Genomic DNA, 121,896 nt, shown 5'->3' on the forward strand with positions numbered 1-121,896 from the left:
CCTTGAAACAGCGTCATGTTGTTCACGGGGAGTTGAAATGCAACATCTTGCAAACAAACGGTGGTCATCAGGACCAGCTTTTCTGTGTCCCAGTGCCAGATTGATTCCTCCTGTCGTTTCATCTTTGAGATGAAAATATTTTATTCCCTTACACACTTCATTTAAATTTTCTCTGCTGCTGCTAACTGAAACTGTATTAAGGAACCGTATCATTAAAGCTGTATTGCAAGGCTTTTTTTGTGGCGGAGCAGAACATTACATTTAAAAAAAAAATGAATCAGTATTTACCTTTTATTTCTGTGAAAAACTAGAGCTTTTAAGTGTAGTGTTTTCAGAAGATTAACGCTGAAGGAGAAAAAGGCTTCAAAGTCTTACTATAAAACCAGTCTAAAAAGCTCAGTTAGCAATAGAGGCTTTTTACCTATTACAGAGATAGATCACTTTACAGCAAAAAACGGTCATCAAACTGATCATGTTCCTTTAGGAACACAAAGAGAATGTGAGCTGTAGGATTAAAAGAACAGAGAGGGAAAAAATGTATAATAATGTAGAGAAGAAAGTGAAATACAGTTTAGTACAGTAAGTGCCTAGTAACTTCTAGCCGCTCTGAAGAACAATAATTTCCATTAGAAAAAAAATATCTGTTTCTCAGTGTGGAATAGACTTCTATGAATTCCAAAGCATAATGGGGCCATATGCAAATAATAAGGACGTGTGGGTTTCTATTCAGACTGCAGGGACCCTGAAAAGGCTCACTCTGCAGTTTTAAAAATCCTGGCCTCCTTGTGCCAGATGCTGACTATATGTATGTACATACATTGTAATACAATTCAGCACACTTCTTCCCTAGGAAAGAATCAAATTTTTTTTCTTTTTGCCTTTTTAAAATTCATTTATGTGGCATTATAGGCACATTCTGGCTTTGTCTGTCATGAATGACTTAATGCCTGTATACAGCTATGCCAATGCAGAAAGCTGAACTATCTAAAGGCTTATTTTTCATCAATAGCATGAATTAATGCCAAGAAGCTGTAAGGGGAAGAATATATTATCCAGTAAACAGAGGTAAAAATCACTTATTCTAGCTCTGAACCTTTCGAAGGTTTTTTTTTTCCTTCCTTGGATTGCATACTGTTATTAACCTAATTATCGTATTTCTGTAACAAATTGTAGGCAATCATTGCTCAAGACAAATACTTTATTGCAAATGGACGCACAAGGAGACTGCATTTCCTGTAGCTCCTATGGGATTGTCTAGGAAAGAGCCTATAAAGAAGCTCTCTCCTTCACTGGTACACAGGGATACATAGAAATGTTTATAAATAAAAATCACTGACTGATCAGCATTTCAGCCACCTACTCTGGATTTAAAGCCATTCAACTCATCTCTTTTCCTAAACTCCGGTCCTTTCTCCTTTATAAACTGGCTGAAACGTGGAGCACTTCAGAGAATATTCCAAGAGAATCATTTTTTATCACTCTTCCCAATTCTTAGTATGTCTTTTTTTATGAGAAAACCAGAGTTTCTGGCCTCTCCTTTGCTCCAGACTAAGGGTTTTACTCACACCAAGTACTGGCACAAAATTCTTTAAGTTATTGTAACATAATTTATTATTATAACAGAAAAACCTTTTTTATTGATGTCGCAGCTGAAACCAGGGAGAGTCGTTTCCCACGTTGCTTCTCCAGTTTTTAATTTTAGAGCTGCCTGGTTTAACCCCTGGGTTGTGGAGGGCAATAGGAGTGCTTCGGGATATCAGCCTCCCAGTAGAGTCTTAACTCTATCAATCAGTAACTGCAGTGGTAGGAGCATTACGGGAGACTTCTCCAAAGCAGTTTTATTACTCTTTTCACATCAAATGTTGATGACTGAGGTAAAAACACCAGAAGGCCATTTACAGTAGTGCTTTCATCAGTACTAGCACTGATGATTCTTGTCAGGGCTAGGGAATAGTAAAACAGATTCAGAAAAAAACCTCAGTATAAATAAGGCCTTGTTGATGAAAGTGTGACCAAGACGGATAAAAAGCAGATTTGCTAACAGTGACCTCATATACGTCATTCCCCAAAGGCCAGCTCTGCCCCAGCAGGGCAGCACCAGCCGGGGCAGACAAAGCAGCTCTTGTCATGTCTTTTTGCTGGCACAATAATGGGTATGAGGAAGGACTGCACAATGCTGCTGGTTTTGCCAGAACAGACTGAATGACACTTTCTGCCTAATTCAGTAGGTACCTCTTGTTGGGGACTACTAGTTATTATTCCTTCTCTTTTGCCTGTTATCTTATTTCCTTTTCTCCTAATACTTTTTTGTTTGCTTTTCAACTATTTTCCCCTCTATTTTAATATTTAGCATTTTTCTTTCCTAATCTCTCATTCCCCTTTCAGCCTGTCTCAGAGAGTTGTGCCCTATTTTCCTTTGGTCTTGCCTGAGGCCAACTGCCTGTTCTCTCCAGCTCATCCCAAAATGACACCTCTCCCCTCACTCCCAAGCCTTCACGTCCTCTCTGTATTCAGTCCCAGCTCATTCCAATTTTGTCTCTCTCCTTACTCTCAGTCTTACATTCAGTCTTCAGTGCTCCTCACTGGCTTCCTGCTCACTTGAATTTCATCGTTGCCCCCTTCCACGCCTGGCAGGCAGACACGCACACTCTTCTGAGTTCTCCCCTGAAAGCCTGAGATGTCTCCTAGCACATCCTATGAACGCCAGTGGTATTAGAGCATCACTTGCAGCGTGAGAAAATGTGATGACCACTAACCTGGTCTGCTTGAGGCAACATTCACAAGCTTGTAACACAGTATCACAAACAATAACCAGGTATTTTTTGTCTTCCTATACATATCAGGTGAGCCTTACCTGACCAGCATCCTGAAGGCTTTCTGACCAAAGGGGTCTCATTCAAAATGATCAAAGATAAGCCAAGAAAAAAACCCAAACAAACAACATGTTATTTCTGATACATAGCTTACCAGGGAAAAGGCTGAGTTTGATAGATGCTATCAACCAGCATTAAAACAACAATCAGCTGAGGCATTATTTAATGGCCAGGGGCAGCTCGTCAAACATGATAATGTCTGACTCACAACCAAAGCCTCTTTCATCTCCAGGTGAATCTGTTGTGACACTCAAATTACAGCACAGCTGCGTGGGAGCAGCTACCCTAAGACACATCCTATGCTTCGTTCACAGTCTCAAATGCCTGCTTGCTCCCCAAAAAAGTAGAATAAAAATTCTATGCTGCATCCAAATGTGTACCTTTCTATACAGTATCTTCAGAGACAGAGGCCTTAGGACTGACCTGAGGAGTAGTCAGAAAAGAAAAATAAATCTGGCCATGCAGATATTGGCTGGCCAAACGTATCACCCTCTAGATTCTCTTTTCCTGATTTAACTGCTTTCAGATTCTTGTTAATTTTAAATTGTGTTGGATAGCCAGTTACAGTAGGAGGCATAGGCTAAGATGCAGCTGCACAGAGCATTCACAGGCTTCACCACAGTTTTGCCTCCAGCTGTCTGCTTTTGAGTTAACATCTCCTGAGACAGTTTCCCTTGACTGATGGTGCTCACACTGCAAAACAGCCAGGATGTGCAGGGCAATCGTAATGGCTGCGCTAACTGATTCCCACAGTGTGACCGCCAGCACTTGAGCTGCAGCCTGTGCTTCCAGACAGGCCAGCTCTGTCTGGTTCATCACACCGTCTCTCTGGATGTGGAGATGCTGAACGTGAAACACCCACAGAGTGCAGTATGGATTAAGCCCATCAAAGGTCATGCTGCTGCTGGAGGGGAAGTCACTCCTACCCCTGTGCCCGCGCTCCTTCTGCTGTCCCAGCCCAATTTATCTCTGTTTCTTGCAGGATCATTTGAGCCAGCGTGATAGGAGCACAGGGATAATATAAAGGGTAGCGCCCCACTTTTCAGCAGCAGTGCACTTTTAGATTGGCTTAAGCCAATCAGGAAACCTCTTGGGGTGTTACTAATGGATTATTTCAAACTCCACTTCAGCGAAGATGAGCCCACAGATGCCTTACAATAAAGCACCCTGCTGTGAAAACGCAGTGGGCACACTGGGAAAAATTCATGTGACTCCTGCTATGGTGTGGTGTTTTTCACTGAAGGACAGGACACGCCATCGGGCAAAAGCACTGAGCCTGTCTCAGTGCAGATTCATCTGGCATCACCACGGAGGTCTGCACAAAGCTTGCCTGGCTGCAGATAACAAAAGCACTTGTCCATCAGCCTCTAGCCAGCACAATTTTATGATGTTGACCAGGCCAGGCTATAATCTGGAAGGAAGGCTAATGGAATAGCATTTGGATCTCCATTAGCACTTTATTGAGTTGCAATAGTCCCGCGGTCAAGGCAAAGATAATATGATACTATGGGAGGTTATATCTTTGTAGGCAGAAATTAGAACTGTAATTCTGTATTTGAGAGCAAACAAGCCTTGTGTTGCAATGTGGGGAACTAGAGTGTTCAGTATTTGAGACACTGATCTGTACTGCATGTGGTCAGAAAGAGAGCTATTTGTAATGTTTGTGAGCAGGTCCAGGATCAGGTCTTCAGAGAAGAACTTACTACTGTTACAGGTCCTTTTTGTCCCAGCTGGTCAATGTATAGTGGAGGGGAGAAAGGAAAGTATTGGTGCTTTGACTTTGTTTTTTTAATTTTTTCCCCACTCATGCCTTTTGACTTAAGGATTTTGCATCTGGGTGTTTGGATCTGATGGGGAGCAGGTGAACCCACCTCACTGAGAATTTGATACGTGACCAAAGGGAATGCTGGGCTACATGGATGGCTCTGTGAATGGCAGCTGAGCAATGGGAACCAGCCTAGCAAACACTGGCAGTCCTCTTGCTGGGATCAATCTCTCTCCTTCCCCAGGTACAGAACCAGATGCAGAACATTACTTTGGGCTTGGGAGGGTCAGCTGTGTTATCCTAACTGCTATGTTCAGACCCATCCACAATTATCACAGCAACTGTGATATATAGGGCCAAATCCTGCTGATACATGGAATAACATGAGCACCAAAAATTCTTCTGTCAGGGCAATGTTTGACTCCATGCAAAAGGCAGTCCTGTTCGTTGCTGCTGAGTTCCTGGGCCTCCCTGTTAGCTCCCTGCCCCTATGTTAGACACTGTACAAGTTCACAGAGCAATGTATAACAGGAGGAGAGCAGGGAGCTGTGCCTCAGGACTGGTGAGGCATCCTCATCCAGGCCAGGAAAAAAAGGAATTAATTCAGACCCTCCTCCAGAGTGGGTTCTTTGCACACTTTGTGCACTTGGGCTGTTAAAGACAGCTTTGGCACTGAAAGTACAAGGCCCAGCAGAATGGAGCTACAAAAGAAACAAAGACCCTTAATAATCTTTATTTTTGAGAATTATTTCGGGGAGATTACCCACATGAGCAAGATAGTCAAGAATGCACCTCCTTCCACTCAGCTCTTCTGCTAGTGCAAATCAATGTTTTTTCCATTAAAGTCAATGGAGCTTTGCTGATTACATGAAGTCAGGATCATTATGTACAATTTATTTGCTCTAGTCATTTGATAATACTCTACAATGGGAAATCTTTTACCTCTGCTTCTTTTATAAAACACAAAGGACCCATACAGTTTCAGACCATTATATTTTGCTCTAGTCCCACCTTCTCAGAAAAATTCCTTTTGTTATTTCTCACTTGAGGGGGCAGCTATGACTAAGTGGCTGAACAAAACCTTCAGATTTACCAAACCTGCAATGCAGCTCATTTCCCACCATTTAAGGCAATGCTATTCTTGGAATTTGCACTTTGAAATCTCCCCACCCAGAGGATCAGTGCTTTAGGACAAAGGTAGGCACCAGTGTAAAGCCCAATTGCAAATGCACCAAATGAAAGTTTTAGGTTAAATTTTGCCTTTCACATCTCATAAAAAAAGAGTTTCTTTGCTGTATTTCTTATTTTACATCTCCATATAATCACCCAGCTGTAGCACTGAAGACCGAGGAGTTCCAGAAATACATCCCGGCAATGGATTCCCCCTCCAGTCTGGGCTGGCCTTTTTTAGCTCTAGACTTCACGCAATCCTGTCTTCCAGTCGCAGAGTTGCAAAATCAGCTCTGAGCCACCAACAGCTAAGACTTTTGTTGAATCATGACTGCTTTATGTTAGAATGTACATTAATTTCTGCTCCATAAAACACCCCAGCGTGCTGTAGTGCTACAATACTGTATCAAATCCTGCAAGCACAACAGAATTGAGTTGCACCACGTCAGTACCTGTGGGACGAGCTTATGGGAAAGGACAGCAAAAAGCGTCATATTGGGGATTCATTTGGTGATGCTCTTCCCTCTGCAGTGATTCTGAACCAGTGCCCTAAGGTACAGGGAACTCTGACTTCCACATGGATCATAAAATGTTTTGGCTGCCAGAGATGTGATTGTGTGTGACATGCATAATCTTTATGATGAGCTAAAGCAAATACCTGGAGCAAGTAAGGTTCAATAAGGCTCTTCATTAAATCTACACATTTTCAGCTCAAGTCCCCACCTAGGATTCTAGCAATTCTTCTACCTCCCTCCTCTTTGGGTGACCTGTAGTTCACATCTGGTTCTCAATCGACATCTCAATCTCAACACATCGACACTGAAATTTATTTTAAGGATGGGCAATGTCGCAGCATAGTCTGAAATGCTAAGCAATTGATTCATATTGGACCACAAGGCTGTCATGTGGGGCTCTATGGTAAGTTAACAGCATGCCCCATAGTTGAAAGTTGGCTAAATGATGCTTATAGAACTTGTGAATGTCACCCACAATGAAGCTTATAGCTGTTTCATTGTTTTCATTTGCCCTCTTGTGTATATTTCTGAGACACTGTTTTATATTTACTAATTGAATATTAGAAAATCACTTAGTTCTAATTCCTAGCATTTTTATTTTGAATGAAGTACCAAATATTTGAGGCATAATTTATTAACAATAAAAATGATATACCGATCTCTTAATATTATTTTTAAGATATAGTTGAAAAAGGGAATGAGTGAACTAGGCAGCTGCCAAAGCATGTATATCTGAGCTGAATAATGATCAGGATTTTATGTCACATTTGGAATGTAATAAAAGATAAAGAGGGATATGGAAGTGTGACAAAAATAGCCACTTATCATTGATAAATTATTCTAGACTTGTTTGATATATTTATTTGATAAAATGATTGCTTGTTCTTTACAGACATGAACACTAGACCTAATCTTTATGAACTTCCTGAATGTATTTTGTATAACATCAATTAAGATGAAAATCAAGACTAACATATGAACTGTAAAACATATAAAAAACTCACTGAAGAGGAGTCTTCTGTCAGGAGAAAGGGGAATTATTAATGGAGTTTCCTAGATTCAGTCTGGGAAACAACCTTATTTAATCTTCTCACTAATGACCTTGGCACAAAAAATAGGAAGTAAATGAGCTAATGAAATCTGCTGACAACACAAAACTGGCAGGTCCTACTGGTATAGAAGAGGACTGGAATATCATGCAGGAAGACCTTCATGAGGATTGCAGTAATAGAAACAGGATGGAATTTAATAGTGAATAATGCCGTGATGATCTTAGGGGCCAAAAGTAATTTCTGTAAGAATGAGGAGGAGAAAGAAGTAGATGTATCAGTCACATGATATATATCAGATTTTAATGGAAGAAAGCATAGGATCCTACAATGCACAGAAAGGAATGCATTAATATCTTCATAACATGTAGTATTAAAGCATGGTCAAACATGTTCAGAAAAGATAGATTCAAACTCAACCGGGTACCAAGAAGTGCTGCTAAGACAACTAAGGAGATGAAGAAGGCTCTCTTACCAGAAATATATTGGTGTGAACAAATAAAATAAGAGAATATAATATCATGGGATAAAGAAAGGGAAAGGGAAGGCTATTCAAAGTAAAGAACGGTACAGGTACAAAATAAAATGCCCAGGAATATATTTAGGCTGAAATTAAAATATGGCTTCAAAATGTCAAAGCAGGATTCTGGAACACTATCTCCGTCATAGCAGAAAGAAAAAATCTTACTGATTTTAAGGTGAACTTGCTAAATCTGAAAAAAAAAGAAAAAGAAAAAAGTGTGTAGGAAGGGTGCTATATGGCTAGATAGCTGGCAATAGCAGGTGGTTGGAATGGAAGCCCCATTGGGTAACATCAGGTTCTCCATTCCCTGTCAGCTGATTTGCCATAGAAAAATGATGTGCAGACTTTGACGTGCGCACCATGGAGTCCTGACCTGTACCGTCTTTGCCTACAGCAGGTTTGGAGCTCTGGGATAAGACTTGCAGATATTTCAGGTGCTGTGGTACATCATACGGCCAGAATATGGGTGGGGGAAGTTTGCGGTCCTTTGGCAGTGGTGGCCTCATGCTTCAGCAACGCACAAGACCAAACAATTCCCTCATGGGAAGAACCGAACAAAATAGCTTTGGCCCTTTCAGTAAGTCCACTGTGCAAGCCCTGGCAACACGGGTAGTGCTGTATTTGCAGCAGGAGCTGATTTTTATAGAAGTAGCTTACAGGAACACCTCTCTCACTTCCCAGACCGTGAGTGTGTGGAAGTATTTGTTGGCATCTCATCATTGGAGCTTAGGCTGAGAAAACACATTCACCCCTGATCAAAGACAGTGATCCAGAGATGAATTCTGGAAGAAGTAAATTAAACACATAGTGATGTTATGCCATAAAAATAAATAAAGAATTCTTCTTACAACTGAATCTGATTCTTCAAAAAAAATCACCAGGCTTGTTAAAAAGAAGTACTAAACAGACAAAAAAACATGAGTAAGGCATGTGTTAGACACGGAGATGTTCATGTTATAATCTCCAAGAGCTGAAACTGCAGAGTGCAAAGTGAGCTGAATGTGATGACACAACATCACCAGGATGATACAGACATCACCACGTCTGATTTCTAGATGTCTGCTCCCTAATCCTTAACTAGTGTCTCCTTCATACAACACATTTGTACATTTCTGGAGGCAAACAAGACCCTGACCAGTAACCAGTGTCCTTCAAGATGTAAAGTTCTGCTGCATACAATGTAAGGGTGACCATGTATCGAAGCCCTCGAGAGCATCAAAGTACCTCGCAGCATTAAAGGATGATGAATCTCGGCCATCAGGCCAGGCTGACACACAGAAGTACCGGTGAAGGCCCTAACCTGCAGTCCAAACAGAGACTTCTAACTACTCTGTAGTAAACTCATAATTTGCTTCTCTACTCAAAACACCGCTAGATACAATTCACCTGGGATGCTAACAGCTGAAGCTGGATAAGTGAAGTTTGTCTCACTGGGAACTAAATGAACAAAGCAAAACTCAAAGTCTCTAGAAGCGTTGGATATTCAAAGCTCTGTAATGTGCCGTACATTGAGCACGCTTGCCTACACCCTCAAGAATACTACAGCATGGCAGGACTCCCAGTCTCTGAAATGCTTGTAGTCAGCACTTCAGAATCTGAGGAATTCAGTTAATTCATATCACTGATCTTCATGGGGGAAGGGTGGCCAAAATACTGTTAAAAGGAGTGAAGAGAGGAAGCAAGAGCTGGAGTCAGGCACGCACATGTCTGATGTAGTGCAGCTCCAAGTTTCATCTTAAGTTAAACATTAAAATGCTTTCCATGTCTTGTGCAGTGTTACCAGCAGCTGAGATTTGATGAACTGAATTTCACCACTGCCGTATGTATGTACAGGAGTCAGAGTACTGAAGAATATGCAGTTTGAAGTATGTACGTGAGAAGAAGTTGAGATGCAAGCAATCATCGGGCTTTCCAGATTTTTTTGCCAGCAGATTGAAATTTGCCAGCAGAGACATAGAATCATAGAATTGTCTAGGTTGGAAGGGACCTTTAAGATCATCAAGTCCAACCATCAACCTAACACTGCCCAAACCACCACTAACCCATGTCCCTCAGCACCACATCTACTCGTCTTTTAAATACCTCCAGGGATAGCGATTCTCACCACTTTCCTGGAAAGCCTATTCCAATGCTTGATAACCCTTTCAGTCAAGCAATTTTTCCTAATATCCACCCTAAACCTCCCCTGGCGCAACTTGAGGCCGTTTCCTCTTGTCCTATGTATAACTACGTCAGAAGTATTCACTGTCTACTGCAGACCCAAACATCTGATGCTTCTAGTCTATCTTAAATACATTGTGAATGTACATACCTGCAGTGTAATATGCGGACAGAGAACGTCTAATTCTTCCTGGACGAGGTGGGCTTACTGTACAAGATGTATGTAATACAATAGCCTGGTGTCACCTGGAAATGCACAGAGCAAGAGGCAGGAGCACAGGGGCTGTCATGAACACAAAAGTAAGTTTAGCTTCTCTGGGGACACCCTGCGTACCATACACACTGAATTTCCAAGACTGAGGCAATTCTCAGAAACATCTGAAACATTTCAGGCATCGTGCCTTCCTAAACAAGCAAAAAAATAACCTTTCCAAAATAAGTGAGAAGTGCAGATTCGTAAATTCACTGCTGGTGGGGCAGGGTTAGGCACCAGTAGAGAAAGGGGGAGCATCCAACCCGGCTTCTGCCAGCAAACCCTTCTCATCCCACACATGTCATTAGATTGCCTTCGCTGTGTTGTCGAACAGCACCCTCAGATGGCCCTACTTCATCACAGACTTTTTTTCTTTTTGAGATCAGGGAAAGGAAAGAAATCCTCACTGCAGTGCTGTCGGTTTCTACTGCTCGTGACTGCAGAGAAAAGCTTGAGAAGATGAATTACGCATAATGCCAAGGTTTCAGAAAAGGAAGCAGATTAAAACTCTGAAAAGTTATATTAATATAACTTCTGATTATACAAAAGGTTACTTGCTTTTTTTTTTTTTAATCTTCTGAACATATAAAGTTGTTAATATGGCCTGTAATCCTCGTGGCAGTTTTTTATACATTTTGTAATACAGAGATTTTCTTGATTTGACTATTAAGTCTTAATCAATGAACCATGCAATTAACTTTCAGGTTTCTATGTCAATACACAGTTTATTTCACACTATTTCTACAGCTTCAGTTTTCAATATAACATACATCCATGCATCCGTAACATCTCCCCACACTGTAAGTACCTACCTCTTTTGTGGAAGTTAATAGCTGAAACCAGATGCTTTAATGATTGCAAAAAAGGACCGTTTAGGCTTCTGGCACCGAGGAAGGCATAAAATAACCCAATATGGCAATTCCCCATGTAAATGGTGGAGCCTGGATTTCAGAGTAAAACTCTGGAAGCAGAATGAAACTGTTCAAACATCTTGAGAGATTATTTCAAACTCTGCCACTTTGGTAAACTGTAGTCAAGTTTACTCTGTGAACAATTTCTTCGTAAGTATAAGGTTCCGTGTTTTTAACAAGAGAAATCGGTAGATGCATCAAAAGTGGTTTGGGGTTTTTTTCTTGTTTTCTCCATGTTTTGATAAAGACTAAAGCACGCTGCTAATATGAGGGAACAGGACCAGAGGAGAATCGGAGCCAGCAGGGAGTGAGAAGGATGGTGGTGAGAGGAGGTGGAAATGAGGTAACTGAGGTCAGCGGGAGGACTGGAGGAAGCGGGTGAGCAATTTCTGCATGTAGGCTGGAGGGGGAAAATGCTTTGGAGGAGAATGGACGCAGAAAGCAAGGAAAAGGGAGGGGAGAGGCTCAATTTTGTCATTTTCCTCTTTAAGGAAACAAAGATGCAGCAGGACACTTACACCTGTTTAAACGTAACAAAACGTTCCTGTCTATGAAAATGACAAATTCTGATCTGAGAATATTTTTTATTCCTTTTGCATACAGCATGACTTGTAACTTCCCTACCATTAGATGCATTTAACATCCCTGATAACAGATACTACATCACCACAACACCCTTTCTATGCGCTCTTGCACACTGTGCCCAACAGATAGAAAAGCAAGCCTGATAACATTATAGCAATTCTCCAAAATAGATTATGAATCTTGTGAATGGTGAATTGGTTGCTTCTATAACCTTCACTTTAATTTTCAGCCCCTTAAAAGATGTTGAAGAACTAAATTTCCACTAATTACAAATAATCTTTTTAAAAACATAACATATGTGAAAACATCGAAACATTAATCACAGGTATAAATATCCTATTCTGTATTTATCTGGAGAGCTCCAAGTTTGTAACAACAGAAAATTATCTCAGACTAATATCATAAAGTAGCTAGAATTTTCATCTCTTTCAAATGCTGGTGCAAGGTTGATGAGATGGTCTATGATTATCTCAGGATTAAGCACTACAATAATAATCTCATTCCCACTGAGTGCTCCTAAATACTCCCAGCAAACCCATTCATCCCTTTTCCTTAACTGGGATCCCATCCTTTTAGGAAAAAATGGCTCCATAAAACTGGGTCAAGCAAACAGTTTATTCTTTCCTACGGTAACTGTATTTTTTATATACATAATACCTCCTTCCCTTAATAACAATTTAATCCAGTCCGTATTAGACTGAAACACAATGCAGTTACACAAGTAACTAACAAAACAGAAAGAGCAGATCTGCACAGGCAACTTGCAGCATAAAAACCTTTTTAGCAGAGAAAAATACAAGCTTTAAAAAGTTACTATTTCCCCCCCTAATATGCCCTTTTGTAATGAAAAGTTTTTATCTCATAGCTCAGAAACATGTGCATGTTCATATTTATACTGTAAAATGTGACTTACAAAAATCCTGTGTTCTTGTCCATTAACCACTGAATGGGATCCAAACACTATTTTAAGAAGAAACTGAGAGGATCTGTATTTGCACACAATGAAAGATGCTGATGCAAAGAGAAATAACTCTTCTCATCTTCCCACAGTCTGCTATTACAGCAGAAAGACTGGTTATTAACACCATTTCTAAAAAGAGGTAACAGCAGGAAATGCCAAGTTCCTTAAATATCTAGACAAATAATATTAAAAGCACAAACATGAAACCATGAAAGTATATTATTCCATTTCCTGGATATTAATTAGTAAATCTTTGAAAAAAATCTGATTCTATTTTCCAAAGAAAACAGCTGTTAAAGTAAGATTCTGAATTACTATCGGCGTTAAATATATTTTTATGTGTCATTATTACTTTGTGCACAGGATAACTGCAGATAAACACAGAGACATGTGCTTCGTGAGTCTGGCGCACACAAAGCTGTTACTGGAAACACCTCGTCTTTACCTTTCACTATTAGCAGCAGCAGAAGCCCTGGTGTTCTTGAAGATGTCAAGAGCTATCGGTCACTGACTTCTGAAGTAGGATAGAGCAGCAATGTAAGATTCCTGGAAAAGAAAGTCTAAGGTAGACGTAGCCTCGTGATGTTACAGGGCTGTTGCAGGGACAGGGCGAGAGTGCCAGAGACTCAGACTCTCACCACTGCTCTTTCCCGGGCTCTACCAAGCCACGTGCATGACTCAAGTTTGACAAGATCACATTTCGTACCTGCTGCAACAGCCACAATAGCTGAAAATGGTTATGATGCCCACATGTAACTCAAATGCTGTGTTTTGGCCTTATTCTGAAGCATTTTCTCCCTTCAGGTAATCATGACAAAAATAAAACTCATAGCTGTGGTGGTTGACTGTATTACCGTAAGAAGAAAGCTGTAATTGCAGTCTGTCTGTTCTATTGAGAACGAAAAAGGAGGTGAGGTGCTTTAGACATTGATGCCACAGTAACCTCAACATATCCCAGGACAGGAAATTTCTCCAGCTATGCAAGGAAGCAAAGCAAACTGCTCTGATGGGGATGCTCCAACACTTCTCCAACCCCATCATGAAAATCTATGGCAGGGGTTCAGTCAGGAGCTCACTGGAAACCACTTGACTTTTAAGAGTTGTCATCTTCCTTGCAAAACTGAGACCAGGCTATAGAAATAAAATTGATTATTGCTCATTTTGACAATGATGACTTTTAAAAGCTGTTTATGCTGCGTTATGAGCATTGTACTGGCAATGCTGAACTCCAGGCAGTTAAAACTGTAATGGAGTTGAAGTGACTGAATTAAAATAATAATGAGACCAACCACCAGAATTATCAAAAGGTTATATATAGCTTGTCCTGAAGATACTTCCAACCATTGCACCTGTCAAAGTAAATCTATAAAACTGGCTAGAGTCAGAGCCAGGTGTTTTTGTCAGAACAGGTTAAAAAAAAAAATAATTAAAAATTGATTAATAGCTGTTTCACTGATCGCTGTGACCCTGATAGCTGTTTCACTCGGCCTTACCAGTGAACAAGGCATTCAGCCAGCTTGTAATGCCTCTATCTGAGAAAAATTAAGACTTTTTTTTCTGTTTCCACAAGTTTTCCGGCTTGGGCTGTTGCACACAAACCTGACCGGGTTCTGAGGTTCTCATGGGAATAACCCAACAGCCAGAGACGGCACGCAGGGCCAAACATGTTCAGTGGCCACGCAGGCTAATGCCATGCATTTGTTTCCTATGGGCATTCTACAAGATGCCTTTCTACTTCGGTCACGCAGAATAAATATTGTTTAGGAATTCTGGTTACTTGGAAGGAGAGTTCTGGGAACTGATTTTGAAGAGTGGATGCAGAGAAATAACGCAGCACTACAAAGGGAATTCACCAACGCAGAAGAATAAAAACCTTCAGGTGACAGATTCTGCATCAGTATCATCAACAAAGAGCTAAAATTATGCTACTGCTTCTTATAAGAATTTATGCAGGCAATGAATTCTGTGGACCGGGAAGTGTTTCATCTCCAAGTCATGCTTAAATAACAGGGCTAAGACTCTAAAATATGACCATAAATTATATTTGTCACTTGCAGTAACCTAACTAAGAGCTACACCAGTTCATCCTCACTCCCAATGTAATAGCTTCATTACTGTATTTGGTATAATCAAAAAATACACATTTTTAAAGGGTAATGCAGCTTAGGTGCATGACCTATATGATATCACTCACCGAAAGCCCCATTATAGCATGGCTTCATATTTATAGGAGTAAAACAAATCTCACCGAAACAGCAGTACGTTCACATTTCATTGCTTAAAAGCATCAAGACATTTGGGACTTTGGCATCAGTATGTTCAGGCGGAGCAAAAGATAACCTAAGCTCAGTCTTCACAGTTGCAAGCTCATGCTGAAATTAAAAGGAAACAAATCCTGTGCTGTAACCCTCTTTTCCCCCCTCAGATGTACAGGTCTCTATGAAAAACCGCTGCTTCTAAACCTTCCTCTGCTTCTCTGCACCTTGTTTGCTGCACACACATTCAATTTTCTGTTGAAACAGCTAAAATGGAAGAAAAGCTTAGCTCTCACATTAGCCTTAATAGAAGGTCAGAGATGAAAGCAGCGCTGCCACTAAGAGGAAGCAGACACAAATAACGCTCTCTAAACCGGTTCTCAAAATCACATCTCTTTTTTCAAGCCAATGTATACCCTGCAGCTGTGCTCACCAGAGAGTAACTGATGCTTTTAACTTTCTGCATAATAGAAAAGCTTTTGAGGAGCATAATATTACAGCGTTTAGTTTTTCTAAATCAAATCCCTACAATCACAAACAAGAGAGGGGAAAAACAGATACTAAAAGGTACAAGTGGAGATTGTCCGGAAAGCTTTACAGAAGATGGTGGGCAGATGGTAGGGATTTGCAGTGACACAGCTGTTTTTAAAAATAAAGAGGTGGAAGGGGAGAAGGCATGATTGCAGCTACACACACATTCCTGAGCCTGTCCACACAAGAATAAAAATTAAGCTAACAGCAGGAAATTGAAGTTGGTATATTTTATCATCCGAATTGACATTTAGAATCCTTTTAAAATAATCACCAGCACCTTCCAGTTTCTTTTCCAATCATTAGTTTTCTAAGTAACTATGAAGTAAAGCTAACAACAGAAATATTAACCTATAGTGATATTAAAGACAATGTCAACATTACTTTCAGTACCCTCAAAGAGCACACAATTTTGCTGTAAGCCTTATAATATAAAAATAAAATTCTATCATATCATCAAAGAAACAACATAAATTATGTTACTTGTTTGAATTTCCTAGGAAAGGCTTTAATTTTTCACTTTTGGGGTTTTTTTCAGATATTATTAGTAGATGGGAGAAATAAACAATGCAAGGAATAGTAAGACGTTATTGTAGATTTAACAGCACGGGGCTGAGACACGGAAATGCCCAAATTCAATAGGGTATCAAGCACTGGATATATTAAAAATAAAAGTACTTTTTAACAAAGCATTGATTTGTATAAAGAAATGTACTTTCATAGAGACCTTTCACTCATTTTTAAGGCATATTTGCAAATATGTCCCCTACAGCCACAGAGAAAGCTTATGTTAGGTAAACACTAAAGAGATTGTTATTCTACAGTGTAAAAGCCTGTCCTCTCCAGAGAATCCAATGAAGCCGTTTCTTGACAGCTTTGTTTACAAAATTAACTCTCTTCCAGCTAAGCTATTCCTAGATCCAAGGAATTTCACATTAACAAGAGAGATACCACTGACATAAAACTGGTAATCTTTTGATCATTCTTCAAGGAGTTACCTTTTTCACACTGCGTCAGCTCGCTTCCTTCCGAGCATTAAAAATGACTTGTCAGTGTAAACATACTTTTTGCACCCCTTTTTAAGAAAAAAAAAAACCACCTGATTTTCCGAACACAAGAGCGGGGACCCAACACGAGAAAAAGGTTATCCAGCACCAACCTGTTAAAAACTTCTTTATAGCCATCTCCAGAGCCACCGGTGCTGCCTTTGGCCGCAGCTGGGTACTGAACTGAAGGGGCTGTAGGTGAAACCCATTACAAAAATCGCACACATTCCACGCATTTACTCCAGGAGCTCTCCTTTCACAGTGACTGGGCTGCTCCCAAGCCAGAGACAACAGCGAAGTGATTAGCGTAGGTGCTGCCTCGCACACAAACATACTCAACATCTGAAGACATTTAAATTAATTTTATTTATACCAGGTTTTCAAAATCAGAAATATTTCAAAGAAATTCTATACTTATAGACAGGTGCTACATTGATGATCTTTCATCCACCATTAGTGCCGCGTTTTCACTCTACAATCATTAACTCTCCACCACAAACTAAGGGAACTTACAGAAGTTTATAAAAAATAGGCAGACATGAAAATTTGGTTTATACTGGAGTTGGCATAAGAGAGTAAAGCTTATTATCAAATCGTGGCAATTGCTGTATTCCACCACTCGTTCTGAAGGAATGGTACAGCAGAAACAGACTCTTCCACTTCGAGAAACACTTTAGGTTTTAAGCGAACATACTCAAAATGCATTTAATGACCTGACTAGGAGTGATTCTTACACTCAAGTCCATATGAATTTAAGCTTGGTGTTTCTAAAACTGCCACCAGTATAAACCTCACCTACTCACACTCATCTTGGACCGATTTCCCTTTTCAGAGAAATCAAACCCGTATGTCTATACACCTCTTCCAGGATTTACCAAATCAAACAAAACAACTGCTGGTTTCAAGTCTTTTTTAGAAGAAAAATGCCATTTCTGCACAAGCTACTCTCATGAAAATTTTATTTAACACTTCTTTATCAATAAAATAACTGAAGCCAAGATACCCAAAAGTCACATCTACATGGAGATACACAGAAGATGTTCAACTCGAGAGGATTTTCCTCCACTTCTCGATCACAATGAGGCCCTCACCATTTTGCATAATGACAGAAAACAACAGCTGACAAACCATTTTGGAACAGATGCCAGCTGTCTCTCATTTCTTTTATAATTCAAACATTAACAGTTCTGTAGCACTTTATTGGTTTTTTTTGTGGTTTTTTTTTTTTTGTTAAAAGCAAGCCATCCCAATTGGACCTCACATCAGTCAGTCAAGTCATTTCAAGAACAAACTGAAGGCAGGCTGATCCTTTTGGATCCAAAACTTGTTTTGGTAGGAATCTTACATACAGTTTGTGCTTCAATTTAATATCTACTTGGACTGAGTGAATACACACCTAAGCTAGTTTAAATAAAAAAAAAAAAGTAACCTTTAATACTCAACTTTGAAGCCACAGACATCTTTCCAGACTGTTTGCAGCAGAGACAAACAATAAATTTAAACACAGTACTGCTTAAAAAAATTTACTGTCTAAAATGAAATTCAAATGGTTTATTAAAATTTAACATTTTCAGTTTTGGCTTTTTCTAAAGAAACCATTTATACCTTGTGAAAATCAGTTAAAAGATCATTTCATTATACTGTACTGAACTCAAGTCAAACATAAAGCACAAAGTAGATCTTTACATTAAACTGGGCTTTGCACACAACGTGAATGATCAGAAATAAAGAGACTATTTTGAGGAATAAAAAGATTATTTTTTTTTTTATCTAGACAACATGCATACCATCAGTTACTTCTCAATTTTAAAAGGTACCTGAAAGGAGAGTTTTGTAGAACAAAACCAAGACTCATTAATACACTTAGTAAGTCAGTGGTCATCATGCCTTTTTAGTTAAATTCTAGTAAAGTTTAGTCTACATAGAACAGCTAACACAATGAGGTGCGCAAGTCAGAGGGACAGCCAGAAGCCTGAAATAAAGTCTTAAAGTTCTACAGGACAAGAGAGCCTAAACACCGTACAACTAGGTTATTTCAGCTATTTAAAAAAAAAATAAAAAAAAAAAAATTTTGATTATTATCAGCTTCCTTGTTGAAAAAGGGCTATGGACTGAACATAAAGGGCCTGTATGTAAAAGCTCCGCAGTTCTACTCTACCAACTTTTTAAAATAAGGTAATGATAAAGAGCATTCCTTCCAGCAGCATGTACAGCTCGGCTGCGAGCGGCTGCCTAACAGCGCTCCTTTACGCATACCAGGAGAATCATGTCCAGTTTTGCCATTTGTGGATAACGATGACAAGATACAAAAGCATGTGTTTGCCATAAATAGCTCTGGCTAACGGAGGATTGCTCACACAGAGCAGATCAAATTCTCTATAAGGAGAGCATTATTTGGCTCCCAGCCAAAACATGTCCCCGCCACAAGCCTCGGTAGTGGCAAACACTTTCCAGTTCTATTTACATAGAAGCTAACAAGTAGAACGGTTCATTTAGGCTATTTCTTGTACCAACTCCATCTTAACACTCAAGAAACAAAAATTATTTACCAGATTCATATTTGCATATCATATAACTGTCATTACACATCGTCTTACCGAAAAAGACGTGAAGATTTCGTGCAAGGTTTTACTCTGACATGTAGAACTTTAAGAACATTCAGGTACGAAACACATTGCGTGGTTAATTACTTCGTATTTTGACGTTTCCGACGCAAGTGTTTCATGGAACTAATGGTCTCTAGCAGTGGTAGCTTCATTACTTTAACGGTAAACTAGGATCGGGTCCTTTATCGAATGATTGGAACAGAGCCACAAAGTATTGTAAAGCAGGGCCTAAATCATGATCAGCAGTGAAAAACTTGCATTATTTAAGATGAGATTAATGATCGTTTATCTTTACAATACTTTCCACAGAAGTTATTTGAAATATGCTTAAACTAAACATACTTAAAAACTATATTTTCCAATGAAAACAAGGCAACGTTCTGTAATAAGCCACAAGTTTTATTGCAACGTGGCCAGTTTTTGATCTCAAAAAACAATGTTCCATTTAAGGCTCTTTTTAATACAGAAACTGCCACCATAATTGATGTTTTACAAAACTTTAGTGTTTCAAGACTCACATGGTAAACAGATAACTTCTACTCCTGTTCAGTAGTGTACATTCAATGGAAAACAAAAGGCATCGTAACAGCTACTTCATTTATAAAGATATGCATGTAACAGGAATGAAACTGAGGTACTACAATACTTTGATGACACAGTTACAGCAACTTAATTGGCATTCCTCTGGGGGGGGGAGGGCGGGTCAAACATATTACAAAAAAGTGCTTTAAATGCATAGTGTTGTGTGCTGCCATGTCACAAAAATAGGCTTGTCAAGGCAGGTGAGGTGTATGAATGCACAAGAGCCTCATGGAACTGCAATCAAGTGCAACTGTAAGTAATACTGTATAGAGTCTACCATCCGACCAGTGGACAATACTTTCAAGGCATTCAATTAGCTTACCCTTTGCTGTCTGCTAGACTATTCACATTAACTATCACATTCATTGTACATGTTGCAAAGAATGCCTGCAACGTCAGTTTTGGCTAAGAGTATGACGTGAAAGCATTCCTTGGATCCTACATAAAACTACCAGGATTAAACAGTCTAATGGCAATCACTGGTAGACTGCTTAACAATGACATCTCCTTCAGGGGCATGAGGGAAGGGACTTATTTTTTGAGGAGTGGAGGGGACAGGGAGACTAATGCTATTCCAATTGAACGAGCTGCAGAAATGGAAGCTCCTTAGATCCAGATGGCACTTGTCTGTCTTTTTATAAGGGTTTTCCTTCAAGTGAAACTACCACGTTGCCTCCCAATTTCTCTCCAAGTGTTGAACGGTCCTTAATATCATCCAAACCATTTACTTGCCACTCATGTTTAATACCTGAAAGACAGACGGACAACAATGTACTTGTGAGAACCTCAACATCTAAACAGCATTACAGTTTATGAGCAAAACATTTTTAGGTCTGTACCTGTAAATTTCTTTTTAATGGCATCTTTAGAGCTTGCGTAGATCATCTTGCTTTTTAAAGGTGCACTTTCAGGAGCCCTTTAAAGGAAAGAAGAAAACCACACCAAAACAGTTATTCAATCATCCAGTGTTAACTCCAGAGTACTCAATTTTAACAGCAAGCTTTGCTTTTACACACCAGAATATAAATACCAGGTCTTCTTTCTTAGATTCCTTTGTCTCGTATGTGGCATCATACAAAGCGTATCGGCAATCATTCAAAGGTAGTAACTTCACAAAGGCTGTATAGGGGTCCTCCACAGTATCTCCAATGTCACCAACCAGTATCTGCTTTGACTCCTCTACAATTATTTGTTTTTTGTCATCACTTAGGCAGAAGAGAACAGCTTTCTTTCTTTTTTTAATCTCTTCTGGGGTTGAAGATTTCCTTACTTTCATGTCATTAAAAACCTTTATGACTTCATCATTCACTGTTACTCCAGAAGCCTGTAAAATGAGATCAAAGGAATAATTTAAACAACAAAAATTAGCACTCACTAGAAAAGATGATAGCCCACAGTGCTAGATAAAGAAGTCTGCCTGCCCCCGTAGGAATAAAGATACTATACTCAACCTGAACACACTACGAATTTAGTAATCTTTGCAGGATTGGAGCAGAAGATATAGAGGAGGTGTAAATTCTGTACTCTCTTGTTGCAGATCTCAGCATCTTCAGCTGTGATTCTGTATAGCAGCTTTACACAACTAGGCACACAACTGTACTACTCAAGCAGTTTTCCATTACCTTATCATGCATTTGGCTTATTTGGGGAGAGGGGGAGAGCAGGAAGAGGGTGGCGGGGGGGCAGGGGAGGAGGGAAACTGAACATAGGAGAGGACTTTGTAGCTTTGGGTTGGGATGGGGAGCGGGTCTTTTGTTCAGTTGTTGGGTTTTTTTTAAGTGGAATAAACGCTACAGCAGCAGTTCACATCGACCCAGAGGAGACTCATGACAGCGCCGGGTGATGTAAGGCTCCACAAGCAGCAGAGATGTTTTCTGCATTGTGTCAGCTTCAACACCGCGCTTTAAAAACTCCTGAATTTTACTTGGTGCTGCCGCACGAGTATTATTTGACCGCCCTTCCTCCATCCAAAAATACCAGTGACAACGCGCCCAGCTCCCCATCAGGCTCGCAAGCCCTTCAAACCCCGAGCCTCAAACAGCACGAAAACAAGACACTGACAAGGCAAACGGGGAGCTCACGGGAAAAGGGAAAAAAAAGAAAAAAAAAAAAAAAAAGACGAGAATAATTTAGCAAACCCTACTGCGATGGAGGGAGCTGAACCCCTCTGCGGCGCCCCTGCTCCAACACCCCCCTCCGGCTGCCGGGGGCGGGCAGGTGCAGCGCTGGCCGGGAGCCGCCGGCTTTGTCCCCGGGGGAGCCCGCCTGCCCCCTTCCCCTGCTTTGTTCGCGGGGACGGCGCTCGCCTGCGGGGAAGGGGACTCCCGCCGCCCCGCCTCCTCCAGCCCCGCTCTCGGCCACCCTCCCGCCGGCCCCGCCGCTCCCAGCCGAGCGCGACCCCCCCCTCGGGCCCGGCAGGGCCGCTGCTCCGCCGGGAGCCCCCCTCTGCCCGGACCCCCGCCCCTCCGGCGCCCGGACCGGCACCCGCACGCCCGGGCGATGCCGCAGGGAGCGCTGCGCCGCCCGCCCGGCCCCGACCGCCGGCCCCCGGCCCCGCCGCGGCCCGCCCCGCCGCCCGCTCCTGCCCCGCGGCCGCTCCCACCGCCCCTTCCCCCCGCACCCGGCTAAAATTAGACTAAAATGGCCGCCGGAGGCCGCGGGGCCGGGCCGCGCCGCGCCGGGCCTGCTCGGCTCAGCCCCGCGCCTCACCGGGCCGCGCTGCCCCCGCCGCCGCCACCGCCCTCCCCGCTCGGCCGCGCCGCCCTTACCATGGCGCCGGGTCCCGGTGCGGCGGCGGCTGCCTGCGGTGCGGGGCTGGTGCAGGCAGGAGAGCGCTGCGCTGCGCTGGGGGCGAGGCGGGCGGGGACTCGGGCCGGGCGGGGGATGAGCCGCGGCGGCCGGGGAGGGCCGGTCACATGGGCCGCGCCGCCACCACGTGCCGCCGGGCCGCGCCGCGCCGGGCCGCCCCCCGCGGGGCAGGGCCGGGCCGGGCCGGGCCGGGGTGGGCCTGAAAGCGGCGGTGACCGGCCGCCCGCAGGGGTGCGGCTGGCGGCGTCCGGGCGGCCGCCTCAGCCTCGCAGCCCCGCGGTGTCCCCACCTTGGGCGGCCCCGGGCCTACACCCCGGCGGGTGTGTGAGTGTTGAGGGGGCGATGGAGCACAAGTAGCCGGGAGTCATAGAATCATGGAATGGTTTGGGTTGGAAGGGACCTTAAACATCACCTAGTTCCAACCCCCCTGCCGTGGGCAGGGACACCTCCCACTAGAGCAGGTTGCTCAAAGCCCCATCCAGCCTGGCCTTGAACACCTCCAGGGATGGGGCATCCATGGCTTCTCTGGGCAACCTGTTCCAGTGTCTCACCACCCTCACAGTGAAGAATATCTTCCCAATATCTAATCTAAATCTACCCTCTCTCAGTTTAAAACCATTAGTCACATCAGGTCAGGGCAGGATGGCGGCAGAGCTCCTTGCCAGCCATGACAGCCCCAAGGGCAGCTGCTCACCTTGCCGGGGTGCCTTCTGCTCCTCTAGTGTCACAATTTTGGCATCCCTCCCCTGTTCGGGCTTCATGGCCACGTGCTGTGTGTCTGCCTGCACAAGCCGGTGTGGGAGCATTCTGTGGTTGTGGTGTGCCATGGCTCCTCGTCCCCCCTTGGAACAGGAGCTGTGCGGCTGCCACAGCTGCTGGCAGTCTCTATGGGGAAAGGCTGGGGGCCTGGCACGGAGATGGCACCTTCTGTGGTTTTGAACGAGCTGCTCAGACCATGGGGCAGGACACAACACAACGCGGAAGGAGCAGCATTAAAAGATAAGATGACATACGGGAAAACAAGGAAGGATAACCCTCCCTAGAGCGTTTTACTTCTCCATACTGAGCTGGACGGGGGGGTTCAGGCACAGGACACCAATGCGGAGCATTTTAGCCCATCCAAGTGGACAAGAGGATTGTCAGCACTGTGCCACTCTGCTCCCCAAGCTGGAGTGTCTGAAAGCCAAGAGCTCCTGAACAAGCAGGACCTCAACCAGCAGTAGCTGTGAGCACCCAGCCTGCGTTGTGGCCGGTCAGCTGTCTCTCCCCAAAACTCTGGAATTGCTAATAGCACCTTGGTGGAAACCAGCAAACTACTGTTTCTCAGCATTGATGTCTGTACATACATACATACATATATATATATACACACACACATTCATACTGCGTTGCAGGAGGGATGTGGGATTTTTTCCCCTCTCCCCATTACTGTACACCACCACGTTGACCAGATGTTCCCGAGTCTCCTTTTCAAGTTACATCCCACCCTCTCTGTGTGCAGAATTAAAGACTGAATTGCATTCATGAATATTCAGAATTTGACCCATCAGCCTTGAAATCAGTACCCTGGGGCCATGCTACCCCTCCAGCTCCTTGCAGCCACGCACTCAGGAATCCCCACCGCCACTCAGCTGGAAACAGCAAGTTCTGGTCGACTCATCGTTTTTTCCAGCTGATGGCCACTTGTTCACTCTCACCGCCTGTTCCGTGCCAGGAATGTGGGACCCAGGAAGGAGGACCTTCATTCCTCCATGGCTTATTTGCATTTAAAGAATCAGCCATTACCTAATTCAGTTTTCAAATACAATACATGCTGCTTTTTGATCAAACAAGTAATTAGTTTGGTGAAAATTTATTATGGGAATAAATAGCACAAATCCTAAACTGGATAACTCTCAAGATACAGTTTTATGGCTGGCTTCAACCAACATAAGCCCATGGGAATGTCTTGACAGCCCTGTTTCTGGGCATCTGCTGCTCTTGCACAGCTTCATGGACTGGGATGGACTGCAGCAGTTTCAGATCTTCGTCGTCAGGATGGTTTAATGTATCCCAAACCAGCCTTCGTGACACTGCAGCGTGTCATGGCACGCTGTGCATGACTGTCCCAACCCGAGGTCTGCGTCCTTGTGGCCATACACAATGTTGGGAGGCCACTTCACCTTTGTAAGCAGAGGTAGCCGTGCACACGTGCGGTACATCCTCCAGTGCCAGTGACCACAGTCACTGCCCTGGGCTCCGCAGGCTGCTTCTCACGCTTCTTCAGGACCATGAAGCTGCTGTGTGAGTGCCCCGGTCTCGTGTCCTGGCAGTGCTCCCTCAGCCACCCACACAGGGCCTCTGCTCTGCACACCCCATGCTGCACGGCTCCTAAAACAAAAGGTAGAGAAAGAGTTACCATCTCCGGAGCTGCTCGGCCGGCCCCGGGTAGATGCTCCAGGGATGACAACTCCAAAACTCTGCATGACTCACCTTCCGTCTTTACTACCATGGAAACTGAATAATGAATCACAAGTGCTTGTTATTCTCCTCGCCTCGCAAGGTGCATACCTGAGGCACGCAGGGCTGCTGCTGCTCATCACTGACCAGCCCCTGGCAGGCATCGGAGTACAGAATACTCAAGGGCTGAAGGAGGAGTATTTTATGTCTGTATAGAAATCTCTGAGAAAGAATGAGTTTACCAGAATCAGAGAGCATTTCTCAAGGGTGAAAAACAGGTAACGGGTAAACAGAAAGGGGCTTCTGGTTTTCAAGAAACTCAACGATGGACTCCCGGTGACACCCTGGAGCAGCCATTGGAGAAGGAACTTGTGATAGAGGCCGGTGTTGACCTCGGAAGCCACAGAAATGGCCGGTGTCCAGCCACGAGCAATAATGACCAAGCAAATCTTACTGCGGGAGCACACTCAGACAAAGCTGGTTCCCCACCTTGGCATCTGGCTGCGCTCAGGAAGCATTGAGTTTCACTACCCTTGTGCCACAGGACCTGCATCCCACCAGGCACCACCGAAATAGCCCTATGATTCAGAGAGCCCAGCAGCAGCAGCACTGAAGGCTATGCGCAGCACATGCCTCTGAGGAACCCTCCAAACCTCCCCTCACCCTCCGTGCACGGAAGAAATGACTCACCGTGAGGCAGAAGGCAATGTTCGTTTGGATTCAACTCCTGGATGCTCATTAGTGCACAGTGATTATAATGGACTAAGTTACCTTATGCATTGAAGCTCTCTGAAATCATAGTCCTTTCTCTCTGTGTCCCGTACGTCCTCTTTGCTTCGCTGTCAACGTCACCGAACTCAGCGTTGACATTTCAGCCTCATTTCCCGTGGAAGCAAGGCCTTCGCTTGGCCTCCTCGGGCATCCCCTCTCTCACTTGGGCTAGTCCTTGTCCCAGTGACTTTTTAACTTGTTAGCTTATTTGAGTTAAATCTGGCAGAAGGATAGAGGTCACAAGAGTAATTAAGATCCTTAATTAAGTAATTAAGTTTCATGAAATAATTCATTCAAGATAGAAGAAAGTGGGGCCGTGTGTCTACCAGTTCAGCTCAGGAACTTGCTAGTTTCTGCTAGGAGACATCAGATTTCTTACGGAGTAGCCAGGTTACCTTCGGGAAGAAGATTAAAAAGCAAAAGCAGAGGAAGTTACGTAGGTGTGCACTGAAACAGCAGAAAGCCTTAATATCATTCAGTTTAAAAAAAATCAGTCAAGAGAGAGAAATCAATAGGAAGCTGCATTTGATGAGATCTGCTGCTCAGGACGCTTCCTTTTTCCCTTTGGTCTCCTGCGTACCTCTGCAAAATGTCCGGTTTCCCTCCAACAATTCTGTATTTTCAGTGGGAGTGCGAAGAATGCAGCGTAAAATCTAAGTTCGCATAATGTCAGAGAGTATTAGAGAAAACCTCAGCGAAAGGCGAACACTGAGTTTTTATATGTCTCCTTACACTGCAGATACATTTCTTTAAAAAATTATACAGTAAATATCTTTGCCTATAAATGGTGGGTCCTAGCATGAATTTGGGGCAAGTTAGCAAGGCTCGCAGTGCCTCCCATGTGCGCTAATCCCCAGAGCCTGCAGCGAGGGGCAGGATGCGTGGGCTGGTGTGGAGCACGGATGCCCAGCAAGCCCTGCTGTCGGACCAGGAGGTGGACTTCCCCTTAAGAGAAACTCCAGCTCCACCATCCTTGGCAGGGTCACTTCTGCTGGTTTAAGCAGCCTCTTCCACCAATGTGGTCCCAAAATCCCTCTGGGGCTCCGAGCTATCAGTCAGCTTCCTAGTGGCTTGGGCAGGGGTGAGGATGAGCGAGGTGCTGGCCGCCGCTCCCTGAGGAGTCGGGCCATGCCTGCTGGCGTCTGCCCACCTCCAAGACGGGAGCGAGCCGGCCCCGTTGCGTCACCCTCACCGGGCCACCCGTGCCAGGACATTCCTCGGGCTGAGTCACGGCCCGTGCTACTGCCCTGCTCCCACCACGCTCAGCAGCCCCACCACGGCCCCCGGGGTGCTGCCCGCCTGCCAGCTGCTGCCCCCCGGCGTGGTGGGGTGCCCACCCTCCCCAGCCACCACCCCGGGCTCCAGGAGTCCGACCCTCCTGCCGCAGCAAGGCGACACGGCTGTCAGAGGTGGGGCAAGATTTCCTCGAGCTGCAACGCCAGCTTGAGTGCTGTGATACTTCGGTTGGTGTCCCTGCCAAGTGGAGCTGCTTTTCTGACCGAGCAGCCATGTGGCTGAAGAAAAGCCCTGGTTGGTTTTTTTTGGGTTGGTTTTTTTTTGTTGTTTTGTTTTTTTTTTCCTTGGAAAGCTCTTCAACCGTCTGCGTTCCCTGACCGAGCTCGCCTTCGTACGCCAGGAGAGCGGGCAGAGGGAAGCAGCAGCGTAAGCCCAGCAAGGATGCTGGAGGAGCAGCAGCCGCATGTTTTTGGGGGCAGGGTGTCACTCCCTCCTCTCCCCCTGCGCCTCTCAGCGCCCTGCTGGTAAGTCACACGTGCCGGTGAATCATAACGCCGGGCAGCCACGGGCCTGTCATTGGTCACTGGACAATGAAAGGGAGATTTAATTAAAATGCTATGTCTTGTAATGACATCATTTTAGGGATGGTATTTAAACACAACAGAAAAGGAAATAAAAATTCCTCCTGTGAGAGAAATGTGGAAATTGATGGCAGAAAAATGGCTAAATGGAACCAAAAAATTCCCCTAAGTCTAAAATACAGGGAATCTTTGCTCAGCCTTATTAATAAAAACAGAAGATAAAAATTACTTTTAAGTAGCTAGCACATATTCAACATTCACAAACATTTGCACATTTACAGCACTAGAAAAAGTAACTACTATTTACCCTGCTAGCCTTCATAAATTCCTGTATGTCCTGCAAAATGCACTTTCCCAGGAGCAGTTTCTTCCCAAGTCTCTCTTCTTGCTACCTTTTGTTCACAGCTGAGATAAATTTACAGCGTAACCTCAGGTAAGGCAGGATTTATAAGATCAGCCACTGAGTCTATCAATTATTCAATTAATTCACTTTTTTTTCCAGACAACTTTCACTTCCATGATAAAGAGAGCGTTTTTTTGTTGTTGGTTTTTTTTTTTTTTTCAATTCTATGTGTAGCATTTTTATTCCAAGGCTTCAAAGCTCTTTATTAAAATTATTAATGAAGTACCCCTGCCTGATGAGTATTATTTATCCTGTTTGTTGGGTTGCCTGGGGTCACCCAGGAAGGCTGTGGCAAGCCGAGGGGCAGGGCAGGGTGGCTCGGGTCCCTGTCCCTGCTTTAAACCCTAGACCATCCCTCCTCCTGAGGAAGGAAATGTAGGTCAGGCAGAACAATTCTTTTCTTGAAACCTCTGTTTCAAGCAAACGGCGAAGCCAGGCTTTCCTTCTCAATAAGCATCCTCTGACAACGCTAGGTCCGAGGAGTTTGATGATGGCTGTTATCTCCAACTACCGATGTGTCAGACAGGCGCGTATATCTCTACATACAGTGAAGCAGAACTCCAGCTATATAGCAGACATGGATGCAATATGGTAAATCCTCTCTAAAGAGAGGAAATGTGAAAAACAGCGTAATTTTCTGGGAGGACGGTAGTTGCTGTGCGTCACAGAATACTGCTTATTACAGTGAAATGGCAAGAAGGGAGCCAAAGTGACCTTTAGAAAACCAGGCGTATGCAGCTGACCTATACGCTGGGTAAGTGGATTAGGGGAAAAGCTGCCAGAGTGCTTTGGAAGAATAGGCTGTAACACTAAACAAGATATAGATTTTATTATTTAATTATTCTAATAAAATAAAAGTCCACAAATGTTCTTCAAGCAGCCAAAAAGCAAAAGAGCAATTTGCTAGATATATCAGTCACCTGGAAAAACCTCTTCTGGATAATCCATTCTCTTTGTGTTCTTGTTTCGTATATGTAACTTTTTCCTATAAAATGAGCTAATGGCAGAGTCCTCTAAAAGTGAAAATCTCTCACCCTAAAAGCGTGCCAGCCACGAAACCAGTATGAAGAAAACCCAAAACATTTTCTGGTACTGCCAGCTTGTTTTCTGCTGAAGAACACCACTTTTAGTTTGAAATACGTTTTTCTATCTGTGTCTGCAGCAGAGGAGCTGCGGCACAGAGGAGGGTAACGCTCGGGAAGTGACACCTGGGGGCTCTTGTTGAAGCACCTTTTCCCCAGCCCACAGCATCCCCTTGCAGCTGCAGATGAATCCAACAGCCTCCTACTCTTTCCGGACACTATTCAAGGACACGCCTGCGAGTAACATGGAGGAGATGCCATCAATAGCTTTGCTGGTTTCTGTCGGGAAATTCTAGCAGAGCTCTGGAACTGGGATGCCTAAAGCTAGCAGGGATGTTCCTGGGGAAGCACTCAGGAGGTGCTTCTTCAGTAGCAATTTCACCCCTCACTAACCTCGTGAGCGCACCTGTGGGAGCTGGGCCCAGGTAGAGGAACTCCTCCGCTCTACAGGAAGAGCAGGTAGATCAATACCTGGCTCCAAAACTGGTGTCACCAGCAGAATTTTTGGGTTTTTGATCATGGGTCAGTTTACATGACACCATGTCTGCTGGAGACCAATGGGTTCACCTGTCTCAGAGAGGGAAAAGGGTCATTGCGCAGCAGTTAGCAGGGCTCACTGAGAGAGCTTTAAACTAGATTTGAAGGGGGAAAGCGATAAAACCAGGCTCACTGGAGATAAGCCTGGGGACAGCACGCCAGTGTTTGAGGGTGTTGCGGTTTGGGCCAGACTGGCCACTGAGATGAATGACAGATGCTCTCACCCACCTCTCTCTCCAAAGAGAGGAGGCAGAGAGATAGAGAGATTTATGGTGTGCTACCAAGGTCCTTCAGTCTGCCATCTCAGTGGAGGCAGGGGACAGAGAGCCACGTGACAGCAAAGACACAAGGATTAGCGATGTGTTAGAAACCACAGAAGCACCTGAGAATGGTCATGTAGGAATTAGGGCTTCTCCCCCACAAAAGGTCATGAGATAAATAGCCCAGCTGAAGTGCATCTACACCAGTGCACACAGCGTAGGCACAGAACAGAAGGAGCTGGAAGCCATTGTGCAACAGGAAAACTATGATATAGTTGCCATCACGGAAACATGGTGGGATGACTCGCACAACTGGAGTGCTGCAATGGGTGGCTATGAACTCTTCAGAAGGGATAGGCAAGGAAGGAGAGGCAGTGGGGTAGCCCTGTATGTTGGGGAGTGTTTTGGCTGTCTAATGCTTAATGATGGTGATGAGACGGTTGAGTGTTTATGGGTAAGTATCAGGGGGAAGGCCAACAAGGCAGATATATCATGGTGGGAGCCTGTTATAGTCCACCCAACCAGGCTGAGGAGGCAGAGGAAATATTCTATGAGCAGCTAGGAGAAGTCTCACAATCACTAGCCCTTGTCCCCATGGGGGACTTCAATTTACTACACGTTGGATGAAAATGCAATATAGCTGAGAGGGAACAGTCTAGGAGGTTCCTGGAGTGTGTCAGGGATAACTTCCTGACACAGCTGGTGAGGGAGCCAGCTAGGGGAGGTGCCTTAAGGAGAACCTCCATCCTTTATTGGATGTGTGGGGAAACAGCGACAAAGGATGAGGAAAAGGCTAAGATACTTAATGCCTTCTTTGCCTCAGTCTTTAATAATAAGAGCAGTTGTTCTCCAGGTACCCAGCCCCCTGAGCTGGAAGACAGGGAAGGGGAGCAGAATGAAGTTAGCAAAAGTGACGCCCATCTACAAGAAGGGCTGGATGGAGGATCTGGGGAACTACATACCTGTCAGTCTTACCTCAGTGCCAGGGAAAGTTATGGAGCAGATCATCTTGAGTGCCATCACATGGCACGTACAGAACAACCAGGTGATCAGGCACAGTCAGCATGGGTTTATGAAAGGCAGGTCCCGCTTGACTAATCTGTTCTCATTCTATGACAAGGTGACCGGTTTAGTGGATGAGGGAGAGGCTGTGGATGTTGTTTACCTGGACTTTAGTAAAGCCTTTGACACCGTCAAAGGAGGTTTAGATTGGATATTAGGAAAAATTTCTTCACTGAAAGGGTTGTCGAGCATTACAACAGGCTGCCCAGGGAAGTGCCGGAGTCACCATCCCTGAACACGCAGATGTGGTGCTGAGGAACATGTTTTAGTGGTGGACTTGGCTGTGTTAAATTAATGGTTGGACTCGATGATCTTAAAGGTCCTTTCCAACCTAAATAATTCTATGATGATTGAAGTTTATGGCAAAAATTCCCTGCCTTTGCCACTGGAAAGTAGTTGTCTGTTATTACAGTGGGTGTTCAGCGCTGTCGTACGCTCCACTGGAGCCATGTGTCTCTTACTCCTGCAATACCCTTTTGCTACGCATGTGCCTCAGCAGATTCAGATTGTTTTTTTTTTCCCTCCCGTGTCTTACAAATTCAGTGATAGCCCTTATGCCGGCAGTCTCCGAGCACCGTTTCTCTCTCCAAGTTGAGGAAGTCAAATTCTCTCACACCAGGATTTCAACAGACTTGCCACAGCACAGAAGTGGAATTATTTTGTTTCTCTTTAAAATCATATTGAAGACAAAATTGTGGTCTGTTTTCTTACTCTCAGTGCTGTGGGTCAGCAGTTGGTTCTTCATTTGCTCTCAGGATGTAAAATTTAGTACATAAATATAATAAAATTTATCTACAACTTCCCTGTGTAGGAAACAAGTGGTTTCATCTTGCTTAGGTTTCTGAAAACTTGTTCAGCCTCAGAGCAGCGACTCCTCTCAGCAGAGGAGCAGGACAGATGGAAGGGACAAATTCTTGAATGTCTTCAGCCTGATTCGCGGGAGGACGACTGCCAAAAGTTAGGATGCAGTCAGACATCTCAGCAGACGACACAGTTTAAACCAGTACACCTCCGAGAAAAGGCAGCAATGAATTCAGAAAGCTCTTTCCCTTCTAGATAGATGCATCCAGACCCTCAAGATGCTGGGGCTGTCTGGCACGTAAGGAATATAATGATTTGACTTTGTTACACTCTTCTTTACAGAAGAGTCCCCCAAAAGTGGGCCCCCTGAGACAGCCTGGTTCCTGGTGGGACAAGGAATCCTTGTTTTCCTGTGCTGGACAAGTGCAAAGCCGCACTGTACACACATTGCACGCAGATTTTGGGCACTAATCCCAAGTCTTGCAGCCTTGGCCTGATTCTGCTACTAACCTTCATCGGTCCGTGCTTCCCCTCCTACTGGGGTTATGTCATCACGTTGGAATAAGGTCCTTGGAAAATAGACTGTTTCTAATCATGATCAGCCCTTCTATGACTTTGTAGGTCTGTAGGAGACGTCTTTGCAATACAAAAAATAATCACCAGAAAAGGATCAAATCCTCTCCAGGAGATGGAGGAAGCCATCACAAAAGTGCTAAGACAGGGGAGATTAATTCATATGGCCTGTTCAGAGTGAAAGTCAGAAAGGCCAGAAAAAAAAAGAGGACAGACACTTCTGGTTCTGAAATTTTAATAGTATTAAAATTGCTCCAGACAGACCTAGGACTCAGTTTGCAGCATTGCATCTGAATGGAAGGAAATCCTGTTTGATGAAGGTTGAACCCAAGGACTGGTTCTCAGAAACCTCTAAGAAGCAAAGATGAACGACTTATGGAAACAAAAGATGCACAGACTAAACCTACTTAAGCATTGCAAAGCCCCTGCCCAAAGTATGTTGTGTACAAAGTTGATCTTGCCTTTTAAAACCACTGAGGCTTGTTTTTTGTTTTTTTTTTGTTTGTTTGTTTGGTGGTTTTTTTAGCTAGCAATCTAAAAATAAAACATTAGCTAAGTCTGACATGCTAAATACATAAGTTGAGATCACTTTCTGGTGGTTGAGGATGGGCTTTAGGATGACTGGGGCACAAGAATATTTATAACCGTTGCTGGATCGCGGGACCCGTTGGTCAGTGCGAAAGTGTCCTCCGGCGACAGCAGCGCTCTCGAGCGGTGCCAGGGCTGCAGAGCCCAGCATGTGACTCCAGCGGTGGGATCTGCTCAGGAATGCTCCCGAAAGGCAGCTACCAAGCCCTGATCCCACCGGCAAATCCCCACGTTGCCCGGAATCGAATGCAGAGCTGCCATTCAAACCCCAAAGCTTTCAGCATCCTGGCTCACATTTCTGCCGTTTCAAAGGCGTGATTCACAGCAGCCCAGGCCACAGCACAGCCCGGCTCGTCAAAGTCCTGCCCTCTCCAAACTAATTTCATCTGGAAGGCGCTTGGAGCAGAAAAATAGGAAAGCACATAGAGTATTGTATGCGTTCTTATAGAACCGTTAGTCTAGGAAATAGCTATATAAAGCCGAAATAAATTGGTAAACTAAGAATAGCAAACGGACAAAACTCAGGTCGGACTGTATATTAGGCTGGCAGAGCAGGGATATCCGCCGCAGGACAGCTTTGTTACAAGGGAGGCTGTAGCGCCAGCGTGCCGTTTGCAGTCCCCCCGCACAGCACTATTCAATCAGGCTGCACACAGCGCCAGAGCAACTCCGCGCTGCAACAGGATGCGAGCGCAGCCTCGCTCTCCGTGCTGGAATAAAGACCCTTTCTTCCCTGGACCTTTGAAACAAATCTAAGAAGGGAAAGGCGAACGACCGCAGAGAAGAATAAGTGAAAGCTGATCTTCTGTGGGCAGCGGCCAGCGCTTTGGAGGGCACGCTGTCGTGTAACATCCTTGTAGGAAACTTGGCCCAATCAAACATTTCTATCATCAAAAGCGAGTGACCTGAACAGCTGGATCTACTCTGGGAGCCGTGGGGAGGGCGCCGGGGCTTGCTGCCTTCTCCCCCTTCTGGCAACGGGTGAGGGGCTCTCCCGTGGGGCCAAACACCTCCCACCCCGGCGATACCCACAGCCTCTTGCAAGGCGACGGCTGATACCCTCCTGCGTTTGGAGGCCCAGAAAACAGTTTTTTTTTCCCCTTCTTCTTTCATACATAAAAAATTTTAAAGATGGAGCTGTACCTAAAATAAATAATTTAAAATTAGTTTCAGCGATTTTCCAGAACAGAAGCACTACAGACCCGGGAAACTGATAGATTACGGTAAAGAAACAAACCCAAAGTTGGCCTCAGTACACTTTTTTGGAAAACATATGCAGCCTGTGGCCTTCTGCCACTGAAAACGTCAGGTGTAATTCGTATCGATGTTCAGCATGCTCGTGCACTCCAAATATTAAAAAGCATTGGTTTGGATAAGTACGCGTTTGCCAGAATGCAGCTCTGGGTGCATGGCTGAGTTTCACCAACAGCAGATCAGATTTGTTTGATTACTTAAAAAATAAACCCAAGTTTAAACACAGACCCAGCCGCACGCTGTGACCGAAGCTCGGGCTCGTGGATGCTGCTGGGAGCGGGGGGAGGCAGGCGGGAGCGGGGCTTTGCTCCCAGCACCACTCATGGTCTGAGTAAGTCATAGTTTTACCAGCACTTTCCCAGGTACTGGAGATGTACCTTTTAAAGATGTAGAAGGACAACATTCAGGAGTGATAACCATTATTTTAATAGTCAGTGCCTTACAGCAGTTAAAATTACAAAACCTTGCACAAGTATACACACACACCCACATCCACAAATACACTGACATGTTTTAGGGATGGTGCTACTTCAGCATCCCTATTAGGAAACAGAGGGAAAACAAGGTGATGGCATTGATTATCCATCCTTAAAAGTCTTTTGATTTGCAGCACAAACCATTTTACCTTTTGCATTGTGCTTCATCCAAAATCTTCACCCCCGAGTCTCTCAAAATGGGAAACTTCCTTATTGGTGGTAACTGGGTATTCTCCAAGAGGGGTTGTTACACAGGCCTGATACTGGGCATACATACAATCAAGCACTTGAAGGCAAAATTTTAAGAGTACTGCTTGAGGAAACACCAAATTAAGGGAAGTAGGTTGCTAATGAAGGGGGGGAGGAAGCAGACATCAGTTGGTCCAATGGTAGCAAGTGGAGAAATCTCAGAATCCCCCTTACAGCAAGCTGGGGACAGCACGAGGAGCCCCTCTGCAGGACTGGCCCAAGAAATCGCTGCTGAAGGTCAAGGCAGCATTTAGCAGTGCAGGGGAGAGCCCTGGAGTTACAGCACCCGAGCCGAACGCTGCACAGAAAACTCCCTGCAGTCATCTGGACACTGGCAATTTTTTTTTTAGAGTGAAATGCCCTTCCAGAGTAGAAATAGTCCTTGGTAGCCTCAAGAAGCATTAGCTGAAATTGTTGCAATCAGTCATGACAGCGATCCACACTAGGCAACGTGACCAGTGTTAGGTAGTATTTATTTGAATACAAAAAGATAAAACTTTGAAGATACAAGATTGTCACAGGGTAAGGGTTAATTCAGTGGTTACATCAATGATTCAAAAAATCATAAACCACGCGTGTAATCTCCTAAATCCTGAAGTACTAAATTACCAGTAGAGGACGTACTTGTTGGGACTCTGGCGTGGTCTGGCGTCCCCAGGGACCTGCTCCCTGCACACGTCCATAGCAGGACATCCCCTTCGGACTGTGATAGTTTGGGAGATGGCTGGTTGGGGGGGCCGATGGCAGCCGGTGACTGCAGCGAGTTGGGCTGTTCAGGGGCCGGCCGTTTCTGCCTCCCTGTGATTATACACGCAAGTTCAGGCTTGTTGTTGGTTTCTTAATGCCTATATTTGCTAAGGTCATCTTCCTTTACTATTAATACTAACATTTACGTGCTCTCTCTTACGATACTTAAAGCTTCACCCTCCACACAAGAGCCATCCAACACTGGGAGCGGGGGTGGTGGCCCCAGCCCAAACCTCTCGCAATGGAGAATGGTGGCTCACGTCTGTCACGCCACCTGCCAGACCAAAGCAGCTCAAACGTTCCAGAATCGTGAGAGGTTTCAAGGAGTTAAACTTCCAGCAGGTACATCCGACACTGGATAGACCAGTTGAGGTGATCACCTGCCTCCAAATACAGGTGAAAGGACCTGTATTACAGCTTCACTACGCTGGTGCTGCCAGGTGACACCTAAGCATGAACAGCCTGTGTCGGCTTGACTGCAACCACCACGCAAGGCTACATCCAGCATTTCCAAGAGCAGGCCTTCTCCTGGCCCGCTCCAGCTTGGGTAGGAATGGCAGCTTCCAGGAACAGCAGCCGCTGTAGGGATTTGTCCTCTCAATGTTTGACAGCCTGTGGTGGCCAGAAGCAGAGCAAGTTGGTTTTGAGGAAACACTGAGATTTCCTGGAAGAGACAGTACTTTGGGTTGGAGCCCAATTCCTCCAAAGGAACCGGCCCCACGGTTATGAGAGAGTTACAGACAAAAAGCATCAGAAGAGAGTGCCCAGGGTGGTTGGTTACTCTGGAATTCTTAGCTCTGTCATGAAAGAAAGGGGTGGGAGAAGGGGAGAGAGGCAGAATTTGCGGAGCAGGAAGAACAGCTGGTAGAGCAGTGGTTGGATACCTGCCAGGGCTAAGATATATCCGAGCTCCCGAGAAGGGAAAGACTTTCACTATTGGATTGTGCCAAAACCGTGCCTGGAGGAGCTGAAGGAAGCCTCCTGCCTGTTTTCCTGAAGGGTCTGGTACAGCCTGATTAGCCGGGGCCTCTGAATCCAAGACGAAGCCGTTGACCCTATCCATTTCTGCACCTTTGTGAAACTTTGGCTCGGAGCCCCCCGTAGACGCTGCACACCCCTTGCCCTGGCAGTCACAGCACCTGGGATGGCTGCTCGCGGTAAGACACGGGGTTGTTTCGGGGAAAGGTGAACTAGGAGCACGAATACCTCAGCCCGTAAGACAAGGAGGGAGATATGAAGCAACTCCCCTTTTTCCGAAGGGGTATGCGTGGGGGGAACGAACAGCCATAAAGAGACATCTTGACATCACTCGGGAACAGCACAGCTGAAGTTTGAACGAGCTGCAAGAAAAGTACCAAGTCGGGCCAAAAGTACCTGCTCTGGGAGCACCATGAAAGCCAAGGAGAGCCAGACCTGCACCGCACATGAGCGTATATGAATGTCTTAAGCACAGCTGCTCGAAGGAGAAGCTGGCACTTTCCCCCTCAGCACCTTTGAGTAATGCCCGAGGCTGGCAAGCTTGATGACAAATTGGTAACTCGGCTCACAGCACAAGCACGCAGGCACCACCGGCACAAGCAGAGATCCGGGTGAAGCTGTTCCCACCTGCTCCACCCAAACTCAAAATTATGGTTGTGTTGCTGAGGGGAAGCTATTGGAGGAAATAACCTCGGAGAAAGAGCGATAGGAATGAACAGCTGGGAGTAGGTTGGGGACAGTAATAATTTAAATTGCATCTGCCACAGACAGACTTGTTGAGCTCACTGCGCCCCCCCCCCCAACGAGAACTCACATTAAATTCAATGGGGACTATTCATGTGAACAAGAACTTGCACAACTGTTTGTGCAACCTGCTAGTCAGGATGTTCACATCCTCTTGGGAGGAGACAGATGCAGGGGAACAGAGTACAACCTACACCCTGCAAAGAAGTCCTCCGCAGCTCACATTCCTTGTGGCATTCTCTGTGGTGGGAACAAGAAACGTGTCTGTGACCTGGACAGGAGAGAGGTGTCAGCTCTAAAGAAGGAAAAGCTCACATAGAGCATTAACAGACGTACCTTAACAATATCCCCCACTCTTCTCATTCTTAAGACTTTTAAAACAAACCCACAAACACAAGACAAAAATCCAGCACTTCAAACTGTCTCCTATCGCCATCCCTTCCCGAGGCTCAAGGGGACGCCCATTCTTGTCCCCTCTCAGGCAAGGGAAGCGCTACAGCAGCGGAGAAACCCCAGCGCTACGGAGCAGGAAGCTGCTGGGGTCTGCAGCACGTACAGCAAACACAGGTCTTAATGCTGCAGCGTAACAAGCCGGCACGAACACCGAGAGAAGTCTTCACTCCTACCCCCAGACTTGCGCTCTGGGGCTGTTTTCTCAGAGCATGGCACACCTCCAGGTGCACAAAACTGGTTTTACAGTTATTAACTCAAACCGAGTTTAATAAATTTAAATTAATAAATAGTGAAAGTAAAACTATCAAGGACAGTAAGTATAGTTTAAAGAAGCTGCTGGTCAGCTAAACAAAGCTATGAGGTTTTATGCTGTTAGAATAACGACCGTAATTAATGAACCATGCAACTTATACACTTGCTACTTACACACTGATGAACATTTGCATCACTTAGAGACCAGGTACCACGCTGACTGCAGCTGCGGAAAAGGCTGGTTGGAGAACTCACACTGAAACACAATTCTGCTGTGTTCTCTCCAGCAGCTTGTCCTGGTAAGTTAATGGGGAAGGTGGTATAGCAGTGTAACTCAAAGGAAATGCCAGAAGCTCAAAATACTTTGAAAAATGTGTCATTTTATTTATACACTTCGAAAGTTGTACGTAGAAACTTATAGTACAGTCCTGCAAATTTACTCATTGCTAGAAGAACTGCCAGGGACACGGGAAGGTATTTATTGATTGATCATCAAGTTAGAGGGGAATAAACAACAACAAAAAAAAAAGACCGGAAAAAAGAATTTAAAAAGTTATGGAACTCTCCCCCCCCCTTTTTTTTTTTGTTTTTAATCCCCAAGTACAAATTTTATAAATACAAAACAAATTCACAAATTACTTTGAATGCTAAATAAATATCTACTTAATAAACTCAGACTGAATACCTCCAGCCAGCACTGGTACAGTACTTAAAAGATATGCAGTTGTACTCATTCATGTGTAGTGTTGAGAAGATGCGCTCACACAAGTTTTAAACATACACAGTTTCTTCAACTGTGCTACAGCAGAAGATTTTATTCGAGTTGATAAAGCCCTCAATACCACAGCTCCTACAAAATCTAGAGGATGAAACAAGGTCATTTGGTGCAGGAAAAAGCAATGTACTTCTGGAAGATATTTGGACACATGAATGTATTAAAAATGTACAAAACCTCTGTAAACCAGTACTGTATCCAGTACATCTATCAAAATTATTAGACACTGAATAAAACTGTAGCAAAGGTAATCTTTCCTACGTTCTCCTGAGTGCTTAATATTACATTGAGAATATAGTGCAGGCCACACTTCAAGGTGGTTAAACAGTTGTTATTGCTTTATACAGGTATGACGACTGCGTGATTTAACATTTCATTTTAATGAACATAACAGATTCCCTCAAAAAATCCTTTGGAAGGCAGAGGTTAGATTCGTGACTTCTTTGCCGCGGGGGCGGCGTGGTCCACATTACCAGATGTGATCGGAAGTCCAAGCTTTTGAGCCTGAATGTGGAAGAAAGCTTGAAGTCTAGTTCCAGCTTTTGCTTCACTTGTGTTACGAGGGTTGTATTCAAAGCAGTTTGAAAACATCAGCTCAATGTCTTCAATGAATTCCGCTGGCAAATAAAAAGGAAATTAATTAATTTAGCGTGTCTCAAGTCATCAGAGAGCAGTATGATAAAGCAGTATGGCACCATGGGATTAGTACAGTCACCCTACACGGAGCTGCAACACAAAAATGTTTTTACACTTGTCAAGTTTTGTGTGGCACTGCACTAACATAATGATAGAACAGTCTTAAATTTCTCTGATTATCAATAAAGGAAATACAAATCAAGCAGTAACAACGGCACCTTTTCTAAATATTTCATCAGTGTCACTCACTGACATCCAAGCCTTGAGAAATTACCAACAGTTTCTCAGCTGCTCAATTCTTACTTATCTGTACATCACTTATTTTGCTAGTAAAACAACTATGTTCAACAAATCTTATTTATAAATTATTAGTAAATGCTCTTTTTAAAAAAAAAAAAAAAAATAAAACCACACACCACAAAACCCCAAATCAAACACAATTTCAGCTTTCTAACCCTCTGACACAGCTCTGTTTTAGGACAAGAATTTCTTTTAAAGAGAGAATAGGGTTCATTACCTCTTTCAATAAATAATACTTACATGCTAACTTATATTCACATTTATTCACTTTTTCACGGATTATATTTAAGGCAATAGGCTTTTTGATGATATCATAGTAGTCTGGTACCTTTAAAAGAAAAAAAAAATTCATAGACAAACTTAAAAAAATAAAAAAAAAAAAATCAAGTAAATCATGCATTAGTAGGAAGCATTTTGGTTTTCTTTTTAAGTAAACAGAGGAGTCCCAAGCAGCCACCTCCATTTCGTGAACTGAGTATTAGTATTTGGGTATTCCGGTTTTTGTATCATTAAAGTAGCAGACCACAACAAGTATTAGCCAGCAATTCAATGAATAAATGTAATCCAAGTTCTTGGTTATGGCCTGTAACTTTAATATATCAAGTACAACCTGCAAACAAACCTAGACAAAGAGTTAGTAGAGAAATAGAATTAGATTGACAAATTTTTCATTCCTTTCCCTTTAGGAGTGGTGTTTACATACGTACTAAAAAGAAAGGTAATTTTCTCTTTCTGTCTTGCTGTACACTGATCATTCAATGTATTATCTGCATTGTCATAAAGACAGCAAAAAGTTTAAACCAAAATTTCTATCACGATGAAGAAAATTTGGGTCACTCGGGTATGGATTTTTCTTTCCTAACTATGCAGAGGCTATCCTGTAGTGACTGATTCAGACAAACGAGAATGCACTGAATTCTAGCAGTTTCTTTCCAGAATCAAAATTAAGTTGAATTGTCCATCCCTCCCTAAGAAGCTTCCTTGCATTCACCAGATTCTTGCACTTTCCAGTGTAACTCCCGTACTCCAGTATGCAGACACTGGTCTCTGTTTCATTCAAAATTCCTTTCCTTCTCTTCTGTGCTTACATCCTTCATTCACGTTTGTACATCATCCTTTTTGTCCACAACCATTAATCCTTCCAGCTGTGACGACTCCGAGTTTCAAGTCTTCACTTAACAGCTATGACTGTTAATTTTAATACAGCACTCAAACACCGAGCTCTAGATCCTGCAAGGTCATCTGTGCAGATGCGCTGCAGGGGGCTGGAGGGGACGGGTGCTCTCTTAGGGCAGGACAGTTCCAGCAGCGCCTTGCAACTAAGCAGCCAGAGCAGCCACCAGAGAAGCAGGAATTCGGGAATTTTTATTGTAATACAAACCTCTAAAGCAGCACTTACTTTGGGTACCTACTTTACCATCAAGTATTTTAAAATCTAAGTAAGAAGGCAATTAAATTAAGAAATAACCTAAGAAATAATCTTTTTACTGCATTACAGTTAACATCAGAGAGAAGTTGTTCCCCTACCTTGTTATTTTATTACAGGTCTGTTCTCAAAAATACCTTTGCATAAATTGAAGATCAATTCAACTAATTAATAAACATAATCTTACTTTTGGCAGTCCAGTGTCCTAGTTGCTGGTTGTTTGGGGTTTTTTTCAAATCAAAGGATTTCACATTTTTAAATGACTGACAGCAAGCATATTTAAAATTTTCCCAGTAACATGTCAAATGGAAAAGTTATTTCTGGCACCAAATATTTGAGCTGAAATGCAAGAGATGTCCTGAATCCCAATGCTTTGCTGTATCCCCCTGTTTGGGCAGCGCTATAAAATCCCAACTTTTATTGGCAGCAAGCAGGATTCTGAACCATTATCATTCTCTCTACGGTTCTATCAGTTACCTGGATTTTGGAAACCAGTTTCATGAAAGGCCAGCTGTCATCATGTCGTACCAGCTCCACTACGAGTTGTTCAAAAGCTGAGAGTTCATGGACCCCCCCTTGACGTCCTGAACTCCTCCTGTTCAGTGAGGTTTGAGGAGATGATTCTGGAAAAAAAACAAAAACATCTCACCAAATAAAAATAAAATCCTGACAAGTAAAATATTAAAAAAACTACCCTACAGCCTTGTTATTAACCACTAAATGTCTCTCTTGCCATACAAAACGCTAAGTACCAGGACTTAGCTGGGATCCTCCATTCTCCTTCATCGCATTAATTTTGGAAAGGATTTTTTCAGTGATTTCAATTTTAAAACAATTTGTTAAACACTTAAGAAAAGCCCTATTAGAGAAAAGCAGAATAAGCCGCCTGCTCGTAACTTTTACCTCCACAAAACCTCTATTCAGAGTGGTTTTATCTGCTTTCAAGAGTAGTCAGCAGGGTGGTGAGAGGATAAGCCCAGAAACTCCCAGTGGTGAAGGACAGAAAAAGTGCCGAATACAAGGCTGCCACACTGGAGTGTAAGCTCTTTTACACTCTTCAGTCTCACGCTGGGTCCTTTTTGTTTTTAAAAGGTTATTGTAGCTTTCCAAGTATTTCCCTGCCACCAAATACCTGGTATTAGCTTAACAAGCAAAGACACTGTTAGCTCTATACCCGATAGATGACATTTTTCTTCTGGCAGCAGCTTCTTGTTGCATGTATACATTCCCAATATCACTACCTTGCCTACGTCTGTGTTCTTCGCTGCTTAACTCTTTCATAAAACAAAACCCTAAAAGCTATCTGTATCGGTTAAAAAAAAGCTAAAAGCTATCTTTGCATGGGTTAAGGCATAAATATCACTTTCCCATTTTCTATCCTCTTATTAGCAATTGCTCCATATTGTAACAAATATGAAATTTCAAATATGGATATGATAAGCCTCCTTGGCAAATAAGGTATTTGTTCTTTAGATGACTGAAGTTTTTTGTTTGGTTTTTTTGGGGTGTTTTTTTAAGATTCACTTCTGTCACTGCGAAAGGAGGGAACTGTCTTGTTGGAAGTGGTAAAAATGCCTTCAACCACCACTTCTGGTCTCCTTGCTTTACCACACAAACATTTCAGCAAGCAACAGAATGTGGTTTTCGTTCTGGACAAACACGTTTCTCTAACCTGTGGATTGTCGTTTCCTGCCTCTTCTCTTGGGCTCAGTAACAGGAAGAGAAAGCTTCGAAGCAGAAACTGGATACTTCCTAAGCCGTTCATTCGAGTCTGCAGTATCAACAATTCTAAATCCGAGAGAATTGGAAGGGCTGTTTTCCAGTGTGTTATCAGCGCTCTTTCTGCCTCTCCGTCTTCTTCGAGGACCAAGTAATTCCACGAATACCTCTGCTTGTAATGAACTTTGGCTCTGACGAGTGGTCCGGCTAGTAAGTCTTAAAGAAGGCTTTGTCACTGACGGAGGGGCTGATTTTACCTTTCTTAAACCCCTTCTGGTAACTTTAGAGGAAGATTCAGTGTGCTTAGGTGTGTTTTGCTGACTCCGAGAAGCGTATCTTGCCTGACGTTGGCTGTTCCGACTTGAGAACGGGTTATTGAGTTTGGCTGCTCTCATTTTTAATGGAAACTTGACCTGGGGTCTTCCGTGCTTTGATGGGCTACGAAAAGAGAACAATTATGTTTATTTATCCCAAAATTCCATTCCTCTCTTTTCACTCAGTTTTCTAATTCAGCATTTTAAAAACCCAAACATTCAAGGTTGGACTGGTAAGCAGCTGGATTTCAAGCTGATGCACTCATCCAATTACCATAAATACTGCTCTGAAGTCTATTAATTAAATATTACGTGGAGCACATAGTTTGAAGAAATGCTCAGAATTCTGATTGCCCTTGCGGCTTGTGCAAGGTGAATGCATTAACTGCAGCACTAGCTATCAATTTCTTTACAGCATTTACTTATTTCTCACAGCAACAGGATTTTTGAACAATATTATCAGCTACATAAGTAAACTGCAGTTCTAAAACACTACATATAAAAGTTAAATTCTAGTCAGGGTGTGTAACTAATACTCGAGATTCTCTTTCCATTACAGAAGAGAAGGAAGATCCCAGCGGCAAGTTTACTTCCTAAGGAAATGCAAGTTCTCTCCAACTATTGAATCCCAATTGTCAGAGGTGGAGATAATCCTCAGCACCTGAACGCTTCAGTCTATTCAAAATACTGTACCAAAAAAAACCAACCCAACACTCTGAGATCAGGAAAGTTTCTTTCAACTTTTATGCTCCTGGTATATGTATCAAATCCATCACTTTATTGAAATTATCACATCGGATTATTTAGCAGTTTGGGAGTTTGTTTATTCAGTTGTGGGGGGGGAGGAGGAATTGGAGTATGTTTGCATGATTTCATTTTATTTCTTTGTTGTTGGTTTTTGTTTTGTTTTGTTTTTGTTTGTTTGTGTGTTGGGTTTTTTTGTGGCTTTTTTTTTGTTTTTCAACAGCTACTGAAGTCCCCAAGTCCTCCCAACATCCCATAGCCTCCAACAGATGACAGATGACTTTGTCTTCCCTAATGTTATAGTACTTACTGCATGCATCTAGTCCCCCAAAATTCAAAACTGGACAAAAATAACTCCAGATTTTCTCCAGAAAAATCTTTACTCTTTGAAACTCCCCTCACTTTATATTCAAATGGCAGTTGTACAGAACTGCAACTCTGATGGCCATCTCTCACCCACACATCCAAAGCTAGAATTTCCATCCTAAAAAATTAATCTAAGTCACATGGACCTAACTTTTGTTAGTATTAAGCCCATCAGAAAGCACAAAATTCATAACAAGCTGCATCTTTTTTTAAATAAGTATCTTTTTTAAACTGGATTTTCAAGATATGTGCTTATGTGAACAATTGTTCCACCTAATAAGATGATATTTCAGTAGGAAATCACTTTAATGTATGTCTATTTACCTTATCTCCTCTTCTTCTTGAGATTCATCCTCCTCATCTTGCTCTTCTTCATAATTCTCTTCCTCACTCTGTCCCATTTCATCGTAGTTTGCCTCTTCTTCCCCGTCTCCTAGTCGTTCAGCAGTCTCTTCATCGCTTTCCACAGAAGGTCTCTGCCTGGAGGAGAGGCGTCTAGAGCGCTGTTTTGGTCGGCACTCCGGACAAAACCAGTCTCCTTCAGGAATGACCTAGAAACAGAAGGGAGGGGGGAGGAAAAAAAAAAAAAAAAAAAGGATTAGCAATGTGCAATGAAGTTTTAAGAACTACTCAAGTTTTGTGCGAAAAGGAAGCACTTGTTTTTCCTTAAATACCTTCAGCTTGGGCCTGATACAGTAAGTGTGGTAGCCTCGGTCACAGCCATCACACAGCACCATGCTTTCCGCATCGCCCTTCTTTCGACAGACTTTACAGCGAGCATTGAGGATAGACTTTGACCAGATGACACTTCGATCCAACGTAGACAGATGAAGGAAGACTTGGGACAAGCTGGTAGAAGAAAGCAGTGACTCTCTCCAGCGATCCAAAACTGTTTTATAGGATCTTCCACCATCACTGGCATCTTCCATTTAAGAAGGGGATTTATAAAAACAAAACAAAAAAAAAAAACCCACACAAAAGAAAAAGAAAAACCAGAATGATCAAACTTCTTTTTCAAACATCCAGGTTATTTTAGACTATGAGGTAAGGCTACAACTTTCAAACAGATAGCAGTAGTAAACTGGAATAATATTATAACCTTTGTCTTATCTCTTCAATACCTGAGTACTTCCTTCTTAGTTTCCACGCTACTGAAGCTGTAATATTTTACTCTTCAATACCAATTTAACTTAGAACTTGCATATACACAGGACACGAGCAAGACATAAAAGTCTTACTCAGATGTTAATTTGGAAACCTGACAATTTGCTTCAATTTATAAAGTATAAATAAAGATTACTTAAGATGAAACACACACACAACACACTCCCAATTTACTTTCCCTTGTACACGCATTTTGAAATCCCAAAATATTTACGTTTAAAGAAAGTACCTGGCATTTAACAGAGACTTCACTGGCAAAAAACAGCTTGAAGGGCTCTTCTCACCTGCCCTTGCCCTTGGCCCTGCCCTGGTAGAGTGTTGCAGACCATCTCTCAGCCCTCTCCCTGTGCCCCCGCACCTCTGTCCCTGTCCTGCACCCCACCTTCACAAGGACCCCCACATCTGCCTGGATCACCAGACTGGGCAGGCTGAAACAGAACTGTTTTCTTGCTATTTTTGTAAGCAATGTCACACGTGGATCTGTGGTACGCACCTAGTGGCAAACCAAGTTAAGACCTGGACTCCTAATTAAGTTAGGAATAAACGGTGAGGGGGGGGAGGGTGAGAAATTATATTGTATTCTCAAACAGGTTTGGGTTGCAATTCGCGCTGCTGAAGCGGCCACACAAATACAGACACAGAACAGCGAGGGGGACAGCACCGAAGGGGAACACGCTGCTGGGCATTAACCAAGCAAACGGGCTGTTTGAGGAGCTGGAGAAACAAGAAGGTACACATTACACCCCCCACTGCTGCTGCTGGGCAGAAAAGGAACTTCTTTAGGAATGTTGAAAGTGATTTCTTGCACTTTAAAGCAAGAAGGTTTAAGGAGAGAGGAGACAACATAGCAGTACTTTTGACTATATAGATACCCACAGATTTCTCTTCTAAAACTGACAGTCCAGTTATTCCTGGGTGATCTCTAGCTGATTAATGATGCACTCAGTAATGAAGTACAAAATGCCACCTTGCCTGCTGCACTAGTCACAGTGGGCACAGAAATGGCCTGTGATCCACCTGCCTGCCTAATGATTTCTCCTCAGGAACAGCAAAAGAAAATACCTAATAACAAATATAATGAAAGAACAAAAATAAGACTAATTGCTCTCCTTTCTGCCTTCTCATCAACTGGCTGCCAGGATTTGCCTAATCTTGCATACATTTGCATTAGCAGTGAGTGACAGAGGAGGAGTGATGGGAGAAGGCAGAGAGAGGATAAACAGGCAACACAGCTTCATAAATAAAATATAGCCACTCCTGAACTGCAAATACAAATCAGGACTTCCTAAAATTTCCTATTCCTTCGTCCTTAGGTTTCCTTTCTCAAGTTCAGTCTTGCTAAGAGTAGTGGACAAGGTCCTTTCCACAGCACTGCAGCGTATCTCTCAATGTATTTTTTAAATTCAGCAAGAAGAAAATCAAAACCACTTGTCAGGACACTAGACTCTAACATGAGACCCCTTCGGTTAAACTGCAGATTTCTACAACAATTCTGACAAAGATACTTTATCTTAAGTGTATATATAGTTTGGCAAGCATTTCTTTTGCTGACAATGGCAGCTTGAGCATTATTACTTTTTTTGGTGGTTATTTTTAGCCTGAATTGGTTCACCAATATAGTTCATCACACAACACATTTCTGCACTGCAAAACCGCAGTCGCAATACAGAGAAAGAAATCACTGACCACGACCTGTTTCAGCACATCTTGCTGCAGAAAGAAACATGCCAAACAACACCCGCTGCTTCACATCCCAATTTGTAAAATAAGAATAACACTTTTTTTCTTCCATCCATCATCTTTCTCATTTATATTGTTAACTTGGAGGGAGAAACAGCCTCTCCCTTTGTGTCTGAGCAGCTCTACATCGCGCAGTGGGATGCCCCTCTGTCAGCTAAGCCCTCCAAGCCTTGCTACAATGCAAATGAAGTTGTTTGACAGATCTATGCACTCATCTATCAATAGCTAATTGAGTTCAGGGAAGGGTTTTCCATTTTAGTATTTCTAGAAAGGATATGCAGTTGTACAATGCTGAAAAGTTTAAAAAAAAAAAAAAAAGATGGGGGTATTAAAAGGAAGGGGAGGGAGGGAGGGAGGATTATGTGAACATGCAGATTTCTGTGCCAAAGTGATAAAAAGAAAAGACAGTTATCTCCAGTTGCAGAAAACTTAAAAAAAAAAATAAAACAAAAAATTATTTAAGGGAGGGGGAATAAAGTCTTTGAGTTGTATTTGTTGTACTACCCATGTTTAAACCTTTAGCTTCAATACCACAATTCCTTCAGCGTAAGGAACTGGCTACAAAATTATTGAAGTAAAAAAACCCACAAAACCAAAACTGCTAAAATATTCAATATTTTCTAATTCTTAGCAATATAAGTAACATTTAAAATTTACCATCTCTCTGACTAGTCTTGGCTTCCACTCTCTTCCTCTTTTTAGCCCCCCAGTGGTTCCTTTTATCATCTTCTGCATTACCTAACATTAAATTCATAAAGTTATTTCAAATAACTTTTTGAAGCGTGGTGGATTATTTTTTAATTAATTTTTATAATCCTTACTTCTGTAGTCTAAATGTAACTAGAACAGCAGTTCCCAACATATGCACGTGGAAACAGGAAGGCAGGGAAGGGTAAGAGAATAATGTCCATGGAGGAATTGCACATCCCAGGATTTACTTTAACTTCCACTACAAACAGAAGGTTTAAACTGAAAGCTCTTAAACCTACCCCCCCCCTTACCTTTCTGTCTCTCTGGTACAAGTGGCTACAGAAGTAGCTTACTGGACACAGGTTTCTCCAGCAAACAACTTCTCTGGTCTATGCTACCATGAACCTCCTAACTTCTCAAAAATATAGCCAGCTTATGGGCACAGTCCTCAAGGACCGAGAGAACCAGCTCGTCTGTCCACGTGCAACAACGTACTTATGATATTTTTGTGCAAGAGTGTTCTCCAGTATTAAAATGATGAAATTACTCTCCCAGGAAGTAAGAGCCTGTCCTGGTTTAAGTAAGAGCCATAGTAAACCTCATCTGCTCCAAACGCAAGGTATATTCTTTGACTGCCTTCTCTGAAGAGTAAACAGAAATTCTTCATCAGAAAAAAAGACCAGTTCTACCTTCGCTGCCTCTGCTCACAAAACTCCGCAGGGAAGTAAGGAAAACAGGAGAAAAAAGCATGTATGTATACTAATCCTATCCCAGTTCACTGCTGGAAGATGTCTCATGCTATTATCAAGAGGACAATTATAAAGAGAAAAGGAAACAAATTTGAGAATAGAGAAAGCAAAAATAATTGAAGTCTAGAAAGAAAGAAATGGAACAAAGACAAGCGAAAAGGAGTGAAAAAGCTGCATTTTTTTTTTTATCCCGAAAGAAGTAAACGGCACAAGCTAAAAAGGAGGTAAATAGTTCCCTGTATCAGTCACAAAGGTGCTCCCATGAATTAGACTCCAACCTTTCGTTTGGAAATCTGAAAGATGCTTAATGACTGAAGTCTTGCACTAGTGCAGGAGGCAGGGTTGGGTTTTTTTGTGGCTGCCTCACTGAACTCCAGGACAACCAAATCACTTCATAATTTTGTATCTTAACTTTCACATCTATGTAACAGGAGCGATGAGCGATGATTCCTACTTCACTGCAAAGTATTTTGAGATGTAAGGAAAAGTAATTTATACTAAAAAAGAAGAAAAATCCGCAATAAAAGTTGCTTGTATTTCTTCCCCCTCAAACATATTTTTATCTGAGAAGTAGCACCTCAGAGTTTCCCCTCAAACAGCTATTACCAAAAAAAAAAAAAAAAAAAAAAAAGGCTTTTTTACATCTTAACTCTGAATTTTTGCAGGAAAAACATGTACTGCAAGCTGCACTGCACTTCTTGTGATCTCCCCAAACACTACCTCAGGTTGGACTGAAAGCAGAAAACCCAAATTTTCATAGCCAATGTGTAATGAAAGGATTTCTAAAACACAATTCATAATTCAGAAATGCATACAATTGAAGTCATGTTCCGTTTAATCCCCAGACAACAGAAGATTAGTGGCCATCTAGCAGCTCTGCAAGGCAGAGGGTTCTGTTTCTGGGGTTTCTAGATCTCCGTTTGCACTGCTATCTTCTGTGTCAGTCTTTCCTTGCTCTTCCACCTGAATATTTGGTATGCACCTCAACTCTGAACTTATCAGAATCACCAGCGAGGCTCTTGGCAGCCCGATAGAGCCTCAGAACAAAAACGGAGCAGAGAGGAGCAGCTGGTCCTTTTATTGCCGTGCTGGGTCCCTTTGTCTGCTCTGCACCCTGGAGGCCACCGGCACAAACTCACCAGTGGCTGCAGGGAATTCCACTGTGCTGTCTTTAGGACCAGAAGCTGTAAAGAGAATGAAAACTAAAAATTGTTAAGTATGGCTCCATTCTCTAATAGGAACAGAGCCCAGTGGAAGGGGGCGGGGAGGCAGAGAGGGAAAAGGAACTCAGCAGTGAAAGCAACAACTAAAATAATGACAAAGACAACGCATGTTCGGTTTGGTTTAAAGCAGAAATGCAGGGGTACTCTTTTTACCGAAAGCGTTCCCCTGTACCGCTACCAAAACAGAACTCCTAGCCCTTGCTTCACTTCCAGTGTTTTTATTTCAGTGGTAATTAAATCAGCCTAACAACTAGGGTTTGTCAGGTTTAACATTAGAAACAGGTATGTAGGAATTTTGTCTAGGGGACAGTTCAATTAAATAGTTGGAACAACTAGAAAAAACTCCTCCTGTTAGAAAAAAAAAAGTGTGTAGAGACACAATGGTCTATATAAGAACAGGCAAACAAAAACCCCACAAAACAAAACCCAGTGGTTGCAAGCTAAAAGCTAGTTTCTATCATCAGAGTACTGCTGGCCACTTTCTAGAGGGGTCAATGAAAGAAGGCATCACAGTTCTGAGCACAAGGCAGTCCCTGAGCAAGCACAACTGTCCACTTTTTATTAAAAGGTTTAGTAACACTGCTAACACCTCCTTGTCAAGCCAAGGAAAGAACTTTGCTTCACCTGTTGTACAGATGCAAATTGCAAACCAAGGAACAGAACTTGCTGTGGTTGTTTCCAACTGGGGAGCTTAAACGGAACATAAGATTATGCAAAATTTACATTCTTGGTTTTTCAAACATCTGAAACACTGAAAAGTTACATCCAGAAAGGGCTGCATCCAGAACTGCTGCTTGACCTCTAAAGTGCCTAAGCTTGCCAGATGCCCCTCAAGCACCCAGGTTTCCTTGACAGTTTGCAGTTGCGCCTTCTGGTCAAGTCCAGAAGCTCCCAAGTCAGAGCACCCTTCATGTAACTGACTGCCTGGTGGCCAGAAAATTCAACAACGAACAGGAGTGTGTTTTAAGCTTTCTTTACTATGGAGCCACTCAGAGCTGCAGCTCCCCCAACAGCTCTCCAGTGACAGAACTAAAATCTTGCCTTCGTTCAGACTCCTTTCCTGCTAAAAGCAGCCCATTACACAGCTGAGAACATGAGAGGTTTGGCAGCAAAGGTAAAGCAAGGAAGAGGGAACCTGACACTGTCACTTAATGGTTAGGGCAGTAAGCCAGAGTGGAGAAGACCTGGGATCCTTCCTGGTCCGTCACATACATTACGTTTTTCAGAGCTTCTAGAAGAGATCACAGAATCACAGAATGATAGGGGTTGGAAGGGACCTCTGGGGATCATCTAGTCCAACCTCCCTGCCAGAGCAGGTTCACCTAGAGATGCACAGGCACAGTATGGTAAACAAACATATAATTTAAGATATGCAAATCACATAAGATTGCTTTCCCTAGATACCTTCTTTGTAACACAGTATAAAGCTTCTAAAGGAAGCCAGGATTCCCAAGTTAAAAACAAACCAGAAACCCCACCATCAATTCAAAAGGTCAGGCAAAAACATGAACCATCATTAGATTATGGCAGAGTTGGGACCACTGAAGAAAAGATGCAGGATTGCTAAAAAACTTTATCTCCAGTACTTCAGGGACACTTTTCTTCTTTTAGTCCTTTTTCCCCTAACTCAGGATGCCCAATCTATGGCCATAACCTACTAGTAGCCATGTTTTCCCCCTTAAGGGCACGCTGTGGTAAACTTACAGCTGTCAGCAAGACACTGTTGCCAAAATACCCTCCGAGAGAGCCTGGGAATAGAGGCATACACTGCACAACGTATTTACAGCCTGCACAGGCAGAGTAAATACGACAAGCGCTAGGTGTACTGTCAATTAACTGTCCCACGCACACGTCGTACATCCAGTCACACAGCAGGAAACGCACCATACTGTGCCTGGCTTGGGAAGGGCAGAGGTATGCGAGTTGACCAAACACTCAGCTGAGTAAAGCTTTTAAACAGCTGCGGTTTAAAGTACTCCTGTGCTCTCCCCTTTCGTCTCGGTCGTTTGCTGCACTTCCCTCTTCTAGAGGCCACGACAGGGGTAAGGAAAGCCTGCGGAGGGGAACCCACGCCTGCCTGTCAGAGTCTCTGCCACAAATCTAGCTCCAACTCATCTTCAGCAGCAACTGGCGCCCAGGCACCAGGCTCCATGCAGGAGCAGTCGAGATGCAGAAAGAGTTTTAGGTCAACTATGCCACAGGACAGTAACGTCTAGTGCTAATACACCAAAACCTGCATTTTCATCTTGAACTACTGCAGCAAAATCTGCCAGAGCCTAAGGATTCTGTGCAGTCGTTAACAGAGGAGAGCATCAGTTTAGCAGGACATGCCCTGGAGAACCCTCAGCAAGCCCCGCAGCACGCTTGCGGGTGGGAAGTAGAGAGTCCAGCCGAGCAGAGATCAGCTCGTCCTCCGTGCGGCATCCCGAGGGGAAGCTGGGCCCAGACAGCCGCCTCGGGAATGACAAGCCACCTTCACACACTTCTCCAGGACAAAACTCCAGTTTTGAATTGCAAAAGGATCCCCAGGAATCCAGACCTAAGGGATCACTGGAAAACAACATGACTTTATGCGCTTTGGATCCCCTCTCTCACCCCTGGAGCTCATCCGAGGAATTCAAGGAAGGAATGCGTGTTAAAGTCAAGCTATGATCATGCTTTGGTTTAAATTTTTCTTGCAACCTTTTATTTCCAAATTTTACAGCATAAACACAAAACCTGAGGATCTGAAAGCTTGTAATGTAAATCTTTACTATGTTTTACTGTAAATATGCTTTTACTGCTGAACACGGTGATCCAGATAAACCAGGCCTATAGTGCTGTCACAGAAACAGTATAAAAAAGGAGCATACATTTTTACAACATAGAAAAAGCACACAGAAGAAACTCATAGTATAGTTGCATGATACACTGGCCTCAACATTAATGCTGAATTACAGAGCATTCCTCCAGAAAGCTCGCTTATTTCTGCTTAAGGGTACAGTTTGTCCCCCAATGCTTCAGTATAATTCTAGGGCCACATAAACAACGTCACATAAATGATTCAGGTTAAATAGGCATGTATGTAAGAGTAAAATATGCTGTTCATTAATACATGTAATTCAGGACATGAGGAATAATAAGAAAAATATTAGTATTTCCTCATGAGCTATGGTCTTGTAAACCAACAACCTAATGTTTTTTAATTTTACAGTGGTACATAGGAATAGGTTAGCTATTTGTTCTTTTCCCCAACATGTCCCTCTAAAGCATCCAGGTCTTACAAAAGAAGCAAGTAGGTTTGGGGGGCGGTTTCTTTTTTTGGGTAGGGGTGGTGGGGGTGGGGGGGGGAAGGGGGGTATCTTTTGTTTGTTTGTTACAAAGCCTTACATATAATTTAAGACATACAGTTTCATTTCTGAAAGCTTACCAAGAGGTGCTTTAAGAAACCTCCGCTCAATCCCTTGTTCTATCTGAAGCAGTGCAGATGCCAAGTAGTGCACCACGTTATTCACTGGCTGAGGAGTACTGGTACTTGTTGATGCAGCACTTGGAGCTTCGGTTTTTAACCCAACAAGTCTAGAATAGAAATGTATTCAATTTTTTTTTTTTTAAAACATACTTTGAATTTAACACCACAGATAATTTCACCGGTCTGTATACACAGGAGATTTTTATTTTCACTTCACTTACACGCATGGGCTACAGACACGAACAGATACTGCACAGGTGTGATTAGTTATCCCAGTTCTCAAGTTTGCTTAATTAGTTAATCTAGATAATCATCTTTATGTAACAAAGTTAGTTAAATTTCAAGAAATATGGATGACAAATTTCAATACATTTATTAAGATTTCCAGAAGATTTGAAGCAACATCCATCAACTAGTTTATGAGAGATTTCTGTGAATAGTATAGACCCAATAATTCTGCAGTGAAAAAACATTTCCAGTAGTGAGGTGCAGCCTTTTAGAATACTTCCATCTGCAGAAGTTCAACTACACATATCCTCACAATTATTAAGACTTTTGAAAAGAAATAAATGAAATAAAACCAGAAAATAATTTTAGAAAGTCAAATTTTGAATTGTTAACTTATATATTCTCATCCTTGGAGGACTTTTCTCTACTAACTCTTCATGTGAGGGGAAAAAAAAAAAGAAGGGGGGTGGTAGGTTTCCAATAAAACAGACTTCTTTGACCGAAGACTAAGTAATCATTTCAAAGTGTAGTTAATCTTCCTGAACCACAAACATAAGTATAGCGTAGGAGAGCAACTCACATTAAGGAAAATAAAATTCAATTTCTACTTGAGGTTTATAAAAAAAAAAAAAACCTAATTAAGACTGTCTGGATTCTGCTTTATTCTGGTGAATGAGCAATGCTTTTGGTTGTCCCTATTCTTTTTTTCCACACTTAAAAGCCGTTCATTATATTTTGCAGTCACACACATTTCGAGAGCCTGAAAGCAAACAGAAAAAAAGCTGCACAGTTATTTACATTTCACTAGTCAAACTCCAAGGTCTTAATGAGATGTCATTCGCTCTAGGTGGATAAAAAGCCCAGAATCAAAAGCAGCCTGTCACGTGATTTCAGAATCCCATAGTCTCTGTCTTAATATGCAAGACTTTATTAGAGTAGACTTTATTCAGAAACTTTGACGGAGTCAGTATCAAATAGAAAAAAAATGAAGCAACAAGCTTCTGCAGTTGAATTGAGAGTTGGCAATGGAGCAAGTGCCCAAGGTAACTGGAGGCATAAATTTTAGCTTCTTAATTAAGAGTGAAATATTTCTATGTTGTGGTTTTCCGGAAGCCAATGTCTGTATATTGTGTCATTAATATAAAGAAGGATGACCCTATCCATTCTGCACACAACTAGAGAACTCAGATCCAAAGCGCAGTCTTATATGAAAATACTAATACAGCAAACCAAAATAAAAAGGGAAAAACCTTAAAGAAATTTAAATTTTGAATTCCTTCATCCAACACAGCATTCAAGAGTCCACTCAGAAATACAGCTTTCATAAAAGTCTAATTGCAGAAAGCCTCAGAGAGTACATAAGGAAACAGTATGTTAGTACAATGACCGCCTCCAAGGAACCTTTTTTCCTGCAATATTTCAGCATTCACATCCTACCAAGACACACAATTTTATATGCATTAAGTAAATTAAGGTAGCTATTCTGAAAAGTATGTCATTTCTGAGAATTATTAATTAAAAATCTGCACAGTTTCTACAGTTAGATTTACAACAAACACTGATACAGTGTAGATTCCCACATCTGTCTCAAATGTTTGTTTAAAAAACAAACACACTCCCCCCCCGACCCAAACACTTTTACAGCTGCAACACTATGATTTGATGTTTCCTCTCTATCACTGTTGCAGGTTGCTCTACAGAAGGATCATCATTCATGACATAAGATTATATCTCTGTTTTACTGCAGCACTAAAGGTTAATCCAGAATATGGCCTGTTGCACTGATGGTTCTTACTGTGACTCATGAAGAGGTACACTGGCCAGTTCAACCAGTAATTTGTTATTATTACCATTTCCCCTTTTAAACACTCTTTCCACAAAGTGGTTAGGGTTTTTTTGTTTGGTTGGTTGATTTTTTTTTCTTCTGGCAAACAAAACAGAAATTGCCAGAATAATTTTTCTCTGCATTTTAAAATGAATTCACATAGTCCTTATTTGATAATTAATGTTCACTTTGAGCAGTGTAATACCTGAATAGTAACTGTAAAAACTGGTGTCTTAGTCTTATATGGTAATAGAACAGTATCATTTAGAAAATATAAACCAACACAAGAATCTGACATTTTACAACTCAAACGTTAAAAAATACAACTGCAAAGAAGTTGAGGGTAAAAACAATTTGAAGGTTAAAAAAACCCAGAGCACTGCTATAAAACTCACAGGGAAGAGCGATTATTTGAACCATAGCTCTTACCTGTCTTTCACAATAAACTTATCTTGATCATCAGTTTCCATTTCTTCAGATTCTTCATTCACAGTTTTAATTATACCATTTTCTTTGTTTTCATCATTCAGAAACTCATACCGCCCATGTTCTAAGGCTGCTCTCCAAGACTGTCTGTCTGTAACCTGAAGCAAACATACTAATTTGAAGTTTCCAAAGAATCAGAGGCCACAAACTTTTAGTGCCAATTACTGTCTACACTTAATTTAATTATGCTTTCAATAAAACCCAGAGCGTGCAAGAGCTCTCATTTAAGTTACAGACTCAATGGCACCACCGTGCTCCTAGGTATTCTACAGTTCACAAATACCTTAATAGCCCCCAACGTTCCTTGGTAGATCCTGTCTTCAATATCCAAAAGAAAGTCTCTAAGTCTCAGTTCAAGCTGCTTCTCTGCAGATATGTGAGATCCATCATGGGCGTTCTGCATCCTTCCCCGTCCTGAAGGAGGTCTGATGTCACTTTGAGGTTTGTCTGCAAGAATACCAAGTAACTTCTTGTTAGTGGACTTTGTTCCTTAAGGTAGCCAGTGGTGGAGAGAACAAAAGCAGTACAGGGCAGAACAAATTAAGCACCCAGGTTCAGAACTCCCCTCCTGTAGCGAGAGTTGTCAATACCAATATCTCCAACTAAGGCATCAGGTCCAGCCAAGCAGAGTATACATTTAAGGGAAGACCTATAGATTAGCATCTGCTCATCCCACTACACAGGATGAAAAATTCTTGTCGATGTAAAAGTAATTCTTTTGTCTTAAAATGCTTCCTGAAGTAGAAGATAATCAAGAACTTTCTGCTATAAATGCAAGGGAAAAAAAAAGGAAAGAAAAAGAATAAAGTCACATTTCTAATATTTTCCATATCTGACGGTCCTTACTTTACAGGAGAACTCCTCAGCTTTCCTTCTTGCATGGATCTTTATCATGGCAACATTTAAAACAAGCAAGTGCAGCTGACAAGTCACAAAAACTAACTGAACAAGATATAACCCATTTTAAAAACCTAACTTTAAAACCAAACAAACAGATAAAGGAAAGATGAGAGGCACAGACTAGACCGATTGTGTCCTCTAATTAAAGGGGAAAAATAGATAATTTATGAAAAAGAAAGGAAAACGTGATGATGGGCTGTCAAGCAAAAACCTTTTCATAAGAGAACTGAAAATTCATGTAGAAGCTCAAAAGCCACAGGAAAGAGCTGAAAGTATGCCCAGATCCTAAATCAGTGCTTGCAAACCTGCAGAAGTGGCAAACGTTTCTGTTCACAGGATTTACCTTGAAACCTGTGAGTGCAGTGATGAGGAGGTGTACAAAAGAACTTAGAAGTATTTAATAAAAAATTACTACAAAGCTCCTGTTAAGGAAGCACAGGATGAATTTCTAAGGCACTCTCAGTTGCAGAACCAATTCCCTGTAACTGAAAGCAACTACGCAAATATTCTCAACATATGTACTAACATATTCTGATGTCTCGATGTTGGAAACGTCCTTTCTGGTTTAAAAGAAAAAACAGGAATTAAATGTTTCGGTTTTTTTCTTGAGCAGAACTGAAACAGCAGCAATTGGCTTACTAATAAATGGACGGGGAAAAGTTAATGGATACTGGAATAAAATCAAGTAATAGCATGTGTCAGTTTTATTTCCATGCTCTTTTGAGTAGGAATTGGGAAAGGGGGAAGAGCAGTCTACAGCACAAGAGAACCAGGGAGGAGTTCTCACTTGTCCTGCAAACCGTTGGAGTGAAGGCAACAGGGCAGCAGCCAAGTCCACCGCAGTAAAGCTCCTTCCCAAAGTACAGCCACACGTGGCCACATATCACTGCTTATCGCACGCAGGAAGCGGCGGTCGGTATTGGACCACTGCATTTGAATTTTAAAGTGAAGTTCAAAGCTGCCTTTTGGTTTTTTGTTTTGTTTGGGTTTTTTTGTTGTTGTTGTTTTTTTGTTTGTTTGTTTTAAATCAATGTTATTCATGTTATTCTACAATTCTAACACAGAAATCAAGTTGCTTCAGGGCAGAAAGCAACATACAAAATACAGATAAAGGAGCAACTAAGAAAATAAGGAACAAACATACCAGAAAAATGGTATTTTCTCACCAAAACCCACAAACACAGCTATAAGGCCTCCAAATAAAGCTTCATTACTATGCAGAAACTCTGTGCTGTGCTAGTTCCCATCAAAATAAAGGGCAGACTGCTTATGGATTTAGTAGTATCTGACATGTTTGAGGCGTGTCCTGGCATACACACTCCGATAAAGCAGAACTCAGCTCTGCCGTCAATAGTTCTCCCTTGCCCCATTATAGATAACTTGAAATCCTCATGGCAATTTGGCATAATTTGAAACAAAATGCGATTTCTTACACATTACTCTAGGGAGTTTCATTTTGGTAACATACTCTACCCACCAACACACCACAAACAAGCCAGCTCCCAGTTTGTGTACACAGAATTTTATCAGTGACTGGAGTGAATACCTTGCCAATAAATGGCAAAATATTTGGCTTGAAGAAAAGGGAAAAGAAACACATGTCAAGGGTGGTTTTAACTACACTCCTACACTTTTGAAATCCATAAAAACAATACTGCCCTGCAGATGTCTCCTCTGCCAGAAGAAGAAAAGGAAAATCGAAAAGGGAAGAATAATATCACAGAATCCACTGCACTGACGTTAACCCGCGTAACAACCAACACAGCTACACTATTTTTTCCCCTCCCAAAGGTTTTAGTATGACCCTGCAATATGCCACCATTCCGTTATTCACAACAGGCCAGTAAAGGCTTTTGAATAATTTCATGCATTATAAAGTTATGAAAGAACACGTCCTACTCAGCAAATCAAGGTAATAGTAATTGCCTCCCTTTGCGATGTTTGTCTCCAGTGTCATATCTTGTGTCTGCGTGCATCATACTGGAAACAAGGACATCAGATGGTCAATGCTATGATTTACCTTTCACAGATATTAATTTTTACTCCCCCGTTAATCTTTTCCCAAAGCTCAAATTACTTCCTGAAGATGTTTGTTTATAAGCCACTCCCATTTTACTAAGCAGTGAGATAACAGAAAAATTATTGCTTTTTTTAGCATAGAACACCAGAAAAACAACACAAAGATCCATCATGAAAAAAAGAAAAAAGGAAAAAGGAAAAAATAAAGGAAAAGACCAAACCTGTTTTCCATAGAGTAAAACAACACTGAAGAAGAATTCTTATTTCTTTAGAATTACAGTTAAATGGGAATTAGACATTTCTAGAATATTATATAGAAATTACAGCTGTGGAAGCAAATTAAAATCAGGAACCTTTCATTTACCTGGAATATGGAATTTTTCCACAGGAAAACTGCTGAGTTGTTCATATATTCTACTTTTCTCTTGTAAAAGAGTTTCTTTTAAGGCACTCTCCCTGTGTCCTCGGGAATTGAGAGCCTCTAGGAGTTGGTCCAGTTGTTCCCGAGAATTGTAAAAGCACCAACGGTTTGGTTTATATACTGGCCTTGGCACCTCTACAACAACACTGGTGTGTGAATCTTGGTCAATATTGGAGGTAGATTCAGAGGATTTCAAAGACTCTCCAGTTTTACTGAATACCTGAGGTTCATTTGTGCAAGACTGTACGCTATTCTGAAAGGAAGAGGTTCGAGGCAACAACATGTCTTCTGTGAGACCAGAGTAATCCTCTTCTATAAACAATCCAGGAACAGAGGGGAAAATCCAGTAGCGTCGGTACAGACGGTCACGACCTAACGGGGTGATATTTGTGCAGGCTGTTGCATTCTGAATCTTTTCTAACAGTTCCTTTTCTTTCTTTTGTTGCTCCTGCTTTAAAGCTTCTTCGTCTTCAGCAGTAAGAGGTTCACTCTTTTCACAAGTGGCCTCTTCTTGTCTTGTAAATTCTTTATATCCATTTTGCCCTCTCCTTCCTACAAGTTAAAGGAAGAAGAATGATAGCAACATGCTTATAAATTCTTTCTTTAACCAAAAACTCAAGTAAAGGTTGGGTTTTGGTTCTGTCCCTTTTTGACCAGCTAAACTTACACTGTCAAGGACCATCAGCTCAGTCAAGAAACAATACTAGTTTTATTAATGAAAAGTTCAAGTGATTAACCCCCTTCCCTCAATAGAGAGGAAGCTATCTTTAGTGGTCTACTTTCCGCAAAGTGAAAGTACAAGTCTCATTTGCTGACATTGTCATTTTGAACAACATAAAAAAGAACCAAAATTTTAAGAACTTAAAATTATCTAACCATCATAAAGTAAAATTCTAGCAATTTCATTATTGAATACAAACTATGTTTTGGACTTCATTTATCAAACTCAAAATTATCAGCTTAACCCCCCCCAAGACCTCAAGCAAAACCAGAATCCCTATAAAAGAACTTTTATTACAAACTCAATTATGTTACTTTATCCATTTAAAAAAAAAAAAAAAATACACATTACTATTTTTCCCCTCAAAGTGTACAAGCTGAAAATACTCCAATTCACATCTTAGTTTACCAAAGAATCAGGTCCCAACAGTCATGTTGAAAAGTACATCTTCTAATTAACACATGCAATGGTGAAAGATGCTGTCAGTACTTGATTTCTACTGATTTCCAGTGTGACCTTCAGTTTCTCCAGTTGTAGGAATGAAATAACACTTGTTTGCCCTCCAGGCACAATCTCTCAGACACGGGCATTTGAGAAACTTGAAATTCTGTTTAAGACCTCATTGTTTTGCCATCATAAAACTGTAGCAAACATGCAAACCTGTCTTACTGAATGACTCAGAATTTCTATCCCAGGCACTGTTAGGAACTGTACAAGTTTGTAACCCCAGGTTCACGATCATCCAGGACTCTCATGGGCATAGACACTAGCACAAAGCCTTCATGGGAGAAAGACAGATGAGCCAGAAGCCCAAAGCCATCAACAAGTCACCCTGCTTTGGTGATGGCTATGTTTAATTACAAATAGCAGGCTGTGCCATTTACTGCACCACAGCTCCTACTGGCACACTGCTGAGGAAATTAAACCTGGGGATGAGTCTGGTTGCATTCTGGTATAAAAGACATGCTGCTTCATTAACAAAGGCAAACTAAACCCAACCACTCAATATAACAGTTTCTTTTAAAACATCTGTTGTTTTTGCAGCTTCCTAATAAAAAGAATCAAAACCACACCACACCCTATTAAGATGAGACTCCTACAACTCTCTCTCTCCAAGCACATTACTCATAAATGTAATGTTTCGGCAGGCAACAGACTGGGCTTTTTTAAACAAAAGAGGAATCCAGGCAGCAAGTATGGAAGACAAGAAGAAACGGAAATGTGAAAGAACATATAGCTGACCACTAGAACTACATCAGGCCAGCTCAATGCACTTAATAGCCCATACGATCATGTTTGGATGTGGTGGGTCGTTGTTTTTTTCTTCTTTTCCTTTAAAAATTTACAGGAAAGATTGATACTTTATAAAAACTGACTCTAAACCACAAGAAATTCCTGGGTGCATGCATGCACGTGCATACAAGCACACAAGTGAACAATTATAGCGTTACCTCTTCCTCGTTTTTTGTTTGGTCCCAGCTCTTCTTCATCCTCCGTCACTGTGTCCATGTCTTGCTCTTTACGCTCAATCTCTTTGCTCTCTGTACTAGTATCAAGGTCTTCCCGTTCCTCCTCCCTGACACAAGAAAATAAACAAAAGGTGACTGACCAACCATATATTAAAAGCTGAATGGAATGGAAAAAAAATACACAATAGAATATAGCATCTTCAACACAAACAGTATTTTCCTCTCAAAAATACTTAAGCTAGTCAAAGACCTAGAATGCTTTTTAAAAATAAAATTTAAGTCATAGAATATATTAAAACCCAGAAGAAACCCACTGAACCAGAAATGGAAAATTCCATATTTAAGACTAAAACCTGCCCTTTGGTATTGATTCATTTGAAGAGCATTATAATAATCAGATCTTTTTTGGAAACATCTTAGTGTAGTTCTACTGACCTGAATTTTTTTCATGACTAAAAAAATGCTTCCTCATCAAAACATATACTGTTTTATAAAATGCTTATTACACATTTTTTCTTTCATCTAGCAAATATAATTAAAGTCCTACAGAACTACATGCAACCATTACAGGATAACATTTATTTTATTATTTTTCTTCAATTATAGTTTCAAAAACATAGCACAAATCTGTCTTTGGCTCATGCTCACCTTTTGCAAGCAGATTTATTTAACTAACTCCCTTCCTCAAGCAGGTAAAGATCTAGTGTTGTATATACACTTTGCTTTTTTTCTGGAATCCTATACAGCTGCATGTGCATGAATCCTACCACCTGAAACCATACAGTTTTATTAATAGAACAAAAAACCTTGGGATTATGGAAATCACCTGTGATAGCACAGCATTTTAAAAAATGCTATTAAATTTCACTCAAACTGTTACATGAAGTCAGTATTATCTAGCTCAGATTAGACCAATGCCTCAAATTATAAAATGAACTAGAATGGTCTATTATGAAAATATTCTCTTGTCAGTAGGTAAAACTGGCAAACACTTTCAGTAGAATTATAAGAGTTGATTTTAAAAATAAAATCACTGTCATAAAGCAATCCTAGAACACTATGATGAAAAATAAAATCAACATTAAGGACTATATACTTAATTAAAATATACCTTTGTATATAGTCAAGTCAATGAAAACTACATAGGTAAAGTTTGGCCACCTAACTGCAAAGTGCTACATCACATGTATCACAGTAATATCATGTGTCATACCCAACAGATACTTCTACAGCAGGATTTCTTTGCTCCTCTTCTTTCAGCTTTTCTTGTTTCTCTTTCATTTTTAACTCTTGTTCTTTTAACCTTTCTTCTTTCCGCTTGCGTATCCTAATAGTAAGAAGAACATAGAAAATCGGTTGCAATTAATCTAGTATCTGATCTGGCCACATCTTTTTTCTTTTATACTCCAGCATCATCTAAAAATAACAGTAACGTGGGAAAGCACAACACCAAGCACAATAAAGTTGCACTCCTGTCTAGGGTCTCAAGAAACCATCATAAAACACTAACAGTACTATTGTTTCTCATATGCCTTTTGCAATCAAGGAATTAATTTAAGTTGTAGCAACAAAATTTAGGTTTCCATATCCTAGACCTACCTTGCCGCTGCTGCCTCTCGTTCTTTACGATGCTGTTCTGCCTTTAATTCTCTGAACTCCTGTTTTGCCTGTCGTAACACATCAACCGAGTCCTCAATGAAATCTCGAGTGGAGACAAGAGTCAGAAGTTTCCCACAGAGGGCATGAAGGATCTTCATCTTTTCTCCTAATAAAATTCAGACCCATGTTAATATTTCATTATACTGGTAAGTAAGCCTGCCTTACTCTTGCACACTCCAGGCTGAAGATTGGTTCTCACTTGAGAAAAAGTGAACAGTGAAACATTGTACTGCGCCAGCTGCACTCGAAAAGAGGGATTTCCTGAAGGATCTGCTTTGCTCAGAGATGTTGAGCCTTTATTTTTAACTTTTAGCACTGAAAGAAGAACTAAAATGCAGTATTATCTTCAAAATGGAGATAATGGAACAGTAGATCATTTTTTTCTCCATTTCAAAAAAATCCAAAAGACTCAAACCAGAACAGCAATAAAAAGCAAGGTATGAGTCACTCAGATGCTTCTCCCAGAGAGGTCTCCTCCTCCAAGAAAAACTAAGGGTTTAAAAAAGCTACTCAGAAGTAATGAGATTGACCATTACTGATCTAAAGCAGCCAGAAAACCGATCACTTGATGAGCAATCTAATAATCTTGAATATTTATTGTCTTTTATTACCTGGCAACAAGTCATACACTGAGGTACTTGAAAGTTTCTTCAAGAGACCAGGATTACTTAATCTCAGCTCCATGCAAGCATCATCAGTAGCATCAAACCCTCCTCGTTTCTGGTAACGGTATTTTGCATTGGCTGATGTAACATCAGCACCTGACGCTAGAATGTGAAGTCTGAGAATCTCAGAAAGAGTGCAGCTATCAAGATCCAAGTTTTTCAAATTGCAGCCTACAGTTGAGAAGAATGAACAGTTATTTTATATAGACATTTAGGTGTATACAAATATAGAAAATGTGCTTTAAAATACAGAGCAAAATAAGAACAGTAACAAAACAAGAAGTGAAACCCACACATACCCTGATGTAACTGGGGCCATGCAGCTGCCAAAGTTGCAACTGCAGACAGTGCAGATTTTGTGGGGTCTGCATCTTCATCCAAAGCCTCTGTTAAATCTTTAAGGAAATAAACACTTTATTCTAGTGCAAATTAAAACTTGTACTGTGGAGGTGAGGAAAGCAAGCCGGTTTTTAAAAGTTGCAGACAAAGCGAAAAGAGGGCCAATATTTACAAAAGCATCAATGTATTCAAAAGTCAATTCAACATCCAAATTAAAATTTACATATCTTTAAATGCAACTAAAAATCCAACTAAAAGCTAAGGACATGCACCACATGCTATATGCTGTTCCCCCTAAGCTGTTAAAGCAACCACAAAACATGCACAATGGCAACATAAAAGGCAGCAAAAACAAACCCATAAACACACTGGAAAGCAAAAACAAACAACAATGCAAGAACACCTGCATTTCGTTCCCTGAAATGAACCGTTATTTCCTATCATCGTTTTGTTTTTAGAACAGACCATCCAAAACCAATCACACATTTTGATACTGGTTATCACCATTTACTGTATACTTTTAAACTCTAACTGAGCTATAGCCTTCCTGTTCTGCACAAATAAAATTAGTAAGGCATTACAAAGAAACCGTATTTCACCAAAACAAGCATCTGCCCTTAATAAGGAGCATCACACATTAGCAAACTGACCAGGAAAGAGGGGCAGTGAAAGATAGAAACGGCAGAATTCCTGTTTCTTAGACAAAAGTTTCCTTAGCACTTACAGGTATTTCTCCAGAGGGTTAGCAGAATTTTTTCAGTATTGTACGCTGTTTCAATGATTTCACTTTATTCAAGTCCAAATCATTAAGCAGTTACAAAGTCACCGAGTCAAAAGAGCCACAAATCCAAACTAAGGCTACATAAAAAGCAAATCCACAACAGTCTTCTATGATGACTGATGTTGTTTGAAAACTGTCACCCAGACGTTGCAAGATTAACCTGTGCACCTCCCCTTCTCACTCTATCTGTATAAGAGGGTTTGAGAAAGTACTGCACACACCAAAACCTCACACCCGTGGTGTTTTCTGTTGCAGAAACACTGCCTGCACAGACTTTAAGTGAGCAGACATGCCGACTACCACTAGTTTGATTAGCCAGAATTACAAAGCTGAGAACATGTAATTCTTCTACGGGAAAGATGACGTCTAAACAAGAGTAACAAGAAATGAAAGATCCAAGGCAAGTAAAAGATAATACATAAAGTATCCTGCCCACAGGTCTACTAAACTAGAAGCAAAATGGCCAATTTTTGTAATTGCTAGCCCCATATAGTCAAATTAAAATATGAAAGTTACATTAATTTTTTTTTTTCTAATCAGTCCTGTGAACAATAATCTAATCAACTATTCTATGATTACCTGATAATGGAATCCTTGCTTATATTGCCCAAGCAACACTCTCAGTAGTTAAAATATACAGTTTAATTGCTAAATGCAACAATAATTAAAATACAACCTAAAATACAACCTAAATTTGTTAACACCGCATATCAAATCTGTAACTTTATTCCAAGAGCAGTCTGACAGAGCTGAAGACAGTGCCCAGGTTTTACAAAAAGACATTATATAGACTGGACATAAATCTTAAGCATGAGAACGCACATAGTCTTCAAGAGAGGAATTAAAGGAACCTTCCAATACCTCATCCGTCTTACAGGGGAACCACAGGATTCACTTGACCTCAAACGTGATATGCTCTCACGTTCCTATCTACCTCTAATGAAATAAATTGCAAGAAGTGTCAAAGCTTCTCCTTTAATTAGTCAGCAAATTTGGTAGTCCATAAGCACAGGACCACATAAATTTGGAACAAAGCCTACACTTCCTTCTGATCAGTGGTTAGTGTACACCAAAAGCCTCTGAAAATGTGGGCAACTTCAGCCTTACAGTGAAAATCAAAGGTAGAGCGACTGTGAGATCCTTTACTGGAAAAACACAGAGACATGGTAGCATCTAGGAGTTGTGGATGCATACTTCTAAAGTCTTGAAGGACAATGAATATTGAGTTCTCCATTATAGTTGTGCTGGGGAGTTTTAGTTTTTAATCTAGTTAGGGCCAGAATTTCTTTTCTTTTTTTTGAGCTACAGATAAAAGTCCTCTGAGAAGATTTAGGAAAATGCTTTATCTTCTCACCCTCAGGAGAAACATCTCACAGTGCTGAAGGAAGAAGAGGAAGGTGAAGACAAGTTTCCCTCACCTCCAAAACATAAGCAGTGCTGTTAAAAGCTTATTATGCTTTGCTGGATACAATTGTAGTAACAATGAGCTTGCTTTTTCTCTATTTCTTCCAGATGCCACCCTTATGCCCAGTTTAAAGCTTTAATTTCAGATAAAGAGAAAAAACAAGTCCATTTACATACAATATCCGTGCATAATAAGACAAGGTTAAACAAAGGAATGCCATAAATCATGCAGTTTAAAGTTAATTTGAGTGAAATTTCAGTTTTTCAGCAGTAAAATTAAGGATCTGACCTTTGGTCTCAGCATCAGCTATTTGATCTTTGGCCACTTCCTCTTCCTCTTCGGCCATTGCCTGAAAGATGGCAGTCAGGAAGAAAAACAGCAATTCACATAGTGGGCCTTCAGTGTCATTTCCTACAAGAGCTTCCTCTAAAACTTCTGTGAATAAAGTTTAAGAAGCGTCACTTTTGCCGCAAAGTTGGAGAACGATTATGTACTGAAGAATGAAAACATTATTTTTTTTTCCTTCAGGTATGATAATCAAGTTACTTTTCCATAATTTACTGCAAACATTCCTAAAGTGATGCCATTAGAAAGCGTTGACAAAACATCATTATTTTCTTAATATATAACTGCAAGAGTAAAGTACAAGTAGTCATTTTAATAAGTAGATTAACAGTTTCTACACTGAAATTAATTTTGATTTTATAAACAGTGCAGAAGTTGACTGTGAAGAGAGAACTGGATTGATATGCACGTGTAAGCACTGGCATATTAAAGCTGCACAGAAAATTTTGTAGCACTGGTAGTTGGGTGCTTTTAAGATGTTTGGCTGGAGAAGGGACACCACAAAATTGGGGCACCTTGCCACATAAATGACAACTTGCCTAGAGTCACTCCTTCGGGAAATTCATCTTGAAGATCAAAAAGTTCCCCAAAAGCATACAAAAACTCCAAAACCATCAGAGCATCACCAAAGATCTCAGGAGGAAGTCTTGTCTTCACAGGAATTGGAACAGGAAGTTCCTGCAATTGAAATGGAAAAACTTAATCATGTATCTGGTTTCTGCAGAGTACACAAGTGATCAAAACCAAACAGTCTACGATTTTAAGGAGCGTATCTGTTTGGTTTCTTTTTATTTTACTCAAAATAGTTCTGCAGGACACATAACCAATTATCTATCTGTGGTAGATAGATAATTTGACTTTTACAATTGAACTTTTACAATTGAAGAATTTGCAACTTGGATGTAAATTTTTTTGAGAGAAAAGTTTATTCATGTTCACAAAGATTTTGTATCTTTGTTTAAAGGAACTCAAATCCACTAAAAGAACACTGGCTGTCAAAATTGTTCCTTCAAACCTGTATTACTTCACAAGAGTTCTGAACTTAAGTTTGCTAGAACTGTCCAGACAAGCGAAAATAAACATATTCTTAAAAAGTTACTTGTTATTGCTTGCAAGGACAAGCAAATAAAAACCCAACACATTCACATAAAACCACACCCATCTAATACTAGGATATGCAAGATCATGTCTAATGACCAAGTATTCTGGTATTTGGGGTTTTTTTGTTGGTAAAGCAATTCCGATAACTGAAGACATTTTGAAGGGAGCTGATATAACCATGTAACAAGACCACTTAACAGAGACACCATCTCCAAATCATAGATGACAGTGTCTAACACTGAGTATGACTTTCAAATTAATATCTTGATGTAACTTTTCAAGATTCTTCTTCACTTAATGTTTCTTTGCAGACAGAGTCAAACAATTTCCAGAAGGATGGTTCCTTTACACAAAGGAGGTAGTTTGCAAACATTAACGAGAAGAACGCCAAATACTATGCTTTCAGAAGAACACGGTACAGTACTTCATACATTTCCCGAGAAGGAAATTTTTTGAAAAGCAGTCTATGAGTGGATCTGTCTTCTTGCTTCCTCACCTAAACTGATCTTTATTCATATGCTTGTCAGTTTTCACCGTAGTGATGATACTACTTTCCCACTCCTCCCTTTTTCTTTTCCAATGGACATATAGCAGCATTGTTTTGCACAGCTTCCTCTCGTTTTGACAATGCTTTTCCCCTTCTTCAGTTTATTCTCCCTTTCTATACACAGCTAAGAGTTTTCTCTCTCATCTTCAAGGGCCTATACAGGTCTCCTTGCAAACACATTCAATTTTCATATTCCTCACAACCAGTGCTATCACTTCATTTAACACTGCTCTGTTTCCACTTGTCCTCTTTGCGCTTGTCATGTTTTGCCATCCATCTCAAATAAGCCTCTGACAATTTTGCCTCCTTTTGCTATCCCCTGCCAAAATTAATCATAATAGTGTACATAAATGTGTAACACTAGACAATCTCCTGTTGTGTACAGCCACGTTATATTCTTGTTTAGAACATTAAGTTTTTTGGGAGGTAAATCATTGTTACTTTACATAGGTTTCCGGGATCATCTGGAAAGATACTCGTTAAGCCAGGATACTGATAGAGTCTGATCAAAAGAATGCCACAGGGAGTAACAAGCTAATGTCCTTTCTACCTTTTGCAGCCAAAAGTTCGGTTTTTTCATTACGCAAATTTTGTGAGTAACTCAGGTTTATTCTAGGCGAGCTTGTTGTGTATTTAACAGAAGAGTCAGACATACTCAATACCCTCCACTCAGTAAGAGCAGCGCTTCAAAAATACATCTGTTCCACGTTAAGACCAAGAACAGCCTGTAGAGCTTTTCTGGAGGGTGAAAATGCAGACGACCCTATTAGCATCACCACTGGGAAGCATTATATGACTGCAGGTGATTCACAAGCCCCAGCATTCACATCAGACCTAGATCCACCCCTGCATTAGGGAATCAAGCTTGGGGAGCCTGTAAAGCACAAGCTCGAGCCATTCCAAATCCAATCATACCTTAAGATCATCACACTCCATATCTTCTCTAGGCTTACTCCATTGTTTCAGGTATTCAACGTATTTTCTTTTTTCTTCACGCAGCTTCTCTCTTTCCTGAAAAAGAGAGTCACAATTGTATAAAAAAAAAATGGTCAGATAGCCCTATTACAGTCTCTAGAACTGTAACACTTACTATTTCAATCACACTGAAAAATAAAACATATTTAATTAGAATGAATTACTTTGGATAAGAAGATATTGGCAAAATGTTTACAGGTAAACTGTGGTGATACTTTGTTGGATTAGACATGGGGTTTTGTTAGAATTTTTGTTGGTTTTGATTTTGTTTCTTTTTTTTTTTTTTTAAATGGAAGCAGTGGAGGAAAGAATATCTAAAAATAAGACTATTTATGAAAGTTGCCACCAAAAAGAGACCACCAAAATAGATAGTGGATGTGGCAAAATATAGAGGAATATATAATTTCTTCATATACAAAGTGAAAGTTATTTAGCAATTTCCATCCAAAGAGAAACCACAAGGAAACCCACAGCCACTTAATATGCTGTGAATCTGATGCAGTACAGTGTCTTTAAGACAGAAGACCACCATCAAGTTCAATACTGTTGTGCATTATCAGCAAAAAAACCCCAAAACCCCACCACTTCAGTAGTAAGTTAAGAGTGAACTTTTTGTGAACTAAAATTATAATATAGAGAATGTTGTCCAGAAAGTCAAATCCCTGATCATATCTCCTAACTGCCAATTCTTACAAAGTGCATTTCTAACAACTGAAAACAGTTAATGGAAAATAACTTGGAGCAGACAGCAACTAAGAAACAAGTAAACCGGAAAAAAGTAAAGCAATTATACTGTTCCTATACAAAGCACATATACTGCAAATGCATTACTTTTTCCTTTTCTATTTTGAGTCTCTCTTTCTCTTCTTTCTTCTTCATCCTTTCTTCTTCCACAATCTTCTTTAATTCTTCTCTCTTTTTTTCCTTATCTTCTTTCTCCTTTTTCTTAGCTTCTATAGCATTCGCCTTCTCTCGTTTTAATTTAGCTTTTTCAAAAGCTATAAAGGAAAAAAACAAACAAACCAAAATTATTTTTTTCTTTTATAAAATGTTAATTTTATTTAACTGTGCTAAATAGACTGATCTTTTTATAATTACCATATGAAAAAGATATTGTTATGAAGACTGAATTGTTTCTATGCCAACCAGAAACTCAATCACTTGAAAGTTCTTTTGAGAATCAGAATTTTAAGCCTAAGTATTATACATGTTTTACAAGGCTGCCATCAATGTAATCAAGTCAAATTTCTCTGGTTTTATGAGTATACAGAAGTTTATTACTTGTTTATTGGTTTCTATCAAGTGACATAAAGATGAGAACTGATTCCAACTGCATGTAATTACAGCAACATATTGAGTAATGACTGCTTAATAAAAGAACACCACAACTAGGTGTGGCACATAACCATGAAATATTTGTGATATAAACCCCTTTAAATAAATTATCTTTAAATATTTATTTATTACTGAATTACTGCAAGTCAATACAGTTGAAACCTACTTAGTATTTCAGTGGGTTTTGTGCAAGTTTTACTTCTGTTATATAGTTTAAGATGAACTTTAATTAGTAATAAATGTTATTGCCTGAGGAGATCCAGATTTCTTTGTAGTTGTCTGCGGAAGAATAGCAGGATACAAATTTCCACTTTCTGTAAACAATGTCTGTCAGCCCACACAAAGGCTAAGAAATAAAAGGGGGTCAGGGGGTTTACCATTTTAATTGAATAAACAAGAAAGCTAGAATCACAAGTGAAGAAAATGAAAAATGATCCTTGCTTCTATTACCAAGTGGATGGCACTCAAAAAAGATTTTGATTACATTTTCCTAGAAAATTCTGAAAATGGGCTAGATTGCTTTTACAAGACAGCTACTGCATGTACCAGCAATGGTTCTCACCCAGCAAACAAAAGCAGTGAAGCTGATCCCCCATAGTCTTCAAGGGTATTGAGTTTTGGGGTGTAACAGAATAACACAAAGATAAAATTAAGCCAGAGATGTGTCTTAACCAGCCTTCTAGAAGCTGTAGCTTGCACCACACAAGAAAAGAAACAGCTTTGATGTTGATCAGTGATTACCTTGTTCTGTGCTGTCATTCCCAGCACACAAACAAACAGATGCTAGTTGTGCAAAAAAGCAGACGCACAATTTTTGTGGAGCCTATTACCCTCGTGTCCCCATCTCCTATGAAGAAAAAGGCCCTGAGCAGCTTCAGACAACTTTGCAGTTACTCAAGCAGATGTTGGACTAGATAATTTCCAGAAGTTTCTAAAACCCTAAAACATTCTATGATAATGGAAACGAGGTAGAAAACAGAAGTTCACTGAACTGTTTCCACAGATGAAAGTCTTTAATTAGTAAGGACATCAGTGTTTACAATCCAGAAGAACATCTCAATATCTGAGCTTTGTCTCCTCAAGAAGACGCACCAGTTTACCTAGTTAAACCCATGCAAAAGGTATGTATGCCCCCTTATTTCATTTGAAATCAAGTTTAAAGGGATAAGAAACAGGTCAAAACTAAGCCAAAATAATTCAATCAGTCCAAAATAAAAATCTCTTAAGTGACTTGTGCTCTTTTAATTACAAAAATCTGTAAACATACTGTAAGTAATCTTGCAGGACATTTAGACATACCTTAATTATCTATGCACAGACATCTTCAGAAGGACTGAAGATTTCCTTAATGATTATTAGAGGTTTAGAAAGCATTGCAGTTCTTTTAAATTTTGAGGTAGTTTTTCCATTTACAGATTTTCCTCACACAACAGATTGATTTGTCTTACATGTTCATGTTTTTATATACCTTCCACTGGTAAAATTTATACATGACTTCAGAATCCAAACTGCAAGATTTATTTTGCTCTTTTTTTATCTGAGATGAAAATCAACACAACTGGACCACAAGCTTCCTACATTTCCCCAGTTCAGTAAAATTAAAAAAAAAAATTTCAGAAAACCCAAAAAATACTCTAATTATGGTCTACTCTCAGACTGCAAAAATTGGTTCTGCTAGTCATAGGCCTAAACCTCAACTTACCCATGGCCTGCATATCTTCTTTTTGCTTCTGGAACCTTGTCTTCTCCCTTGCCACTTTACTTTTGTTTCCTTGGGTATTTTGTTTAGCAGGAATCTCATCCTCCTGATAGAGAATTTGGAGGCAGGAGAGAAAAAAAAAAAAAAAAAAGACCATAGCATCAATAGTGAAATGAACAGCAACAGATACTCCCAATTTTTCAACAGTTCTCTAAAGAATAAAAACAGGCTGTAAGAGTTTTCCCACAATCATACTAAGTACTCCGAGATCCTGCCTAATAGTCGGAGGGGGAGGGGGGTAAAATCCAAAATGTTTTCTTCCACCTTCCTTTTAAATAAAGTAGTTTAGAGCACTGAGCTTTGCTGTGTTTAAATGCAGGCAAGTGACATAACTATATCTAAGACTACAAATTAAAGTTTTTTTAAAGTTTTTTAGCTATTTATTTATTTATTTATCATTCCCAGAAGAGACAAGTACTCTATGTGCCTTCACAACACTCTGAAAAGCCAGTTTCTTGGTGGGATCACAGAAATAAGAAAGAAAAAAAATAAGATAACGTATCAAGTGTGGTCCCTTTTATCAGCTTAACTATAAAGCAAACTACTTTAATAGCAATTATGTTATATATCCCAATTCATCCTCCAAGAAAAAAAGCACAACGTCAGCCTTGCATCCCAAGTGTTCTGAAAGTTCAGAGAAGATGGAGGACTTAAAGACTACACTGATGTGTCTTCATCCAGATTAAAAATGTTATTACTTACAAGACTAGTAGATGCCCTCTTTGGAGGTCTCCCTCGCCGTCTGCTTGCAGGACTGAAGATAAATGTGGGTGGGTCATCAGGAAAGAAGTAGGAGAAATTCTGTTCCGCTAGATTGTATTTTGCAATTGATGTTGCCTTAGTAAGAAAGGTGAAAACAGATACACATTGTGAAATTCTTCCCTTTTCATAAATATAAGCTAATTAATAAATCATCAATTCACAAAAAAGACAATAAATGTAACTAGATTCACAATAGGTTAGTTTAGGATAACAAGTAAAACTCTGAAATAGCATAACTGTAGAGTTAATCCATCAAGTGGATAAAAATGTAAGCAGCACAAATTTGAAAATATTTGGCCTCGTTTAGTAAGATTTTATTTCTTTAGATGCCTTTTAGCAAACATAGCTGGCAGAGTCTTCCTAGCAAGTTACTGGAAGGTGTTGAGAATTACTTTTTCCAGAGAAAGACAGAAAATTAATTTACTGAAGAATCATACAATTCTCTATCATACTTAAACATTTCTGGAGGAAGAGAAAATGTATGACTTTCCTCATTCTGAATTGTTTCTTTTCAAGTCAGCTTTCTCAACTTCAAAAGTCTGCCCTTATCAAGCAATAGGGATGAGGATACAAAGGAGACACTCCAAACAGCACAAGTTCACAGAACTGCTGAAATGCAAGGCAATCAACAGGGAACAAGGAGACCTTCCACAAAAAGCCCAAAGAGAAGATGACAAATGCACGCATATACAGAATATAACAATTTTCCTGCTGCACCAGAAAGCATTGCTAATAGATCACTAGACCCAGCACACTATCACATCAAGGACAACATGATCACTAACAAGCCCAAGGAAGGGGCTGGTTATCCCTTTCAGGTCTATTTTTTTCTATTTCCATTTCTTTTAAAGAGACAGACTTTAAAATTACACACTTATTTAGAAATTAGTTGCCATTGTATTTTCCACAATTTTCAGGGGCAAGACTTTCATTGATGATGATTTAATCTATTAGAGCTTTCCTGTGCAGAAGGAGCAGTTACACAGCTGTACGAGGATTCCTCACAGAAAACACAAGAGCTAATAAACAAACGTGCTACTTTCTAAAAACAAGATGAAGATAAGAAGGATTTCAGGGTCAAAGGTGCAATATGCAGTGAAAGAGTCCAGGATCTCCTATGGCACTGGAAGCAAAGCAAGGGAAATTGCTGCCTACTTGTTAAGTGTGGGAAAAGCTGTCCAATTCCTTGAGCACAAGTAAACAGATCAGAGTCATCCTTCACAGACTAAGATGTGAACTTTAGTCTGAACTTATGCTAAATATCACCATATATCTCCACATAGATGACAAAAATATGTATCTTAACATCTTCAACATCTAAGGCCTCATCAAAAGGCCATTCCAGCCACCTGAACTCTTTGGCATTTCTGTCCCGCTGAAGAACTGGAGACTGAATTCAATCTACAATAAAATATTTTCCAGCTAAAAGCATTACAATAGAATAATATTAGCTTACTGTACGAAAACAGTAACAGTTAATTTTTATTTGACTTGGAAATACCAGCTGCATACCTTGAAGAATGAAAACAATTCATGTGTTAGACTAAGCAAAAATATACTATTTTTTAACTAACATTTTTATTTTGGGGACTTTTCTAAACTGGTAGCTAAAGAAGAAATAAGAGAATCAAATTCTGCTTCATGTACAGAAAAACTACCATCTTTTTTACAACCAAAGTTAACAAAAACCTGTTTCTACAGAAAACGTTGCAGTATGCATCCTTTTATTTTGGAGAAGTCAAATACCAACTCAATTTATTATACTTACAAAAAGCTAAGCTTGTAATTTAAAAAAGAAGCTCCAAGCAGCTAGTAGAGAAAAAAAAAAAGGGCTTAGTAGGGTCAATATTCTATCCCACAAATTATTCCTTCTTATTTACCTTAGTTTTAATGACTCCATCATGTGGTTCACAGTGTTGTTTCAGAAAAAGTTTAAGTCTATCACGAGAAAATAGATGTTTCCTCCGGCTGTATTAGGAAAGAAAGGTAGCATTATTAAGCAACATCTTTAATTATTATTTGAGTACAGCTGACAATATATGCAAGAACACATGTAACATCATATGATTGACCTTTTTCTCATTTTCTTAATTATAAATTACACTCTTACTCTTGTAAGTAACAGCCATTCTCTGCAACCCCAATTCAATTAAAAATTTCCTTATGAACGAAGCAAAACCCACATAATACTTAAACAGTTGCTTTACGCATCTGTCATTTTTGTTTTGAAGATCGTGGTATGTCCTATTTATACACACATACAGACAAACTTTGCAGCCTGTTCATCCCCCCTAGATCCTCCAAACATTCCTTTCTATCACAGCAGCTTTTTAAATCCCCAAATAAAATTAAAGTCTGATTGTTTCAGAAGAGGGTGAAAACAATCAAACATGGACAGCAGGAAAAAAGCGTTCACATCTCTCAAAAAGGGAGGTAAGGCACAGGAGCCAACAAGTGACACTGGCTGATCAGGCTGTGGCACTCCTTATGACAGGACAGCACGGGCTCTAAATGCTTCCTGACATCCCAGGGAACCTGCACTTCTTCATGGGAAGGAGAAAACCAATTACAGAGGACTAGTTAATGAGAAAACCAAATCTCCATTCATGCTGGAGCTAGATGACTTGAAATTACTGAAGTTTTTTGTTTTGTTTTTTTGGGGGGGTTGGTTGTTGTTTTTTTTTCCCCTCAAAACTGTCCTGTTTATGAAGTTTTGACGCACAATCTACTCTAAAAAATATTTTAACTAAATTCAAGAAAAAATTATGTTATTTAAGGTGCAAAAACTCTTTGCAGCTTTCTATTTTAAAGCAGTCTTATTGCCAGTGTCTGCTCCAGCATTTCAAACCAGTAACGCTACCGCACAGAGAGAGCTCACAACGCCAACAGTTCATCAATATTACAGAATAGGATTCTCAAACTCTTTCTCACCTACTCCATCATTCACAGCAGTAGGCACAGGTATCAGAAGCAACAGCAAGTCTCATCCACGGCCAATGAAAGCAGAGACTTGTAAGGAATTGGTATCTGCGTTAATACTAGTAAAGCTTGGAACCCTTGCTACAGAAAGCCTGTGGAACACATTTTCTTCCAGTGCGTCTAACTAAAGTTCTAACACATTATTTTAAAATGCCATTTTATATTAAAAACATCTTACAGTGACTTACACAACTCATACAGTTATAAAGTACAACTTTAAATTTCATATACTAATTTTTACCTTAGTTGAGATGCTTTAACTATAACAGTTTCATATAGTTCTTTTTTAATAGGTTGGACTTTGTATTTGAACAAAGAAGGATCAATTATGGCTTTCTTCTCCCTAAATAAAATAATAAAAAATTTAAAAGTTAACGACAACCACGAAATATCAGTCTTATATTCTTAAATATATTTATGCGCATACACAATGGACCTCTTGAGAATACCCAGCCATATTTAATACAGGCTGTATTCCACAGGTACTAAAGAGGACCTATTCACTTCTGCCAACTTTTCTGCCACTAGGTTTAGATCTGCTTCAAAGCCAGTTCCTGGAAGAAACAAGAAAAGGGATCGGGGATGTTGGTTTTCTTAATGGGGAGATGGGAGATGTGAAGGGAAGGAAGAACAAAGAGGGAGACAAGTAAAGATACATCCCTATCCCTCAGAAAATCATCTCCTTAATACTCCCAGTACTCATGATGGCAACAGGAAGGCAATAAAAAGGAGAAAAGCATGATGAGGGAGGAGTACAAAAGACAGAGTTAAAGAAAATTAATAAAAGTAGTAGCCATAGAGATACAGATCACATTTCAAAACAAATAAAAAACCGAGGTAGAATATTTTTCTGAAATATCAATTTAGAAAAAAAAAAAACCACCCTCACCAACAATATTCTGAAAATAAGAAGAATCATAAGGCAATGCAACTACCCTGTAAAATAAATGCTTATTGAGTTACATGTTTTTTCCCCCCAAGGTGTACTTCCCTTTTACAGCTATCAGCTACAGAGAACTAGGTTTTTTCCCCCATAGGAAATATTTCTTCAATTTTAACGTAACAGTAACTATTTTCTTGCTCCTCTTCCTAGAAGAATAAAAATCCAGGTCTGACGTGCTATCAAAAAAAAATTCACTCCTTTAAAAACAAAGCAAGGGTTTTTGCCGCAGACAATATACACTTTTGCTATTAAACAACAGAACTAACATCTCCTAGGGTGGTAATTTGCAATCAAAAGTCCTATTGCTTTATCAGGAAAAATTCAACCATCATCAGTAAGGGAAGGTGAAGAAGTTACATGGATGAACTAGGAGATTCACAGCTATGCATTTCATAGTCATTATCACTCCTTATAGCATTTACAAAATGCTTGAAGGTGGAGTCTGTGACAAAACAAAATACATCAATATACCACTTGCTATTCTTTACCCCTATGAAGAACACACAAGATGTAGTGAACTGTACTTTACAAGGTTGTTGAATATGAGATTTGCTCCAGTTTGTATTTTTTCCCCACTAACACTGTGAAATAGAAGTCCAAAGAAATGCAACATTCAGATGCCTAATAATAAATACATTAATTCATAAAAATGAACTGTAAAAGAAACAGTACTTATCCACAGTTAGTGTCATTTATATGAGAATAATTTGCAAATTTCTGGAGAAAAATAGGTTACGGTGATTAAATGATCAACCTAGTTAAAAACAAATGAAGGGACAGAAAAGATTTAGACTTAGAAACAGCAACACATCTACTAGACCTACAGAGAAGCACTGTCTACCTTGCATGATGCTATCTAACTTGAAGTCTCAAGTTGACACAGAACAACTCTAATTTAAGAAAAATAATAAAACCCCCACTCAGCTAGTTGTATTAGCAAAATAGAGATAAACTGTATAAACAAAGTAATTCAGTATACCCACTGGCAAGATTTTAACATCTCTGCCTACAATTTTAAGTTTGTTAAAATAGGCTTCATATTTTGGTCATACTGTGATTTGGTCTTCCGTGATCACCTTCATTACTTTAGCTGTCCTATCTTGAGACTGAAGGCTGTCGCTAGGAATTTCTGGATAGTATCAAATACAAACTTGTTCCGTCACCATATACCTCTGTGTTTCCAGTCCTTCAGTCTAACAAGCTAAAGAAGGACCAAAACAGACAATGTTCAGATACAGAATAAAAGATAGAATAGAAGGCAGAATGCCAATGTTATATCAAAAGTATATTATATATTTTTTTAATAGTCTCTCAGCTCCAATAGTCAAATGGTTAACTCTTGTATTGGTAACCTTTACTTTTTAGTTTGAGTAAATCCTTCTCTCACTGTCAGTGGATCATATATTAGCTCCAACCTAATTTCCAATCACACTAAGTTTTTTCTGCATAGTTTGTGAGTTTCCAATGATTATCCTAAGAAGTTAACATGTTACTGAAATCCTCCTCCACAAATCCAAATTTTAAGTCAAACTTTTGCCGAGTGCAGAAGAGGAAGAAAGAGGTCATTCAGTATACATAGAAAGCTTTATAAATTACATAGATTATGTAGTCACTTTGGCATAAAAGTCATAGTACTGTTTTTTGTTAGTTTTACTTTATAAAGCATTATATAAACCACATAAGAGTTAGCAAAGGTTAGACCCGTTTCGCAGCAGAGATCCCCTACAGCACGTCTCCACAGGACAGCTCTGACAGACCACCAGATCCAGAGGAAAGAATAACAGAATATCTTGTAACTTAGTAGGTGAAAACTGGAATGGATTCACCCAAATCAAACTAGTTTCTACTGCACTCAAGTAAAGGTGCCTAGCACCTGACAGAGTCTTGCATTTTTTGAATGAGGCTACTCTGAACCACTAACAGATAAGAATCTCATCAGCCCTTCAATTACTTTGCCACGATGGCCACACAACCTGGATAAAAATTTCTGCTTACAGTCCTGCCGTATTATATTCAGACAGCATGGTCTTACAGGAGCTTTACCAAGAAACTTCTGAGACCTTGTCTTTCCAAGTTACCTTGCCCAGGACATGACTATCTGTATTATCTGGTCTAAGCCTTGCTGGAGCTACCTATATCTTGCAGTATATTAATAGAACTAGAAAAAATGCACAGAAAAATACCGAGGGTTAGAGGATCTAAAAATCCATGCTGTTCTCCTCTTCCAAAAAAAGAGGCAGTGGCTTTTCTTCTTCTCTTTGACTAAGTTTGGGAATGGGAAAAGCTCCCTTGAAGAATGCTTGCTAAATTACACAATCATTTATGGTCTCCTCATGCTCCAGTGCAAGCCCTACGCGGAGCGTGAGTCAGCGTACGGATCCTGACAGCGGAGCTGCCCTCTGCACACCTCTGAAGGTTGCTGCTGCCAAGCTACTTTATACCAAGCAACTACAACTGTCCATTTGGAACTGCAAGTATTTCCTGGAATCTGACTAAAGCTTCAACACGGAAATACAGCAACCCGAAGACTGGTAACAGCATGCTGGTTTTACTGCTCTAGGGACAAGACAACAGCACTTCGCAACAAAATCCTGACTTTGAACTTCTGATGGAGATTTTAAGCTGCCTTCGATCCAGTACTTTCCTTACAATACCAAGTGGACTAAGACATCATTATTATTAGAGTCAGGGGGTGGAGGGATGAGAGAGGAAGAATGGAAAGATAATTAAAGATGAGGAAAGATTTGTTCTACTGAAGACACTGTATAGCTTTAATGATAAGCTATGACCATACTTCTTGAAAGATCCTGTTCATTTTTCTTCTCCAAATAGAGGCAGAAAACTAGGCTGAAGGTGCTGAAAAACCTGGATGGTAAGGTTCCACTGGCATTATTTCCAAAAACTTTCTTATCTCTGCATTCAACCCAAAATTTGCAGAACCAATTAACCCTTCCCCAAAATAAAGATGAGACTTCACTTCAAATTGAATAAATGCCCAAATTTACTGCCACGAACCTGCCAGCAAGCCAAGAAGAAGTTTTTCTTCTAGTATTTGTGATGTGGTTGACGGTTCATGTTACTGATAGTCCTGGCAGGAGGAATGCCATGAATTAAGTCGCAGCTAGTATTGTATATATTTGGCACTACAAGCCCCTTGATCTTCAGTCTGCTGCTGAGTGCTGAAGTGAACGCAAGAGTTCAACCTTACCCCAAAGTCTAGCAGTTTCGGGTATGAACACTGCTATTCTATGACGACTACTATCCTACAGCACCAAAGGGTGCCAGGGCGTAGCATCAACAGTTTAAGATTGCTACCTTTTCCTTCACAACCCAGGCCGTAGAAGGCAGCCTGCTTTTCTGAGGGGGCACAGAAGTGAGAGTGTCCAGGCCTCTTTGTCCCTGTACTACCTCAGCTTTTACTGCAGAACACAATAAAGAAGGTCAGCAGGAACACTTGTACAGAACGCGTGGCTATTTCTGCCCCGCGCAGACAGAAGCCGGGTCAGAGAAAGGTTGGGATCTCTAATGACATCTATTTTCAGTTAATATTCTCTAACCTTACAGATTCTTTAGGAAAAATATTTGCAGATGGCCCATCAATCTGTGCTGTGCTCCCCTCCCCGCCCCCCCAAACACCCCGAGCATCTGCTGTACCATTGTTCAATGGCACGGCAGCTTTGCACCACGCCTGGGCCTCAAAACCCGGAGATTTGTGTGCCCACGGAGGCAGAACTGTGGTTCTGCGCACATCAACTTGACACTGGTCCCAAGGCAAATCACATCTATGTTCTCCACAAACAGAAAAATATAATCCCTGAAGGATTAGGGCTGCAAAAGGATGTCATTCAGCTCAGTGGGATTTCTTACTGCGATAAGTAAGGGTATAAAGAACCTTAGATGCCAATATACAAAAATTGACAACAACGCTCTACTTTCAGATAGGTTTTACAGGTACAGCAAGTAATACTTTCCACATTTGCGATACCCAGAAACTAACTGGAGTGTTACTGCACTCTCGCATTTGTTATAAAAAGACTCACTTAAAACTTCCAGGAAGCATTTTAAGCCATAAGAGGTTTGCAATTTAAGCTTGTAGCATAAATGTTAGTTAGGTACTTAACAGAACAGTGCTTCAAAAATCTGTATATTCTCACAAGATTTCTCTAAGAGAAAGAAATTATTTTCCTTCCCTTCTCTGCATTGTCAAAATAAGTAATCAGCTAGAGAACCACAGACTGACTGGGAGCGTAAGACTCAGTCTTGCTACCAGCTCCGCATGCATGGAAGTGACAGCAATATAAAAGGATCAATCCCACAGTCAGCTCTGTGAACGCTTGCATTATTCCAAGAATAACCTCCTTTCAAATGCCATATGCCTTGTGGAAAACAGAAAATGCATTTATTTCCTCAAAGATGTAGGACCTCTTCATGAACAACTCGGACACTGCCTTCAAGAGACAGCACAGAATTTTTAAAATCATTTATCCCATGTTATTTTCTTAGCCAAGTGAAGACCTCCACCCCAGTTATTCAAGGCATGTCAGGACACTGAAGTCCTCATGCAGCAATCAATAAGAATAACTTCTGCATCCACATGACATCTCAAAGTCAATGACAGCTCATGTAAAGCCTGCATATTGCTAGATACAAGACTGGGGCCAACTTCAAACCTTCTTTTTTCATCAACATTGTGCTTGTGAAGCACAGAAATCTTTCTTCTCATCATACTGCTAGGATAAGGTGCATATATAAGCTCAATTACTGGTCAGTAAAGGGATACTCCAAATTAAACACCACAATTACAGTCAAGATGCTCTCTTATTCAATGTTACTAAGCTACTCTAGCCTGCAGGCAGTTCCTCAACACAGGACACACACAGTTTCACTGCATCTAAAATCATAATCAAATCCATGAAATGGTATATATATATTAATATGGACACGTGCACAATGAAGAAAGCTTTGTACATTTTTGTATTTTGGACACAAACACATTAAGTCTCTGAAAAGTCTTTCCAGAGAGTTCAAGTAAGGAGCACGTCCTTGTATTATAATGCCATCATGGGGCTCAGAACTGAGATTGAAGTGAAGTAATGTATCATGCTAAGCTAGGTAGTACCAGAGTCTAGAAATGCAGAACATGACTGCATTTTCCAAGCTGTAGCAGCCCAGGTTCTGCAGCACACAGAGGACTAGTGATAGGCATACATGGCTCTTCCACCATCTCTCAACAGAAACACTGTCATTCCAAATAGATTAACAATGATTATTCTGTAGGTACGCCATTTCTCACAACACACAGTTTTCTGGTGGATTACACATAGCATAACTGGCACCTGTGAATATTCAGCTTGTCACCTTCAGCTGGCTGAACGCTCACGATCCATACCGATCAAGCAATTTGTTTCGGTCAGACCCTGCCACATCTGCTTTAGTCTCATTTCCATCCAGCCCAAATGCTTTATCCTGTGAAAGTTTCACTTACCCATTTTGTGCAGAGCTATTGTGTGTTTCTGAGTCGTCACTGTCGCTGATGACAATTGTGTCTCCATCAGTGCTGCTGGCATGGCCATTCGCCATTCCATTGTGATGGGCTGGAGCTATCACTTCCAAAATCTTACACTGCAACCTGAAATTAAACACAGACATTTATTACCATAAGAGTCTTTCACTAGTGCAAGGAATCTAAAGTTGTAGCAGATGTTATTTTAAGAATACATATATAACTTAACATTGTATTGGCTACTAAATAAGTAAACACCTAAGAGCCTTGCACTGAAATACTAGGCAAAATATTAATTTAATGAGTTCCATCAAATAAATGAATGAATTCATTAGCTTACATAGCTGTCAGCTTCACTACTCGAGACAACAAATCAAGTCACTGGTAGACTTATTTGTGGTTGCAAATTTTTTTTCAGTTCTCGCTTAAGTAAATTAAAAGTTAACTTAATATGTTACTTTAAAACTACACACTAAACCTTTTACATTTATTTTGATAGCAGTCTAAGAAAAGCAAAAGATTTTCAGATCCCAAAGTATTTTTACTTATAACGGATCATCTTCTACTGCTGTCGATGACCTAAATAAACAAGGCTGAAATGATCATTATGCATCTAATCTTAATAATGGCCCATTTATCTGCTGACACATATTAAGGCTCCATCTGGCATGCACACAATTGACAAAACAAGTCTATCCCTTTGCCATCCTGAATGCTAGTTATAAAAGGCAGAATTAACTACATATTAAAAAGTATAATTAATCAACACTTCATGCTGGGTAACTGTATTATAGCTGGTTCTTAACCACTAACTTTCACCCCTTTCTGGAATTCCATGGTTCATATTTTTTAGTTTAATCTCCTAAAGCTTTGTCTGCTTCATGGAAATTAACTATTGCAGTCAATGGATGCTGTCACATACTACAACTAAAAGCTCAAAGGGCAGGGGGAGAAAGAACACATAATAATTCTCTTCTCTGGGCACCAAACTGTCACTTGAAATGAATAAAATGGAGAATACATGAAGCACAGGACTTGAATTAGCGTGGCATCATGCCTAAGTTAAAAACAAACAAACAAAAACCCCAACAAATCTATGACATACAAATTCTAAGTGCTGCTCTATCTGAACTGAACACTGGCAAACGGAAATAATGCCAAAATATTTCTTAAACACCTCTTTCTGCAAGCAGACAATACTATCCAAAATCTGCACACACTGAGGGGAAAAAAAAAAAAAAAAAAGAGGCGCAGATGGAGAAAAGTTGAAAACATTAAAAAAATCCTAGGTCATATTCATTTGTGAATTTAGCTAGGACCTGTAATGCAGTTAGTGCCTGTAGCTGTCCTCCCTCAGCCTCTCTCCAACAGGGAGAGTGCTCCAGGATGTTCTAACAGGATATGCTCTTTACAAAAATATAAAAATAATTTTAAAAACCCAAACTATTAACATCCTTATATGACAACATGCTTAATTATCCACGGGGACACCAGCACTGCCTACATGGAGAGGCAGCCTGAGTCTCCTGTACTCAATGACCACAGGCACGCTGCCATTCCAACGCAGCCGATCCCCTTTCCAAAGCTGGCCACTCTGGGGCTGGAAGACACGTTTTCCTGGTGAGTAGAGCCCAAGCTAATTAACTGTGCAAATCTAAATAAGACTCCGTGTAAAGATCCAAGAGCACCCAAGTATGTAATGGAGACAGAGCCTAGTGGCTGTTCACAAAATAAGTCCAAGTCCAACAAGGCTTATTAAGGTCTGGCCCAGCACCAGACTCTGGCTGAGTCCCAAGGGAAAAGTCTGTCATTACAGTATCGTTGTTTTCTGGTATTCGGAACATCAGAGCGTCCCCTTCATACTGAACAATACGGAGCTGGCTTTGTGGCAAAATTTTTTCAAATCCAACAAAGATCACCTGCTAAAAAAGACTTCTTAGTAGAATTATTTGTGTTTCAGATTATAAAATATATTTCCTGGAGAGTTCAATTCAATTCGAAAAACACTTAAATTAGTTTCTAACGGAAAATAATCAAAAGGACCAATGCTTAAGGCTACTGACACTTTTTCTAACTTGTTTACTATTTGAAGACCACTAGAGGGAGCGCATATACACTAAATTTGCAATCACAGTAAAACAGCCACATGAAAGCTAAATCGCAACCTATGCTACCCAATGCCATGAAAGGACAAAGAGGCTAAAACACACACACACGAATCAACCCTCCTGGTCAAAGAGGCTTGACTATTTAGTCACTGAATATTTTACCAACACTTCATTTACCTGTTTACCCATCAGACAGCCCTGTAATGTACAGGGTATCACATCTCCTTCCGCAAGAATGGCAATTATATATTCTATACACTTGATTCAGTAAGTAGCAAAATCCCCAGTACAGCTTACAGCCGCTTAGCTCTTTTTTTTCTTGCTTGATGTTATTAAATAGGGAGAATGACTAATGGAATAAGTTACCACAGAAAGCAAGTGATTCTCCATCCTCTATGCCTTTATTCAAATAATTACCAGAAGTCTTTGGGGACAGAATCAAGTGAAATACACATTACCTGGCTCAATAAAAGCATAATCCAATGAAATTTAATGGTTACTGACAGACAAGGGATTGACAAAATGCAGCCATTCTTTCTGGCATTAAAGAAATAATATTCTATGAATTGAGACTATCTTTAGCTTTGCTACAGTCAAGTCATGGCTAGTAGCAGCCAATTCCCTGGGCTGAGAGGCAAAGGCACTCTGCTTCTACTGTGAATGAAGGTCTGCTCTTCTCAATAACCTAATCATTCCCTGAGTTCACTAATACAACTTGTTTTATATCACAAGGCACATAAAACAGCAGAGCTGAAAGCTGAATGAAGCAAGACACTCAAATGAAGCACACTACCTGAAATACTTTCTAAAAAGGATACCTTAAGATCTCTACAGAGCTTATGTCAAAGTCAAACCTCGCTCACTCTGTTTCCCATGAAATAAGAACTGGGGGCACCTCAATCTAAAAAGACAGCAGCATTACAGTAACTAAATACACACCCCAGTATCCCCCTCAGTCAGGAATCACTTTCTTCAAACAACAATAAATATTGTGAAAATGCTTACAGCCACACTAAATGAATCCCAAAGATATTCAGAAAAGGATCGGGTAAATTGAGAATAGAGCCAACATGAACTTTTACACAATAGTCCCAGCTACTCTAGCTCAGACATTGACAGCCAAAAGCTACAACAGTAAATGTGCAAAAGGATTACCCCGTACTCCTACCTCTTTCTCCACTACAGGCTGCCATCAACAACAGGTTACAGGTCGCCATCAACAACAGGTTACAGGTCCTCTGACCTGTCCCTAACATGGCCTCTATGCTCACAGCTTTACTTTTTGCTAAGCTGAGAAAGCAAGCTCTTTGAGTTCCTCTTATATTATGGGAAAGGTTCCAAGAAGTGCTTGGCCTGTATGATTAAATCTGTTGGGTTTTGAAGAAAGAAGAACACCACAGGAGTCCAAAAGTTTTAAACACAGAGGAGATCACCAATGTATTTTTATTTATTTTTTAAATACCAGTGTATGTCTCTCAGATGAAAAAAGACTAAGATCTTCCATTGATTTCCATGAATTCCAGGTAGAGCTGCTCAGCTGCACGGGTGAGAGAACATAACAGACTCCCACAATCTAAGGGCAAGAGACACTGACTGGAGACTGTGGCACAGGACATAGTTCCTCTGGATACCCAACTCCATCAGTCTCGCTGTAGAAGAACGATTCTGGGCCGTGCTTTGAAGAGCAGCTTAACACAACCAGCAGAAAACTTCAAGGTAGGACTGAACCTCATCACTCCCAGAAGGACAGTAAGGAAGCGGCAGGCTGAAGGTGCACAAAAGCAAACTGCACTTGCAGCCTCAGGCTGCTGCTCCATGAGATACAGAGATGACTTAACAGTTCCATCTTCCCTTCCCATTCCTCCTTCCGGCTGCAACCTTGGTGTAGTCCTTCCTTTTTGTAACCCTGGTGCTCAGTATCATTTATTGATGTTAAATTGTATTCACTTACCTAACAAAAAAAACCAAAAAAAAACCCCAAACCCCAAACCCAACCCAATGTGAACAGCTGGGTGAACTTTTGTCCCATCAGCTACTTCAAGCGGCTCACTGGAGGGTCCGATGAGAACTAGAGCATGTGCAAGAGGCAAATATTGGCCAGAGACAAAAGCAGAGGAGGAAGAAGCAGTAAGACCTCCCTCATTTAGAAGCCCTACGACACTCTGATTTCTTGAGTAGCTCAGTGATTTCAGTAGTTTATCCTTCCTGAGAAATGACATCTTGTCATATGAACACCGGGTCCCTAGAAGAGTCTGTTCCAGGGAAACCACGCATCTAACAAGGGCAAGACATGGTACATGCTTCAAACTCACCAGTAGTCCAAGGTGAGAGTGACTGAAGAAAACCCAGAACAAAGGGTAAGTATAACTTACTTGCCACATTGGTCTTTCATTCAGCTCAGCAACTCAAAAGGTACACACAAGCTATTATGGGCTGTGGGACAAGCAGGTATCTCCATCCGCCTCTGCTGAAGCAGCAGCAAAACACAATTTGAAGAGGAGAAAGAGGAGCTGCTGTCCACTGTGTAACAGGCCAAAAACAACCATCGCAGGATGTCAAGCGGAAACCTTAACCCTGCAATTATCAGCACTTTCACTTAACTCAGAGAAGTTCTTCCCAAATGCTGAGTAGGCCTTTACATCCAACCAAGGCTGGAGTTGGAAGCCGTGAGAGGAGAGACCACTTCTCACTGCCCATCAGCTCAGCATTCTGCACAACAGCTTTTGATCTGACTGGCGCTACCTACTGTGATATAAGTAATAGTCTGGCATTCTGCTATGTCCTCATTTCAGGTCAAAAACCCAAGATCCCTTGAAGGCCCGGGTGAGTTATAAATGTGCTTCTGTATGCTCTACCATAAGCAAACAGAAAACATCCCTTACACGCAGAGGGCTGTTTCAAATGGGGTGATGGGGGAATATTGCAATACTTTGAGGCCAACTTTTAACATAAAGAAAACAACGATCAGTGAGTCAGAAGCAAAAGAAAACTCACTTTTTAAAACAGAAAAGTTTTTTCAATGCCAAAATGAAAAAGCATACCTTTTCTAATAGTATGTAAAGTTAGTTGTATACAGAAAACCCCCAAAAAAGTCAGTAATACAAGAAGCTACAGTAGCAAGTACCACGAAGTACCAAAACACTATAGCCTCATTCTGTTTTGTCAGCTTTTAGTAAGTTTTTAAGAAGTAAATGTCAGGTAAGTGCAGTAACTCATATCCTTGTCCTAACAGTTCTCAACACTTGAAAGTAATTAGAGAGATAAAAGCGAGGCAAGATCTGAAGGAGTGACATCTTTTACTAAGCTAACTGGTACAGTTTAATGCACACACAAAACAAAAGCACACAACAAGGAGACAATTTTTATGCACATAATGGCTTCCTGCAGTACAGTAAGAGCTGCTGTTTTCAAGTTTTAGCATCTTCATTTGTCTGTCACTTTACAGGCAAGATTGTATGCTCAAAGAAACTAGTAAGATACATGTTTTTACTTAGGACAAGAGAATCCTATATATACAGTAGCTGCATTGGCTCTCCTGTGGAACTATGACAGCACTAGCGGTAACACCAGTATATGTATTGTTTCAAGTGTCCAGCCTTTTGTTCATAGTATTGCACTGATGAAAAAAAAAATCCAAATCATAAAAAAACAACCCCAAACCCATTCCTTTAAATGTATAGTTATAAAAGTAGAGTGTGCAAAGAAATGAGAGCTAACAGAAATTGACAGCGTCCAAAAATAGCTGTGACAGCTGTTCAACAATCTTTAAGAAAGGAGTTGCAGATTCTCTCATCATCTATCTATCTATCATCATCTCATAGCTTCCATTAGTCAATTACAAATATATTTATTGGTCAACAAACACAAATATATTTATATCCCAAAGGACTTAAGGGCAGTGGAAAGTGAATGCCTTAAATGTGATTTTTCCAGGCCAGGAGTTGACTGATCCTTAAACAGCAATGCCCGAAGAATGCAAACTGTACTTGCTCTATGAATAGGTAAGCTGCTCTCCAGTACTGTCAGCCATGCTGTTTCATAAGCACCACGATAAATTTGCTACCAGAATTCAAATTCACCTTCCAAAATAAAGTAGGAAACTTTTTCTACAGGAACTTATACTTAAGCCTCACCACTTCAAAAACACACTGTAACTTGCTGCTTCTGTAGATATTAGCTCCAGTGCCTCTGCATCCAGACAGCTTTGCAGCCTACATCTCAAAGGGGAAAATTTGTTGGTGGAGTAGAAAATAATTTAAATTCACTGTAACTTGTTAAAGTCTAAACATGGAAGACACTTTGCCTTTTACTACCTAGTGGTCTTATATTAACTGTTCTCAGAAACAGTTCTCAGTTCTCAGAAACTGAGTTCTCAGAAACTACCTAGTTCTCAGAAAACAACTGTATATATAAGCAAGTAATACCTTGTTGCCAGTTTAAATGAAAAAAAATTGGAAAATCAGCTATAATCTTATCTCTTACAGGGATTATCTTCTACCATCCCAACTCTGTATCAGCCAGGCATAGTCATGGCCAGCAACACGCTTCCTGTGCCCCAGTTAAGACTTAAAGATGAAAACAGTATGTAAATCTTTTAATTGGCCTAATGCAGTGGTTAATCCACTATGAGCAGTCCTAAAGCACTGGGACACTAGCCAAAAAATTGATGAGTTAAAAAAAGAAGTTTCACTTACAGACAAGGCTGCTCCCTGATTACTTAGGTTTCCTACAGCTCGGAAATGGTCAACATCAGATCATTTAGAGCAGAGAAAGGATGTTAACCTATACCCAACGTATGATCACATCCAGCAATCTTCCTAACAGAGAACTTCATCTGCTACTTCTGTAAATAGGTTCATTTGAAAAACACTATGTTCTTGTACAGCATTCTGGTGTTACCTGCTCACTGACAGTAGGCATGTATTCTTTTGCAGTGGTGTCATCTAGTGGTCAAATTCAATGAAAAAGACATTACTTTTTTATATCTGCCACGTTCTGTATGGTTTCCTCCTTCTTATATAGTACCTTTAAGCAGGTGGTTGACTTCATAATTAAGTTCTCTACTAATTGTTGGACATCAACTGGTTGTCCTCCACCCTCCTGTCACATAAGCTATTTTTAAGGGCGGGGGAAGGGGAGCTGAAGAGCTAGCAGAGTTGTCCAACCTAAAACCTTAGATCTCTTCACTGCTCAAGTCAGACTGCAGGCTTACAGATTAATTAACTAATTATCACCCTGCTCACTTGTATACCCTAAAAAAGACAGCCACTATTTCTTGTGATAGCATCCAGTCTCAGAACACTGATGATAAATCACAACTGGTTGTTCACACATGCTTTAAATCTAGTTTTTTCCTCTGACAAACTAAAATAATAATAATAATAAAAAAGCACACTCCTGACCTCGAGGAGAAAGGAACAGGTCCCACAGCTGAGCGAGTTACACAGTTGTAGGTTTTATTTCATGTGCCTGAGGCATTTGCTGAGGTTATTTCAGGCAGGCCTTCCACACCACAAAGTTCCAACTTCCAGGTAACTGACTTCAGATGCCAAGATATTGAAAATCAGTTTCACAAGCTTTAAGTGCCAATAACTCAACAGGGTACTATGACAGCAGCAAATGACCAGGTTACTGCAAGAAATGCCATTCCTTGTGGAAAAATAAAAGGCCAACTGGTATGGTGTGGGTCTTAAACTCTCAGTTCTGAAGAGCAAATATAGGAAGCAATTCCAGTGATGTGGTCTTTTTTCCTCTATTTCAGTGAAACGTGAACTAAAACATCAGCTGCTTATTTTACATCTTAACTGACCATGGCTAACATGAATATTGCTCTAATTCTCCCTCCCCCCCCCCCCCCCCCCAAATCTTGAATAACTTCCATGCCTTTTTCAATAAATTACTTTCCATAAACAGCAATTTGACATTCTAAATAACAGTAGTTATATTGCCAGCTGTTTTCAATTCCTTGGCAACTCAAACTTAAACTCAATTTGATATTAAGTTTTCTGTCTATATTATTTGAAACATAAGTCAAAAACTTCATATAATTTTATCTTTTATGAAGGTAATACCAGGAAAACATTGTTACACAACTCCTACAGTTCTTTAACTGGGAATCCAAGCACCTCATGTTTTAAAGCATAGCACAGCTGCTGCTTTGGAGAAAAGTCAGCCCCAGTTTGGCCAGAAAAGCTGGACATGTACAAATCAAAAAAGCTGGCCGTTCTTAATCAATACATTGTCTGAAAGAGTTAAAGAGCAAGCAGAATTATCTCCTTGTTGCTTCTACTAGATTTCCAAATTGCATGCATCATTTTCAGAGACTGCCTGAACAGGCCACATCACAGGACTGGGGGGCTTTCTCTGCAATTTCTTTCTGGCTGATAAGGCCTGCTGAGAGACCAGACACACCAAAACAACAGGAAGACAGAATCTCTCCCAAACTTGCCGAGTTCCTCCTAGCAGACCTCAGCAACAAGGCGGAAGCAGCCAAATTCAAAACTGAGCAGCATAACAAAAGGCTAGAAACCAGAAGTGCCTGATAAGGACCTAAGACCAGAAAAAGCAACGGGGCATCAGATTCTGCAACAACCAGAACACACGGGCTGGATACAAGAACCTACAGTCTCACAAAAAAATCTTTGGCTTAGCCTCTGCACAAACCACCCATCCTCTTTCTAGACGACCTGCCCACTGCTTACAGTACTACAGACTACTTCACATGCTCAAGGTAAAAGCATCTACATTAAGCCAAAAAGCTAACCCTTCTACCATTTGGGTTCCCTCCCATTTACTTTGTTCAAAATCTAAAAAGCTGCATCAAAGCAATCTATCCTACGAGAATATTACAAGTGAAAAATTTAGGAGTTCCAAAATATCAATACTTAAATTGCTGGAGCAACCTCCCTTTATCCCTGGTTACACATGCATGATGCTGTAGGCTTCGCATTAAGAGATGCGCGGAGCTCAGATAATAAACGATCCTGCTGACATTACACGCGCAAAAAGCTTCATACATTAATGCAGTGGAACATTTTACACCACTACAACACAACTGGGGTTTCGTGATCTGCCAAATTCTGCTGGTCTCGTAGGATGCTATTACACTATAGATGGGCTGTGACCATTTTTGCTAGAAAAGATCACAAAACCATAGCTGCAAATGACAAGCATGCGCAAATGGCGCTGTGGAACAGCAGTGTTATTTACAAGTAACATGAGATGGTATACTTAATCCCCAATGTAGTACTTCAAAATATAGGTCAAAGTCAACTGTTAATTGGGTGGAAGAATAACTATGCCTCACCTCCTCCCACTTTGTATTCTTTAATTATGTATCTCTAAGCATAAAAATCCCTCTGCACTACCATGTTGTTTGCAGTGTTTCCTGGATTTAGTATTGAAGGTCTGAACTGGGGCTCTGCTACACATGTCTAGAATATCGGTGGCATACAACTAGCTAAGGCGCATTCTTCGCGCTTCATTTTACCAGGCACAAGTTTATACTTACGTAGTTTAAAACATATAGTCCGTAGCAAGTTAGTTTTGATGGAAACAGATTTTATCTGAAACTTGGGTATTTCAAATGGTATCTAACCCACCCCAAAGGCTTAAGAAATTTAGCTTATAGCCTACTAATATATCGATCTGTGAAAGTGGAACACAAACACAAAATTGTTAGATATGTATCCCAACACAATTTTGAATAACCAAGAATATTGAGTTAAAGGCTGGTAAAAAAAGATCACACTATCTTCATGAGATAGAATCATATCATAACTTTATCTGAGCAGAATTTAGCTTACATGGTAAGTAGAAACCATTTTGTTAGAGCAAACAAAAGCTGATTTATGGTGTACTAAAAAAAGAAAGGTGAAAAGGATTCTGAATTTCAAAAGACGAAGAAACAAGAGAGACTTGTATTTATCACATATAAGTGCACTTTTAAGCTTTGAAAAGCTAAGATGGACAAGCATAAATATTTTAGCTAAGAAAAGTAATAGAAAGACAGGAAGGTCGTCTTGGGGAAAAAAATGTTCTTCTAAAAGTATTCTTTTTGCTATTATTTTGGAAACTGACAGTATCTTCAAAGATTGAAAACAAACACATTTCATTGAGCAAATGAAATCCAACAGCTGAGCTACACTGATAGTTCATAATATTCAGGTTTAAGCAAAAGGAATGTAATACTAGTAGTAAGATGGGTCTAGTTACTAGACAAGTACAAAGATGAGAAAAACAGAGACAAACTTTGGATGTAGGTTTTCTGTGTAGAAAGCAGCAAGTCTACCGAAGTTGGTTTTGTCCTGGCTTTGCAGGCTGGGACTCCACTGGTTGAAAGGAGTAGAGCAGGGAAGAGATGGAAAACTTTTCTATTAAACACCAACCTTATGTACACACCCATACAAATTTCCTTACAATTTATCTCCTGCAGCACATCAACAGATATTTCTTCCTGATGTAGGGCAAAATTTACCTTAAATAACATCTGGATCAGCCAGTAAAAAAAAACCCACAAAGAATTAACTATGTTCTCTGATGACCGTTTTGAACCAGCCCACTCCTATCACCCAATATACACCAGATTACGCGCAGAGACCTCAGGGTACCCACAGAAGCCGATGTGTTGTGCCCTCTCTGCTCTGCAGTGTAAGAGGGCACCTTACCAGAAGCACTTTTGCACACATTCTGCAGCTATTTCCAAGTTCAGCATGTTTAAATCTTTCCCATTTTAAACCTCAGTTAGGTGAAACTGTAAACTCATTTAGACAAAACATAGATCTTTTCTCTCCCAGAAGTTGCTTTAAAGAAAGACTCAAGCTAGCTACGTACTGTAGAACAACTTACACTATAGAGCATATGTACTGATGATATCAGAAAGCATCTGAAGCTTTCCAACTTTTAATCAGCCTAAGATAACATTAAAAAACTTGCAATATATACCTCAGTATGAGTGGAAAAATGCCACACTAAATCCCAGCTAATCAGCTATTACAAACACTTTACAATTAATTCCCAACTTCTCTGAGAATGCACTCACAATTTTCATCACTACCTAAAAACCATTCTGAGTACACAAAACTCATTCTACAAATAACCCATCTCTCTCACACAAATACACCATTTGCGTGAGGGGACTGACATTCCTTTGCAAGTCCACCACTCTGACTGAAAAACTGCTGTATCAAGACCTGAGAGAGCCATCCTGTCTCCACAGCTGCTTCTAAGCCCAGCAATACAATCCTCCTCCTAATTAACGCAAGGAGGAACAGTATCAGTAGCTTAAGCATCACACCTCACTTCTGGTGCGCTTGATGGAGTTTATTATCCTGATTTTGGTGTAAAAGAAGCACACACAAGAAATACACCAAACGAAATACGCATTTATTTTTTAAATATACTTACCTTGCACCATTATTTCTAACTACTTCCACTGTTTCCCCAACGAAATACCGATCCTTGACATAAGCAAAGATTTCATCACAGATCTCATGAAGTCGGGAGCGATGGGTAAGGGTGGCCAAGTAGAGAACTGGAATGATGAGTGCTTCTGGAAAACTTTGAAGATTAAGTCTGGCTTTCTTCTCCGATTCCAGTGCTTCCTGATATGTGAGTCCTGGTTTACCTGTGACAGCACAGCTCCACACAAGGCTGTTGCACAGAATGGTGCGTTCAAAAAAATCACTGAAAAGAAAGAGGGTGGGGGAGACAGAAAGGAAACGGTTGAGTTCTGATGAATGTTTTCAGTTTTCTCACAATTAATACAGCGGCAAATTTCTTTTACAAGCCTGAAATGCAAAGGCAGCTCTACCCCTGTACAAGCTGTAGATAATCAAGGGTTATTTACCACTTTTGAGCCACGGCATGGTAAATTGCCATTGTTAAACCAGTGGCTCCTCTCACTACCGTCTACAGTAACAGCATCAAGACCTAGAAGTGCTGCAAATAAATATTCACATATAAGAAGCCTTATGCATAAGAATAACCACATTGAGTTTAATAGGTGTCATATCCTCCTCACATCCTCCACATTTCCACAAATATTTGCAAGAGGAGGGTCTAAAACTGTACAAACATAAAATAACCTTAAGATCACAGAAACACGTTGAAACTTGAATAAGTTTCAGATTTTGAGTGCCCTAGCTGACAAATGAGAAGATGGGAGAGGTAAAAAATTAATGTCAAGTAGTTCTCTAAATAGTTTTTATTCCTTCACTGTTTGCATTGCTCTTAGAAAAAGCATTAAACTATTTTTTTCCTACAGATTCTTCTCCTCCCTTGTTCCATTAGCAAATATTGATTCTCCTTCACTGTATTTCCAATTAATGCTAAAATTACATTGTTGTTATTGCTTGTTTACTAGTTATTATACTAGAAACAAGAAAGAAGAGCTCTCATTAGCCAGTATCTGTCAATTTTTGACAGGTATCAGAAAAACATTGGTTTGTTAAAACACCTTCTAGATGAAGTAGATGATGTAGCTATTCACAAAACCATGTTAAAACATCATATACTATGGATCAGTGCTGGGGCAGCAGAGCAATCTTTCAATATGCCCTGGTTCAGACAATGATTTTTATTTGCCTTCGTTTAAAAATCTTAACGGACTAGTACTGATAAGTATGCAGCACACAATATGACAAACTGACTTTTGTTTTGCTCTGTATCAGTTCAACATCGCTATTCCAAGGCAGACAAAGTACTTTCAGAACACTGCAGGCTACACAAAATACCTATACTGAAGTTCCATTCCTTTAAAAACAATTACACTGCACAGTGTTCCCATTTTCAAAAGGGCAGAACTGTTCAAATAATTTCTAGTGATGGGGTTGAAGAATTGGACAGTTCACACTTTGAGTTTTGACTTGCAGGCTCCCTGCAAACTCAAGCTGGCAAACGTGCGCCAGTCAGACTGATGCAGATGGGGATGTTCACTGCAGATGGACAGATGAACCATAACATTTTGTAAATGAAAATGGAAATTCCCGATTGAGGACAATGGAGGGTCCTGGCTCAGATAATCCTTTCTGCACAAGCATAGGATTCCTCTGAGTGAGAGAAAGATGCTTTAGGAAAACCATCAGCTGCGAGAAGGGGAAAAGGACAGAACAGATATATTATCTTAATACTATTTAATAGCTACAAAATTTCGTGGTTTTGTATCACCTGCTTCTACTTAATATATTTGACAGTACACGGGTCTAACACTTGTAAGTAATAAGGAATAATTTGGGTTTGCTCACTCTAAACAAGAAAAGGAAAATAACAAAGGAGAGAGAATGAGAGAAATTATTCTTCAACATACGAAGAACGGATGGCTGTCAGTCATTCTTTGTGCACAGGACAGAATATTCTTTTTTTGCTGTCAACCATGCTGAACCAGTACCTTTAAAATGTTTAAGTAACTATTCTATACCTTAAAGAACAGGTTAGACAAAAATCTTTTTATTTTCCCCCCAAGGTGATGGAATACATCAAACATGATCTCTTCAGGTCTCTTCCTGCCCTACATTTCAATACTTCTGTATTAAGAGTCACAATAATTTTTAGTAGTCTTACTGACTTCAATGGATAAAGAAACATTTACTCAAATCTTCATGCAGCTGTGCATCTCTACAATATTTTTGTGTCTCACTTATCAAAGAGGTTCTTGATAATTATCTTTAGCCAGGAAAGAGAAAACCACCCTAAGAGTTATTTAAAAAATGTACCAGAACATAATTTTCAAAGATTATGGAAGTGAAAGGGGAAAGAAAAAAAATAAAAAGGGGGGGGAGAACAGAGAGAGAGAGACTGAGGTTGACGCTGAGAGTGTCCCTTTAAGAGCTGCTGTTATTCTTTGTGAGGGGACACCGGGCAGTCATGCTATTTAAAGCAACAGCATTGAACTTACAGGGGAAAAAAAAAAAAAAACAACACAAAAACCCAACCACCAAACCAACAAAACCCTCTCTAAAATTTTTTAATCCATGATTATTACATGTGAAAAATTCTAAGATTACTTTAACTGAAACATATTTGAGGAAAACGTTCTTCCATTTGCATACATGAGTAGTTTGTGTATCTAGTTTCATTCTCCCTCATTTCCTCTTTTGTTTTGCGTGGATTTTCCCCCCCCTGCCGTCAACTTACAGGGAAGAAAAAAAAAAAAAATTGTGTGAAAAACCATTACACTCCATTTTAAAAGCCATTATTTGTCTTTTGCTAGTCATTACCTATAGCACATCAAAACCATCTGTGGCTTAGTCTGTTAACACAGTTTTATTGCAACGTTTTAATGATCTCGCTTTAACTTGGTTTGAGAGAGGGGAGAAAACAAGATCCCAACAGTATAGCAGTAGATGTTATTTGTAGTACTCTTTCTGTCCCTGTCTCTGGCGCACCTCAGTTACCACAAAAGGATTTACAAAGAGCACACACAACAGCGACCAAACCAAGAGAGCAGTAGCAGCAGCAGCACTGATACCCTTTCTTCCTTACTTAAATAACACACTTGATCATATTCTACATTCAACTTAAATTCACAACAGCAAGTGCATCTGCTGCTACATCACATCTGAAGCCTTATCTATGTCTTTATCTAGGGTATTACGCTCTTTGGGGCTTCCTCACTGCTTCAAGATCTCTGTAACTCTTGACAACATGGAGAAGGAAGTTCATACACAATACGTCCACCAAGCTCACTCGCGTGGTCCCACCCACCCGTGAGAAGTCAAATGGGACTGCAGAGCCCCGGAGAAGATGTCCAAATCAGCTCAACTACTGGAGGAGCGGGGACTAAGAACTGAGTTGTCTTTGCAGCAGTAATCAATGCTCATTTCTCAGCTGGATGCCTTCCCCTCCCTCCCCCGTTTACATTATATAGTTAGTTTTCCAAGCGAGGTAAGGAAAACAGCAAAATTATCAGCAAATACTTTACTTGATAGGTATCCCATAGGAGGCAGTTCATTAATAGAAGCTAGAAATAAGTTATGTGCAATCTCTGTGCTGACTGCACTTGTAATGGATATAAAAATCCAGCCTAGAAATGACATGCCTTTTGCTTGAATTAACCAAGTATTCCCACCGACTTTTTGCTGTGTTTCAAGAACACGTTTGTTTCAAAACATTTACTTTCATTCATTTTCTTAGCGTCTATTAAAAACAAGTTGTGCAGCTTCTTTTTTTAAACAGAAAAATTATATATCGGAGAACGTAAAACGTGAGAAAGTCATGTTAAGCGAGTGAGACTTAAGAGAGAGGAAAAAGCAGGAAAAACCAAATCTATGGGATGGCTAATTTGTAATAACTTCTATTTTTAATTCTGAAACCCCTACAAGCCTCTAATATATAATCTATTTAGCCTATGGTAGGAGGGTAATAACAAAAGACAAACTCTGTGGGTCTGGATCACAGAAGTGTTCTCACACACTGCCTTGTCTCCAGAAGTGGTCAATAATGCATATTACAAAATAATGCACAAGAGAAACAAACAAAACCTAGAGAGAGGTTTATTCCTTAATATTTACAGGTTCATTATGCATTAAGGAATGTATTTCAAGTTTATGAGTTTCTCTTCAACAGAACAGAAAAAAATCCACCTAATTTAACTAAGGACACTTTAAAAAGCCTTTTGAACAGATCTCTTTTTGACTGTAAGCAAGAATTCCACTGGCCAGTCTATAAAGAAGTTTCAATAAGTTTTGAAGATGCAAAACTCCTCTTTCCCCTCCGTGTTTTAGAATGAGGAACCTTCCTACCACTGTTTCTGTACTACTCATAGTTTTTCAGTCTGTCTTCACAAGCAAGGCTTCCCATCCTTCAATAGTAGCTTTCACCACACATCTATATCAGCTATTAACTTTCACAGACAACGTGTCAAAGACTGGTGGTAACATCCCACTGGTTTAATGTGTTTCTCATGCATCCCGTGCATCTCATGCACCCCTGTGCTTGCTTTTCCAGCTACTACTACAGCTCCAGACACTCTTCTGTTGGCCCGTCCCCAGGTCTGTCCCTCTAACGAGGACAACAGCCAGGCACGAAGAACATCAGTTCGCCCAGTTCCTGTTACTCCTGATAAATATAATCGAATGCTGCCACCTCACTGCACCCCCTTTTAAAGGGTTACAAAATTATGTGATGGTATTTCAGATTAAAAAGGAAATACATTCTTAACGGGAAAGTCACTTTACAAAATACTTGTCTTGCCAAATTCTCCTCGCATTAGCATGATGATTTCTTATATGGATAAGAGTAATGCTAATGTATGATTGTATCCATCTCCACGATAGCTGTTATTGGCACGAAAGCAGCTTTTCAACACTAGGTTTGTGCTCCGTAAAAAAAAAACCCAACCAAAACAACTACCAACAAAAAAACAAGTAAGAAAACAACCATTTGTAGGAACTGCAAGCATTCATATAGTTGAGAAAGGGGGTGAATTCAGGTTACCATATGTGTCTATACAGCCTGCCTGATCTAGTCAGACTCTATAATTTTTAAATTGTCCCCTCAAAAAACTCAAGTTGCTATTGCAAAAGTAGATTCAGAGAAGCCTTAGACAATGGTTTTCTTTCATGAAACAGTTCATACAATTTTTAAAGGGTGGGCCCGCCCTATCCCTATGAATCTAGTCGCCCTTGCTCAGGCAAAGAAATGGGAAATGTTGTTTTCAGAAAGCATTAGCTATTTGAAGCATCACTTTGCAACCAGCAGAGACAAGGATCAGCATCTTTAAAACTTGCTGAAAGATGACCCTGTGTTCTCCACTAGATTATGCCACAAACAACTAACATTAACCTAAACTTACTTATCTGTGCCAGGACACCTTGGCGAGTAAAAAATACTATACTTTTCAATCCAAAGCACCAATTTAACCCAACCTAACAAAAAAGCCACAAGAGAATTAAAAGAAAACCAATATAACAACAACAAACAAACAAAAAAACCCAAACAAACCCACCCCGCATAGGCAAAAACCAAGCACAGCAGAGTTTTCTGCAGAGTTGTCCCAAATATCATATTCTAAGCCCTGACCTCCGAGCTAACCACCCACTGACATTTCTAGGGATCGCCTGTGTGAACACAAGTCTAAATTTATCCCTTAATTTGTGAACTTCGGTTAAATATGGAATTTGGTCTTTCATACTTTTTCTTAGTGACAACATCCTTGCAGTGTAAATAAGCCTGTCAGAGTACTTAAAATATTCACCAAACCTTTTGAGAGCAGAAAGATGTTTTAAAAAGATACTTTCTGTGCTGAAATTTCAGCAAAACTACATGTACCTGAAATGTATTTCAGTGCAGTGTCAACAAATACCTGAGAGTCATCTAATTATGTGATAATAATAACTGTAACCAGAAAAGCAGCTTTCAAAATATTGGAAGCTGGGGGAGGGGGACTTAATTCCTACAGAAACAGGAGGCTGTCAGCTCTTGCTCGTTAGGTTCTCATACGCCCTATAATGAAAGCACTCCTTACAAAGCTTCCAACAAAATATTCAACACCCCCTTTCCCCTCCAGAGTATATCGTCCAGGAAACAGTAAGGCATTACCCTCCAAAGTTACCTAATCCAACTTCTTTAAAATTTTATTAGGTGAAGTGTATTTGAGTAAGAAAAACAAGTCTAAACACGAAAAAGATTTAGGTGTGCTCTAATTTCATATGCTACAAATGAAAAGCATTTCAGATTTAATCTCATTAGTCTGCATGTCTTTAAAAAAAAAAAATAAAAAAATTAAAAGAGAGTTTGGATGCGGGGGCCTTTTGTAGGCGGGGATGGCGCTGGATCAGACTGAGGGTGAAAACACATACATTTATCAGCTTTTGGAAAACATCTGGCTAAACACTTTCTGTCCATTGTTCTTACAAGCGATAAAGTAAAGCGGCGGCGAGTTCGGGACTACCCGTGCAATTACGCCTTCAACGGTTAACGACGATTTCACAATTCCCATTGGTCTTTTTACACTCGGGGAAGAGGGAAAAAGAAAAAAAATAAAAATAATAATAAAAAAAAAGAAGGGTTGGAAAGAGGGAGAAAACCCTCGCCGGGACGAGCGATCCGGCGGGGACAGGTGTGCCCGCTCGGTCTCAGGCCGGGTTTGGCCGCCGGCGGTGCCGCCCGGCCGGGAAGCGCCCCGCACCCCGCCGGACAGGTGCGGGCACCCCCGCCACCGGGCCCGGCCCGCCGGCCATTTCCAACCGGGTCAGACGGCGGCTCCCCGCGGAGGCGGGGCGAGAGCGCGGCCCTGGGCGGCGCGGCGGCTCCGACACCCCGGCCCGGCGCAGGGCCGCCAACGAGGGGTTAAGCGCGGCCGGGAAGCCGGCCGGGGAGCCGGGCCCGGCGGGCTTCGCAGGCGGCGCCCCCCGCCCGGCCGCTACCACAACAATAGGGCGGGCGGCACATGCCGGGCGGGCGGCCCCCTTGCCCCGGCTGAACCCGGGCCCCGGCGCGGCCCCATCCGCGGGGCGGCCTAGCGCCGTCCGCCGCCGACACGCGGCTGCCGGCGGGGGGGGGGGGGGGGGGGGGGAAGAGCCCGGGCCCGGCAGACGCTTGTTACCGCCCGCCGCCTCCCACACCGCGCAACTTTCACTTCCCCGGCGGGGGCAGGGGACGGGTCCGAGGGCTACACGGCGGGAGGTGGGGGAGAAGGAGCCGGCTCCCCTCCTTCCCAGCGAGGGGAGGGGGCCGCGGGATCCCCCCGCCGAGGAGGGGCAGGGATTCCCCCTGCCCCGGGCGAGAGATCCGCCCTCTCCCCCCACCCCCTCGGCAGGGCACGGGCCCGGCGCCAGCCGCGCCCCCCCGTACTCCCCCCCGCCCCGGCAGGGCTCCCCGCGGCGCTGCCGGGGAATCCCCTCCCCTCCCCGCCCGCCCAGGTGTCAGCCGTTCGGGGGTTAAACCGCTCCCGGAGGACGGACCGGGGGGGGGGGTGGGGGGGAAGAAGGGGGGGGAAAGGACAGACACACGGACGGACAGGGACAGGGACACAGACACGGGGGTCGCCTCTTACTCGTAGTCCCTGAAGATCTCGTTAGTGACCCTGCAGTAGAAAACGCGCTCGTCCGGCCGAAGGTCGGCGGGGGGCTTCTCCCTCACGAAGGGCTTTCGGTGCAGCAGCGGCATCGCCCCGCTCCGCGCTCTCTTCCTGCCCCGGGACCCGCTTCGAGAGGGGAGGGAAGAAAATTAAAAATACGAAGGGAAGGAGGAAGGGAGCGAGGGCGGGCAGCGGAGACCCCCGGCCCGGGGAGGAGGGAGCGGGCCCTGCGCGTCCCTCCCCCCGGGGGAGCCGGCGAAGGAGCGGGAGAAAGCGCCGGCGGCGGCGGCGGCCTTTTGTGTGCCTGACACGCCGCTGCCTGCCTGGGACTGCGCGGGGAGCGGGCGGCGGATCCTTCCTCCCGCCTCCGCCTCCCTCTGCCTCACAATGGGGCCATGACGCCGAGCGGCGGGCGGAGGCGGCGCCCCCCGCCCCGGCCGCGCAACGTGCTCGGCTCGGGGATACCCCGGCCGCCGCCGCGCTTTGTCTCCTCGGGCTCCGCGGGTCACCCCCCCCCCCCCGCCCCTTTCCCCCGCCTCCGACCCACACACGCCGGGCCTGACACCAACTCCCCCCCTCCGCCTCCCTCCTCCCCGCAAAGCAAACACCCGGGAGGGGCAGCGCCGACCACTTATCTCCCTCCTTCCCTTCCTGCCGGGACGCTGCCGCCTAATGGGGGTCCTCGCCCTCCCGGCCTCGCCCCGGCCCGCCCGCCGCCGGACAGCGCGGCCGCGGCGCGGGGGGCTGCCCGCCCGTCCTTCCCTCCCTGCCTCCGGCCTGTCGCCCCGGGGGGCTCCCTCCCCTCCTGCCCACCTGGTGCGGCCGCAGGCTGCCCTGGCTGCTCGGCCGGTGCGAAGCGCGGTCCCCCTCGCCGCGTGTTTTTTTTCTCCCCTTTCCTCTGCCCCCCCCGGCTCCTGGGAAGTTTTTGATCTACTTCTTCAAGCCCTCAATCAGGAAGAGCTGCGGGGAGGAGCCTTCCCCTGCTCTCCCCTACATCTTTATTGGCCGCTCGGTGCCTTCCAGCGTGTGTCACACAGGAAGACAGCGAGCTACATTATTAATTAATGGCTGAGAGGGCGCATCCTCCATTTTTGAATTATCAGCCGGAGATCTCCGGTGCGGGGGGTGGTGGGCCCGGGCGGGCGGCGGGAGGGGGGAAGGCGGCTCGGGTCGGGCCGGGCTGCGGGCGGCACGGCGCGGTACGGCTCGGCACGGCACGGTACGGCTCGGCACGGTACGGCACGGCTCGGCACGGCACGGAGGGGCGCCCGAGCCTGCGGCGTGCGGCGCTGCCCGCCCGCGCCTCCTGCCACCGGCGTTACCAGCGCTTCCCACACCGGCGCCGATGAGCCGCCGAGCCCCCCGGGAGACCACCGGCCCCCTGGGAGACCAGACCACCAGCCGCCGGAGCCATCCACTGTCCCCAGTAGCTGCCCGGCCAGCGAGGGCAGGCGCGGCTCCCGCAGGGCTGTTCCCCTTCGGCTGATCCACCGGCGGCTTCGGCGTCTGACAGCGCGGTGCCGGGGGGACGTTTCTCCCTCGGTTACAGCCCCAAAGCCACGGAGCGTAGAGCTGTCAGAGCGAACAGGGGCAGACGGATATATTGTGCTGAAAGTGAGATTACATATAAGGAAGATGAGCATAAGAGTTGTACGTGGGCCCCTTAACATTGCCCCCTTTTTTTTTTTTTTTTTTTTCCCAGTTCATCGAAAATGTCACTACACGGTTTTACTAGTATATTAAGTTTTCACCTTTTTTTTCTCTTTTTTTTTCTTTACACTAATGCATTTACAGTGCCATTGGTAATTAAAACTGGGGTGTTAATTTTTGTTCCTAAAAGTGCTCGCCAGCTTGAAGATATAAGCCCACGGAAAGCCCACATCCATTATAGTTCATCATCCAGCACTCGTACGAAAAATCTGCAACGTAACTGTAGAAACTACAGAGGTGAATAATAGCTGCAGGCTGATATCTAAATAGTTGAAGTTTACAACTTAAAATGCTGTTCCTGCAGATGAAGGTCCCGTGCCGTTTCCTGCACCTGTGCATAGATTGTTTTCTTCACCTCTGCAAGTAAAGGCAACCATCGGCGCTGTGTGACTAAAACCTACAAGAATGTTTACATCCAATCCATGAATTACTTTGTTTCAAAAGTGACCAGGTTTTAATCAAAAGCAGTGAGAAATGTTAATGCTCACATCTTATAGTTAAGTTTACAAAATATGGAGTTTGAGCTACCAAAAAACTTAACTCCTGAGTCCTTCCAGTCCATGTTCATTTGCCAGTTTGGCTTCACTTTCATTTTTTAATTACTTTGTAGCAAAGGGCACAAATGCAGATTGAGTTAATGCACTTGTATCTAACATCTGGTAATTTTTAGTTCCTTTTGCATCAAAACTGTACAGTATGCCATGGTTACGACATTTAGGGTTGCCAGCTCTCATGATTACAGTGAGATTTTGCAACACTTAGCTTTGTTTTAAGCTCTAGCTCTTCAGCAGATGTGCTTAAATCGGAACCTTAGCTCTCCTTAAAAATAATTACATTTCTAAATCTCAAGTTTGACTGAAAAGCTTGAATACGCGAATCACAAATTAGAAGGGAAAGAAAAGCTCTGAGTTTCAAATTTTTGCAAATCTCATTATTTTTAAGCCAGTATCACGATGTTTAGGAACTTGGCTGTTTTTTTTTTTCATGCTTGGATTGTCGGCACAGCATTATTTTAGCACTAGTGGGTACCCATGAAAAATGCATGAGTTGATAGAACTGTGACATCAAAAGCAAATCCCCTTTCCCTTTTTGCTCTCTCTTGCCCTCTTTCTCTTTTCTTCTCACCTTTTCCTCCTCCTCTTGCTCTTCCCCACTCATTATTCCCTCGCTGATTTTCCAGTGAAGAGATCCTCACTGAGTAACAGGGTTGCGCTACCTTTTCATGTTCTTAGCATACAGAGGAGCAGTTCATTTAGTTTTCACCTCTGAATCCAGCTCTCTTCTTTAGAATCCATGAATCCAGGCTCTGATTCTGCTCCCAGTAAGATCAGCAGGAACTAGACCAATTTGTTATGACACCAGCTACTGTCTACTAAGTGGGCATTGAGACTTCAGTGGAAATTAATTCTGAGAAATCAGGAAAGGGTTACTTTCCTTCCATGGGAATATTTATTGTATTTTTACACTGTGTTTTATTTTTGCAATAATTTGCGTCTTTTTAACACATCACTGAAAGTATAGTTTTGATTCAAGATGGAAAAATGGGATTACTGATGACATTCAGTGGGGTTATTGATGTGGATTTTGCCGCAAAGCAGCAAAAAAGAAGCTGCTTTCTTTTTAAAAGATGACTTATACACTAACAGCCGGAGTTCCCTAGCCAGGGAGGTTGCAGTTCTCATTCATAGAACTTTAAAAATAGTTGTATTGAGAGCATAAAATCTTATAAAACACTTGGTCTCTATGCTTTACAAGGGTAGAACAATTTCCTAGGGACAGCGTCGGCCCAGGCTCGGGGCAACTCCCCAGCTGCTCCTTCAAAGCTCCCCACGATTTGCAAATTTTCATTTCTTTTCACTTGCTCCCTGCTTTCTCACAGATTTCTTTCCTTGTCCTCGCCTATTTCTTCCTGTCTTTCAACCACCAAGAACTGCTTTATACAAAGACACTCCAACATATCTATTCAGATATTCCGAAATACCTCTTTGGCTACATCTATTACCAAATAATTCCACATGTGACTATTGTTATTCTGGAACAAGAAGAGCACATGGAATTATTTTACTAGAGCGTTGCCATTTTAAATTCACACCTAACTTTATATTGGAATGACTAATGTTCAGCCAAATCATATACTTGGAACCAAGCAAAAGCAAAAATTTTACTCAGTTTTACCTGCATTATCATGCAATTGGGAGTGTTTTTTCTGTAGAATATGTTTAGCCACTTGCTTGCTTGCTTTTTTGTTCTTTTTATTTTTCCCCCAAAGTTGCCACTTTGTTCTCTCTGGGTTTGGCTGAAGTCAGAGAAAAAAAAAGTTCATGGGATTTCTTCATAAAGAGCTTCCTTGGATTTTGAATGACACACTAGCTTCTCAACTCTAATTTTTGTAAAAAAATTATGGCTGAAAAGATAAATGTGAAAAACGTATTTATTTGTGTAAATGATAGATTGCTAGTGAGTTGTTCAATAAAACGACGTAATAGCAGTAATCTCTACATTTTTCTCCATTGACTGGAACGTGTACAAAGAAAGAGTTATATATGTTAGCATTGACTCCTTTTAATGCACTGAGTAGATTTTTGGGGAATAGTATCATTCCTTTTCTTTCCAAGCGCTGTTTGGAAAATCATTTCTGTAATGCAAGCAAACCATAGATGACTTTTTTAAAGCCTGCAGCACCCAGCGAACCCACCTTATTTATCCGATTATGCATTTTATAACTTACTGATATAGCTTTTTTTCACCTTTTGCCCTTTCTCCACCACCTTGCTGAGCCAATTTACTCTTTTGATCATATACCTTTATTTAGACTTTAAACTATGTGAGCAAAGACAATGTGCTGGTTTTATCAATCCGCTCCAGCTGTGGGTAACGGTAACATTTGGTCTATTGTCTTTTACTGGCTGTAAAGTGCTATGCTCAGTTTTTAATAACATACTCACTTATAAATAACATACTTCAGTCAAAAAAAAAAAAAAAAGAAGAGGAAGAGGTACACAGATGATTTTTCACAACACATTTCATTTTTCTTTCATTCTAGCTCTGTTGTATTTCAACATGCTTTGAAAGCAGTTCTGTAACCACCAGCACAGGAGGTTCCTTACTCTGCAGCCGCTGGATGCATTCAACACTTGTTGCTTTCACATGAGTCACAAACAAAGGTAAAGAATCAATCCCTATGGTCAGTGGATTTTTGGTATACTCACATTTTTGAGTATTTTCTTAATAGTCTTAACCCAGGCATTCTGCAGTTGCAAATGCAGGCGTAATCTTTGGGTCTATTGGTGTCACAGAAGGCAGTAAGTCATGGCCGGAGTCTGCTGTGCCTATTGCTGAGGGTAAATACCACCCAATGCAGCAGGGCCCATCCCTCAACAAAGCTCTTGGGGAGCACTGAGATGTTTCTTACATTATCAGAGTTATTCTGCAGAAAGGTACGCCATCTTCTTCATTTTTTTCACAGTTTAATAGGATTTAGACATTCAGTTCTCACTGCTTTTAATGGATACTGCATGCTTTATTTCCATGCAACTCCAGAAATTAAGAGATATATTCCTTTAAAGTTTACTTTAATCATATCCTATTTTTTCCCTCTTAGAAAGGGCTATTAAAGATATTTAAGCTGATAACCTTACACCAGTGGGGAGGAACTCTGACCTCATCTACTTTGCACCGATGACCATGTATGATTGGCCTCTAACCTGATTACAAAACGATAAAATGATGTTGTGAAACCACTATTCATTTCCTAACAGTGTCTCTGAAGCCAGCTTAAATTCTGAGAGGATTGGTACTGCATTTTCTTAGTTACAGTTGTAGTGCACAGGATAGAAGAGTATTGACACTACTGTAATTTTCTGACAGTAAAATATTCTGAATTTCTCATTGCTAGCCAATATTTAGAATGAATGATGACTGATGAATGATTTTGAGTGAATGATGGGTGAATTTTCTATCTTTTGCTACATACGCACATTGTCACTACTGGGATGATGTACGGCATTTTAGAAGAGTTATAAATATCCTGCATCAACATGCTTGAAACCTGGATCTAAATCGATAAGATATTCTTTATGCAGTCGAATTTAAGACTGAGCACTCTTGAACTGCATAATACTAACCTACCGTTTATTAAGTTTGCATTCATCTTATTTAAATTACTTATATTGAACATCTCTCTGTCCAGCTGACGAGTCGAACCAATAATTTCAAGGATGCTACTTTACGATTTTTTTATATGACGATACAGTCCCAACTTTTTTTTTCAGTAATACTGAGATTAGACAAACCTGCTTGCATATTGAAAGAGATCCCATGCAGTGCAGTTTCTCTTGAGAAGCACGTGAAGAGAAGTTGGCCCAGTAGCTGATGTGGCTTATTTAGTCAAAGGTTACAGTGATGAGCCAAGGTAGAACATGCAATTCTGCTGAAATACAGACCATGTTGGATTTTCACAGAGTCATTCATTCGACAAATGTGATGATTCATGACGGTGACTAGTATTCAGACTTACTTAATATGAGGCTCCTTTGGCCCCCACCTTATTTTCTTCTGTCTTGCTACTCAGCTCTCATAGAGGACTTTAGGAAGGATGAGGCAAAAAGATTAACTGTCATCTAGGCACTATTCCAACGGCAAATACCAAGTAAGAGCAGAGTTGAAGAACCCAGTAGCTGCTGGAGCCTCAGCTTGGCTCGACAGAGACTCTGGATGTCTCCCCACTTGACAGCACACAGGCGAGTCATAGTGTGTGCACGTGGAACAGCCCCACCACTGTTGCTCCTGCATGTGCTTAGACCCTGGCCACCACTTCAGCCCAGGCAGGCGAGGGCTGGAGTAAAGCGGTAGCTTGCCCTGGGTACAAAATAAGCTGCACTTTTGATCTCATGCTTTTGCAGGACACTGCTTTTCCATAACTACTTGTATTAACAGGGTGCTGGCAGACTGATCTGAGCCTGGCGTGCTGAGTCCTGAAGCTGGAGGGGAGCCCACCATACTACATCATGGCCACAGACTATATATCCTTAGGGGAACACTGTATTTAAGGGACACCCTCCGAAAGGAGAGCTGCTGAGACAGCCTACGTGATAATTCTCTCTCCTCCCACAGATCCAAGGACAGGCACGTATTAGGTGGGCACCCCTGTCCCACCATGCCCATGTTGGGGCCTCACACCCAAGAGAAAGTGAGATACCGATGGGATTTCTACATTTCTTAAGAAGTTTGCACCCTAGTTATCATAATTACAGAATGTCAGAAAAAAAATGTATGTTTACAGAGATAGTAATACTTAAAACAACATACCTGCACCCCTGTTGTTCCCCAGAAATCAGAAAATTACTTTTAAGTGCAAGCCTCCTTTAGGGCAAAACAAAAGGTCGCCTACAAGCTCTGCCTAGTCCCTAATGGATGCAATGGGTTAGACCCCTCCTTGAAACATAGCTTTCAGTTACACTCAGTACCACTGACTCATCTGAGGTCCAGTGACAGAAACGCAGCTAATAATGAGAAAAAGGAGAAAGTGTACAAGACAGCTCTTGTATACCTTATCTTGGTAAGTACCCCCACTAAACTCAGTACCACAGAGAAAGGTCTAAAAGGTCAGATCAGGTTTAAAAATGCCCGTGCCTTCCCATCGCTGCTCCGAACTACCTCGATTTTAGTTTTCTTATGTCTGTGAGTGGGTGTGTTGTGCCTCTGTGACAAAACTGAAGTTCAGTGAAAGAATTTCCTGCTTCGTAGATAGGTTTTTAATCATGCAAGGCATACGCATGACCTCAATTCTCCATTTCTTGCCTGTTGTGCAACTTGAGTGTTTAGCAGCAAAAGGAGTTACAACCTCAGCATTATCTAATACTTGTGCATATTGCATGCGCACATGCTTGGATAAAAATGTTTAACAGCTGACATAAGTTGAAATAAAACACTTCCCCCCTCCCCAAATAATACTTCATTCACACAGTCTGAAGGAATCTCCTGGCAGGAGGACAATTTGTCGTAAAAACTGGGAGGAGGAAAGGGAAAGGGAAAGGTATGCCAGGAAGCACAGCTTGGGTCTGCGCCGATGGTCAGAGTCTCAATGACTTCCACAACAGCCCGTGACTACAGCCCGTCTCTGAGGCCAACACATATGAATTCTTCTCAAAGTTCATATAAAACCTGGTTACAAACAGTTGTGACTTTCCAAATGACTTTGCAGAAGCAAATAGAAGCAGTGATCTGCCGGCTGGCAAAGCCTGGTCCAACTGTGTGAATCAGTAAATGCTGCCAGAGAAGTCTTTACTCGCTGTTGTCAATTTGTTTCTTTGTTTAGGCCAACGCTGCCACCCTGGCGTGCGCCAGCTCCGCGACCGGGCCCATCAGTGGGGTTTGGCAGAGTTTGGTGCTAACTGGGGGATCTGGCAAAAAAAACCCCTTTTGGGAACTATGCGTTTTGTGATGAGTGAGGAGGAGGCCGGAGCCACTCCTACACCAGCTGGTTTTTAACAGCCGGGGCTCTGCCGCAGTGCCCGGGTGATGGCGGGAGCTTCATAGAATCATTGGAAGAGACCTTTAGGGTCAAGTCCAACCGTTAACTTAGCACTGCCATGTTACCACTAAACCATGTCCCTCAGCACATCTACACGGCTTTTAAATACCTCCAGGGATGGTGATTCCACCACTTCCCTGGGCAGCCTGTTCCAATGCTTGATAACCCTTTCGGTGAAGAAATTTTTCCTAATATCCATCCTAAACCTCCCCTGGCGCAACTTGAGGCCGTTTCCTCTTGTCCTGTCGCCTGTTACTTGGGAGAAGAGACCAACCCCCACCTCGCTACAACCTCCTTGCACAGCTCCTGGCTTCCCTGAGGAAGCCCTGGGCACCTGGCTGTTTTCATGCCCCTCCTCACAGCTTCACCACTGCCTACACCCTGCGTGGTTTGGCCTTGCTGTGGGGACGGGGACATCCATCCCCCACGGGCCCCGAGCCCCTCAGTCAGGCAGCAGGGAGGAGGCCAGGCTGGCAAGGCAGGCCGCCGCCGGAGCCTCTTGGCCCCTTGGGGAGCAGCCCTGCCAGCAGCCCGTTCGCCGGCGCTGCCAGCCGGGCCGGGGCCGGGCCTGGAGGTGGCCCGGCGAGGGCGCCCCCTGGCGGCGGCGGATGCGGGCGTGGGGTCCCGCTGCGGGGTGTCTGCGTGGGGAAATGGCGGCCGCACGGCGAAGCCCCTTCACCAGCCGATGGCTTGGGGCGGCCTCGACCGCACGCTCGCCTGTTGATAAGGCGGCTGGTTAAAGCTTAACCCGAGCAGGCCGAGAAGGCGGGAGGCGGCATTCCAGGGAAAGCCCTCACAGTTTGTCCGACCCCCCTTCCAGGGAGGCTGAAAGTCGCCCTTCCCGAGATGGGCAGCCCGAGGAGGAAGACTTGGGTCCATGGCTGCTGCGGAAAGGCCACACAGTCTGTCACTTTGACCTGCTCCAGGCACCCGGCATCTGTCTCCAAATGGTGGGCTGGGAACCTCAGCAGCCACCAGGGCTGGCACTGGCCCCGCTGCAACAGTCATGTACCAGTGGCCCACCATGAAGATGGTGACCCCCTGCCTGAAGGAGGCCCACAGCCCTCTCCGACATGTAGGCCTTTGCTGAAATTGGGCTGGAAGTGTCTTCTGGATCCAAGCCATGGGAGAGCTTTGGAGCGTGTGGGTTTCGGGCAGCGGGTTTTGCCACCCCTTTGGTTGATGGTGAAGAAGCGGCGCGGTTCCTTGTACACCAGCCAGATCATGTCCTGTGCTCGGCATCGGTGCGTGGTGTATATGTAAAACCTCTCCGAAATTAAGAGGTCCTTCTGCTGAGAGTCATAAAATGTAATCAGTTCCAGTGGGGGTTGAACAACAAAATGCTGCTGGGAATAATTTGGACTTTGTTTCTTCAGTTAAACCAGAATTAATCTATATAACTGGTCTCGTATTTCCATGGTGTATAGACCTTGTGCATGTGACCATCCTTTTTTGTAAAATTAAGGTCTGTCCCATCTGCCCCTTTATTTCATAAACTATCAATTCATAAGGATTTAGGGAAGGATAAAAGCCCCTGTAAATTGCTACGGTTTCACAGTGTTAGGGAATGCAGGAGGGAACTTTCCTGACTCCTCTTTTTTTTTTAACGTAGTCTACTCCTAAATCCTACTCTTTGCTGTATCGTGAGCTTTGCATGCAGACCAGACCATGAACTAGTTTAACTAGAGTTATTTTGGCATCAGTCTAGCTGCTGTCATGTGAACTGTCAGGTTGAAACACTGAGAAACAAGGTGTAAATGTTATATAAGCACATTAACATAGGGTTTTAAAGATATTTAATTAGGTAGGCATAAAAGTGATCTAGATGAGCCAGTGTGAGCTTTGTGCATAGACTAGTTTTAGTGTTACTTGGAATTAAGTTCCTTTTGTCTGGACTTTGCCTGTGCAGGAACTCTGCCGAATTCTGTATCGGCTGACTGGTGTACGAACATGTTTGTCCCACCAAAGGGAGATTTGCCTTGAAGTGTCTGAAATATGTGATATAATATGCTTCCCTCCTATGGTATTATTAAAGCTAGAAATCCAGCCCTATCAACTGTCTTGCGTGCTATTTTCTTTACACTTAAATGTAATTTATTAATTCTTTTTAGATAGTGACAGTCATGTATTTCAAGACATAAATATTTTCCCCATACAAGTGAGTTTCAAAGCCTTTGCAAATGGTCTGTGGGAGGAAAAGCTCATTAGTGTGCCTGAACATCAAAAAAAGTTAAAGGTAGACTGAGCAGTAAGATGAAAAAGTATCCAGAAGGAGGAAATGTTACCCCCATGAGTTCAATCACACTGAAATTACTCTTCAGTTTACTATGAAACCTTATTATTTTTTCCTAATAATATAGATTAATATGATCTGCAGTTTTTCTGAAGGACAAAGTGAATACACACACACACACACACACACACACACACACAAACCCCTTGTGGGCAGGATCTTTAAAGATCCAGTGGTGTTCAGTATGTCAAAACACTGGAGCAACTGTAAGATCAGGACCCAAAGGCCTAGAAGCAAGGATGCAGCGCCTGGGAGGACAATTAAGCTGAAGTGAAAAATGCTTAGATGGGTCCTATTGTAGTTGCTATTTAAATAGTCCTATCTGAACTTAACCATTGTACCAAAAAAATAATCAAGTCTTGCAGGTTACTTGCGCTTACGCAACTTGAAAACAAAATCTATCAGTTGAGCCAGGTCCTTGGCACTACTCCAAGGGTTCAAAACACGTCTAGAGCCGGCTTAACTGCCCCAGCCATAACTATTTTCACTTCTCCAGGAACAGCTCTGCAGGGCATAGACCCACTGAGACAGCCTACATTCCCCCACTTCCGAACTCTGACTCCCAGAACATACGCAAAGAAGCAAAGGGCATGGGCAGCGAGTACCTGCTCGTCAGTGCCTCTCTGCCCGGGAACGCTCCCCCTGGGCTAGGAGCAGCTGATTAATTCGTTAAACAACAAAACAAACCCCAAGATACTTAAACAAAATGTTCATTGTATTGTTCCTTTTTTTTTTTTTTTTTTTTTAATTCTTCGTCTTTGGAGGTAGGATAGAATCAGCATTGAGAAACTATTATTTTTTTTGACATCAACTGATAGGGTTCAGGCATGTTTGCTTTTCCTTGGTCTCTAGTGAATCAGCCCAGGTATCATTTTAGAGTTCCTGTTGCTTGTTTTATACAAATACGCTCTCAAGCTTCTGTCTGGTGAGGAAGTAATGAGACCGTGGAGTAATAAAAAAGAGTCAACATTTTACAATGTTGAAAACTGTTAATAATCAACATCAAAAGGCTTTAATCTGTTGACAGTCATACAGTTGATTTATACAGCTGGCTGCCCTACTGGCTCTTCTTTCTAGCTAGCTGGAGAGTGCTCCAAGCTAGTGGCTTTGTACAGGGAAAACTGGAGACATTGAGGTAGCAGCTGTCCAAAGCAGTGGGTTGAACCTGAAGGCCTGAGCAAGTAGTAGTCCAGGCAGTATGTATGATTTTCCCAGGCTGATGTGAATGAATTAAGAGCAAAGGCACTGCCTCCAGGAGCAAAAAAGAAAACCCCACCAAACAACAACCCCAAAACAAAACAGAACAAAAAACCAACCCTCTGTCTAGCAGTTGCCTTGAGCTAGGGGACGGAAATTTTGTTTTTGTGTTCCTGTTGCCTAGAGTCATGTAAAACCTTTGCCCTTTTACAACTAGCTACAGATCCTGGGGCTGACTGGGTATCACACTGTGTGAGAAGGAAGAAGAAGGAAAAGAGAAAGAACGAGCCCTCCGGGGCACTGAATGGGCCTGAGGGCCAAGCACAGGATTTGGGAACAAGAAATTGCTCACTCTCTGTTTATTTACAAAGACTTTAGAGGAAGGGCTAGAGCTGGTACTACCCCTTTGTCCTCCTGATAGACACGCTAATTCAAAGACTCCAATAATAACTTCTAAAGCCAGGAAGAAAATGTTATTTTCCCCTTTTATGACGATCAGATGTTTAGTGGGAGGAACACTCCATGTGCATCTAAGAGATAGGTGATGCCAGTTATAAAGAAAAGAGGACTTCACACCCTCAAACTAAACTAGTTTGGTTGCCAGTACAGTAAGCAGCCTAAATAGTGCAGAGATAAGTTCATAGTCATTTAAAGTGTAGTAGGTAACACATAAAAAAACCTTATCTAGAGACACCATAAACTTGCAGCGCCTGCTTAGCGGAATGAAATGACAGCTAAGGTTCTCCAAACGCAGGCTGGTCTCTTTCCAGGTTGGACTGAGAAGGGAACAGAACAAGGACACCTGAGAAAGATGCTGATTTCAGCCAGTTTAAAGCTGCTTCAGTGGCCTAAGTTATTATCACATCCTGTCCTCTGTTCCGGCAGGTGCATGAAACCCTGTTTCAAAGAAGGATTTTCATCTGTACCATATTTTGGAATATTTCAGGCAGCAACAGTGATGAAAACATGACAGCCAAAAAAATAAAAGGCAACACAGTTATCTGCTTGAAAGTACCCTCTTCATTATTTCAGCACTCACCTTCTCCTAATTTGCTCTATTTCTTTATCGCTTCACGTGAACTTTGTCTCATGAAAAGATAAGAAGATGATTATGCACCAAATGATTCAGCTGACTTGCTATTCTGACACTCTTCAAGGAAAGTGGTGTATAAATGTTATTTGTACAAGGTGAATTTCATCTTGCTTTTCACTGCCCCCCAATTTAAAAATGTTAGATTTATAACATTTCAGTTAAGGTTGCCCTTTTCAGCTTCTTGGTTTTTTGTTGTTGTTGTTTCTTTTTAATTTCTAGTTCCAGAATAATTTAGACCATCAGGCAAAATAAATTGCTACTATTACTTTAAGTGCATCCTTATCAATCAGAAACACAGCTCAGCGTTGGACTGTCATGTCCAGGTTTACAGCAGGAGTGTACATCAAAAGTTAGTTTGTGCTGATGTTACAAGAAGTTTTTGGGGGAGAAAGAAGTCACAGTTCCTTGGGATATTTATAGTATTTAAGAATGCTTTTAAGTAACTTGTAATGGCAGATGCCATTGGGTACTCTGTCATAAGTGGTTTTCTTATTCATAGCATGTAATGCTTATTATGGTACGTTTCAAGCTAGGGCCACATTCAGCTTTGTAGAAAAAATAAAGACTGTGTCTGTATTACTGTATGAATTCCATTTGGATCTTGTTAATGCCACATTGTATTTTCATATTTTTTTTTTGAATACAGCTCTTAAGTGGGGTTTTTAGCCATCAATTTGGTAGTACAGCACATGATGGACTTCAGCAGATTACGTTTAAAGCTCCAACACAGGTATTGATGGCACACACTGAATGGTGTTACCATCGGGTAGAAAATGGACTTGTTACAACCGGACTAACCTTTGGATGGCTTGGGCAAGCAGCCTGTGGAGTGAGATTCCTGCTCTTCCAAGTGCTGGCCCCTTTCTCCCTTTGGCAGGAGGCTACCTCCTCCCACCTCCACTACGCAGCCTCTCCCTGGGAGTGCACTCTCTTCCCCCGGGAACCTGGTTGTGGATCGCTGCCCCAGCAAACAGGCAGATGGCTACAGCACATCCTGGCTTGGGTTAGAGGAACAAGAGGGACTCAGAAGGGCTGGGATACCAGTTCTGGGATCTAAGCAAGCTCCCACTGCTGCAGAAGGATCCCAGATGTGGAGCTAACAGTTGGAAATTCACTGGAAAGACAGAGTTAGGAATTATTGACCTGGAAGCAATAGGATCAATTCACAACACCGCAAGTCTTCCTAGAACAGGACCAGGCCACATTCTAACAAAAATTGCCAAATTTGACCAGATTTAATGTTTCGCTCAGGCTTCTCCATGTTAGAAAGCCCTATTCCCTTGGAAATGATGGTGGCTTCTCGCATGACGTGTGAGGCTCCTCGCACTACTGCAAGAGTTTTTACCTTCTTTCAAACAAGACATTTCTGTCCTGTCGCCCCAGTCCCACGTACTGTCTCTGGCCTTGCCTTTGCTTCCAGCCCTCATCCCTTCCTACTGCCACTCTTAATCATCCAGTCATAAACATCCCTTTTAACACGCTCAGCTGCCAGCTTGCTTTTCTTCTTCCAGAATGGCCGCGGTTGTTGATTATGCAAAGTTATACTGTAATTGGCAAGTAACAGGTGATTTCACAGTTGTTTAAAAACTTCCAAGAAAATGGAACTTCAGGGGCATGTAGATAAAAACATTTACACTTATTGTGAAATAGGTTAAAAAGTAGGTCACTCTTCTTTTATATCTTCTCTTTCCTCTGCCATATAACATCATTTGTGGGGATTTTCCTTTTGTAAGTTAATCTGCCTTAATCAGCACTTCTTACCCATCTCATGAAAACCAAAGAAACTGGACTGGGAGCTTCTCGCATGTTCTGAGTTGAGGCATCTGGTCCAAACTCCATCTTAAGCACCGTTAGTATGATCCTCACTGGGAAGATGTAGTTTTGCTGATTTCTGAGTGGGTTTTTTCCTCTTTTTTTTTTTTTTTTGTTTTTTTTTTTTCCTTGACTTTTTGTTTTAATACTTTTATGTAGAACTAAGCAGTCTCTGCGTGGTGTGCCTCGATACGCTACTTGAGTCACTCTGGCTTTGTTGAAGGACTGAATTGATACCCGTCTTGGTTTACTGCTCTGTTCTTAGCTGCCGAGTCCTGCCTACCGCAATCCTTCCACAGCCTCAGAACTCAACAGCCTGTCCCTTTTCCTGTCAACACAGCATTTCTCTAAAGAATGCCATTGACCAAACAAATACCTGCAGAGAGGATGAGACTGCTATTGCATGTATCGCTTTTTAAAAAAGTTGATCATCTGGTGAGGTGATGAGAATTTGGGGAATTGTGTGCTATGAAAACACAGATGTTTACAGTACATGATGGCTTGCTTGTAGACAAAGCCAGCACTCGGGAGACTTCAGCATATAGAGAGAAATATAAACAGGCGATGTTTAGTTCTGGCCTCATGAATTATGTACCAGACACAGAGACTGGGGATTCTGAGGATTATTTTTGAGAAGTCGAATGTTTGAGTCCTACACCATTCCTAAATGCTCTGAGTGAAGCAAGGGCTGAAAGAAGAAAATTCAGGTTCCGGTGGCAAAGGATATCTTTCTATTACTGCTAGCTTACAGTTTTCAGTTATTGCCTTTAATTATTCTTGAATTCTGTCATATTAGGTATGGCTTATTCAGGTGTTTCTCAAGGGCAACAAGTGTTTTGTTTCAGCAAAACATAAGGGTTACCGAAAGAGTGACTCCCTGCAAGTAATAATTCAGTACAGAAATGTAGATTTCATTCAGAGGAAACTATTTTTAAGATGTGTCATCACCGACAGAACAGACTTTGGTTGGTATAAGCTAGTTATTAATGGCTTTCTGATGTTAGGCACGGTATAGGTCTGAATGTGATTAAGTTAGCAGGAATTCTGCCACTCTTCGGTGACAATGACGTTGAGTCCTGAACTGAAAAACAGGAACATCTTCCCAAGAGAGTAGCTATTCTAAATAATTCAACTAAACTATTAGAAAATTTCCGGATAAATGGAAAGAGCAGACCTCAGCATGAGTGATTAAAAAGAACTACAGCTGTTAAGATCTAATTATTACACAAAGATTGAGAAGCTTAAAAAATCCCTAATGTTGCAGTTTACCATTATCAGCCTTTTGGGTACCTTATTTCTGGGTGATGGCATGATTAACATCTAACTATGGAGGCACCTCAAATTCCTTATAATACTGGTTTTGCTGTTAGCAATGCTATCAGCCCTAACAGAATCCCTGAACCTAGTTTTCAGCGTATTAGTACAGGAATAATTTGTTTCTCAACTGTTCCTTTGAAACATATTGATTTTTCAGCCTACACATGTTTTTACTTGTTTGTGATCTTATCTTATTCAAATTTCAGAACCACACAATTCACCGCTAAGATAAAGAATGGAAAATTATCCACCCAGTTTGGCTTCAGACAAACAAATGCAACTCAACACAAACAAAGGGAGTTGTATCCAAGCGTTATTTGCCTGTGTTCTTAATATTTTAATACTCGGTGGAAGAAAGCAAGTTGGGAAACAAGCTGTTTTGACTTCATATCCAGTACACTTTCAGGTTTCTCTAGTCTCCAAAGCCAAGAATCCAGTCTAAAGATGCCACAAAGCTTCAGCATGCTTAAGGCAAGGCAGTGCTGTGCTTTTTTTTCGATCTTTGTTGCCATACCTTGGAATAAAATAAAAGTTTTGCTGTAGATAAAAAGAAAAGCATGTCTGAGACATTACCTAAATCTTCTACACCTCTTCCATATATGATTTATGCTGGGAGGAAGGAGCCTTGGGTTGGAGCTGGTTAGATTTGCTTTTTCTGCTGAAACAAGCTCAAAGCTTGAAGCATTTAATTGGAAGCACCCTGCTTTGATGAACTTTCAGCAATCAGAGCTGAAGGCAAGCTCCCCAAAAAGGGGCACTGCACCGGACAGGTCTCTGGTCTCTGACCCGCTGGCAAACAGTCTGTGGATGCAGTGTCCAAATCATCCATTGTGATACTGGCTGACACAACTTCCTCAAAGAGCAATTTGTGACTTTTCCAGGAAGAGCTCAGGCCTTGCAAGTGTGGACGTTGGCAGGTGACTGTTGCTCTTGCTATCATGTAGGAAACGGGGTGAGCTTTGTAGACAGCAGCCTCTTGGCTGCTCTGGGTTGTTAAACTGGCAGGTCGAAAGCCCCAGAAACCTCCTCCCGAGGGTCAGCGAGCCTGAACTGCAGCCCTGTGAAGGACCGCACTTTCTAGCTAAGTAAAACCCTTTTTGATTCCTTGTCTTTTAGTGCAGTTTCATTCTGGAGCGATTTGTTTGTCCCTGTCAGTACTGGGGACAAACCGATTTTTTGACTAACTTTTGTTTGTCCCCAACAGGACTTGACACTTCTTGCCCATGTTATGCAAGGCTGTCCTACCCTACGTGTGACAGAACTTTTTGGCAGGATCTACCACCGCCTTTCTTTACGCTCTTTCAATCCTGACTGAATGGAAAGCGTTTGCCAATTTGTGTTTTATTTTAATTTCCTCTGCACAGATCTGGAGAGCGCCTGCCTATAAATACCTGCTTAGAGGGTGCTTGGGGAACCACTGTTTTCTCCAGGGATTAGATCGTGTTTTCAAGTCATATCTTGCTATGGAAACAGACAGGTAATGAAGGATCTGAGTTGGATTTCTCTGCATCAACATCTCAGTCATTCATTCAACCAGGTGGCAAACTGTCATTACGAAATAAAGGCTGCAATCCAAAATGATGGTTATAGTAAAAGCAGGATCCCAAAACCAAAGGGTTCACGGTTTAATAGAGATAAACAATCTTTTCCAAGTCAGAATAAGCAGTGCAGTAGTAACTACCAAATATGACAAGGAAATTTTCAAGTCTTACTACAAAAAGTTTTCCATTCAATTCTGAATGTGTTTCAGACTGGTCTGTGAATTAAAAAATGTATATTAAAACAGAGACAAGAACGTGTGACTGAATTCTGATTCAGTCCTTGCAACTGAATTCCAGACATCATAGAATGATTTTCAAGATGTTATTCAAAGCAATGGAATATGTATTTTAAAGTGAGCTTAATCTTGCCCAGATTTTGCACAAAATCATTTGGAAATACGTGCTATTGCAATTTTTTATTACACCTTAATCTGTAACAGTATTCAAAAAAAGCTATTGGAAATTAAAGGCAAAAAATCCGTGCAAATCCTGCAAATATCACCATTAACTTTAATAAAACTACCAGCATGCTATTAGGGGCTGCTAAATACCAAGAATAAATAAATTAAAAATAAATAAATAAATAAATAAAAGTTTTCTTAAAAGTCTTTGCTGAACCATTACAAAACCATGTCAGCATTAGCAATAAAATTGTTCAGATTGCTATTGAAATTATCATGAACTTCTGAATACAGATCAATTAAAACAACCAGTCCAAAAAATGAGGGTTTTGGGAAAGACCAGACATTTCTTTGACAATATAACACACTGAAATGCCTAGAACCCCTGCAATGGGTGTAAAAGCTTTGCCATGGAACATCTCTCTGTGCTCTTGATCAGAACAAGAGACAAAGAGTATTCCCAAAAAATTCCCCATGTGTTTGACAGCCCTTAGTGAAGACTGAAGAAAGACTTTAGAAACCCGAGTTTGTCCAGGCAGAGCACATCGTTTCTATCAATCAGCTTTAGTAAAACTTGTAATAAGTCTCACCTTATTATTTTAAAGGTTATTTAAGAAACTTAATCTATAATAATAGTTTACAGTACTGTCATTCCTGGGTAGGAATTGCTAATTGCTTGGTGCTGTTAATATGTCTTAGCTAACTGGAAAGTGTTGTGGAGATCAGAGAGAATGTCAGTAGAGAAATAATTTTCTTATCTTTTGCTTTGCTTAGCCTTTTTTTCCTCTTTTGTGCCAAAGAGTAGTGGTAGTGTTTTGTTCCTTGTCCTCATTAATCCATGGAATTATTATTTTGTGTCTGATCATCATTCAGCCCAGCTTGTACCTCGCTTGTGACGCTGGCCCAGTAAAAAGGATGGCAGGAGCATTCTGCCAGAAGGTGAAGAAAAAAAAGCTATAGAAGGACTATGTGAGTGAAAAAGTTTGAAAGTCAAAGGGAGGGCACATGTTTGACTTCACAAAAGAAAACGCTGGTTTCTGTTGCAATGTTGGTTACACAATCACATAAGGTTTTATTTTTAAAAGCAAGTAAAAAAATTATAGTGCATCAGCTCCTCGACTGGTGTAAATCAACATGGTTTTATTGACTTTGATGGAGCTATGTCGATTTATACCAGATGAGGATTTGGCCCACTGTATGGAGATATTTTTATTTCTCTTCTCACTCTATCAGTTAAGGAAAGGGTAATAATCAGCAAGCTGGAAGCAATTACGTGTGTGTGAGGAGGGGGTAGTTTCATAATAGCTAACTTGATATTATTTCCTGTAAAATGCATCAGGAGAATAGAGCCTGGAGCCTGCTGACCAGTTTGTTTTGTAAAGAAATATTTGTTCAAATCTGTTTATAATAATTTGTCAAACGATGGGCAGACTCGGCTCAAGCACTTGCCTTCCACTGACACCAGAGGTGGCAGTTCTGGTGCTGACCAGGGCACTGAATGGCAGCTGGTGAGGAAAGAACCTGGCGAAATTTGGCTTTCACTTGCATCTGTGTAAATCTGGAGCAATTCTACCAAAATCAGTAGAAATATTCTCTATTTACAACAGTGTGCCTAAAAGCAAAATTTGGCAGAGTTTTCAACTGAGCATTTATAAGCTGTTTCTGGCAGCAAATAAGAATGGGGGAGGGGAAGATTATTCATTGCAGATGCTTCGTAAGATTAACAGAGGCTTTCTGGTGACAATAAAGTCTACTAACATAGTCACTTTTGGAAAATGCTTTTGAAAATGTGATTTGAGGGAGTTTTCTGTCATCCTTTAATTCTTAGAGCATTTCACGGTGGTAAAAATTGCTAATCAAGACCTCAAGTGAAATGATTGAAATTGTTCTCTTTACCCTGGCGAGGCAGATGAGTCCCGTCCTGCCACACCAAGGGCGCTAAAGCAATTGATGGGAAGCTAAGATTTCTAAGAAATCGTTTTGGATAAATGCATTTAATAAGGTTCAGCCTTAATTATTGTTAAGCAGTCATGCACTGACAAGGGAGCTGAAGACAAACTAGTCACAAAGAAAATAAATGGAAAGATTTATCCAATTATTTTTAAGTTATAATACAGATTATTCTAAAGTACCGACACTAGCACTGTTAGCACTAAAGTATTCCAACCAGCTCTTGCAATACGGCTCACTCGCCTGTTATCTTTGCTCTCAGGGATGATTTAAACATATTTTTGTCATGTTTTTAACTTACAAATATCATTAAAATTACTTCACGCCCTGTTAAAGTGGATGCAGTTATACTGGCCTAACGGTGCTTCTATCACTGTAGCTT

General features: G+C 41.5%; 2 protein-coding genes across 3 annotated transcripts; both read right to left on the minus strand.

Moving 5' to 3' along the window:
* Window positions 1-16,944: 16,944 nt before the first annotated feature.
* On the minus strand, window positions 16,945-22,734 carry CFL2 (cofilin 2). 2 transcript variants are annotated; one of them, XM_074148393.1, is made up of 4 exons: window positions 22,554-22,734; window positions 20,802-21,109; window positions 20,625-20,701; window positions 16,945-20,533 (listed from the first exon to the last, which is right to left on the minus strand). In XM_074148393.1, exons 1-4 carry the CDS (start codon window positions 22,554-22,556, stop codon window positions 20,421-20,423), a joined length of 501 nt encoding a protein of 166 aa, XP_074004494.1. In that variant the 5' UTR covers window positions 22,557-22,734; the 3' UTR covers window positions 16,945-20,420. The 2 variants fall into 2 exon arrangements, with proteins under 2 accessions (XP_074004494.1, XP_074004495.1); XM_074148394.1 differs by lacking the exon at window positions 22,554-22,734 and adding an exon at window positions 21,924-22,112.
* Window positions 22,735-38,440: 15,706 nt separating this feature from the next.
* On the minus strand, window positions 38,441-102,620 carry BAZ1A (bromodomain adjacent to zinc finger domain 1A). Its single transcript, XM_074149313.1, has 27 exons — window positions 102,482-102,620; window positions 101,645-101,794; window positions 94,057-94,335; window positions 82,526-82,669; window positions 76,339-76,440; window positions 74,999-75,086; window positions 73,059-73,193; window positions 72,300-72,402; window positions 70,094-70,260; window positions 69,203-69,298; window positions 67,179-67,317; window positions 66,583-66,729; window positions 64,069-64,164; window positions 63,716-63,940; window positions 63,045-63,210; window positions 62,659-62,772; window positions 61,428-61,552; window positions 59,199-59,807; window positions 56,199-56,362; window positions 55,859-56,013; window positions 53,335-53,483; window positions 45,034-45,281; window positions 44,684-44,910; window positions 42,889-43,373; window positions 41,694-41,839; window positions 40,031-40,118; window positions 38,441-39,471 (listed from the first exon to the last, which is right to left on the minus strand). Exons 2-27 carry the CDS (start codon window positions 101,755-101,757, stop codon window positions 39,281-39,283), a joined length of 4,701 nt encoding a protein of 1,566 aa, XP_074005414.1. The 5' UTR covers window positions 101,758-101,794; window positions 102,482-102,620; the 3' UTR covers window positions 38,441-39,280.
* Between the last annotated feature and the right edge of the window lie 19,276 nt (window positions 102,621-121,896).

This window comes from Numenius arquata, chromosome 6, assembly GCF_964106895.1.
Source record: "Numenius arquata chromosome 6, bNumArq3.hap1.1, whole genome shotgun sequence".
NCBI lineage: Eukaryota > Metazoa > Chordata > Aves > Charadriiformes > Scolopacidae > Numenius > Numenius arquata.

Bases quoted from the DNA above. Each gene is read 5' to 3' on its own strand.
- CFL2 (XM_074148393.1), bottom strand. The intron at 20,702-20,801 runs GTGTGTAAAAGC...TTTCCTTTAAAG, and splicing joins GACCTGGTATTTATATTCTG to GGCTCCTGAAAGTGCACCTT. The intron at 20,534-20,624 runs GTACAGACCTAA...TCTGTCTTTCAG, and splicing joins CATTAAAAAGAAATTTACAG to GTATTAAACATGAGTGGCAA.
- BAZ1A (XM_074149313.1), bottom strand. From the start codon at position 101,757: ATGCCGCTGCTGCACCGAAAGCCCTTCGTGAGGGAGAAGCCCCCCGCC. The intron at 69,299-70,093 runs GTAATGCATTTG...TCTCTTTTTCAG, and splicing joins TCAAAATAGAAAAGGAAAAA to GAAAGAGAGAAGCTGCGTGA. The intron at 39,472-40,030 runs GTAAGTATTATT...TTTATTTGCCAG, and splicing joins ATGTGAATATAAGTTAGCAT to CGGAATTCATTGAAGACATT.